At 35.6% G+C, this 125,188-nt stretch overlaps 14 protein-coding genes and 1 non-coding gene across 28 annotated transcripts; 7 read left to right on the top strand and 8 right to left on the bottom strand.

Annotated features, from left to right (window-relative positions):
- Positions 1 to 7,680: 7,680 nt before the first annotated feature.
- On the bottom strand, positions 7,681 to 9,562 carry LOC125589013 (probable pectate lyase 5). The gene is made up of 4 exons (XM_048761107.1): positions 9,359 to 9,562; positions 8,538 to 9,278; positions 8,309 to 8,447; positions 7,681 to 8,210 (listed from the first exon to the last, which is right to left on the bottom strand). Exons 1-4 carry the CDS (start codon positions 9,475 to 9,477, stop codon positions 7,989 to 7,991), a joined length of 1,221 nt encoding a protein of 406 aa, XP_048617064.1. The 5' UTR covers positions 9,478 to 9,562; the 3' UTR covers positions 7,681 to 7,988.
- Positions 9,563 to 23,116: 13,554 nt separating this feature from the next.
- Positions 23,117 to 25,896, bottom strand: LOC106353971 (ultraviolet-B receptor UVR8-like). 8 transcript variants are annotated; one of them, XM_013793807.3, is made up of 7 exons: positions 25,689 to 25,896; positions 25,372 to 25,515; positions 24,968 to 25,255; positions 24,557 to 24,906; positions 24,075 to 24,476; positions 23,643 to 24,006; positions 23,117 to 23,567 (listed from the first exon to the last, which is right to left on the bottom strand). In XM_013793807.3, exons 3-7 carry the CDS (start codon positions 25,211 to 25,213, stop codon positions 23,319 to 23,321), a joined length of 1,611 nt encoding a protein of 536 aa, XP_013649261.2. In that variant the 5' UTR covers positions 25,214 to 25,255; positions 25,372 to 25,515; positions 25,689 to 25,896; the 3' UTR covers positions 23,117 to 23,318. The 8 variants fall into 8 exon arrangements, with proteins under 8 accessions (XP_013649261.2, XP_048617060.1, XP_048617061.1 ...); XM_048761103.1 differs by having other exon boundaries at positions 25,372 to 25,430; positions 25,689 to 25,835; XM_048761104.1 differs by having other exon boundaries at positions 24,968 to 25,219; positions 25,372 to 25,430; positions 25,689 to 25,835.
- A 2,527-nt stretch (positions 25,897 to 28,423) lies between these two features.
- On the top strand, positions 28,424 to 29,283 carry LOC125589011 (photosystem II core complex proteins psbY, chloroplastic-like). Its single transcript, XM_048761102.1, has one exon. The coding sequence runs from the start codon at positions 28,563 to 28,565 to the stop codon at positions 29,148 to 29,150; it is 588 nt and encodes a 195-aa protein (XP_048617059.1). The 5' UTR covers positions 28,424 to 28,562; the 3' UTR covers positions 29,151 to 29,283.
- Positions 29,284 to 38,555: 9,272 nt separating this feature from the next.
- On the bottom strand, positions 38,556 to 40,776 carry LOC106353969 (very-long-chain 3-oxoacyl-CoA reductase 1). Its single transcript, XM_013793803.3, has 3 exons — positions 39,936 to 40,776; positions 39,761 to 39,830; positions 38,556 to 38,962 (listed from the first exon to the last, which is right to left on the bottom strand). Exons 1-3 carry the CDS (start codon positions 40,565 to 40,567, stop codon positions 38,708 to 38,710), a joined length of 957 nt encoding a protein of 318 aa, XP_013649257.2. The 5' UTR covers positions 40,568 to 40,776; the 3' UTR covers positions 38,556 to 38,707.
- A 744-nt stretch (positions 40,777 to 41,520) lies between these two features.
- TRNAG-GCC lies at positions 41,521 to 41,591 on the top strand. Its single transcript has one exon. It is a non-coding gene; the product is annotated as a tRNA-Gly (tRNA).
- A 357-nt stretch (positions 41,592 to 41,948) lies between these two features.
- On the bottom strand, positions 41,949 to 43,879 carry LOC106357140. The gene is made up of 5 exons (XM_048761101.1): positions 43,540 to 43,879; positions 43,359 to 43,477; positions 42,399 to 42,587; positions 42,258 to 42,309; positions 41,949 to 42,175 (listed from the first exon to the last, which is right to left on the bottom strand). The coding sequence occupies exons 1-5, from the start codon at positions 43,819 to 43,821 to the stop codon at positions 42,056 to 42,058; spliced, it is 762 nt and encodes a 253-aa protein (XP_048617058.1). The 5' UTR covers positions 43,822 to 43,879; the 3' UTR covers positions 41,949 to 42,055.
- A 4,731-nt stretch (positions 43,880 to 48,610) lies between these two features.
- On the top strand, positions 48,611 to 53,077 carry LOC125589010 (probable LRR receptor-like serine/threonine-protein kinase At1g67720). The gene is made up of 13 exons (XM_048761100.1): positions 48,611 to 49,000; positions 49,137 to 49,674; positions 49,733 to 50,244; positions 50,337 to 50,469; positions 50,572 to 50,643; positions 50,734 to 50,802; positions 50,879 to 50,950; positions 51,060 to 51,128; positions 51,329 to 51,486; positions 51,584 to 51,964; positions 52,036 to 52,101; positions 52,185 to 52,371; positions 52,440 to 53,077. The coding sequence occupies exons 1-13, from the start codon at positions 48,922 to 48,924 to the stop codon at positions 52,897 to 52,899; spliced, it is 2,796 nt and encodes a 931-aa protein (XP_048617057.1). The 5' UTR covers positions 48,611 to 48,921; the 3' UTR covers positions 52,900 to 53,077.
- Positions 53,078 to 54,798: 1,721 nt separating this feature from the next.
- LOC106353966 (ATP-dependent zinc metalloprotease FTSH 1, chloroplastic) lies at positions 54,799 to 57,426 on the top strand. Its single transcript, XM_013793798.3, has 4 exons — positions 54,799 to 56,503; positions 56,580 to 56,763; positions 56,846 to 57,017; positions 57,105 to 57,426. Exons 1-4 carry the CDS (start codon positions 54,973 to 54,975, stop codon positions 57,324 to 57,326), a joined length of 2,109 nt encoding a protein of 702 aa, XP_013649252.2. The 5' UTR covers positions 54,799 to 54,972; the 3' UTR covers positions 57,327 to 57,426.
- Positions 57,427 to 57,623: 197 nt separating this feature from the next.
- LOC106353967 (serine/threonine-protein kinase BSK11) lies at positions 57,624 to 60,159 on the bottom strand. Of its 2 annotated transcripts, none has more exons than XM_022705139.2 (7): positions 59,625 to 60,159; positions 59,255 to 59,390; positions 59,028 to 59,161; positions 58,853 to 58,958; positions 58,668 to 58,738; positions 58,137 to 58,595; positions 57,624 to 58,063 (listed from the first exon to the last, which is right to left on the bottom strand). In XM_022705139.2, exons 1-7 carry the CDS (start codon positions 59,982 to 59,984, stop codon positions 57,821 to 57,823), a joined length of 1,509 nt encoding a protein of 502 aa, XP_022560860.2. In that variant the 5' UTR covers positions 59,985 to 60,159; the 3' UTR covers positions 57,624 to 57,820. The 2 variants fall into 2 exon arrangements, with proteins under 2 accessions (XP_022560860.2, XP_013649253.2); XM_013793799.3 differs by having other exon boundaries at positions 58,668 to 58,753; positions 59,625 to 60,153.
- Positions 60,160 to 69,115: 8,956 nt separating this feature from the next.
- LOC106357138 (two-component response regulator ARR11) lies at positions 69,116 to 71,218 on the top strand. Its single transcript, XM_013796817.3, has 5 exons — positions 69,116 to 69,342; positions 69,434 to 69,586; positions 69,663 to 70,052; positions 70,140 to 70,216; positions 70,292 to 71,218. The coding sequence occupies exons 1-5, from the start codon at positions 69,237 to 69,239 to the stop codon at positions 71,066 to 71,068; spliced, it is 1,503 nt and encodes a 500-aa protein (XP_013652271.2). The 5' UTR covers positions 69,116 to 69,236; the 3' UTR covers positions 71,069 to 71,218.
- A 503-nt stretch (positions 71,219 to 71,721) lies between these two features.
- LOC106353964 (protein HHL1, chloroplastic) lies at positions 71,722 to 73,386 on the bottom strand. Of its 2 annotated transcripts, none has more exons than XM_013793797.3 (6): positions 72,852 to 73,386; positions 72,627 to 72,764; positions 72,449 to 72,535; positions 72,275 to 72,322; positions 72,026 to 72,189; positions 71,722 to 71,944 (listed from the first exon to the last, which is right to left on the bottom strand). In XM_013793797.3, exons 1-5 carry the CDS (start codon positions 73,305 to 73,307, stop codon positions 72,043 to 72,045), a joined length of 876 nt encoding a protein of 291 aa, XP_013649251.2. In that variant the 5' UTR covers positions 73,308 to 73,386; the 3' UTR covers positions 71,722 to 71,944; positions 72,026 to 72,042. The 2 variants fall into 2 exon arrangements, with proteins under 2 accessions (XP_013649251.2, XP_013649250.2); XM_013793796.3 differs by having other exon boundaries at positions 72,047 to 72,189.
- On the bottom strand, positions 73,367 to 78,845 carry LOC106353963 (probable thimet oligopeptidase). 4 transcript variants are annotated; one of them, XM_013793795.3, is made up of 20 exons: positions 78,012 to 78,337; positions 77,818 to 77,942; positions 77,579 to 77,742; positions 77,407 to 77,497; positions 76,661 to 76,840; positions 76,481 to 76,561; positions 76,214 to 76,294; positions 76,038 to 76,130; positions 75,881 to 75,961; positions 75,642 to 75,804; positions 75,393 to 75,513; positions 75,234 to 75,306; positions 74,987 to 75,091; positions 74,772 to 74,869; positions 74,651 to 74,696; positions 74,420 to 74,516; positions 74,078 to 74,151; positions 73,883 to 73,987; positions 73,727 to 73,807; positions 73,367 to 73,635 (listed from the first exon to the last, which is right to left on the bottom strand). In XM_013793795.3, exons 1-20 carry the CDS (start codon positions 78,157 to 78,159, stop codon positions 73,525 to 73,527), a joined length of 2,118 nt encoding a protein of 705 aa, XP_013649249.1. In that variant the 5' UTR covers positions 78,160 to 78,337; the 3' UTR covers positions 73,367 to 73,524. The 4 variants fall into 4 exon arrangements, 1 of the variants encoding a protein (XP_013649249.1); XR_001271907.3 differs by lacking the exon at positions 73,367 to 73,635 and having other exon boundaries at positions 73,723 to 73,807; positions 74,403 to 74,516; positions 78,012 to 78,845; XR_001271908.3 differs by lacking the exons at positions 73,367 to 73,635; positions 73,727 to 73,807 and having other exon boundaries at positions 73,912 to 73,987; positions 74,403 to 74,516; positions 74,601 to 74,696; positions 78,012 to 78,845.
- Positions 78,846 to 103,184: 24,339 nt separating this feature from the next.
- LOC106353962 lies at positions 103,185 to 107,946 on the top strand. Of its 2 annotated transcripts, XM_013793794.3 has the most exons (6): positions 103,192 to 103,308; positions 103,413 to 103,489; positions 104,030 to 104,139; positions 104,617 to 104,718; positions 104,884 to 105,177; positions 105,307 to 106,091. In XM_013793794.3, the coding sequence occupies exons 4-6, from the start codon at positions 104,707 to 104,709 to the stop codon at positions 105,892 to 105,894; spliced, it is 894 nt and encodes a 297-aa protein (XP_013649248.1). In that variant the 5' UTR covers positions 103,192 to 103,308; positions 103,413 to 103,489; positions 104,030 to 104,139; positions 104,617 to 104,706; the 3' UTR covers positions 105,895 to 106,091. The 2 variants fall into 2 exon arrangements, with proteins under 2 accessions (XP_013649247.1, XP_013649248.1); XM_013793793.3 differs by lacking the exons at positions 104,884 to 105,177; positions 105,307 to 106,091 and adding an exon at positions 106,554 to 107,946 and having other exon boundaries at positions 103,185 to 103,308.
- A 675-nt stretch (positions 107,947 to 108,621) lies between these two features.
- Positions 108,622 to 111,091, bottom strand: LOC106353961. The gene is made up of 2 exons (XM_013793792.3): positions 110,602 to 111,091; positions 108,622 to 110,452 (listed from the first exon to the last, which is right to left on the bottom strand). The coding sequence occupies exon 2, from the start codon at positions 109,298 to 109,300 to the stop codon at positions 108,812 to 108,814; it is 489 nt and encodes a 162-aa protein (XP_013649246.1). The 5' UTR covers positions 109,301 to 110,452; positions 110,602 to 111,091; the 3' UTR covers positions 108,622 to 108,811.
- A 659-nt stretch (positions 111,092 to 111,750) lies between these two features.
- Positions 111,751 to 113,040, top strand: LOC125589009. Its single transcript, XM_048761098.1, has one exon. The coding sequence runs from the start codon at positions 111,751 to 111,753 to the stop codon at positions 113,038 to 113,040; it is 1,290 nt and encodes a 429-aa protein (XP_048617055.1).
- The last annotated feature ends 12,148 nt before the right edge of the window (positions 113,041 to 125,188 follow it).

Genomic DNA, 125,188 nt, shown 5'->3' with positions numbered 1-125,188 from the left:
TAACTTTTATTTAAGGAAAGAAAAGAAAATAGTAATTGTACACTTTAATTAATTTTATGATTATTTTAATGAAAAGTATAATATATGGACCAACTTATTTTCTAAGGATTATGAATTTCATTCTGGTGATGACACGTGGCTACACTTAAATGTTGTAATGTTTCTCAATTAATATATAAGAGATTAAAAGTGCGTAACTAATTTCCCCGCTATCAACCGCAATACACAATTTTTGCGGTTGATAGCGGTTATTGGCGTTTTGCAACAATTGTAAAAAACACTATAAATTGCTTCAAACAATTCTAAACCTTTTAAATTCAAAAGATGATTTTATCTAACGTTTGAATTATGGACGTTTAAAGCAGAGTAATTTTTTTTTTAAACTATATAAATATAAAAATTAAAATTAAAATATTCAATTAAAATATTAAATTGAAATAATAGAAATGCTAAAATATATATTATATTTTAATTTATAAAATAAAACTTTGAAATAAATATATTTTCTATAGTTTTTTAAAAACATAATGGTATAATTTTATAAATATAATTTTATGTTTATCATAATAATATGCTTTTAATATTTTTATAATTATATAAAATGTAAATATTGTTAATTTATTATTTAACCACTATTGCATTTAGTAGTTAATCACGCAGAAGTATCCAACAAATGCAGAAATTTCTAACTGTTGTACCAGTCGTACAAATATCTTAATAACGCTTAAAAAATTGTAACCACCCGCATCCGCAAACGTCCGCAACCGCAACCCTTGATGTTAAACTAATCAAGCCACATATGTAAAAATTAATTATAAAACTGATAGTTTTAAAACCCAATAATAAAATAATAAATAATGAATATAAAAATTATAAGTGTAATATTATAATAAATATAAAAATTATATTTATAAAATCATAGTATTAAAATTTTAAGAATTGGTTTTGGATATATATATATATATAGTAAATATTTTTTAATATATATATATATATATCTAAATAATTATAGTAAATATTTTTTAAAAAATATTTATAATATAAATTGAAATATAATATGTATTAGTATTTATATTATCTCAATTAAAAAAAGTAATTTAAAATTATTTATTTTTTTATTTATATAAAATAAAACAAATTTACCCTTCCGCAACCACCCTCTAACTCTGCTTTTGATTTTGAGAAGTTTGAAGCGGTACATAATGGTTTATAGCTTTATTTTGTGATTGTTGTAAAACGTCAAAAATTCGCTACCAATTGCAAAAACTGCTTTGTGGATGGTGCGGAAAAACCGATCAGACCCTAAATCGGCTGACGTGAAACGTTTTGAACAAATCTAGACGTTCAGATCATTTGTTATTAGTTCGAATTGAGGTTAGATTTTTGGGGATTTTGAATTTAGCCTCCTAAGTGTCATTAAGATTTTATATATGTCTGCTCTGATTTGATTAATAATACTAGACTCATAAAATTTTCTAACTCTTTCTAAATTTTTATCATAATTTTTGGATTTGAACTTATTTCAGGCTTTTTATGTTCAAGAATAACTTATTTCAGGTTTAATTAATAATAATTTTGGTTCGTGTATTTTTTTACCGTTGGATCAAGATATGAAATTGAGTAGTTAGGATATTTATTTAGGTTTTGAATACTCCTTTTAGGCTTAGATACTAATTCACATTTTTAGGTCAAGTTTTTTGGAGGTTTTCAGATGCTTGTTCGAATTCGAGCTGGATTCAAATAATACATGATACTCAAAATGTCATTATACAAATCAGAGCTTATGGTCTGGTGGTGATTAACTCGAGGACAAAACCCAATATGATGAACCTGCAAGGGTTCGAGTTCCGGCCACTGGAGAATTAACATTTCAGCATCGCTAGGATCAAGAGACTGACACATAGACTGAAAACGTAGACTACTAACATATGGTTAGTCTAGATTCACTTCTATGAGGGGGCCAAGATAACCTTGTATAATTCAATTAAAAAAATGTCACTAAACAAAATACATTGGAATATTTTCATGTTTTCCGGTTTGGATCCGGTTCAAATCTAGATTTACAAAATGTCCATAATTAAGAATTTTTGTTTTTTGAATACCAGCTAAATTCTAAAAAATTTATTTGGACATGGCAATCTCTGAATAGATTTGAAGTATTAGAACAATTACAAACCTTCGTGTATAATCTATTATAAAAATCATATATGTAGGTATATCCCCTATATATTAATTGAGGAACATTTGAAAAGATGTAACCTCAATTTTGTATTAATTAAAATAGGCCCCAATGCATAGGTGGCACTCAATTAGGTAGTCAATTACATTCAATTGAAAAATAAGTAGGTCCACATTCAATTTTTATATGTTGTTAGATACATAAGTTGGTCAAACTATATGATATAATGATATGATATGTTATTTTCTTTCCTTAAATCAAACCTACGGAATTACCATAAATGACTAATATATATATGACAATTAATGATTTTAATAATAAAGATTTGATAACAATTTATATCTCCTCCATCATTTTTTGTTTAATTTTATATTATTAAAATAAATTAAACAATCAAATTAGCTATAAAAGTAAAATTTAGATTTTTTCGTATATGTTATATTTTGAATTTTTAAAAACGACAATAAATGACTAAAACTATTAAAATTATTATGTTAAAAATTAATGATCAATGGTTTAACATTTTTATTATAAGAAGATACACATGATTTTAAAACCATATGAGTAAAAAATATCATTTAATAATAAAATAAATATATATATATAGATTAAACACTATATACCATAGGATTACATAAATATTTTAATATTAAAAGTTTCAATGAATTTTCAAGAACATTTATAAATTATAAACTTATTAAAGATTTCAGATTGAAAATTTTGTTATCGATGATTCAAATATTTTGTTATAAAATGATATGAATGATCATAGAACCGTATGATTATAAATTCTTATTTAATAAATAACTATATAAAATATACTATTCTTAGAAAAATAGGTTGGTTAATCTTAACTTATATTACACTTTTTATTAAACTAACTATCGAATTGATAAATAACGTACAAAAAAATGTTTTGCACTTTCCTTAAATAAAAGCTACGAAATTACCTAATATGATTAACATATATGTGAAAATTAATTATTATGAATAATAAATATTTGATAACAATTTTTGTATCTTATTTCTGTTTAAAAATTTTATATTATTAAAAGATATTAAAAATCACATTAAATATATAATAAAAAACATTTATATTTTTTTATATGTTATATTTTGAATTTTTCAAAACGTCTATAAATTATTAGAAATTTGAAGATCACCACTCTTAAAATTTTGTGATCAATAGTTTATTTTTTTTGTCATAATAAGTTACAAATGATCATAAAATTGTATTAATATGAACTTTTATTTAATATTATAAGAAGATACACATGATTTTAAAACCATATGAGTAAAAAATATCATTTAATAATAAAACATATATATATATATATATATAGATTAAACTATATACCATAAGATTACATAAATATTTTAATATTAAAACTTTCAATGAATTTTCAAAAACATTTATAAATTATAAACTTATTAAAGATTTCACATTGAAAATTTTGTTATCGATGATTTAAATATTCAGTTATAAAACGATATGAATGATCATAGAAGTGTATGATTATAAATTTTATTTAATAAATGACTATATAAAATATACTATTCTTAAAAAAATAGGTTGGTCCATCTTAACTTACATTATATTTTTTATTAAACTAACTATCGAATATTCGAATTGATAAATAATCTACCAAATATTGTTTTTGCACTTTCCTTAATTAGAAGCTACGAAATTACCTAATATGATTAACGTATATATGAAAATTAATTATTATGAATAATAAATATTTGATAACAATTTTGGTATCTTAGTTCTTTTTTTAATTTTATATTATTAAAAGATATTAAAAAATCACATTAAATATATAATAAAAACATTTATATTTTTTCTTATATGTTATATTTTGAATTTTTCAAAACGTCTATATATTATTAGAAATTTGAAGATTCTCACTCTGAAAATTTTGTGATCAATAGATTATTTTTTTTTGTTATAATAAGTTACAAATGATCATAAAATATAACGCATATGAATTTTTATTTAATAAATATTCAAACTAAATAATATATATATACTAATGATTTAAAGCAACAAGATTGGCTGATCAATTTAGTTGTCAAGTTGAAATCTTTCAAAAGTATGTGAAAGACTAAAGTCAAAGTAAATATGGATTTAGAATAGTAGTTATATTTTACTAACTAAAATACCGTAAAAAACCGAACCGAATCGAAACCAACCCGATATCTGGATTGAACACCCCTAATCCAAATGAAGCCAAACTATTGTCTCATTCTCCAAAATATAATAAAAATAATAACTTAATTCTGCGCAAGGCGCGGGTCTTATCCTAGTAGTATATTATAACTTAAGTGTTAATTAAAAAATATTTTCCTTTTTCCCATAGAGCTGAGGAATCATTGATTTGTAACGTTTTATTTGTAAATTTTTTTGTGGGTCGTCTCAAAAACTTACTGGCTTGAAAGTCAAATAACATTATGTACCTTCTGTCTTCTGCCGACAATGCTCGTGAATGCTCCTCAAGCTTTCTTTGTTTGTTTGGTTGAAACCAATTTTAATTATTTGGATCTTAGCACTATTGCGGATGAATAAACAAAAAAAAAAATGAAGAAGTTTAATAGCTGAATTAAACTTGTATTGATAGGTATATGCGAAGTGGAACTTGACTCTTGTTTTTTCTTCTTTTGCGTAGGAACAAGCTACTATGAACGTGAAGGTTGTGTCCCATTCCAAATTCCAAAAAGAAAACTATCACATGGTATAGCAATTGGTTTATTTATTCCGAATTAGCTCAAAATCTCAAATTAACAAAAGCAGAAAGAGAGAAATAATCCTCCACCGACAAAGTTTAATTCCATAATGACAACGATATGATTCTCAATCAAATTAATTTTGGAACCCGTGAGGTATGACGTTTTTGAACTTCATTGCTCCAGTGATACATTCGTCACATGATTAATTAGATAAAGGCAACATTTAATGTTTCATCCTAAAGTCACACTGAAAATGATTTCGGCTCCTCCTTAATTTCACCTTGTCTCGGGAACACAAGAGCAAGAAAAATAGCTAGATCTAGTCCAAATAGTGAAGGATTCCGATCTTAGTTTTGTCAGACTCACAAAAAAACACTCTTGACAGTTGCCTCTCTCACTTATCACACAGATCTTGTAGACAAATTAAATGCCATCCCAAAAACATAAGCATATTTTCTCAACCGGGAAACGTTTGTATTCGGGCACAAAATTTATTTTATACACTGCAGAAAATTCTACTTTTTTATTAATAGGAGTTTTAGTTATAATTTTATATGGTTTGAATGAACCAACATTAAATTTAAAACTATTAGGAAATCAGACCTATCCGGTCACATTCGAAATACTATTTTTATTGCTTTTGTCGTTAAATCTCCGATTATATTTTTACTTACTTGGTTACCCGACACCCACGGCGAAACACATTACAGTACATGTATGCTTCTCGCTGGAATCTTATTAAAAATGGGAGCATATGGATTGGTTCGAATCAATATGAAATTATTACCTCCCGCTCATTTGATGTTTTCTCCTTGGTTGATGGTAGTCGGTACAATACAAATAATTTATGCAGCTTCAACATCTCTCGGTCAACGTAATCTAAAAAAGAGAATAGACTATTCTTATGTATCTCATATAAGTTTTATAATTATAGGTATTGGTTCTATAACGGATCTTGGGCTTAATGGAGCTATTTTACAAATAATCTCTCATGGATTTATCAGCGCTACACGGTTTTTCTTGGCAGTAACTAGTTATGATAGAATCCGGCTTGTTTATCTTGATCAAATGGGTGGAAAGGCTATATCCATTCCAAAGATATTTACAATGTTCACCATCTTATCGATGGCTTCCCTTGCATTATCGGGCATGAGTGGTTTTGTTGCAGAATTAATCATTTTTTTGAGAATAATTACCAGCCCAAAATATTTCTTAATTTCAAAAAATTTAATTATTTTTGTAATGACAATTAGAATGATATTAACTCCTATATATTTATTATCTATGTCACGTAAAATGTTCTATCGATACAAGTTAATTAATGCCAAAACTTTTTTTTTTATTCTGGACCACGAGAGTTATTTCTTTCAATCTATATTCTTCTACCCATAATTGGTATCAGGATTTATCCTGATTTTGTGCTCTCATTAGCAAGTGACAAGGTCGAATCCATTTTATCTAATTATTGTTATGGATAGTTTTCAGAAAATAAAAAACATTAAATTGAATTATAATAAGAAGTCTTTGATTTTTGTATTGTGAGAACCTTTTGAATCATTGTACTACTTGATTCAAAAGGTTCTTGATGATTTACTACTAAAACTAAATTAGATTTCTTAACATATGTGAAGTTATAAATATATGCTATTTTTTATTTGGATTCTTTTCTTTTTTTGTTAATGTTTTAGTTAATTCGATGTAAATGAACCATAAGTAACTAGGTCTGGGCAAAATAACCGGAATCGAAGAACCGAACCTGAACCGAACCGAAATACCCGAAACCGGAACCAGACCAATACCCTCAAATACCCGAACAGTTTCTATATTTTTATATCCGAAATAACCGAACCGAACCGAAACCGAACCGAGAACCGAACCGAGAATCAAACGGGTACCCGAATATATAAAAATATTAGTTATATATACATATAACATCACTAAATATATATTTTTAATTTAAAATTCTATTAAAAGTATCTGAAAATAGTTGAGGGTAACAAAATTATTATAAAGTGTTCAAACTACCCGAAACTATCCAGATAGTTTTATTCGAAATATCCAAAGTAATCCGAATTGTCCTATTTTTTTATCTAAATCATCCTAATTATTTGATATTTTACCCTAAATACCCGATATTTTATCCAAATTATCCAAACTACCCGAACTATCCGAATCCGAACCGGATCCAAAAGAGACCAAACTTTTTCCGGATATTTTCCGGTTCTTACATTTACTATCCGAACCGAAACTATCCGAACCGAACCAAACCAAAAATAGATTAAGTACTAAATAATCCTCTAGCCCCTATCCGAACTACCCGAAACCCGAAATACTCGAACCGAACCGAACTGATACCCGAAATGCCCAGACCTAACCATAACTATGTAAATCTATTCCTAAAAGATTGACGCCAAAATAGCATATCCAAATTAAAAGAAAACCTAGCAAAACCACAATTGCAGAATTTATACCTCGAGCATTCCTATTTGTTTTAATATGTAAATAAATTGCGAAGATAGTCCAAGTAATAAATGCCCAGGTTTCTTTCGGATCTCAATTCCAATAAAAACCCCATGTTTCATTAGCCCATACAGCTCATGAAAGAATGCCGATGGTTAAAAAGATAAATCCGAGACTAATAATACGAAAACCTCCAATAATCTAATTGTTCAATCAATTGATACCTATAATAATTTCTAGAAAAACTAGAAATAATGTTTTGTTGTATTAAAATGGAATTTCTCTCACATTTCAACTTCAAATGCAACATCCAGTTGATAATTAAGCTGTTGATTTCATTTATTATAATATAAATATAGAATCAACAATCTTGCAGCACTTGAACACATCCCGCACCACGACATACATATGTCCCTAGCCAAAAAGTTTAAAAGAAACCCATTGGTCCAAAGGGAATCAATACAATACTTTAATACTTTAGTATACACATCAAGTCCAACTTACAGCTTTAACCCTCCCCATAATAAAAAAACTAACGGGCAACAAAATATTGACATAGTAGGACGAGCACATCCTTCTTCAATTTAATTAGCTACATTATAACTTTAGTAGGTGGATCAGATTAACATCGAGATCCTTTCTTACAAGAGAGAGCACCAGCATTGCCCGTGACGGAAGCTACCAACGAGGATGGTCTAGCGGACAGACTAGAAGCTTTTGCATACATTGAAGAAGCTCTTCCACCTGAGGGCGTAAAAAACGCACCGTTTAGGAACAAGTCGCCTTCTGATCTCCAATTCCAATTCTTCCATTTGCTTTGTGGTGCATCTTCGTATTTAGTCACCTTTTTTAGAGCACGTAGTTGTAATTTAGTTTATAATCTCATATATATGGCTACAAATAGAAAATATATGTTTCGTAAAATTATTAGCTCTTAGTTACCTCTTTAAAGACTTTATTATTTGGAGCGAGAAATCTATTGCCTTGACTGTTAATCGTTGGAGCCGCACTCCCACCAATTGCATACATTCCCCAATGCGTATAATCGTTATTTACCACATGAAAATATCCATGCCTACATCTGCCAATTTCCAAAAATGATAGGCTTTTAGTTCAAATAATATCAAACCTGTGTAGAAAAAAACTAAAAAGTTAACTTTATTTTTTTTACCTGGGCATTCTCTGAACAAGCCCTTCACCAAAATGATTAAAAGCAATGGTGACTTGCATGTTCTTGTCTCTCGTGTACGAATCACTGTGTCCCAAAAGCATCACTTTGTCGTGGTGCGTCAAGTAGTTATTAGAGATCGTAATGGCCGTCGACCCATGGATCACGTCGACCAGACCGTCCTCGCAGTTCGACAACGAGCAATGGTCTACCCACACGTGGGATCCACCAAAAATAGAGACGGCGTCACCATCAGATGCAGTCCTCCATCCATAATGCGACGGTGAGTCTCTGACGTAAGCATTGCCTCTCTTCTTGCAGTCGTGGATGCTTATGCCGTGAATGATGATGTTGGTCACGTACTGGACAGTGATGCACGCGCCGCCTGCGATGTGGGCGTTCGCTCCACGTCCATCTATGGTCTTGAACGAGTTCATGATCAGCTCTTCTTTCAGCTTTATGACCATGTCACGTGCGAAGATGATCCATAGCGGTTCTTCCTGGATCACAGCGTGTCTTAGCGTTCCGGGTTTAGGGTTAACCGCGTCTTTGTCGCTCGGGTCGGTCACCACGTATATTTTGCCGTCACGGCCGCCTATTGCGCGTTTGCCAAACCCGATGGCGCAATCAGCTAGTCGTTGTCGGTTGTTCTCCCATTTGGGGTCGCATCTCCAGCAGTCGTCTATTGGATTTCCGGTCCCACATGAGAGGACACCAAGATTCCTCCTAGAAGCATTTATCTGTCTAAAAATATATACACAACAATGTTAAAATGCGGATGATACAAGAAAAATATATTCGAGAAAGATTTAGTTTATACGCACTGGTTAACTTCTTGAACTACGAGTTCAGGGTCGGAGACATGAGAGGAAGCAACGTAAGTCGGAGCTAGGACAAGGAAGAGACATGAGAAGAGGGAGAGAGACAAGTGAAGAAGTGTCATTCTCTTTATTGTCTCTGAAGAGGATGTTATTTAGTATATGAGATTTGAATGTTTTTGTTTGGTGATGAGATAAAATGGTGAGAAAGTGCTCTTTATATAGGAAAATCTCCTCCAATCAATTTATATTTTTAATAAAGAATGGCCCACTCTTTTCTGTTTCTTTTTATATGTACTAAAAGGAGAAATGATTGAAAAAATACATACGTATTGAATATGAATATGAATATGAATATGAATATGAATATGAATATGAATATGAATATGAATATGATAGAGAAAATAATCAAAATTAACTTGGTTCATATTATAACTTCTACGGGAGCTCTTGTGAGTTTCTGGATTGTATAGTTTAATAGTTAATACATAGTTTTCCAAGATCTTTGGGTAAGCACCTGGTTTTTTTCATCGGTGTGCATTATTTCACTTATCTTTCGAATGGTTGCTGATAGACAATGGAGCCGACGCAACCAGCCAAAAAAAGCTAGTATAAAGTACACCATCGGCTTTGATACATTACGTATGTTTCGCTGCGTACGGAAAACCTATGTTAAACTATCAAACAACTAGAAAAGAAATTTGGTTTTTCTAGTTCCAAGTTCTCAATTATTTTGCTCAATTTGACGGATATTCTAAGTGCATATGTACACATGTCAAGTGGATAATATAATATAAATATTTGATGAAAAATGTTTTGACAAACTAAGAGTATCAACGTCAAAGTCCTTAGAGAGTTTTATGACAAAATGTGGACTCCACTAACATATGGGTCCCACAAAAATTTTAAAAATCAATTCCAGAAAACACCAACTAAAGATCGGTAACTGCAGTGTTTTGGCAATGTTTGCGGGCCCTACCAATACGTGGCGACCTGCGATTAGCTTATTTTTAATTTAAAAAAAAAAAAAAACCTAATGATCGCTTATGCGATAACCATGGTCTAAGGTGGTGCAATTTCTTAATATGATTAGACTTCGTAAAAACATATTAGTGCGGAATTTATTGCAAAATTTTGGCTAAAATTAAGGGACGTGATAGGTGACAGATTATTTATTTTGAAAAGAAAAATTGTTGCGTAAACACAAGTTCGTTCGTGTTCGAGTCATTTGTTAAAGAACTTGAAGTCGTGGTCATACATAAACTTAATTTGTTAATTACAATAACTTGTGTAACAGTGTAAGTATAACGTATTAATGTTTAGCTTTCTTTAACTGGTGATTCTTTAATCACCTTTTTAATAAAACAAGACTTTTTATTGGGTTCACTCCCTAAGGTGAACTTTTAGGTTCACCAACCAATAAAAAATTATCATTTTAGATCTAGTATCTTTTAATTAAGGAAACAAAATAACTTGTCAAATTATATTATGCTTTTAAAATAAAAAATAAAAAATTAAATAAATAAAAATAACAATAGTTCTAAAAAAAATTATTTAAAAAAAAATATTTATTTTTAAGATTTAGAGTTTAGTGTTTAAGATTTATAATTTGGAATTTATCCAAATGTTTAGTGTTTTTCCAAGGGTTTAGGGTTTACCTAAGGGTTTAGGGTTTACCCAAGAGTTTAGGGTTTACCCAAGGGTTTAAGGTTTTCCCAAGGGTTTAGAGTTTAGGATTAGAGTTTAGGGTTTAGTGTTTTGTTAACAACATGTTTAGTGTTTTTCCAAGGGTTTAGGGGTTTACCCAAAGATTTAGGGTTTACCCAAGGATTTAGGGTTTACCCAAGGATTTAGGGTTTAGGATTTGAGTTTAGGGTTTAGTATTAGAGTTTAGGGTTTAGTGTTTTGTTGACAACATTTTTTTTTTTTTGAATTCGTTTTTTATATATTATTTTTATTTATTTTTAAATTTTATTTTGAAAAAATAATATAATTTGTCAAGTTATTTGGTTTCTTTAATTAAAAGATACTAGATTTAAAATGACAATTTTCTATTGGTTTGTGAACCTAAAGGTTCACCATAGGGGGTGAACCCAAGAATAACACATAAAACAATACTGTTATTGACCCAGGAAAAAACAATGCTGATAAAAATAAAACCAACTTGTATTGCGCGCCCGGCCAATCTCAACTGAAAAGAATATGTATGTTCTTAGTAATAAAAGTATGATTAACCCGGAGTTCTTAGGATGAACTTATCACTACAAGAAAACAACGGTATTTTGACGGACATTCCGACGGAAAATGAAATCCTTGGAATTTTCCGAGAAATTTCCGAGGAAACCCAAAATTTGGGTTTCCTCGGAATTTCCTCGGAATATACCGACGGAATTCCGAGGAAATATCAATCCGTCAGAATATTCCGAGGAAATTCCGAGGAAAAATGTGTTCCTCGGAAAAAACCGATGAATTCCGAGAAAATATTATAGGGATTTTACAAAATTCCGAGGAAATTCCGACGAACTAGTGATCGATCGATCCGTTTTTGGACATATACTCATCGATCGATCACATTGTTACGCTTTGGTCCATCTTAGTGATCGATCGATGCGTTTTTGGACATAAATCCATCGATCGATCCGTTTATAAAAAAACATTCGAGATTTTGAAACCCCAAACACTAGTTCCTCGGAATTTCCTCGGAATATTCCGAGGAAATTCCGAGGAACACTTGATATCCTCGATCGATCGATTGGATAATCTCATCGATCGATCACATTGTTACGCTTTGGTCCATCTTAGTGATCGATCGATGCGTTTTTGGACATAAATCCATCGATCGATCCGTTTATAAAAAAACATTCGAGATTTTGAAACCCCAAACACTAGTTCCTCGGAATTTCCTCGGAATATTCCGAGGAAATTCCGAGGAACACTTGATATCCTCGATCGATCGATGGGATAATCTCATCGATCGATCACATTGTTACGCTTTGGTCCATCTTAGTGATCGATCCATCTTAGTGATCGATCGATGCGTTTTTGGACATATATCCATCGATCGATCTGTTTAAAAAAAAATTGACGTTTTGAAACCCCAAACACTAGTTCCTCGGAATTTCCTCGGAATATTTCGACGGAATTCCGAGGAAGAAAAGGGTTTCCTCGGAATTCCCTCGGAATATTCCGAGGAAATTCCGAGGAAATAGGGTTTTTAAACCGAAAACAACGTTTTGCGGTTTGAATAACACCTATATAACCCTTATTAAGTGTCTTACGTTCATTATGAAGTCAAAAATTTGTTCCTTATCCTATAATAAACACTTTTCCGATTGTATGAACAAAATCCCCACAACATAAGAGAAACACTTATACACTTTAATGAACGGTAAAGGGAATACTTACAATTCGTTTTGAAATTTGTTATTTCATGGTTTATGCTCATCTATACAAAGAATCTTCAATGGTATGCATTACAATTGTATAAGAAATGAAATACGGCAAAAAAAATTGATGTTTTGAAACCCCAAACACTAGTTCCTCGGTATTTCCTCGGAAATTCCGAGGAACAATATAAATTAATAGAAATACATGCACAGGATATTCTTTTTCCTCGAATTAATGAAAATATTTCGAGGAAATTCCGACGGATATTTAAGTGGCCGTCGGAATTTCCTCGGAATATTTTCATTTAACCGGGCAAACAAGCCGCCAAATATTTCGCGAAAATTGAAATTGAAAATACTGAGGGAATTCCGACGGAAAATATCCGTCGGACCCAAGGTTTTATAAACTCGAAACGCATCTTCTTCCCCATTTCTCTCTTCTTCCTCTCCGGCGATCTCTCTCTCCTTCCGGCGTTCTCCACCTTCTCTCGCGACGATCTCTCCGGCGAATCCTTTCCATTCTCTTACAAATCATGTAAGGACCCTATCCCACTCTCTTAGGTCCTATTTGTTGGGTTTTTATGTAGATTTGATGATTTTAGAAGGTTTTTGATAGATTTTTGTTAGGGTGACTGGGTATGATTGTGATTTGTTGTGTAATAGGTTTAGAATTGTGATTTGGTTGTGTTGAATTGATTTAGAACTTTTTTTATAAATTGTTTATTATTGTTTTATTTACAAAACATTTTTTCTATATAAATTCGATTTTACAAAACGTTTTTTGTATACAAATTCGATTTTTGGATTTATAAAAGATGATTTCATATTTATAAAAATATTTATATTTATTGAAACTAATTTTGTATTTATAAAACATTTTTTTGATTTATAAACACTATTTTTGTATTTTTGTATTTATAAAAACTATTTTTAAATATACAAACCGTTTTTTTGTATATAAATTCGTTTTTTGGATTTATAAAAGATGATTTCATATTTTGAAATTAATTTTGTATTTATAAATTTTTTTTTTGATTTATAAACACTATTTTATTATTTTTTGTATTTATAAAAACTATTTTGTTTTTATAAAAAGATGATTTCATATCTATAAAAATATTTATATTTATAAAACTAATTTTGTATTTATAAAACATTTTTTGATTTATAAACACTATTTTATTATTTTTTGTATTTATAAAAACTATTTTGTATTTATAAAAAGATGATTTCATATTTATTAAAACTAATTTTGTATTTATAAAACATTTTTTTTATTTATAAAAACTATTTTATTATTTTTTGTATTTTAAATATGTTTTCTATTTCAATGTTAATTTTATATTTTCGAATTTCAATTTAAAAAAATAAATTTATAAATTTTTTTTTTAATTTTGGAAATATTCCGAGGAAGTTTATCCCTCGGAATATTCCGACGACATCTTCCTCGGAATATTCCGAGGAATTTCCGACGAACTTGTGGTCCTCGGAAATTCCGAGGAAATAGGGTTTCCTCGGAATTCCGTCGGAAATTTCCGAGGGATTTCCGAGGGATTTCCGAGGAAAGATGAATTTCCGAGGAGTTATTTCCGAGGACTTTTTTCATCGGTATGTCGTCGGAATTGCGTTATTCCGACGACATACCGACGATTTTTTCCCTCAGTATACCGTTGTTTTCTTGTAGTGTATTAGCGGAAGTTAAGAAACTGTTTTTTAACTTTTAACTAAAAAAGTTACGAACCGGTTGTTAAAGTCAGAACCTTAGGTTAATCATGGTCTAAGGATGATAATAATTCATGCATCGTCTTGCAGTTGCATATATTATATGGTTTGTCAATACTACCGTATAAAATATATATATTAATTATAGTGTCATATACGATATGTATTGTACTCTCCAGTGTACTAAGAGCATCTCCAATGGTGATACTCCATTAAAGTCTTTAGAAAAAATGTTTTTTGATTTTTTTAATTATTATTATTTTTTCTTTTTCAGATAAAAAAAGAAATATCAACCAATCGTAAGTTGCTATATGTCGTGGAGACCCACAAATAGTGCAAAGATTCACTAAAAAAAAGTCATTATTTAAGGATTTTAAGAATTGAATCCTTAGCTTTCGGTGAATCCACTAATTATTTAATTATTTTTTCCCTAAAAACTCTCTGTTAAGAATTACTCCTGCAGATGCTCTAATGATCTTGCTTCGCTTGTGCGACTACGAACTTTTTTTTTTTTGTTTTGATGACCGTAGGGTTTCCATGCGGTAAGCCCAGACTAATCCCCACGAGGCCTTCCATCCGGGCACACACGGTTATAGGCGGGAAGGTGGCCAAGACGACTCGAACCCAGGACGGGCACTCCAGCTGGAGTTCCATTACCACTAGACCAAGAGCTCTTGGTTAGACTACGAACTTAAGACAATTTAACTTCGTAATAAGTGCTTTGACAAGCATACAAATATGCAACTACCACTATATGACGAAAATACAACACAGTCACAACAGAGTGATACATGGTTAAAAGTTACATGAAGCATTAATACATGCATACATCTATAGATGTTAACAGTTGAGAGTAACGATACAAACATTTTTCGTTTGGCAACAACTATCAAAACTGCCCACATAAGCGTGTTCGAATAGTACAATAGATTTGAAAAGGTATTAAACTACGGCCCTATAAACTACGCATATTTGAAAATACATCTTATATATTATAACAGAAGTCATAACTTTGATTTATGTGTAATTTTTTTTTAAATGAACCTAATGGACCTATTCCTAGAAAGCCATATTACATTTAATCTCTAATCTTATCATTTAAATTTTGGACCTACCATAAATTTTTATTCGACTATCAATAATTAGATATAAACAATAAATGATCCATTAGATTTATAGATAATATAAATTAAATATATATAATTTAATGTTGTAATACTATACTTCCATATGTTGATTATTTAAATATTTGTCGATGTTAACTTTTAAAATTATAAATATTTTTTTTTAAAATAACAAAAATCATATCATCTAACAATGATTAATCTTTACTACGTTAAACCAATGAAAACAAATTTTAAACTATATAATTTATTTTAAAAATTAAACAAAACTAAATGTTTAATTATTTACTCGATAATATAAATCTATGAATTGAAAAGTTTAATTTTTTAAAAACTTTCTAAATTTGTGAAATATTACAATATTTTTTAATATGACAATAAAACAATATTTTACTAATATATGTATATATATATAGTTATGATTTTAATAATAAAATAATAATCTGAAAATATATATATAGAAGAAGATACAAATACATGTGAAAATTTGAAATAATCTATTCAATGAAAAAATATACTGTATACTTATTATGTTTTAAAAATTGATAGACACATATATATTATAATATATACCAATTTAGAATTGAAAACAAAATGTTAATATAAAAATAAATGAAAACAAAAACCCGTACGGTTACGCGGATCGAGACCCAGTAATATTTTACATAGTTTATCTCCTGAACTCCAAGATTAGTCAGGTGTTCGGACCGGGACGACCCATATTACCCAAAGAAAAAACAATGTATTAAACTATCATCCTTCGTTTATTTTCTTTAGCTAAAATTCTTTTTTTTTTTCTGGATCGAAAACATTATATAGTTCTTTAAGATGTAAGCAAAAAGATTATCTAGCTTTAAAGAAAATCGTAATCACTTACATTTGTCAGTCTATTTAATAATCTCAAATTATGTTTTCTGAAATTTCCATTTCGTAACACATTTTTGAATGATTAGGAGTTAATTAAGACAATGGATTAATGGACCCACCCATTTCCCCTGCCAATTATTGCTGACTCACAAAACTAACGCTATTCATAAACTCGATTAGTTTCTGACAATGAACACATCGAACCGGTTTCTAGATCCATTAATCGGAAACCGACTTTGGTTTTGGATTAGAGACAATGGCTGACGTGGATAACCACTTAAATGTCATGTCCGTCCATGTGAGCCTTGTCTGACCACACCCTACAATCATGGCTTTCATCTTCACCGTTCATTACTAACATGCCCTCCACCGTTAGCCCTCTTATGCCACTGGCCATTCTCACACCACCGGTTTTTGGATAGCCGTGGGTTAATTAGTTATAGCTTCGAGTTTCTTAATTTTGGCTTGAATGGTAACAGCTTATTTTCATAAATACATAATCATAAATATTTCTATTTTGGAATGAAAGTGAAAGAAGCTAGATTTCACATAAATTTTTGGAATGCTGTGATTAACAAACAGATGTAATTTTGTGGAATCATTCGACCTTTTGGGGTTATCTAATCAAATATTTTTGAAAAAGCTCACAACCAGCCCGAATTTAGAAAACCTCTCAACTAGCAAATGGTTCTTAAAAATTATGGTTCGTTCATCTTGCTTTTCCAGTGATCGGCTCGGAGATGGCATGTTGATTTAGAACTTGTTCAATTCTGTTATCTATATGGTTTGTCTTCAAGTTTGTCCTGAGAAAGTTTCATCCAAGTTAATTGGAACCACAGTTTGAAAAAATAATTCATTTGAACCAAAATTGCTATAAAGGTAACCGAAACAAAAAAAAAGAGAATTATTGCCGTGTTATCCAAAAATGTAATAGAAGGCTATTATAGGTACGGAAACATTTTTAATTTTTACTTTAGTTTACAATCTGACAGGTTTGGTAGCATTATATATAATGTCATCAATATTAAGGTGATGATCGCCTTTGGTTTTTGTTTCTGTAAAAAATATTTTTTTTGATCCAATCAAGATTTAGTTTTAATTTTTGCTTTTGTGAAAACCATTGAATTTGTCAATCAAGATTTTTAACAAATAGATTCCCTAAATTAATTTTTTAAAATTTTTATCAATTTATGAAGAAAAATCAAAAATTAATTTTTGTGGACTTTTAAAAAAATGATTTTGTTTTTTATAGAAAGTATAATTAATAATTAATAAATAATATCTTATAAAGAGAAATTTTCCATGCAAGTTTTTTAGATAATATATCATTTAAACACTAATGTAAATAATTTATTTGTGTCTCATATATGTAAATAAATTTTGATATTTATATATAATATTAATTAATTGTAAATACTAGTTATTAATTTCTATAAATAATAATTATGAGACACAGTAAACAATAAATAAAAAAAATAAAACATAAAAAGATTATTAAAACAATATATTATATAAATTTTGAAAAATATCCATTCAAGTGTTAAAAATAAATATATTATATATAAGAAAATTAATAAATATTTAATAATTTGAATTATTTTTAATTTGTATAATTCATAGATTTTTTGTGGTTTATATTTTAGTATGATACTTAAAATTAACTTAATTTTAAAATGTTAATACATGTTTTATTTTTGAAAATTTTTATTGAAAATTACTAAATATTTTATTGCTAGTTGTTTATTATTTAAAAATAATGCATTGATAATTTTTTTAAAAACAAAAAACTACGGTAAAAGCAAAAACTAAAAGCCGAAATTCAAAACTCCACAAAAGAGAAATTTCCTACGATAGTTTTTTTAAAATTTATTTTCACAAAAATAACTTTTGATGAGGAAAATGACCACAATAAATTTTATTAAAAAGTGGTGTTTTAAGGATGAGATTTCAAATTAAAATAAAAAATAAGTATTAAAATTTTCAAAATAAAAAAAATTATTTTGGTCATTTTTTTTGAGGATTATTTTGGTGATAAAATAAAAATAAAAAGTGCTATCTAAGAGAATTGTCCAAACCAAAAACCTAAAAATCAAAATCTTAAAGTCTAGAACCAAAATCTAAAATCTAAAAATTAAAAGCTAAAACCAAAAACTAATTCAAACAATCATCACCTAAGATTCTTTTTGCTTAATTTTCAGTACCAAAGTTTTTCCCTATCTCATATGATCTTTTCAATGAGATAATATGTTTTTTTTTTAAATTGGTTGATTAAAAAATTAAATAAATGTACTAGAAAGTGTAATAAAATTAAAAAGATCAACGACAAAGATATAAGAGATTTGAGATATCACAACTTTAAAGATAAAAGTTGCTTCCCATTATATTAAACGAGAGGACCTAGGATTTTTACAATGATATCTTGATAAAAGTGGGATCAATAGAATCCATATAATGCGATTCGAACATTTTTTTATCTGTATACGATGACTGGTAATGTTCAAAATGATGGAATGATTGTGTTTCATTAACTTTTACTAACCACACTAGTAAAATCACGTCTTTTTATTCACACATTTTGCGATTTCTCGAAATTAATTGAATATATATATATATATATAAACCTGTATAATGCAGATTCTAAACTAAATAAAAATATATTAAATGTGAAATTTTTTCTTTTCAGTTTTTTCATCAGAAATTTTATTATTTTTAAATTGCAATTCTGCTCTTTTTAACTAGTCACGACATTCATTAAGTTTCACATGTTAAATCGTGTAGTTATTATCTAGATTGCTTTATAGCCCTTCTCATTGCCAAAAATCTAAAGTTTTTTTTGCTAACTTCAAAAATCTAAAGCTACATGAAAAGATAAAACATATTAAGATAGATTTTCATGTCGCTAAAGAAACCTGGAGGGCCGTGTTCTGTAACCCAAAACATGTATGCTTCATTATGAAAGGAACCAGGTCCTCTGATGTGGTGGTGATTAAATTGAGGACAAAAGTTCAATACGGTGAATCACCAGAGTTCGAATTCCGGCCACTGGAAAATTAACATTTCGGCATCACCAGAGACATGAGACAGATAAGTAGTAACACGTGAATAGTTTGGACCACTTCTGTAGAGCCAGGATATCCATGTATAAAAATTAATCATTCAGGAAAAGAAAAAAAAGGAACGATAAGAAATGTATTTATTAGTATTAAGAGTTTAAATATAGTTACTTGTTTGTTATACTATGGACCATAGTCTATGGTTAATTCATATTCTCCCTTGTATAAGAACAATTCTGTTAATTTCTACCGAAGTCCAGACATTATTCTGTTTATTTATCGCCAGGATACACGTAGAGTCAAGAGAATACAATTGCCTAAAGTAAAGAACCTAACGACATCTTGATACGATAACTTAATATACGTCTAGGGTCCTTATAAACTATTGCAATAGATTAGCCGTTTAAGGAGTCTAGAATTCGAAATTGATAAACTATTTATTTGATAAATTCTAATTTGGCATAAGTTTAGCTTTATTGTCAACTGCGGACGATTAGTATATTCGTCAACGGTCTACATACATACGCGGAACGCGATGGCTTGGACAAACGGCGGAACGGGTAAAACAAATATTGAAATACAAGAAAATGCATTCTAATCATTGAGAAACACAGATGATTAGACTCAATATTCTTATACCGAATAATATAATGTTAAACATTGCTCATATATCAGTCGTAGTAACTAACTATATATAAAGAGGCAAACAATAAACATATAGTATGGAAATATTCATGAATAGATGAGAGCCCTGAAGAAATGGTGGCACGAAAGAGGGAGTCACATGGCAGCCATGTGCTGATAATGATGATATCTTGTCTCATTTCGCTATTGACATTTCATACCAATAATTTTTATATAATAATGATGAATTCTCTCCGCCCCCCTCCTACTAGATATTGTAACTTTTAGACAAAATATTAGATGTGTTGTCAGAAGATATACTAATAAACTTGTATAAGCATTAATTAATAAAAACATCTATTGTGTTTATGCGAATGTTTAAGGACTTGTTAAGTTGTGGTTGCTTAGTTTGTTCGATTATTAAAAAGTCAAGTATTCAATTTGATGAGTTCTTATCAGTATTTGTTTGTCTACTAGTATTTGATAATAATCATAATTCATAACGGGTGTAATTAAGGTTTCCCGACGACCAATTAAACTATACTAGTAGTAATATACTGCATTTTTTTGGGAATAATTTTCACAATCCTTGCTAATTTTAGTAACCTACACATCTCACGGTATTGGCTAATTAATATGCTACTAGAGCGCGGATTTGAATTTTCGGTTTTTAGTTATTTATTTAACTAAATAATGTATTTGTAATATTTGATGTATTATATTCACCAAGTAAATAATTTTTTTTTTGCATCTTAAACCATCTATTTACGATGAATATTCGATATCATATAAAAAACTGAACAAATAGACGTAATTAGAGAATTGTAAACGATATATAAAAACAATGGTTATTAATGTAAAATATGAAGAAATATTATATTATGACTTAGTATGGCATAAAAGATTATAAATTAGTTATACATGTTTAAAGAAAATAAAATAATTTTTGAACTTCTATGAAAAATTTAACATATAAAAAAGGGCGATGAATTAGTCATCAAATTGTAAATAATTTCATAATTTTATTAATAATAAATTATTTATAGTATTTGTTTTTTGTCAAGATAATTATTAAATATCCATAACATTAATATGTTAAAAGGTCATACTATGAAAGCCCATGTTGTAACCGTTTTTTTCCGGGAAGTGTAACAAAAAAAATACATTTAATTCTTCGTTTTGTTTAAGTTTGTGTCGGTAAAAGATTAAAAAAAATATCTTTATCTTTTTCAATGTTCAATTTGAAGCTTATTATGCAGAAATCATACGCAAATATATGCAATTGGTTGGAATCTCTATATCTTTATGTTCTTATCAATATTAAATTTATTGTTTCCTCTTCTGCAAGCAAATCAATTACCGAAGTAATAGATCAATTGGTTGGAATCAAATATATTCTTATAATTAGTGTAATTATGGTTACAGTTTCTATATTTAATAGGTACATTAAAAATACGACATTAAAGATATTCTGTTTTGATTAATAGAAGATATTGGATTTTGAGTTTGTATTTATTGATTTGTTTTTTATAAAGCTTAGAAAATCAATGGGATGATTGGTTGGTTGATACATCCTATAAAGAAAACGAAAACTATAGGTGGTTTGAATATTACATCGATCGATGCATGATGTAAGTTGACTATATAAAACTTGAACATGATCATTTCAAACTAAAGTATAGATAGGTTATATGCATTTGTTATATTGTAGTTAATATATTTTAAATATTACATAAGTCAAGTGATTCACATTTTCGTAAAAATAATATTCAAGTTCATTATTGGGCCCTATACTTCTATTTTAATAATAGAGATGTTTCAAACTTTCAATCCCTTCGAAAAAAAAAAAACATTGACTTTAATGCATTTACACTATTTTCGCCACATTCCCACATTAATCTAAAAAAAATTACGCTGACTTCTCAAAATTTTGTTTCCTTTTTTTCTCACAACTTAGGACATTGAACTCATCATCTCTCTCCTATCAAAATCCAAGCTTAGTTACTGTTGTTTACGTGAGCTAATCAAATTTTATGCATAACTTCTTTTGGCTGTACAAATCTTTTACATACAAATCTGTTTTTTAAATTAAAACTCTTATTCACAAGAATCCTCTATCAAAATATTTGTTTACACTTTTTATATTTGGGATGATGCCTCCAATTCGTTTAGTAATCTCTCCAACTGCACCAACCCAAAAAATAATAATAAGCTGTTTAAGGTCACGACTGAAAAAAGATATACATACCTATTAATTGTTTGATCCGCATTAAACAGACTTAATGTTTTCTTATTTTATAAATAACGAAATTAATAATCTCATTTCGCGCCTTGCGCAGATCATCACTAGTGAGAGTTTATAGCGGAAATCATAATACCAAAGGCAGAAAGCTGTATATATTATCCATGTTTCAGTATGTTCTTTCAGTTTTAATGCTAGTAAACATTTTTTTTAGTAGTAGTTAAAAAAGAGTTATAGTCAAACCCCCAAATGATCGAATCATGTGTGATTCAGTATGAAATGAATACAAAATTATAGTCATTCACTCTAATGATTAATCTCTGTAACGGTCAATTAAATTATGACATTAAATAGCAATTACCTAGATAATTACGGTGACTATTATCTTAAAACGGGTAACTTTTTTTAACATTAGAACGAGTTGGTATAATTATATACTAGTAAGTATGATGACTATTGCATCTTGAAACCAATCTATATACAATCAGAAACATAAAATAAGAACTATGTTTCTTCTTTTGTATCTGAAAAAAACATTTGAAACATGTCTATATGTTCTGACTATTGGTATATAGATTTCTTGCAGTTAAAACTCACAAATGTTTGTAGATACAAGTATCAAACTCTTGCTCCACCCTCCCCCCTATAGTTTACAGGTCCTTGCTCTTGAGACGTAACTAGTCATCAACGGCAATTTACAAAAGAAAAAAACGAAACACGCCAAAATGTAAAATTGCAACGCAGAATATCTAAAGAAACATTTATTTGTTTCCTTGATTCGTCGGTTAAACTAACAAAAGTAACATAAACCATCTAACAATTCTTACATGTCATCATTACCTTCATGTTACTAAATTACTATGTACAACCACTTCATTAAAACATTAGTAGGAAAGATCAATGGTGATGCAAACCTAAACTAAGAAGATGGGGGTTTCTTTCACATCTTTAAGAAAGATTAATACCGACAACTTTAGCCGGTTCAGCTCTTTCCGTCAAGTTATCACCAAGCTCCACCCCAAGCTGTCCTCTATCCCCTGTCCCAAACGCATAGACCGTCCCAGACTCGGTCATTGCAAACGTATGACCACCCCATGATATTGAGTTTGTCAAACTCACATGAACCACACGCTCTTTTATCTCCTTCAACGACGAAACCAGATTTGGTGTCACTGTGTTGTCATCCTCATCCCCCTGCTGAAAAAGCCCCAAATGAAAATAAAGACACCATTGTCTCAAACACCGAAAACAAGAACACACAGAGAGACTCACCTGACCAAGATTGGCGAACTCTCCACTGCCAAACGAGTAAACCTGACCATCATCAGACACAACAAAGGTTGTGTAATCTCCTGTGGCGACGTGGACTGCTTTAACATCTTTTAGTCCCTCTACCACCTTGGGAACCAACTCTGACTCTCCAGTTCCGTGACCCAAGCAGCCAAACCGTCCCCAACCCCACGTGCAGACTCTCCCATCTCTCCCCACCGCAGCAGCATGCCATGTCCCTGCTGAGATCATAACCGGTTCCATCTTCAAAACACTAAACTCCTCTATCAACCGAGGCTGTTTCTCACTGGTTTGAGTACCATGCCCAAGCTTCCCACCCAAGCCACATCCAACAGAGTACACCGACCTACGCACAAGCAAACAAAAAGTAAGAACACATGCTAACCGGGTTAAGAACATTAGAGTGGGACTCACATGCCAGTAGGTTGACATGCTAGAGCAAGGAGATAGCAAAACCCAGCAGCTATTTGCACGACAGGGATGTTCTCCAATGCGCCCAACAAAGGATGAGGCAACACACAGTTACGGTCACTTCCATGACCAAGTCTCTCATCTTTTCCCCATGATAATGTATAGACTCTCCCTTCTCTAGACAAAACCGCTGTGAAGTGATATCCTATAGCAGCTTGAACAACAAAGATCTCCGTCAAGGACTTGACTCGCTGGGGAGTTGTGATGAGCTTAGTGTCTTGGTCTTCTAATCCAGGCTGGCTAAAACAATCTTTCCCAAAGGCATAAACTTCACCAGCATCGCTTATTAGCATTGTTCTGTCAGCGCCAATAGCTGCCTGAATGATCCGGATCCCGGAGAGTGATCTGCAAACAAACACAATGCACACTTCAACATTAACTAATGCTAAAAAACTGAATAAATCAGAGAAGTGAGTGAGTAAAACCTGATTGGTCTAGGCTGCCAAGTGTCTTCAATGGTTCCTTGTCCGAGTTGTCCCGAAGTGTTAGATCCGAAAGAGTAAACGACTCCTTTTGATGTCACTGCAATGCTGTGACCAGGACCAGCGAGTGCTTGTGATTTCTCACGTCTGCAACCTAATTCACCAGCTAGCAAGAACCTCAGAACCAGCTTCCAGGAGCCTCCGCACTTCCTTTTGATTTCTTGGCGGTCTTCCTCGCCCATGCGTTCGAATACCGACTTCTTTTGGCAAATGTCGAGAGCTGCGACCTCTGAGATGGAGAGTTGAAGGTCCGGAGAGAAGTTTGCTGGCTTCCTAAAGAAGGAACACGTCGCCTGATGAAAGAAACAAAATCAGCACCCATACACAAAGACATGGAAACAAGAAAGAGCTTGCCTCGAGTTTGGCAAGGTCACGAGGACACAAGTCACAAGTTGTGAGGAGGTGAAGGACAATGGAAGGACAAGAAGCCAGGAAGAACTCTCCAGGAGCAGAGCTGTTGCCGAGGCAGTGTCGTTTCAGAGATAGAAAGGAAGGCAATAATGGCAACTCCATAGCCGCGAGGGGATTCTCGGGGATGATGCTACAGAGTTGTAGCGTAGTAGAAGGGCTAACAATACTATTTGATGTTGTAGTATCCATTGGGCACTGCTCTCAACCAAATGATTTATATAATAAAACTCACTGAAAACCAGCAGAAAAACCATATGATTAAACTAAGTGCATTGTTCAGTCCTGTGATCTATATTAGTTAGTTAATTCATTGGTAAAGATAGAATCTTTGGTAAGAAAAAAGCTACCTTTGATTGATGCTACGTAGTGATGAACACCGATCGTGATTAAGTTGGCGGCAGAAAAGCTGTTAATGTTTAAGGCAAATAAGATCACAAAAAAAAGAGAGATGATCAAAGATCGAAACTTTCGGAGATCAATAGAGTCACAAACTGATTAAAACAAAACACAGATCAGAATGGTTAGTGGCATATTTAACCGATCAGTCGAGAAAATAAATAAAAAACATAATCATAAGTTTTTCTCAGTTCCTGGAGATGGTGATCGTCGATCATCATCAGCATCTAAGAAAGGTTAGAGCATAAGAGGGGATCCATAAAATTACCAGACTTTGGGACTCAGAAGAGGGGACTTCAATCTCCGTCAATTTCTATATTACTACAAAGATTGTTCATTTCGTTTTTCAGGAAAGCTTATTACACACAAATCCCCCCCTCTTCTAAACGTTTTTCCACAAACAAAAGCGATTAGGTGTCTGTCAGCCTCCACAGATGACAATATAAAATATTCATAAGTCCACTTGTCTACAAAAGCCCAAGTCCATTGTTCTTTTTTTGCCACATTCTCCTTTGGTGATGAGAGAGCATTTTTTTTTCTTTCTTTCAGTGTGTCATCAAGACGCTAGACGAACCTTTTAACGATCAAGGCGGCTGCATATTATTTACATAAATAATGTTATTACTAGATTTACATAAAAGCGCGGATTATTTTTTCAGTTCATTAAAATATATGATATGAATTAGTAGTATTTTAGTCTGGTTATACATTATTATGTTACAAAATTGAATTATATCAAAAAATAAAAAAAATTATTTATTTAGTTAGTTAATGTAATTATATTTTTAATCGTTTGATTATTTAAAAAAAAAAATTTATCTGGTTTGATCAGTCTACTATTTTAAAATAAATTGTTTTAAATTAGGTGAGAACAATATTTTTATATCAAGTTTGGACCCGAACCGGTAAACACTATGATTTGTACATAAGCTGGTTTAGATTTAATGAAAACTCGTTAATTTAAAGCATGCAAACTTCGAAAAAATTCGCAATCGAGTGTGACCCGACATTTGGTTGACCTGGTAGAAAAAAAATCTTCAATAATATTTTAAGAGATGAATGAAACTTCTAATATATTTTTAAATTTATGATTTTTTATTGACTATTAAAGCGTTTAAAATTTATATTTAATTAGATCTTTTATATGAAATATTTGGTTTGATATAAATGTAGGATATTTTTCATTTCTAGTAAGATTATATATAAATTATATAAAAGTCAGTTAAGATTATATATACATTGTATATACATTATTTAAAGTTCATCATCAATTTTTATTAATAATAATTGGGTTTACATTGATATGAGTTTGTAGCTGGTAAAATAGGTTAGCACTTATCAAAAATGCATTCTTTTAGAATATTACTGAATCTATATGTAAAAAAGAATGACTACATATTCATGTAAGTTTGTATAAAAAGAATATTTCAGATGTTATAAATCGTGCTCAAACACTTGTCTACAAACTTATATAAATATATATATATGTTATGATAAAGGTTGTCTTAGAAACCTATGTTTCATACAACAACATAGAATTCAATAATGACATTTCTATTATTATGTAGTACTATATTAGAATGCAATATTGTTTTGTGAAATTTTCATATTCAAAGAATACGATAAAATTTTTTACGAAAAGTTAATTTGATAAAATAAAAAAGATCCATTACCGAATTCATAAAGTCTATTTTTATATTCATAAATATCATTTTATATTCAGTTTCCTAAACAATGAGAAGTAAGAAATGATTTCATTGAAAATATTGTATAGTTAAACAATGAGAAGGGTACGATCAAAAATAATAAATAGGTAATGAATATCTGCAACAACTTTCTTTAAGTAGATTTTTTCAGAATGATTCTCTTTTAATAGTATAGATATTTGCAGGGTTTTTTAAAAGTTTTTAAAATTATATTGAATAATTTTTTTATTATAGATATTTTTTAGAAAAAATAATTTAACGTAAATATATATAATTTTGTTTTAACAAATAATTTTCTAAAGTGTTTTTTTATCAAATTTGATTTTGTAAATATTTAGAATTATATAATGTTAGATGACATGGTATAATATGTTGTATGATATATGCTTTCATTTTAATAATTGATATATAATATTATATATCCATCTTTGAGCATAATATATGATGTATATAACATTATTGAATAACAACAATAACATTGGATGCTAAGAAGAAAAATTATTAGAGAAGTGTATCATACAAAATGAGAAATAATAATAGGATTTATGTAAAATATTTAAATTATTTATAGTTATTTTAGTTAATGGTAGGATAAAAAAAATAAAGACTTATATATAGATGCAACAACATTTTTTATAATATATTTTTAAAAAGATTTTCTTTTAATAATATAAATTTTCAAAATCGCATCTATAATATATTATCAAAAATATCCTAACAATATAGAATATAGAATATATTGTTAAGCTGTATGCAAAATAACTTCCTTTGAAATCTAGTCAAAATTATTTGAAGTGTTAGTCAAGGAGTGGAAGTAGCACGGCACCATAACAAATCGACTGGAATCAACCCAATATTTTGTCCACACTAAGACTAGCCTCAAATAAACCAAGTAGAACAATTTGCATTTACAGTCAACCAACAAATGAAAAACTAACAAAGATATGTCGACCAAAAAAAGTTAATATACTTTTGCTAGTTTATAAAATTTCACAATTTTGAAAATGTTGAACAGTAATCTACTTATCTTTACAAAAGAACAATACCATTGTTTATAAATCTGTGTTTATTGCAAAACCCAAATATCTGTGAACATTTAACTATTTCACAGTTTTAATTAATTTTTTATCTCTTGAAATAATGACAAAAAAATATGGAGAGTACTAAAAATAAAGAATAAAAGACTTATAATTCATTTAGTTTTGCAACAAAATAGTTAAAATATTAAAATGTGAATTAAAAAAGGAGAGTGGGACATATAAATATGTGGCTCAAATCTCAGCAAAATCTCCAACTCTCTCCTCATTGGTTAAGACAAGTATCCAGAAGCCTTTCATTTCCACTCGTCCTCCTTCCCTCCTTCTCTCCTTCTCATATACACAAAAAAATCATCTCACAGACTCACTCTTCAAGTCTCTCCCTCTCTCCGATCATCAATGGCGGCGACTATGGCGACATCAACCAGATGCATGTCCCTGAACCCATCTCCTCCTAAACCCCTAAACCAAACCAAACCCATCTCCTCCTCAAAACACTTCATCACCCTCCCAACTCCACCAAAACCCACCGTCTCTCTCGCCGTCACAAGCACCGCCCTAGCCGGAGCCGTCTTCTCCGCCCTCAGCTACTCCGAACCCGCTCTCGCCGCTCACCAGATCTCCCAGCTCGCCGCCGCCGCCGTGTCGGAAGGCAGCGACAACCGCGGCCTAGCTCTTCTCCTCCCGATCGTCCCGGCCATCGGGTGGGTCCTCTTCAACATCCTCCAGCCAGCTCTCAACCAGATCAACAAGATGCGCGCAAGCAAAGGAGTCGTCGTGGGTCTCGGCGGCATCGGTGGTGGTCTCGCCGCGTCAGGGCTCTTGACGCCGCCGCCGGAGGCAGTAGCTGCGGCGGAGGCGGCGGAGAGAGCTGGAGATAACAGGGGACAGTTGTTGTTGTTCGTGGTTGCACCGGCGCTGCTTTGGGTTCTTTACAATATATTGCAGCCGGCTTTGAACCAACTCAACAAAATGAGGTCTCAGTGAAAACTCTTTACAATATATAAATATTAATCATCGTTCGTCCTTTGTTTAAGTTTTGGACAATTATCCATTGTTATATATTTCGCTCACTATATACTCAATTTAACCCTTGAAATGGTTTTCGTTGTTTCAAAAATCATCAACATAACCTAACGTAAATAAATCTTTTATATACCTAATCTACATCAAAACATGAAGTTAGTTCTAGTGATTATTGTCTAAACATTTTTGCATGCTTTTTTTTGCTTTACTGTCATTTTCTCTTTGTGCTACATATATAAGATTATAGCAGCATCAAGTTATAAATATTTTCTTGACGAAAGGCTTTTCTAACATTGTCATTTTGTGAGGATAAAATGAATTACTTGCTCTGATTCCACATGAGCAGTATTCCTTTTCCATCGTGCTCTATTCCTAGTCTGGAGTAGAAATGTTGTTTGTTGCTATGGAGAAAGTGATTTTTTTCTTTGCTCACTGTAAAACGAAAAGACCGAAGGTTCTCCTACAAAATTTGTTAAGTTCCATTGGCAAAATTTGTTAAGTTCCATTGGCTGCTCTCTGGTAATTTAGATGGTCTTTCTCCCAAGAGGAAGAACAGTAAGTCTATGTTTCAAATCTAGAATCCAGGGTCGTTTGGAGCCCTCCAGGAAGTTATGGACTTGTTCATATGTGCCTTCCCGGAATTGATCAGAGCTCCATATGCGGGAGTGAAGTGTTGGTGGGGAAATTGAAATTCTCCCACGTGCTGTATGAGTATCTAAACATGGAATTTCCCGTAAAGGCACATATGAATAAGTTCATGAAAGGCACATATATAAGTTCCTAACTTCCTGGAAGAGTCTAGGTGACCCTGCACCTGAATTTCACCTTTTTAGAAATGAAACTCATGATTTTACTATTCTTTCCATTTGGGAGAAATACCATATATCTAAATGGCCGGAGCGGTCCATGGGACATGACCAATTTTATAGGAGTACCTTTAGTCTTTCAGTTAACAATGAGTAGAGAACAAATTCTGTCTTTCTTCATGACTGCAAACAACATTTTCTTCTACTTAAGACAACGGATAGAGCACAACGGAATAGCAATACTACACGTGTGGAATCAGAACAAGTTTGAATACAGATGTTAGTATAACGTAACTTCTCTGGAATTAGTACACAAGAATATGTTGATTCTGCAAATTACAATGCAAGAATGACTGTGTTCGTTCTGCAAGAACTTTTTGCCCACCTGATTTTGAAACTAAATATGAATATACATCGTTCGTTGGGATTCAAATATGATTAAGCCTTTGTTATGGACAATTTTCCTTGTTATAGATCTAGCTTACTATATACTCGATTTAACTCTTCAACTTTTCTATGTCATCAACATAACCTATCGTAAAATACAATATTTACATAACTAATCTTACATCAAAACCTGAAGTTAGTACTAGTGACTATTGTCTAAAGATGAAAAATGCCACATTGTATGGTTCTTTTGCATGTTTTTTCTTTCTAACATTAATGTCATTTGTGAGGATAAAATGAACTATTTGTTCTGATTCCCACATGCAGTATTGCTATTCCATTGTGCTCTATCGGTAGTCTTGAGTAGAAGAAGATGTGAACTTGTTCTATGCTCATTGTTAAATGAAAAACCGAAGGTGCTCTTACCAAATTTGTCATGTGGGCTGCTCCGGTAATTTAAATGGTCTTTCTTCCAAGTTGAAAGAACATGAAAGTTTTGAGGTTCAAAAAAAAAAGTGAACTCCAAGTGTAAGGTTGTCTGGACTCTTCTAGGAAATTAGGAACTTATTTACATGTGCCTTTTTAGAATCAAATTGAAGCTTCATTTTGGAGATTAAAGTATTGGTAGAGAAGATGAAACTTTCCCACAAATAGTCGTTCCATTTCGTGTTCAAATGTTCAAATAACACGAATCAAACGATTTTTTATGAGAGAGTTTCAACTTCCCCATTGATACTTTAATCTCCCAGATGGAGCTTCAATTCGATTCTGGAAACACATATGAATAGGTTCCTAAGAGTCCATACGACCCTGTACTTGGAGTTCACTTTTTTAGATTTGCAACTCACGACTTTGTTGTTTTGTCTACTTGGAAGAAATACCATTTAAATTACCCATGAACAAAACAAATTTTATATAAGCACCGTTGGTTTTTCACTTAACATTGAACAGAGAACAAATCACGTCTTTCTCCATATCTGCAAACGACATCGTCTTCTACTCAAGACTTCGAATATAGCACAAAAGAATATCAATACTGCATGTGTGGAATCAGAGCAGGTTTGAATACAGTATGTTGGTATTAGCCTAACTTCTCTCGAATTAGTACAAGAATGTGTTGATTTTTGCAATTGATGGCAATTCTAGCTTATTTAAATTATTTTGTTAACATGTTAGAGTGTTGTAACTACTAATGGGTTGTCAAGTGTCAACCACTAATCGATTGATGCGTGTTACAAACTTAATTTGTGCAAATACAAAAAGGCAATAGCCACATGTGTTGGTTTCTTTAAACCGGTGTCATCTGTTTACTCATAAATAACCTGTCAACGTGACAATTGTTAGAAATATGAGAGAAGTGTTGTTGTGAAAGTTGTGTCTTTCTCATTAGCTCTCACTATCAATATATAGTGGAGGTTTCAAGGGTTTACAACAAAGGAGAGTATCTACAGTTTTTATTACATATTGACCACAAATATCTAGACTTGGTCAAAGCTCATAAATGCTCCGATTGAATGAGTCTTCATCTTGACTAGTCTTGGACGGATGAGACAAACCGGAGACGGGTGTAGACGGACCGGATAGTCGGGTCAGATGTAAACCTCCCTGATGGTTAATGGCAATCCACATATCCATATCATGGATTTATAACACTCCCCCTTGGATGCCATAACCATATCGGGCTTGTAATGTGCTAACGTTGCCTCATTAAAACCTCTCCCGGAAAACCCAAAACCCAATGTGGTAAAAAGGGAAACCAAGGACAGGAAAAAGAGTACAACACACATTACTCCCCCTGATTTGGACATCACTGAAGGTCCTTGAGTCTTCGCATGCCAATCTGCTGCGTAAGCTTCCTGAATGTGCTGGTGGGAAGTGACTTGGTGAAGAGGTCGGCTGAGTTCTCACTTGACCGGATTTGAGTGACGCTGACCTCCTTGGCTTTCTGCAACTCATGTGTGAAGAAGAACTTGGGTAGTATATGTTTGGTTCGGTCACCTTTGATATACCCATCTTTGAGTTGAGCAATGCAGGCTGCATTATCCTCATATATGATGGTCGGACCATTGTCCTCGACCATTCCACTATCTGATCGGATGTGTTGAGTCATAGACCTCAACCATACACACTCACGACTTGCCTCATGCATGGCTAAGATTTCTGAGTGATTTGATGATGTGGCTGCTATAGTTTGTTTCATGGAACGCCATGATATTGCAGTACCACCATGAGTGAACACATATCCGGTTTGGGACCGAGCATGGTGTGGATCAGATAAGTAGCCTGCATCAGCAAAGCCTACTAAACCATCTTTGGTTTCATTGGTATAAAATAGACCCAAATCCTTAGTTCCTTGAAGGTAACGTAGGATATGTTTAATTCCATTCCAGTGCCTTTGGGTCGGACATGAACTAAAACGGGCTAGGAGACTCACGGCAAAACATATATCTGGTCTAGTGTGGCTAGCCAAATACAGTAACGCTCCTATGGCACTGAGGTAAGGCACTTCTGGACCCAGGACATTCTCATTCTCGTCCTTAGGACGAAATGGGTCAGTGTCCACTCCAAGGGACCTCACGACCATTGGGCTGGTCAATGGGTGAGCCTGGTCCATGTTAAATCTCTTGAGTACCTTTTCCGTATATGCCTTTTGATGCACAAGGATTCCTCCTTTTATGTACTCAAGTTGTAACCCCAAACAGACTTTAGTTTTACCTAGGTCTTTCATTTCAAACTCTTTCTTGAGATATTCAACTGTTTGGGCGATTTCCCCAGGGGTTCCAATGATGTTCAAATCATCAACATACACTGCTATGATAACAAATCCTTTGTTTGCAAACTTCTTTATAAAGATACATGGACTGATAGGGTCGTTCTTATAGCCAACTTTGGCAAGGTATTCGCTTAAGCGATTATACCACATTCGACCACTTTGCTTAAGTCCATATAAGGATTTGTTCAGCCTTATGCAGTGTTCTTCTCGAGAACCTTTATTAGCTTTGAGCTCAACACCCTCTGGTAATCTCATATATATTTCGTTATCCAGTGGACCATAAAGGTATGCGGTTACAACATCCATTAACCGCATATCCAAATTTTCTTTGATGGCCAGACTTATTAAAAATCGAAATGTAGTTGCATCCACCACAGGGGAGTATGTCTCCTCATAATCGATGCCTGGTATTTGTGAGAATCCTTGTGCAACAAGCCGTGCTTTGTATCTTACAATTTCACCATATTCATTTCTCTTCCTCACAAATACCCACTTATATCCCACTGGTTTAACATTATAAGGTGTCCGGATAATCGATCCAAAGACATTCCTTTTCTTAAAAGATTCTAACTCCACGTTTATGGCTTCTTTCCATTTGAGCCAATCTGATCTTTGAGTGCACTCTAGTATAGACGTGGGTTCATGATCCTCATCTAAGTCCATAACATCAAGGGCTACTTGGTATGCAAATATATCATTGATGTCGACATCATTCCGGTTCCATCTTGTCCCAGACATTAAATAATTAATTGAGATCTCATCATTAGCACCTTCAGTACCATGAGGCTCGGCGTCCCGAGTCTCATTGGTTGGTACCTTAGGCATGGCCATTTCGGCCTTGTCTGGACAATCTATGACCTCGGTTTCTTTTGCACCTTTCTTTAGTTTCCGAGGTCTTTTATCTTTGGAACCAATTGGTCTACCACGCTTAAGACGTGCTTTAGACTCTGTAGCCACTTGATTGTGTCCATCTTGGACATCAATACTTATTGGTGCATTACAAGCTGGTATATAGGACTTAGTCACTCTTTTCGGGTCAGCAAAGGAATCAGGCAATTGATTAGCTAGCTTTTGCATATGAATTATTTTCTGGACCTCTAAATCACATGATTGAGTCCGAGGATCTTGCCATGATAAGGATGTTTGATTCCATACAATTTCTTTGCCCAGCTTGTTATTTTCTCCCCCTAATGTTGGGTACTCTGATTCATCAAAATGACAATCAGCATATCTGGCCTTAAATAAATCTCCAGTAGTAGGCTCAAGATATTTAATAATGGTTGGAGAATCAAAACCAACATATATTCCCATCCTCCTTTGAGGTCCCATTTTTGTTCTCTGTGGTGGTGCAATAGGGATGTACACAGAACATCCAAATATTTTGATATGGGATACGTCTGGCTCATGACCCGAGAGTAATTGGGATGGAGAATATTTATGTTCACTGGATGGCCTTATGAGTATTAATTCAGCAGCATGTAATACCGCATGTCCCCAAGCTGATACTGGTAGCTTCGACCTCATGAGTAATGGTCGAGCAATCAACTGGATTCTTTTAATGAAGGATTCGGCCAATCCATTCTGTGTATGTACATGTGCCACGGAGTGTTCCACACTTACCCCCATGGACATACAGTAATCATTAAAAGCTTGGGAACTGAATTCACTTGCATTGTCAAGACGTATAGTCTTTAGTGGAAAATTTGGAAAATGGGCTCGCAGTCTTATGATCTGTGCCAATAGTCTTGCCAATGCTAAGTTTCTAGATGTATTGGTCCACATATATCACCATGTATTCTTTCCAGAAAGTTTAATGTTTCCTTACTCACCTTTCCAGGTGATGGCCTTATTATTAATTTTCCTTGTGAGCATGGAATACATGTAATGCTCATAGGGATAGTTATCCTATCTTTCAAGGAATGGCCAGTTGAGCTCGAGATTATTTTGCGCATCATGGATCTGCCAGGATGGCCAAGCCTTTCATGCCATTGTTTAAAGGCTTCTCTGAACTCATTAGGAATTGAAGTGTTAGCCTCACTCGATTTTATATTGGCACAATAGAGGCCTATTGATATAGCAGGGATAGTCTCTAGGACTTTCTTATGGCCTTGGGCATTTTCATAAATCAAGAGGAATTCTTTCTTTCCCTCGCCCCTAGTTTCAACATGTAGATCATTCATGCGAATGTCTTTGAAACTTAACAGATTTCTCTTTGATTTTGGAGAATATAATGCATTAGAAATTTCTAAATGCGTGCCTTTAGGCATCACTAAGTGAGCCGGGCCATGGCCTTAAGGCTGGCCGTGCCTGCTATAGTATTGCTATAATATGATATCGAAATCTTCATATTCAGCCACTTGTAAGGAGGTCTGAAGTCTCAAAATTCTCATGACCATCTCTGCCATGGGCTTGATCATCCTCATGGTCCAGATCATTCTCATTATCATAATGGACGAAATTTGCCTCAGAGTTCTTGCCCTTTATGCTCTCCTGTTAGAGCTTAACAAGGTGTTGGGGAGTTTTGCATTTATTAGCCCAATGATTGGTCATCCCACAACGATAGCAAGCAGATTTGGTCGAGCTCGAGCCATGGGTTTTGAAGTCGGACTTATACCCACGGTTAGCTTGATGACCTCGGCTGTAGCCTCGGCCTCGGCTGCGACCAAGATGGTCTCGTGGTTGAAATCCACGGCCACGTGGTTGAAATCCACGGTTACGACCTTGCCATCTACCACGGCCTCTCATGCGACCATGGTATGACTCTCTTGGAGTCTCATCCTTTGGCTCTACGGCCGCATGTGCCTCAGGCAATGCTTTAGCACCAGGAGGCCTTAGCTCACTGTTCATCATGAGCAACTCATTGTTTTGCTCAGCTAGCAACAAACAAGAGATTAAGGCAGCATAAGTGGAGAAACCCTTCTCTCGGTACTGTTGCTGAAGCACAACATTGCTGGTGTGGAATGTGGAGAATGTTTTCTCCAACATATCAGCATCAGTAATAGTCTCACCACAAAGTTTCAACTTTGAGACTATTTTGAACAAAGCCGAGTTATATTCTTCCACAGACTTATAGTCTTGGATTCTCAGGTTTCTCCAATCATAAAGGGCTTTTGGCAATATCACAGTTTTCTGATGATTAAATCTGGTTTTCAACTCTGTCCAAAGTTCCAGAGGATTCTCAATTGTGAGATACTGGTCCTTGAGACCTTCAGCAAGGTGATGGCGAATGACAACAAGTGCCTTGTAATTATCCTTGTCTGATGGCTCAGTGCCTTCAGTGATAGTATCACCAAGGTTTCTGGACCTTAAGAGGATTTTGGTATCAAGCTCCCATTGGAGGTAATTATCTCCGGAGAGATTGAGGGAAGCATATTCAAGGTTGTTGATTTTCGACATCTGAATCAAATATCCATAAAGGAGTAAGGATTCATAATATAATTCAGGACTTGAATTTATATGCCAAGGAGATTGATGATTTATTATGCATTTTATTTTCAGAAAATATTTTATATGTATTAAGATAAAAATTTTGTCAATCAATGTGGATGGATTTAAAAAAAATGCATCATGGACAAGACAAATAACTTTTATAATGTTCAAGATATTTGTAAACCAAAGTAGATTTTCAAAATCGGTTAAAACTTGGTTTATAAATTTTGAATAAAGCAAATGTACTAAATTTTAAATGGAAACCGATTTTGTCTAACTATATGCAAACAGTGTGAATCATTTAGATGCAAACAACATGAACCACTTCAGACGCACTAGTATCATCATTGCTAAAGCTATGCGAACATGTATGTTTGGTTTCAATTATGTGATACCTATGTCCAGTTTTAACAATATGATAGTTGGATGCATGCAAAGGTCAGTTCATGGATGATTCAAGTTCGATCTAATGATTTACTAAATGATACTATCAGGCATACAAATGATCAGTTCATAATTTAATCATAGAATCAGGTTCAAGGATGAAACTAGATCAAGTTTTATTTTAACTAGCAAACTTATGTGATCAAAATTCAGTATGATATAAAATCGGTTCATGGTTGGTTTAATTAACAATATGATCAAATGATTTCAACCAGATTTTATTCTACCTTATGACATATCAATTTTAAAACAAGACTATGGCTTATAAAACTTTTTAGAAATAATTTTCAGTCAAAGATATGCACTTAATAAATTCAAACAAGCATTTATAAAATCGATTATGCATTTATAAAATCATAAAAGGTTTTTAAAACTTTGATAGTTACAAAATAAATATTAATAGTCAAGGATATGCAATGAATGATTTTAATTTTGATTTTATTGATGGGTTGACTGATTTTAGGAGTTCTGGCCGAAAATGGCACAACAAGGGATTGATGGAATTTTGTTTTGGCCAGATTATACACTTATGTTTATCACATCTGGTAAAATGGCCAAAAAAAAGGATTGAATCAAAAAGGTTTAAGCTTTCTCTAATAATTTTATGATTCATAAGTTTTTATAAACAAGATTCATGTAGATCTTTAGGTATTTTGATAAGTTTATAAGTTTTTAGAGAAACATAGAACCTTTAGAGAATTTTAAGTTTTATGGATCCAAGATACTTGTAGAATCAAGTTTCATATGGATCATATGGATCATAGAAACAAGATCAATATTTTAAATCCATAGATTGTTTATAAGTTATGGATTCATATAGATCCTAGATTTGTTTCAGACATAATGGTGTTCTATAGATTTCAAGGTTTTGATTTGTTTACCTTTTTCACCACAAGAATCTGAGAGGACCACCGTGAGAGTTGGCCGGAATTTGAGAGAGAGAGGAGTTTTCCGGCGGAGAGAGAGAGGTGGCCTGGTGGAGAGGAGGCTGAGCGCCGGTGGAGCAAAGGCTGAGCACCGGAGGAGCTGGCCGGAAAGAGGATCGCCGGCTGAGAGAGATTTCTCAGGTGGAGAGCACAATCGTGCTGATAACGTGTTAGAAATATGAGAGAAGTGTTGTTGTGAAAGTTGTGTCTTTCTCATTAGCTCTCACTATCAATATATAGTGGAGGTTCCAAGGGTTTACAACAAAGGAGAGTATCTACACATTTATTACATATTGACCACAAATATCTAGACTTGGTCAAAGCTCATAAATGCTCCGGTTGAATGAGTCTTCATCTTGACTAGTCTTGGACGGATGAGACAAACCGGAGACGGGTGTAGACGGACCGGATAGTCGGGTCAGATGTAAACCTCCCTGATGGTTAATGGCAATCCACATATCCATATCATGGATTTATAACAACAATATTTTTTTTTTCTTTTTGGCTTATGAGTGTGTATGATACATCATATCTTAGTTATTTTTTTTTTCCAACGTTCAGTTTTATTTTACATAAATAAAGAGCACAGAGGACATGAATGGATTAGTGGACGTTATGGTTTTTAATTTTCAGAATAAGGAAACAACCTTGGAAACATCGGAAACTAAAGCGTACAAGTCTTGCAAAAGTCTAAACAGAAACTTGCAAGAAACCAAGTGCTGCAGAAGAAAATCATGCACCCTCGAAAAGTTTTCATTCCTTTTTCCTCGAGTCTTTAAGCATACCCTTCTTCCTGATCTGGAGGCACCTCTTAATGTTAAAGGATTCAAAGACGCTCTCGGGCAATGAAGAGATAACATAACCCATGAGGGCGTGAGGCCAGTAAGGTGTGCAGCGTGCTTCATACCCTACAAAACGCAGTGCTGCCTTTGCGTAACCCTCGGGAGATGCCACTAAGAACGATGCTCTTCTTATCGAAGTCATCTTTGTCGCAACATACAAGGGAACCTATGAAAACAACCAACCACCCAGTTTTAGCCATATAGTCAAGAAATAAGAAAAGGTTATAGAGCAGTGTGAGCCATTAAGTTGTTTTGGTACTATTCAACTCCACACTCAGCTACAGAGATGGAAAAGGCCACAAACTATTACAAATTCGTACATAATCTTTGGCATAAGGATTCTACATCCGTAAATGGTTAATCACTTAATGGTCCACGGTTCAGATTTCCTAATTCTCTCTAGCTTTGACATTATGTCACATAAACGGCCTCAGCAAATATACAAGTATTCAGGAGCAAAGAGACATGTGATGCTAATAGTACCAATACCTCATCAGCAAAAAAATCAGATAGCTTCGAACTAAAATAATCTAAAACAGAGGACTCTCCTCTGTTTCATCTCTTCTTCAGTAACAAGTCTTATTTTCTTATTTTTTAAGCTATTCCCAGCATGAACACTAAGGAAACCATGAAAAATAATCATTGAACCAAAAACTTCAACCTTTTAGGTCCACTAAATTAAATAGAAACAGAGTCATAAAACCATGAAAAACAAATATCCCACCTCCTAGTGATTCAAGAAACAACTAGCATGTCTTCTAGGGGGTTCAATAAACATGTTTAAACATTATATTGTCTTGATTGTCAGACAAAACTTATGAGTTATGTCACTACTATTTAGTTATCCGACCTTAACCTATGATCCCACTGAAGGCACCATTGCTTTTCCTTACAAAAATATTAGTTTTTGTTCTCAAAAAGACGCATTGCAAAGCAATACCAGATCACTACACAAAAGGCTCACCTGGCATTGAACATCAATCCCACTCTTCTTGTACTCAACATGTAGACACCTCGTGAACTGATCCACGTACCTGAAACAAACATGCAAACCAAAAAAAAAAACGTGACTAGTTAAAACAAGTCAACCCATCAAGTAACAAACAAACAACACTCTTGATTATTCTAGAACTCCTTACGTTTTAGCACTGGCGTAAACAGAGTAGAAAGGATACGAAGGAATAAGAGCAGCAGCACCAGAACCCATATTAACAATAGCTCCCTTCTTCCTCTCCAACATCCCAGGCAACACAGCCTTCGTCACCTTCGTCGTCCCCTCCACATTAATCTTAATCAAGTTCCCTAGCAGCTCCTCATCCACCTCGTGAAAGTACTTCGCGTAAGGATACGACATCCCCGCGTTATTAATCAACACCCCAACCTCCAACCCCTCGATCGACTCCTTGATCCTTCTCACTCCGTCGTCAATATCACCGGAGAAGTCCATGATCACGGTCTTGATCTCGACGTTGGAGTATTTTGATCTGATGGAGTCCGAGACGTCTTTGAGCTTGTCGGGGTTGCGGGCGACGAGGACGAGGTTGAGCCCCTTGCGGGCGAGCTGAAAGGCGAAGGCTTTGCCGATGCCGTCGGTGGGGCCGGTGATGATGGCCCAGGAGCCGTAGCGGCGGAGGTTCTTGGCGGGGCGGAGGAAGTAGATGTAGAGGGAGTTGAGGAGGGAGAGGGTGAATTTGAGGAGTTGGAGGGAGCCGAGGGCGAGGAGGAGGAGGAGCCATGAGGGCTGGGATTTGAAGTAAGTGCAGATCTCCATGAGTTTCTGGGTTTACGAGATGGAGATGGAGAGAGAGAGATTTAAAGAGGGGAGGGAGAGAATTGAAGAAGAGGAAGGTGGATGGAAGTAGATGAGCAGAAAACCACCAGACTTAACTACTCTCTCTCTCTCTGTTGTTCTGTCTAAAGCTCTTTGTTTGTTTTAGTTTGGTGTCGTCTTCCTTAACATTTTGTCATGTGAATTTATGAAACTTGGCACCTCCGTTGTTGACATAGGTTTCTTATATTTTTGTATTTTTCACAAATGTTTATTATGTTAAGATTACGGTTTGGCAAAATTAGCCGGAAACCAAACTGCAATGATGTTTACAAATATCTGAACGAGCCATGTTTCTTTATACCCAAACTAACCAAACTACAGTTTAAAATATTAGTTGTATTTAGTTTTAAATTAAATTTCTTTAAAATAAATGTTCTAAAAATTAATTACACTAAAAGTCTAATTATTCTACTATTTTTTTATAAAATATTTTAAATAATCTGATTTACTTGATATTTTATTTGAAAATTTGAATCATCAAAGACTTTATCCAGAAAAATCTAAATTATCTAGAATTTTAATTTGAAATACTAAAATTAGCTGGCAAAAACAGAAATCAAATCTAATTTTTTCGGATATTAGTTAACTGATTTCCAAATTTTTTTACTTGAACCGAATTGTAAACCGAGATAATCAAACTGAAACCGAGATAATCAAACATACGTAAATCCTCACTGTACTTTTCACATACATTTTTCTTTTTTCTTTTATGTGAATCTAGATCATCGTTCTAATTAATTCCTTCTTAGTATTGGGTTGTAAAATAAAATTTCCTTTATAATGAATATCAGAAACTTCTTTTTCTTACCAATGACTAGATGATAGTTGAAGTAAAAGAAGTTTCTGATATTGAAGTGTATATTATGTTTTAACACTTGATTTTAAACATCAAAGCACCAGTGGTCTAGTGGTAGAATAGTACCCTGCCACGGTACAGACCCGGGTTCGATTCCCGGCTGGTGCAGATGTGAGCTATGAAGAAAAAGGCTTGGCGTTGGTTGGGTCCTTCGCATATATTCTGACTATCAGATGAAATAGCCACCATCCTGAGCTCTACCTTTCTTTTTGCCTTTCCAATTTTCTCACTTTTCATAATCAGTTCAAAGGTCAACTTGCTATAGTGAATCTACAGTATGAAAGAAATATATAAATTCAGACGACACATATAAAGGTATGGTTCTTTTTGAGCTGGTTTTAAGCTTTAAGTAGGAGCTAATGCATTTGCTGGAGAATGTACTTGATGAGCTTAGGGTGATCATTCTCGTGTGATTTTTGTTTGCATGTTGTTGTATTTTCAGTTCTCTTGTGATTCACATTCAAGTTAAGTGAAATCTAGGATTTAGATTGACCAACGTTTATTTACATACCAAAATGACAAATTCAAGCTGAGATAAGTAGATAACAACTACTCTTCGCTTGAGCTAAATTTCATTTTGTAGTGTCTTCCACATCACTAATAGTCTCCGCAACTGTCTTGAGCCATCTTGCAAGATTGATCAAGAACGGTGTGTAGACAAAATAGCAAGTTGTTGTCCAAGTGATCAATCCCTTCACCATAAAAACAAAAAGAAACATTTTTTTTAATTACTTTTCTTGCTTCGATTAAATGCATGTATAAAAGCTCTTTTACCTGGCCAAAGATCTCTATGTTTGCTTCTGGATAGTACCACAGATGAAAGAATCTGTTATGTCATTATACGTCAAACTTTCTTTTATCTAGAAAACAAAGAGATGGCCTAAAGGACTGAATCGCACGGTTTTATTTACTTACTGCATAATGGGGATTTCAGCTAAGGGACAGGCGATGCCGAGTAGAGAGGCGATGGTGAAGCCAAGCCAAGTTCTATCTAGAGAGAACCATAGAAACTCTGCTAAGGCAAATAGAATGTAAGCTTCTATGTTGTCTGAAACTCCAGCTTTATACATTTCAGCACTTAGCTCCAAGAACAACACCAGTGCTCTGTTGCATTCACCAAACCATACACAAAGTTAGGCATGCGCACGGATAGGATATTCGGGTTTTTGAAGGTATTTGTGATTTGCTTCGTATGTCACGGATATCTAATTTTTCGATTTGCTTTGCTTCGAAAAAATACAGATATTTGGAAAAACGGATATCCGGAAAATAAATAAATATTTGTGGATATTTACGAATACTTACGGATATCTCATATGTTTTGATTAATACAAATAATCTTAAAATTTGATACAAATTTGTTTTGTAAAATAATTTTTGAATGATATATATGATAAAAATTAAAAGAAATAGTGAATCTACATATTTTGAACTTATTTAACAATTATAATAACACAAAACTTAAGAAAAAATTATAATTGTCATAAATGTGTTATCTTCCTTTTATGTAATATTTTTATATAAGTAATAATGTGAATAGACTTTATCAAATCATATGTTAAAATAATAATTTTATAATTGTATACATCAAAAACTTTAAATATAATCAAGATATACATGTATTTATATATTGACGGATCGGATCGGATATCCGCTTTCCAAAATTTTAATATTTGTGATTTGCTTTGATTTTAACGGATAGTGATTTTTAGTATTTGCTTTGCTTCGAAAGTTTACAGATATCCGAAAATTTTGGATCAAATCGAAACGAATAACGAATCGAATCAAATTTAAGAGATAAAATGTCCAGCATTACACAAATAGTCAACTTCTACTGTTCCACATTTGAGTAGTCGTTAAAAACAAAACACTTACAAAAGTGAAATTACGGTTTTGTCCAGGTTACCACCTGGAGGCTTTGTTGAGGTTTTATCATCCAGTAGAAGTTGCAGTAAACCTACTGTGCAGTAAAATAAGCCAAGCAAGAACGGTACCTGAAGAAGAACACATTATAAGTGATTTCAAAGACATGATGGGTTCTTGAGAAACAAGTTACCCAGATGTTAGTGTGGAGTGGACCGATTTGAAGAGCTCCGTTTTTGTAAACCACGAGATCGACACGTGAGTGGAGACCATCGAGAAGAGGACCCAAGACGAAGCCTGAACCAAAGAGCGTGAGACTTGTTGGGAGGATCCATGATTTTCCGGTACCAGTTTTGCTCTGCCTCTGCTGATTCAGGCAGAGGATTTTTCTTACAAGTGACTGGTTTGGCCCATTTGGTTTTGATAGTCTGATGAGAGTGGTTGAAGGAGAAGAAGATATAGCTAAGACAAACATCTTTCAGTTTCGTCCATAAGAAAATAAAATATATTTTTTGATGGATATGTTAGAAGAAAGAGGGTACGAAATGTACTTATTAAAATTTCAAAATAAATAACAACCGAATAAAATCATAATTCAATTATTTTACCAATTTATAAATGACTGGATGAGAGGTGTCTGATGATATTCAATCATATATTATGGATTAACACTAGCTATTGTACATTTATTCTGATTTATCAGATGTAATTGCCACAATCCTGAGCTCATTTTTCTCGCTTTCCGTTTTTCTCACTTTTCATGAAAAAAGTTAGTTTGAATGTCAACTACTATAGTGAATCTACATAAAACAATATGAAAGAAATATATACATGTGAGATGACACACATAGAGGTATGGTTCTTATTGAGCCGGTTTTACAGCATAAGAGGCTTAAGCTTTAAGTAGGATCTAATGCATTTACTGGAGAATCTACTTGATGAACTTAGGTGTGAGCATTCTCGTGTGATCTTCGTTTGCATGTTCTAGTATTTTCAGCTCTCTTGTGATTCACATTCAAATTAAGTGAAATATATGATTTAGATTGAACAATGTTTACTTACATACCAAAAATGACAAATTCAAGCTGAGATAACGACTTGCAAAGTTGCAATACAAACACAAGGATCAAATGGTGAAAACAGCATATGCGGTATGTTCGAGATTGTGCTAGTCAGATAATAAGTGGCAAATGGATGTGTTTGATTTGGTGCCTATTTTGTAAAAAAAAAACATGCTTTGAGTTGTTGAGATAGACGCCCTTCCTTGTAGAGAGCATTTCATATATTTGGTTGAGCACTACAGTTGTGACTGTGGTTCTCGTAGATATTTTATTGTGGCCTCCTCTCCAACATACACGTCGCTGTGGCAGTTTCTTGTTGAATTGAGTTTGTAATAGTGGTTGAATGCTTCACCGACGTGAGTCTGATGAGGCCTTGTTCAGCAAATACATTAAAATTGGTACCTATATAATCATTCCCACCAAAAAGAGTTCAATTAGTGGGTAGTCGACACAATGAACAGTATGAAACCACATACACAAACTTATCAACATGATGGTTACATGATGCGTCCTATGAATTATGTCCCATTATTTATATAATGCAAGTGTTATCCGATAGTTGTATAGTCTAGAAGAATCTGTACAGAAGACTGCACATCCTTCTTTCTTTTAAAAAATTAGATAAACAGTGTACCCTCCAATAACCATCAATGAGACAACCAAAACTCCCACTCAAAATTCCCACAAAGATATTCTGGTTTCTTGTACGTGAAGGAACATGATGGTGTATGTCTCAATCTCCAAGTGGCTTTAAGTCCCTAATCTTAAATTTTGGCACCTTGCAGTTAAGCTGATTCTAGGAAACATCAAGGAGTCTGAGTTCCTTCAACTTAGTTATCTAGAAAAGAATACTACCACCCATATGGTTATAAGATAGGTCAATCAACCAAAGAGAGTTGAGGTCTCCAAACCTTGGTGAGATACTACATATCAGTTTTGTGGATGGCACAGCGAAAGTAATGATTCGACCCTCTTTACATGTTATCCCAAATCAATGCCTACATGGGTTGCTCCCTTTCCAACTCTTTGCAAATTCCAAGGGATAATTAAATCCTCCAGCAACAGAAAGGAGAATATCAACGACGGGATCACATGTAGTACCCGAAGAATCTAAGCAAAAACTGTTTGTCCCTCGACTCATATCAACATGAACCTTAGAGTTAAAATTTTGTGTTGTTCTTTGAAGCCCTGAACAGAGCAACCACACAAGTTAAAATTGAAACAATTTTTTTTTTATTTTCATAAATTTTGTTTTATTTTTGCTCAAAATTTTCTTATGTTTTACTTAGGTATTGTTTATTTTTAATTATTATTTTTTTGTTATAATGGACATACAACCTCTTAAGATTATTAATTTTTACCTTCAGCCATGTAAAATTAAATGAATACATATGGCCGACTACATTTAACCCTTGTTCGGAAACTCGCTAGGCGCAACGCGTGCGGTTGGATAGGGCCTAGCGCCGAATCAATAAATCGGATATTGTACGTGGATTAATCGGCGAGGAGTTTTAGGTTAAATATATACTTTATGTAATGTTTTAGCAGGAATGACCCATAGTCTAGTGGTTACTGGTTTCTTATATTCTTCTCAGCACCCGGGTTCGAATTGCTTAGCAAGCTTTTTTGTCATTTTTTTGGATTTTAGGTTAATTAATAGGAAAATGACAAAAACAACTTTGTCTTCATCGTAATCCTGCATTTTCTCTCCCAAAGTTACAGCCGCCATTATTTTTTTTATTTCGATTCAACTGTTTCTTTCTGCTATTCTTGTAGGTTTTAACTATAATTTAACAAGTATAACAAATACGTATGTGATTTCGAACACAAAACGTTCGAAAACGATGATTTAAAAAAATGTCCGATTAATTGACCGTATTGCACCAAATCGCGACGGTGCTATAGCGCAACGCGAGTTTTCGGCGAGTTTCCGGCCGCGGACACCGTGTTTTCGAACAGGGCATTTAACACAAACTTATAACGCATCCCAAAATTGTAAATACTATAAACAATGTTTATACAATATTTTTAATATTACTTTTAGATTTCTAATTAACTAAAAGTAACAATATACATACATGTATATATAAAACAACTATGAAATAAATGAGTATTATAAATAGATTCCAACTTTTGCAAATAGTATTGGGTAATTAAACCTTTTAGTGATAAAAAAACAGAGCATCAACAATGGAATCACAAAGAGTACCCGAAAAATCTAAGCAGAAATTATTGTTCTTTGAACATATCAAAAACATTAGCATGGTGTTGGTCCCTGAAACAAATTCCTGGACAAAGCAATCTCACACGCAAAGACTACATTTTATAAAGCATGAATGAACAATACCCGCAACTTGATTGTTCATTATCAAAAAATCTTAAAATTATTAAATTCTACAAAATTCTTTAACATTAGAGGTAGACTTCATGATATTCTTATGTTGAAGAACCGAATGATTTTGACCCGACCGTACTCATCACATTCTAATTTTGCGTAGTACAGTAGTCCGAGAACCCAAATTAGTAATGCCTAATAAATTATTATTTTTGCCATTGATACAACACACAAATTAATCGGTTTACTTTGCAGACTTGTTACTTATACTAAAAATCTTTTTATTTGATATTTTAAATTGTTTTTTTTTTTTTTATGTTTTTCTAAACAAAATAATTAGTCCTGATTTCTGATTTTTAAGTGGAAGCAAATGAATATTAATATGGTGACATGTTGCACGTAAAAAATGGAACTCTTGAAAGATTAGTTAAATTTTCTATCAGGCTGGTCTATCAGTTGAGCTGTTGCTACAATCAGGGTTGCAAAGAAACATGAAAAATGCTGTAAGCTTATAGCAGTAAGTCCATTCTGTTAATTTATGTGTTATTTCATGGAAAGCAAAAAGGCGATCCAAGTGCCTTTGTGCATAAAAAAAATCTCTGAATTACTTTAGGAAAACAGCAGAAAATAGGTTGTAAGAAAAGGTCTTTTAAATTTGATCCAATACTAAACCTCAAAGAACCATAACTAAAGTCACTTAGATAAGCTAGCTTCATTCTTTTTCTAGTGTTACAAGAGCATCTATGAAACCAATAAAGAGTTATTACAACTGAATCTTGAGGTATGAATCAACGGATCCATACATTCGGTTTTCAGGTTGTTGTCCCAAGATTTGAAGACTAGCCATAGTTGCTAAACAAATATAAAAGAGTTTTATATTCTCTGTGTATACATTGTAACAAAACCGAACCATCTTTGATTTAGGCAGTGCCGGTCCAACATTTTCAATTTTTTCTTGACGCCCTAAGCATTTAAAACTTTATGCCTTTGTTATATATGTAAAAAAAAATTTATTCCCTATATACAACTAAAATTTTTTATGTCCTAAGCGGTCTCTTCCCTCGCCTATGCTCGAGATGCTCGAGACCGGCCCTGGATTTAGGGACAAATAAAATGTCGAGAACATTAAAATCTATTTTAAAGTCTTTAATATATGTCTTGAGACTAGCCTTAGAACTTAGCAAATAAAAGACTAGCCTTTAGATGCTAGAAACTAGAGTTCTAAAACGTGTTTTACGCAGTCGATTTCAACTCAATATGGTCTGATTTATTGCCTTCTGAAACACTAATTTTCTCAAAATTTTATTGCTGTCAAATTTCTTTGTATTACTTTGGTAAACCATTGAGATTGATGAAGATATCTCATTACCTTCTAGAAATCAAGTATTTTTTTGCCTTTGGCTCTTGTGACGTGTGAATTCCCATCTTGGATCTCATGCGAAATTATGGACTGATGTTTGATCTATGTCGGATTGAATTTACTAATTTATCTATTTAGAGGATGTTAGTCACTAGTTTTTTAGTGATAGCAATAACAAGATATGCAACTTTTTCCACCTTTCACAAATCGAAATTCATTAACCGGATATCGACTGTTGTGGTTGGTTTATCCACTAATCCAAACAACCCAAACCAAACCGGTGAAAATGTAGTTGTGTGATTTAGAAAAGGTATATGCATATAGGCAATTTTCGTTTGCATGTCGCAGAACATAACATGACATACTATATAGCAGAAAACATAATGAAATTGAGTTATATATCCTTTTAGCTAATTTCTCAAATATTCGATGGCCTGAGATGCAATTATTTATAAATATTATCTGATTAATATAAATAGTTGTTTTCAAACTTGAATTAAGTTGTGTGTGACACTCTCTCTCACTTTAACAAAAAGCAAATAGCCAAAGCAGAAAAGGTGAAACTGATGCCTTTAATTTCCGGAATGAAGAAAAAGCAAAAGCTAATCCGAATATATTAAATAAAGAAGACAAATACTCTGTGACCATTGTTACACTAATAAAGCAAAACACAAAGTTGGACTCTTTACTCACTCTATTCTCTTCACACGCTTTCCTCCTCCTTCTCGTGACTCTCAAAAGCACAAAAAAAAAAAGAATTTGTAATTTATATTAGATTCATAGAAAATCTAAAGAGCATCGATGTTCCTGTGATCTTCAATGGGTCTTTGCTCAGCTCAGCTTGCTGTAACATGCTTTTTCATAGTATTAGTACCTCATGCTCTGTCTCAAGTTGCAGGTACACTCTTTGCCCATAATCTGTTCGTTAAAATGCTTCAACGAGTTTTTTTTCTTAATGTTTTTGATGTGTAATCACAAAGCTTTTATCTTTATAACAAGGGTCAACTCAATTATGGAATGACTATGTTTTGCAGAGTTTATAAGTATAGATTGTGGTGGCTCAAGTAACTACACGGACCCCAAAACTGGACTAGGATGGGTTTCAGATTCAGAGATCATCCCACAGGGAAAGCCAGTAACCTTAGCCAACACCAATTCGAGCTCGTTGCAATACACTAGGAGAAGAGATTTTCCAACGGATAACAAGAAGTATTGTTACAGGCTCAGCACCAAAGAGAGGAGGAGGTACATTGTCAGGACAACGTTTCTCTACGGTAGCTTGGGTAGTGAAGAAGCTTACCCAAAGTTTCAACTCTACTTAGATGCAACGAGGTGGGCTACAGTGAGTGTTACTGAGGTCAATAGGGTGTATGTTGAGGAGTTGATTGTGAGGGCAACTTCGAGTTATGTGGATGTGTGTGTGTGCTGTGCTATCACTGGCTCTCCTTTCATGTCTACTCTGGAGCTTCGACCGTTGAATCTCTCCATGTATGCCACTGATTATGAAGATAATTTCTTCTTGAAGGTTGCTGCTAGAGTCAATTTTGGTGCTCCAAGCATGGATGCATTGAGGTAAAACCTTATTACAGCTCTTCTTTGTGTGAAAATGCTGAAAAAGTTTCTCTTTTAGGTACCCAGATGATCCATATGACAGAATCTGGGAGTCAGATGTTAATAGACGGCCAAACTATCTCGTTGGTGTAGCTCCTGGGACGATAAGAATCAACACATCAAAGCCTGTAAACACGTTGACCAGAGAGTATCCTCCTATGAAAGTCATGCAAACAGCAGTAGTTGGCACTCAAGGACTGATCAGCTATAGATTAAACCTGGAGGACTTCCCTGCCAATGCTCGTGCATATGCTTACTTTGCTGAGATTGAAGACCTTGGTGCTAATGAAACCAGGAAATTTCAGTTGGTTCAACCGTATTTCCCTGGCTATAGTAATGCAGTGGTGAATATCGCTGAGAATGCTAATGGTAGCTACACTCTCTATGAACCTAGCTACATGAATGTGACTTTTGATTTTGTTTTGTCGTTCTCGTTCGGGAAGACAAAGGATTCTACACGAGGGCCGCTCCTTAATGCGATTGAAATTAGCAAGTATCTACAGATATCTTTGAAAACTGATAAGAATGATGGTGAGTTACTCGAGGCTGCTGCCTTGAAAATTTTTTCTCTATATTGTTTGCCTATTTATGAAAGAGCTTACCAAAGATTACTATTACTGCAGTGTCTGTTCTTGATGCAATTCGGTCGATGTCTCCTGGTAGCGATTGGGCCAATGAAGGAGGAGACCCTTGTGTCCCAGTTCTTTGGTCGTGGATAAGCTGTAGCTCAACCTCGCCACCTAGAGTCACGAAAATGTAAGACTATAAAACAGAGTTTTACATTAGAAGACAGAGTTTTGTGAGATTTTATTCTTGAGATGATGCATATTTGACCCTATTGTGTGCATTTTACAACAGTGCTCTATCGAGGAAAAATATAAGGGGTGAGTTTCTGCCTGAGATCAATCATATGGAGGCATTGACAGAGTTGTAAGTGGTTTTGATGCTGTATTAAACGATATTGTCTTGGATTAGTCTCTATTTGTCTTTCCGTACTTGAGTAAAATTGTAATTTTATAGGCGGCTTGATGGTAATGGTTTGACTGGTGTCCTTCCGGACTTGAGCAAACTTGTCAACCTGAAAATCATGTAAGCTTGCCAATAAATTCCCTTGTAGAGATACTCGAATACCAGAAAGCTGTACTTTGCTTCGTCTCTTCTACAGGCATCTAGAAAACAACCAACTTAGTGGATCACTCCCAGCATACCTTGGCCATCTACCAAACCTACAAGAATTGTAAGTAATCACAAATTTGGTTGCTCTAGCGGTTGACTTAATACTGATACTCTGGCTACAACTATCCACTCTATACTTGGCAGTTTAAACAAATGTTATTATCTGGCAGGTTCATAGACAATAACTCTTTCAGAGGAACGATTCCTTCAGCATTGCTAAAGGGGAAAGTTTTGTTCAAGTGAGTATGCTTACAAGTTGATTTGTTGAACACAAAAGCTACCCTTTTGTCAACAGATTGATTTCAACACGACTGTTGGAACTTTTTAGTCTATATATGCAGGAAATGAAATAAGCTTACCTAAGCTCAAAGTTCTCCATTTTGTTAATATAGATTCCTCTTCAAGTGGTAACTCTCACCTTTAACATGTTTTTCTCCAGGTATAATAATAATCCAGAGCTTCAGAACGAGGGAAAGCAAAAGCACTATTGGCTGATACTAGGGATATCAATAGCAGCTGTTGCAATTCTATTGCTGCTAGCTGGAGGAGGTCTTGTTTTACTCTATGTTCTCAGGAAGAAGAAAAGTGCTGACAAAGGTATATATATATATATATATATATATATATATGTAGGTCTTGATTTGTTATCAGGTTTCCTCGAAGTGGAGGGTTGTCTTACTCATGTTTCTTTCAGGTAACTCCACGGGGACTAAGAAAAAAGGTTTGGCAGCTTATTCAGCTGTGAGGGGCGGACACTTGTTAGATGAAGGTGTAGCATATTTCATATCCCTTCCTATCCTTGAAGAGGCCACTGATAATTTCTCCAAGAGAGTTGGAAAAGGAAGTTTTGGGTCTGTCTACTATGGCAGGATGAAAGATGGGAAAGAAGTTGCGGTCAAGATAACTGCAGATCCTTCTAGCCACTTGAACAGACAATTTGTCACTGAGGTTGCTCTGTTATCAAGAATCCACCACAGGAACTTGGTGCCTTTGATTGGATACTGTGAAGAAGCAGATAGGCGTCTATTGGTTTACGAATATATGCACAATGGAACCTTGGGAGATCACTTACACGGTAATATTTCTTCCTCCTAAATTTGTTTTTTTTTCATTCTGTTGACGACTCATGAACTCAATCCCTGACAGGTACAAGCGACTACAAGCCATTAGACTGGCCAACTCGGCTACAAATTGCACAAGATGCTGCCAAAGGTTTGAAATAACATTTCAAGAATATCGTTTTGTGTGGCTATGTTATGAATCCATTGGACAGACAAAACTTCAGATTCTTACAGGTCTTGAATACTTGCATACTGGCTGCAATCCTAGCATCATTCATAGGGATGTGAAGTCAAGCAATATACTCCTGGACATCAACATGAGAGCCAAAGTATCTGACTTTGGACTCTCGAGGCAGACGGAGGAAGACGTGACTCATGTGTCCAGTGTCGCAAAAGGAACCGTTGGTTACCTTGATCCAGAGTAAAGCCACCAACAGAACCTCACTATTTGTTTTCTGAACTTTGACTGATACTGCATTGTTGTGACAGGTACTATGCTAGCCAGCAGCTGACAGAGAAGAGCGATGTCTACAGTTTCGGAGTTGTTCTCTTTGAGTTACTCTCTGGAAAGAAACCAGTCTCAGCTGAAGATTTTGGTCCTGAACTTAATATAGTTCACTGGGCAAGATCACTGATCCGTAAAGGAGACGTGTACGGGATCATAGATCCATGTATAGTAGGCAACGTGAAGATCGAGTCAATCTGGAGAGTGGCAGAGGTGGCAAACCAATGCGTTGAGCAGCGTGGGCATAACAGGCCAAGGATGCAGGAAGTGATTGTGGCCATACAAGAGGCGGTCAGGATCGAGAGAGGAAACGAGAACGGGCTAAAGTCATCGAGTTCGAGCAGCTCAAAGGCGCAGACATCTCGTAAGACGTTGCTCACTAGCTTCCTCGAGATGGAGAGTCCTGACATCTCAAGAAACAGCTTAGCTCCAGCAGCTAGGTGACGAGTCCTTCTCCTCTTGAAGGCTCAAGCTCTCATATTTTTGTACACTTTGTGGGAGTTACTATCTTCATATATATGATGAATGTGTGTGTTGTATGTAATGCAGTATGTGTATTTTTAATGTATCGACACACTTTCTTACATTAACTCTATAGATAATGAAAACTAGAACCACCAAACATCACTCTAGCCGTGCGCCAACATCAGATGATTCTGAATTTTATTATAACACTCAGACAGGGGAAGGACGCACATACATATATGCTTAAAATACTCGAAAAACTAAGCGTTTCTTCTACAGTATTGAGACATAATATAGATAGAGAGACTGAGTTCGGCAAGATTACCTTAAAGTCTTATACTTTATGCTGAAGATTTTAGAGGAGAGCGAGATAGACAGTATTTATTTTACTTTGTTGTGGGATGATTGTGTTACATGCATCAAGTGGTGGCAACATATATATTTACGGGGGTTGTGTACTTGTGTTACACGTAGAGAGCTGTTCGTCACCACTATTATCTATATGAGATTGGCATCAAAGATTTAGTGATCGACTTGTTATTGTATAACATTTTCAAATAGTATAGTTTTCTTCTTTTTCTGATGAACTAACATAGGCTTTTTTGGTTATATATAGGCTAAAGCCCGATATAAGTAATAGTGCGACACATAGAATTAGTGACTAAGCTATTTTCAAATGATATAGTTTTTTCCATGAATTGACATAGACTTTTTTAGTTATATATATAGGATAAAGCCGGATATAACTTATAGTGTGACACATAGGATTAATGACTAAACTATTTTCAAATGGTATAGTTTTTTTCGATGAACTGACATAGGTTTTTTGGTTATATATATATAAGCTAAAACCGGATATAACTTATAGTGCGACATATAGGATTAGTGACTAAGCTATTTTGACGAATTTTTATCTTTAAAAATAGAGTTAATTTCGTGTGATCCGCTAGACTACATATCATATATTCCTTCTTTACTTTGATTTATTCCAAAACTGAAATATGTTTTAGTTCACTGGGTAAACACCTCTACATTCTATAGATTTGACCTTTCACAAGCGAGATCTCTGATCCGTAAAGGAGACGTGTACGGGATCATAGATCCATGTATAGTAGGCAACGTGAAGATCGAGTCAACCTGGAGAGTAGCAGAGTTAGCAAACCAATGCGTTGAGCAGCGTGGGCATAACAGGCCAAGGATGCAGGAAGTGATAGTGGCGATACAAGAGGCGGTCAGGATCGAGAGAGGAAACGAGAACGGGCTTAAAGTCATCGAGTTCGAGCAGCTCAAAGGCGCAATCATCTCGTAAGACGTTGCTCGCTAGCTTCCTTGAGATAGAGAGTCCTGACATCTCAAGAAACAGCTTGGCATCAAAGATTTAGTGATCGACTTGTTATTGTATAACATTTTCCGATGAACTGACATAGGTTTTTTTGGTTATATATATAGGCTAAAATCAGATATAAGTAATAAGTAATAGTGCGACACATATGATTAAGATTAGTGACTAAGTTATTTTCAAATGGTATAGTTTTTTTCGATAAACTAACATGTGTTTTTTGGTTATATATACAAGCTAAATCCGGATATAATTTATAATGTGGCACATAGGATTAGGATTAGTGACACATAAGATCGGCTAGACCACATATCATATATTCTTTTTTTACTTTAATTAGTTCCAAAAACGAGATATGTTTTAGTTTGCTAACGTCTCACGTGAAGATTAGTTCATCGAAGTAATTTAGATATTTAAATTTATGAATTTTCTATAAAAAAAGTTAAAAAGATTTCGGTTTGGGTCGGGTTAAAGAGTTTGGGCCTGAACGACAAATGGCAAGACTTACTTTTTTTTTTCGGCGTCTTGTAATCCACTAAACATGTGGATATGAATCGCAAACGTAGACGAAGCAGAAACACTTGAGGATATGGTTGCTGTTTCAATCTCTTCCTCCAGAATTTTGAGAAAGTAAAGATCCTTTCTCCTTCCTCGTTTCTCATTTATATCCCCTCAAAGACGAAGAAGAAGAAGTAGAGTTAGTCCCCCATACAATGGCTTCAACCTCGTCACGCTCCTCACTCTTCTTCGGATCCAACGTCATAATCTCATCCCCCACTCCCAAAACCACAAAACCCTCCTTCCACATCACTCGATCGTCTCTCGATGACAAACCCATAAAGTCCCTTCCTTCACGAGCAGCGTTAGCAGCTATCCTCTTCTCATCATCAATCTCCTCCCAATCCCCAAAGGCCCTAGCTTTAGACGAACCCCTTACCCCAACCCAACCCATCGTCATCGAAGCTCAATCACTCTCCCCCTCTCCCTCCTCTCTCTCCCCCTTTGCTCAAAACCAAGTGATTACAGCCCCTAACCCGAAAGCCCAATCATCCTCAGATCTCCCCGATGGATCTCAGTGGCGGTACAGCGAGTTCCTCAACGCGGTCAAAAAGGGCAAAGTCGAGAGAGTTAGATTCAGCAAAGACGGCTCCGTTCTCCAGCTCACCGCCGTCGATAACCGCCGCGCCTCCGTCGTGGTCCCCAACGACCCCGATCTCATCGATATCCTCGCCATGAACGGAGTCGACATCTCCGTCTCCGAGGGAGAGTCCGGTAACGATCTCTTCACCATCATCGGGAACTTGATTTTCCCGATCTTGGCGTTCGGTGGGCTTTTCTTGCTCTTCAGGAGAGCTGGAGGTGGGCCTGGTGGGCCTGGAGGGTTAGGTGGTCCGATGGATTTCGGACGGTCCAAATCCAAGTTTCAGGAAGTCCCCGAGACAGGCGTTTCATTTGCTGACGTGGCTGGAGCAGACCAGGCTAAGCTTGAGTTGCAAGAAGTCGTCGACTTTTTGAAGAATCCGGATAAGTACACTGCCTTGGGCGCCAAGATTCCCAAAGGGTGTCTCCTCGTGGGTCCCCCCGGGACTGGGAAGACTCTTTTAGCTAGAGCTGTGGCTGGAGAAGCCGGAGTGCCGTTCTTCTCCTGCGCGGCGTCTGAGTTTGTTGAGCTTTTCGTTGGTGTGGGTGCCTCTAGGGTTAGGGATTTGTTCGAGAAGGCCAAGGCCAAGGCGCCTTGTATTGTTTTCATTGACGAGATTGATGCTGTGGGGAGGCAGAGAGGAGCTGGGATGGGAGGAGGGAATGATGAGAGAGAGCAGACGATTAATCAGTTGCTTACTGAGATGGATGGGTTCTCTGGTAACTCTGGTGTGATTGTTTTGGCTGCTACGAATAGGCCTGATGTTTTGGACTCTGCGTTGCTGAGGCCTGGGAGGTTTGATAGGCAGGTGACGGTTGATAGGCCTGATGTTGCTGGGAGAGTCAAGATTCTTCAGGTTCATTCTAGAGGGAAGGCGATTGGTAAAGATGTGGACTTTGATAAGGTTGCGAGGAGGACTCCTGGTTTCACTGGTGCTGATTTGCAGAATCTGATGAATGAAGCGGCGATTCTTGCGGCAAGGCGGGAGCTTAAGGAGATAAGCAAGGATGAGATCTCTGATGCGCTTGAGAGGATCATTGCTGGACCGGAGAAGAAGAATGCTGTTGTCTCTGATGAGAAGAAGAGGCTTGTTGCTTACCATGGTTAGGCATTGTTTTTTTTAATAACTATATGTTGTTGTTTGAGAACAGCTTCTGAGTGAGTTCTTGAATTTTGCAGAGGCTGGTCATGCTCTAGTGGGTGCTCTTATGCCAGAGTATGATCCCGTTGCTAAGATCTCCATCATTCCTCGTGGCCAAGCTGGTGGGCTTACCTTTTTTGCTCCGAGTGAAGAGAGACTCGAGTCTGGTTTGTACAGTAGAAGCTACCTCGAGAATCAAATGGCTGTTGCACTTGGTGGAAGGTTAGTTAGTAATGTCCTTGACACAGAACACTTACAAAGGGTTTGATTGTGTTAAAAACCATCTCTCTGTCTCTTATCTCAGGGTTGCAGAGGAGGTGATCTTTGGGGATGACAATGTGACGACTGGAGCATCAAATGATTTCATGCAGGTGTCTCGTGTGGCACGTCAGATGATAGAGAGGTTCGGGTTCAGCAAAAAGATTGGACAAGTTGCCGTTGGTGGCCCTGGTGGAAATCCCTTCATGGGTCAACAAGTATGTTTTACTAAACGAACTTGGTTTCTCTGTTTCATCATTACCATTTGTTGTTACTTACCTCCATGTCTTTTTGTTTGTTTGCAGATGTCTTCACAGAAAGACTACTCAATGGCAACTGCTGATATAGTAGATGCTGAGGTGAGAGAGCTGGTGGAGAAGGCGTACAAGAGAGCCACGGACATCATCACAACTCACATTGATATCCTACACAAGCTTGCGCAGCTCTTGATCGAGAAAGAAACTGTTGATGGAGAAGAGTTCATGAGTCTCTTTATTGACGGCCAAGCTGAGTTGTATGTTTCTTAATTTCATCAAATATTCCAAAGTTGACATTTGCTTTTAAATGCCATTAGCTGTTAATGTATACTAGACCATTACTCCTGCGTATATATTTTCTTTTGTAAAATACTCTGTTTCTACATGGACGTCATCCATATGAACCATCATACTTGGTAAAAGCTTAGAAACTTATTATGTTTTGTTAGCAGTATCAACTTCATATAGTTGCACCTATATCCATCTTCTTTGGATAGTTTGGATATAAAATACAAATTAAATTAAGTGGTTTGGTTACTTTGGTTAAGAATATTTGAACCAACATAGTATACAATGGATAAAAATATTTGAACCTACATAGTATACAATGGTAGAGAATACTGTGAAGCAATATCTTAACACCTTACAAACTGTTATACAGATGATTTGTGTTCATATAAGTCTTCCAGCTACTCTTCAGCATACACATAAATATCTTGTTCTATTTTTCAACACAAATACTTTGAAGTATAATGCAATGTGTTTCAGTTTATGAGCCTCTTGTCTTCCAAGATCTTGGCTTCTTTTAACATGGTACCTGAGTCTTCAAGCATATTCAGCTTTGCAAGTGCCACAGCCTGAAGATAGAGCGCAGTGGGCCAGTTCGGATAAACGCACTGTGCTTGCATCGCATCTCTGAGTGCTGCATCTGCCTGGTCACAGAAGAGATGACAAATACTTCTTCTTGCATAAACAGTGGGAGAGATCATGATCCCTGTTTCTATGAACTGCAAAAATTCAGGACCTTAATTAGAATTCAGGTTGAATGTTTCTGTTTTGTTTCTTATTTTTTTGCCATGCCTGAGTATATTTTTCAATAGAAGATTGAAAATCTTTGTTCCGAAAAGCCGAATCGCCTTGTTGTCTAGTGTTCCACACATCTTTTATCTGTTGAGACCATTGCTGAAAAGAGAGCTCACAAGTAACGTCGTCATTGTAATCTGCTAACTCAAGAATCTGATGGAGAGCTGTGAGGTCCATACGGTGAGAAGCATCGTAAAGTTGAGAACTCTCTGGTTCTTTTTCAGGGTTTTCGAGTTTCGAAATCCCAAGCATTTCATAGGAGGGAATATTTACTTTGTGTTGAAGTGTAGCAAGAACTGAGATGATATCTTTAATCTCCGGCCTGTCCTTTGGGTTATTCTCTAGGCATTTTGAAGCTAATTCAAACACAGTGGCTGCTTCTTCGTCTGGATAGTTTCCTTCCAAGTGTGAATCTATGAAGACAGGTAAGTTTTGCTTTTGAATTGTGTCAACCGCCTGAAATAAACATGTCAATGTTACAAACATATACAACCAAAACCAAATTTGCTAGAGAAGTAGGTAACTCACATGACTTGGAGGGACATGTTTACCACTAACAAGATCCAAAAGAAACGTCCCAAAGCTGAAGACAACACTCTCTGGAATTAACGTACCTAACGTGTATTATATATACATCATTTGCCACAAAGAAGGTATACAAAACAGATAATGTTTTAAAGAACTAATACTTAGTGTAAGACATAAAACGTTACCATCTCTGAGATATTCAGGCGGTGTATAAGCGAGATTCGTGCTGAAGTTTTTGCCATCTTTGCTATCTTTCATCCACCCAAAACATGAAAGCCGAGGATTCCCATTCTGACTGACGAAAAATTCTTAGCAGCTTTTCTCACAAACCCATTTTAAGTAATGTGCAAATGATGTTACCTCATCAAAGAGAACCCGGTAAGCATTGAGATCATGGTACAATGTGCGTCCACTCTGCCTACAGTATTCCAAAGCTTCAGCTACATAAAGTGCAACTCTCAACCGCATAGCCCACTCCATGGTTTGTTTCTCCCCTGTAACTCGAAAAAACTCGAGTACTTATCAACCAAGTAAAGATACATCAAAACACTAACCGTGAATGAAGATATGTTTTGGGATATTCGTACAATGAAACAGATGCTTGGTAAGGGTATCATTAGGCATGTACTCTGAAACGAGCAGCCTTTCATCTCCATCACAACAATAACCTATCAAATTCACCAGTCTCGTATGCCTCATTTTCCCGATATCCCTAGCTTCTGCCTGCATAACCGAACAGTTGGTACGTATAATCATATTAAACATTTTTGTCCGAACTCAAAAACCATGCCAACATTGGTCCTGAATTATAATCCTATCAAAAACTATGTTTATTATAGCTTGGCCATGCCAACATAGGACCATGTTACTAAGACCTTATTACAAAACCTAGACGTAACTATTGGATTAGTTAGACCTCGATATAAAATATATAAGGACATATTTCAAAAAACGTACGGCGAATTGTTTGGGGTCGGGCCATGTTGATTTGGAGAATTTTTTAACGGCGATTTGACGCATGTCGTCTTTAAGACAGCCTTGGTAAACAACATTGGGTGTTTGGTCGGAACAAACCGAAACGACAGCGTTTACGCTGAAATTGTTCGTGGCTTCACGAAGGTCCGCTGCTGAGAACTCGGAGAAGTCCGGAACGGTAGAGAAATGCCATCCCCTGCCGTTACCCACGCCTTCATTACTGACGCGGTGACGGTTGTTCCTATTACTGCGTTTGCCGCCACGACGGGCGGAAACATCCCCTGAGGTTTTCTTGTCACGCAATGACAACGGTTTGAGGAAAGACGATTGGCAGCATCCCATGACCCGAGGCGAGGCGAGTCGACTCGTTAAAAACTCGTTCCTCAGACCATTAAAGGTTCCCTTACGTATAGTTGTGTTTCTTTTTCTCCGGTTGCTTTGGCATCTATTTTCCTTGGCTTCTCTGCAACTTCCAGAATTGTCGATATCTTGCAGAGAATCGTTGGTTTCAAACAATAAAAGGGTCGTTTCGTCTTTTCTCTTCTAACTGAACAGATTAATTTCCTGTTTTCTCGCGCATGTTTTAGGTTTTAATTTGTTTTTAAAAGCAGAAATTATTTTGTTTAGATGATTATCCCACGTTTTTCCTGCCAGACAAGAAAACAGTTAATCACCATTGTTCGAAGCCCATTAAATGATTTTTTTTTTAAACGATATTTGCTTTGCCAGCTTATAAAATATGAAAAAAATTGCTAAAAATATCCATCAAATTTTAGAAAAAGATCTAAATTCACCAACGAGATCATCTCTCTTAACAACAGTCTCTTCTTCACATGAACATGTCTAATGTATCTAAGCTCACAAACTACCTAATATGCATATTACAAGTCCATGCTTTGTTAGATGGCTATGGTCTTGCAAACCACCTCGATGCCGCCCCGGAGATTCCACCGGGAACACTTACCACTGGTGATGCTATCACTAAAAATCCAGAGTATGTCCACTAGACAAGACAAGACAGGTTGAACGCTCTTCTTGGTGCTACATCAGTCTCGCTTCAACATATGGTCTCTCGCACAACTATTGTGTTTCAGATCTACGAAAAAATTGGCGGCTACATATGCCAAAAACCAAGTTATTGTCATATCAAACAACTCAAGAATCAACTAAAAAAACACCAAAGGTAACAAATCCATGATGACTACCTTCAAGATGAAGCTTAACCAAATTGGAATCCTTGGAAAACCATATGATCATGAGGATCAAGTAGAGATTGCCTATAGACCAATACAAGACAATTGTAGAATAGATAGAAAGTAAAGATATTCCACTCAGTATCACTATAGTTCACGAGAGGTTACTCAACCATGAGGCCAAATTACTTGCCGCCAGAGATGTCCCCTCCATGGTGATACCGGCTTCTGCCAATCATATGCAACATCTTCAACAAAACAACTACAACATTTTCTGCATCAACAAGTACAACAACAACAAGAGGTAACAACATATCTTACAATAATGAATGCAGCTACCAGTTCACACATGCTTCAAACACACATCCTTTCAAACCACACCCCTTCAAACCTTACTTTGGCAAATATTAACTCTGCCATGTTCAAGCCCACAACGACAAACGATCTTCACAGTTTCAAAATCTCCAGTAACAATCGGTGAGTGATGCCAATGTAAGTTCTTTTCGGCCATAGCAACCTCGCGCAAATATTGTTATAAATTCTCCTTACAGGGCTGCAAATTGGCGACTGAACTCAGGAGCTACGCACCACATCATCTCTGACCTCAACAACTTGTCCTTACACCAGCCTTATTATGGAGGTTATGATGTCCTACAGTTGACGGTTCAAGCTTACCAGTCTCACACACAGGTTTATCCACTCTCTCAACCCCAACTCATAACCTAGTGTTACATAACATGTGTGTAACAAATATTGATAAGAATCTTATTTCGATATATCGACTATGTTATACTAATGGAGTTTTGGCTGAATTCTTTCAAGCATATTTTCAAGTGAAAGATATCATCAAGGAAAAACTAGTAATAGACTATATGAATGTCATGTCTCACCTTGTCAAGCAACAATCATGCATGGTTACCTCATCAAACCCATAAACATCTCTTTTTTTTTTTGTGGCATTCTCGGTTGGGCCATCCATCATTATCTATTTTAAACATTATTGTTTCTCAGTTTTCTCTTCCTACTTCTTATACTTCTCAAAAATTGTCTTTGTTAGGAATGCATGATTAATAACAGCCACAAATTATCATTTACAAACTCCTTTGTTATCTCTTGTAGTTCACTTGAATACATGTTCACGGATGTTTTGGTCCTCACCTATTATTTTGAAAATCCTAATCATTTATTGTGATAACATGGTTTATTTAAAATAAAACAAATAAATTAAAAAAAAACTACAGCCATAATAAAACAGAATAGCTTTAAGTAACTAATTTTAGATAAAATCAGAATATCTAATAAGTAAATAAAAACTATTTAGATATAATGATAAAATATAATTAATTGTTAATATAAATAAACTATATATAATAAAAAATATATTAAAAATCAAATTCCAAAGTAATTAATAGCATTTATTTTTAAAATATTAATTATTTATTCGGATAACATAGTTAAAAATAAATAAAACAAACAAAAAAATTGATATGGAGGGAACATCTATTTAGAACAAAATATGTTTTTAGGAAAAAAATATGTTTCCCCTCCCTCAAGTCATAAATGAAATCAATTCATTAAATGATACTTTTTTTTTCAAAAAAAAAAAGAAGAGTCATTTATAGATAAGGTTAAAACAGAAAATTCGAACTAAATTATAATGTATCATGTATATTATATACTACGTACATAGGTATTTCAAATATCTCATAAAATTTAAATAATTTTTATTTGACCTAAAACCAGCATATAATACTCCCTCCATTAACTATTAAAAACTGCACAGTTGCAAAAGTCAGCATCTTCTTTTAAGTTAAGTAGTTAACAAAAAGCGTAATGTGTATTAAAATAAAGAACGTAATGTGAAGATTTAATTCAGATATGAATATTGTTGTTAAATGAAAAGCTGCAAAAAAGGTAAAGATCAAATGAAGTTTATGTGTGAAATAAAAAAAAAAACTTCTCTCTCTAAAAAAAAAAAGAAAACCCTAGTTGCAGATCTTGTTGGGGGGTCGGCGGCCTCCTCGGCTCCGGTCCGCCCCCTCCCGTCGCTGCTCACTTCTTTCTCGCCTCTCATCTCCCTCCCTCTTCTTGCTTCCTTTCTCGGTGTTCTGGGGGCTTGCACCACCGCGGTTCCAGATCTGGTGATGTCTCTCTCGGAACTCCGAAGAAGCGTGGAGGAAGAGTGGATGTGAGGTTCCTTCAGTCGGGTGTGGTCGTGGAAGTCTCGATCTGGCGTCAGATCTAGATTCCAGAAGTAGATCCATCTCCTTCCTCTGCTTCCTCTACCTTCCGTTCTCGGCGTGGGTGAGAAGGCTCGCTTGGTTGAAGGCGCTTCTCGGTTTCTCCAGGCGGTGGCGTTGCGGTGTTTCTCTGCGTGTCTTGGTGTTCTCCGCAGGTGTTCCTTGTTAGACCGGTCATTCTATCTCGCGGGGGCTTCAAGGGGTTGATTTCGGTTCGAAATCGTGAAGATCTGTTACGGGTTCTCCGTCGCGGTGCATGTGCGAGGTGGAGAGTCATCGGTCTTGTCAACCACGGCTTATTCCTTTGGTGGCGGCACGTTAAGAGCCTGCTTGTTTCAGGGGCATGGTCTAGGGCTGCCTCCTGTCCACTTTGACTCAAGGTTGTGCTTGCTCGTTCTGTTTTCTTGATGTAGGTCCGGTAATATGTGACGGCTCTTGGTGGTTTCTTCTCCAAATAAAGCTCGATTTGGTGTGAGCGGGTGCACTCGGTTGCGAAGGATGCTGTTTGTTCGTGGAGGCTGCGGATTAGGCGGGCTGCACGAGCTGTTCTTGACGACGTGGATCTTTAAGGACTGATCATCGGGATCGCTATACTCTATCGGGTTCAGACCTCGTTATAATTGCAGCTTTGATTTTGCAGCAAGCGTAGGTTCCAATTCTAGTGCATGTTTGTTAATTAGCTGTTTTTCTTGTAGTCGGTTCATTCTATTGTCCAAGTCTGAGTTTGTGTTTAGTTTTATTTCTGTTAATCTGTTTTTGGTGTCTATGTTGTTCCGTAAAAAACTTAAAACTTGGTAATGAATCTTAACACTTTTACCAAAAAAAAGGAAGTTTATGTGTGAATTAAATATATTTTAGTCTGATCACTATATTATGCGAACAACTCTTATTCTATATTATTAAGATGTTGTCAAATGTATATCTAAAGTATCACAAAAATATTTTTTAGATAAACCACGATTTAAAATGAAAAAAAAACTTAGCTAACTCTCTATTAAAGCTTCGTAAAAGTACAGCTCAATTTTTTTATTGAAGTACTAAAATCATTTAGTAATCATTTTATTTTAAGATTTGGAAAAACATAAGAAAATCTATGTTTGGAAATATTTATTATACAAAAATTTGCAGGAAAATAAAATATCATAAGATATATCTTTATTTTTGTTTCCTTAAATTCGATTATGTATTTTTATGTGTGCATAACTCAACAAAAATTGTAAAAAGTTTATTGAAAGTATGGACATAACAACACCAATGTAGATTTTCTACCCACTTTGTTTTATGGTCTTAAATATTTTTTTCTTTAAAAAGAAAACCTTTTCATAATTTTTACCCAAAGCTTTTTAGATAATTTTTCTACTATTAAATAGTAAAGTGAGTTATACATCATAATCAGGTATCTGTACCAATCTATTATAAAGAATGAGGAAAGTTGATGAAAGAATAAACTAGTGAAAATAAATAACCTCAAGTAGGGAATATTTTATACACACATTTATTTTCTTATAATTAAAATGTTTGTAGAAACCAAATATTTTAAGAAAATAATACCATTAGAATAAATATAAGGAGAGTGTCCGCCAGAAAGATAAAAAGGGCTAAAATCATCTTAATCCTTCCAATTTGTTGGCCACCAATCATACACATACACCTTTATCTTTTTGGATATATTTGTCAATTTCTTTTGTTCAGTAACATACTTTGTTAGTGGGAATTTTCCATTTAGTTACTTTTTAGAATACTAATAATAATATAAATTTAGAATCATTTTGAAAACTAATATGTTTTGTTTATATAGTACTTCATCTCTCCCCAACCCCTCATAAATTTCACTTTTAATCACTCTATTTTTTAAGCTGAAAATGACTTCAGAATTTATATTATCTTCTTAATTATATATGAGTTGATCGCAAAATTTGGATATATATGTTTTGTAGTTAGTATATTTAAGTTTCTATAGTTATAGTGAATTGTTATTTTAAATGACTCGTACTTGGAAAATTATTATAATATCTTATCTTTTAAAATCTATTTTGAATAAAAAATTTGAGTTAAATTATTTCCAATAATTTAGATACAAAATACAAAGTTTATATAGAATACAAAGTTTATATCTCAAAGGTATCATATGCAGCCGCATGTTTTTCTTTTGGCTACATGGAGTTGCAATAAAATGATTATGGAGACTTCTACAGGCAAAAGAATTACAATGTGATTATTACTGGCTCCAGGAAAGTCGTTCCATAAATGAACAGTCCTCGTTCCCGAATAGGAATGTTTAACTATTTTGATATTCTGAGTAAATCAATAGGGCTAATAGTTCAGTGAAGCATAGGAATGTTTAACTATTGAAGTAAAAAAGTTAGTGGTTGTTAAACAAAATTCTTGCCAACTTTTATTGGGTAATTAATTTGAAACATATAGCTTGGATTCCAATGTGCTTTAATTGGTGCTTTTGTAGCTAAGTAAGTCTCATATGTTCTTTTTATTTTGCTCTAATTTTTTTTATATTTACTCTGTGTTTGTAACAATATTCTTCTGTTTTTTTCCTTTGTATTAATTAATGTTTCATTTAATTACCTTGAAGTGTAATTTATTGGGAAAATAAAATTAAACTGAAATTCTTATTGAAAATTTGGCAAAGTTTGAGTTTACATATTTCGAAATTTTACACAAATCAAGCATAAATTTTTTTTTTTTTTTAGTTTATACAAACTTTTTAGTGTTATGTGTAATTAGACAGAACATTTTTAGTATTATTTGTTTAGTTTGGTCTAATAGATTAGCTCTATCTAGTATTTGGATTTGAGATACAATGATGTAGGCCATGTTCGTTTACGTGTCGCGCAACCTGCGACCTGCGACTAAGATTACGTTCGTTTACGTGTCGCGCGACCTACGACTTGCGACCTGCGACATGCGACTAAAACTATGTTCGTTTACGTGTCGCGCGACCTGCGATCTGCGACCTGCGACCAGCGACCAGTCGCGCAATCAAAATTTTCTTAATTAATTTTTAGTCGTTGTTTTTTCGGAGTACACGTAAACGAATGCAGCACATGCATCTCCATTATCAAGACTCGAGTTAGGTTATCTCAGTCACTTGCCAAAATACATATAATGCTTTCACGTTTTGAACAAATTTTCATTTATTGAGATTGAGATTTGTGTGACCAATTGTATTTACCCTCTCATAATTGATTGTTTACTATTAATTTATATATTTTAAAAAAATTCTTAATTTTATGTGTTTTAGATAAACTATCATATAATTTTAAATAGAACATATATTATTATGCATATACATAAATAAGTTTTCTTAATTACTAACGGGTAATCAAATGCCTTTAACTCTTAAAAATATCGAAGATAAATTTTGTAAACGGTATGATTGAATGGTATTTGAGATGAAACAATAATACATGCATTGATCCAAAATCTGTGGAATTATATGGAATATAGCTCATATTTTTTAGTGTGCATAGAAGTGATCATGTCCTGTTCAATATGATTCACTAACACCCTCATTGGTTTCTAGTTATTTATGTCCCAGTCTATTAGGATGCGCTAACACACTCATTGGTTTCCAGTTATTATACTCTCCATAATTAGATAATAATAAAATGTTCTTTTAATTAACTACCATTATCAAACCATTTATAATGGTGAATAACGTACTGAGAAACTTCAATTAAAGGAACGATTAATGTTCATTGGTAGTGGTCTGATACTTATACCGCCCAATAATTAGAGGGCTAAAGCATTAAGAATTTGATTTACATGCACATAATTGATGATTAGTGTTGCAAAGCAGCGCGTAGATGACACGAGTCAGCATGATGGAGACATTAGGCAAATTAAGGGTTTAAAATTTGACCACAAAGTGTAAAATGTCGGCAGGTGATTGGAGAAATGACACTACCAGGCATGTGTGTGGGTCTAATCCAACCTTAGTGCATCTTTTGTGGTGCATTATTATAACCCATATAACTATTCTATATGTTTATATTCAATTAATTAATTGCGACGAATATATCCACAAACACCACCTCATGTTATGTCTATCTTAAGTAGATGTGCCAACAAAAATACGTACCAAAAACGTACGTACGTCTTCTACGTTTTACGAAATCCATATAGTTCGTTAATCGTTATAGGCCCACTGCATCATCGCAGTGACTGTTTTCCCTGGGATTAGAGAATCGTGAAAATTAGTGTACAAATAATTAAAAATTAAATAATACTATGTCAAACTGTTTAACCCACTAAAATAATGTTAATTGGGTCTAGTGGCGTCAACAGAGTCTTTCCTCAGGAGAGAAATCATGTATCTTTGGGTGTAATGCCGCTTGGGAAGAGAACTTAATTACATTTACTGAATTACATTGTGCTGCCCATGATCCATGAAGACCTATGGTCTAGATTCTATGATGTACAGAAAAACATACAATATTCTTTGTAAGTTGATGATGTAAAAACATGTAAGCATTTTATAAGAAAGCTAAATTTAATAGGTCTAGAGACTTTTAAATATAATATATTTGGTCATGAGCAAGTGAGACTTGTCCCATCTCTACTCTAGGTCTGTCCGGCGTACCGTTAGGCAGCCGCCTAAACCATCATGTTTTAGTGCGAGACGCGATGTTGTTCCTTTCAAATGCGGGTCACGTGGATACCTCGTTTCTATCCCATAGCCAGTGTACTTGTACATTTCCACAAATGATAACACTGATTAATTTATAATGCGTTTTCTTTTTCTTATTGGCAGAAAGCTTATGCAAATAGTTAGCTGTCTTATATCTAATTATAAGAAATGAAAAATAATGAATGATAAAGTTCAAGTCTCCACAGGCCACGTCCTCATCCATAAAATAAAAATCTTTGTGCATGACAAGCTGTGTACCATTTTCCTTTTTTTTTTATTCTTCTTTTGTCGTTCTACTAATTTTCTCCAATAAAATATAAAGGTCAAACCTTTAAAGTCTTAAAAGAGTCAAAGATCAAAACAAATGAAGTCTTGACTGAAGGTTAACCGGCATGATATAGTTATTTAGGAACAAAACTGCTTGCTTGGACCACCTGAACTCCGGTACAAATGCTCAATCTATGGTGGTTAATTTATGAAGAGTTTCTGTATAAGAGTCTTCTCAACTTAACCCAGAGAGTAGTTGCCGCTGGCCCGCTGGTACCTAGCTTGGTTCTGAAAAGTCAATGACCGGATACTGTATGCTCATCTAAGAAAGAAAAAAAATCTAATTATAGATGAATACTCTTGTTGCAAAAAGGGTTTTATAATTTGAAATAATCAGATCCGTCCGTTGTAATTTTTTTTTTTGATATTTACGAGGAGTTTCATGGTCCCACTTATGTGATCCAGACTAGCCACGAGATAGGTTTAGAGTCTTCGGTGAGGAGTTACATCAGACCACGTGTTGTTCTCCTAGGACCGAAGAACCCTTGTAAAAGTCTCAGTGACCAGTGCGAGTCGAAACCGGGGCCGTACTTGCAGCTTCTAGACGTTCACCACCAGACTAACGCGTCCTGGTTAAATTGCTGGGCCGTACTTGCAGTTGTAAATTGTTGTTACATGATTATGCGCTCCAAATACGGCTACAATTTTAAAAATATTTATATAATTAGAATATAAAAGTACAATTATAAAGAGAAAATTCCATATTTGTGTTTATAATACCAAAAGAAAGGTATAAAGATAATTAAATATCAAAAAAAAATAAGAAGTGATATAATCCATAATATTATCATAGCAATATTTTAATAACAATTTGAGGAATATTGAGCAGTGAAAGACATCAACTTAGAAATCTAGAGCAAGAGAGAACAAAATAGAAATTCTAACAACTTTCTTTCTGTGTCTCCAGTGAACTTAGACCGAACAATATTCTTCTTACACAAAATTAATTAAAACTATAATTAAAACACACAAATAATTTGGTAACACAGAGAAAATGAGAGAGGCAAAGGGCTAACGTGCGCCACCAGTGACTGACAGTTTAACTAAACGGCGCCAAATATTCCGAGTGTTGTCTTGTCTTTTCACAATAAAACGCAAACAAAAACCCACTCCCACTTCCTTCTTTCTAAAAAAGAACACACACACAAACCACTTTCTCTCTTCTGTCTCTTTCTTTTGCCAGGCGAACATGGATAAAGGCTTCTCTCCCGTCGGTCTAAGAGTTCTTGTGGTTGACGACGACCCAACATGGCTCAAGATTCTTGAGAAGATGCTCAAGAAGTGCTCTTACGAAGGTCTCTATCTAATGTTTTAGACTCATTCAGAATCAACCTGACATGTCTGTCTCCTTAACTTACTCTGCTTTTTGAATTTACTCTGTTGCAGTCACTACATGTGGGTTAGCTAGAGAAGCTCTGAGGCTGCTCCGGGAGCGTAAGGACGGATATGATATCGTGATCAGCGACGTGAACATGCCTGACATGGACGGCTTCAAGCTCCTTGAGCACGTTGGACTCGAACTGGACCTCCCTGTCATAAGTCAGACTTCCCCACAAGCACAAATCAAGATCTTGTCTGATAAATGATTACTAACTTTGTTGTTTTTTTGTTACAGTGATGTCAGTGGACGGTGAGACGAAAAGAGTGATGAAAGGCGTTCAGCACGGAGCGTGTGATTACCTGTTGAAGCCTATAAGGATGAAGGAGCTGAAGATCATATGGCAGCACGTTCTGAGAAAGAAGCTTCAAGAAGTGAGAGACATCGAAGGCTGCTACGAAGGAGGAGCTGATTGGTTCACCAGAAACGATGAGACGCATTATCTTGGAGGAGGTGAAGATGTTTCTTTTGGGAGAAAGAGGAAAGAGTTTGACTTTGAGAAGAAGCTTCTTCTTCAGGATGAGAGTGACCCATCATCATCTACCGCCAAGAAAGCAAGAGTGGTTTGGTCTTTTGAGCTTCATCAGAAGTTTGTCAACGCTGTTAACCAGATCGGTTGCGATCACAGTAAGTACGTTGGGACACTTCAGTTCCTTTCAATATCCCTCCCTTTATCATGTCTTCTTCATAGAGTTGGTGTTTTGTATTTGGCAGAAGCTGGTCCCAAGAAGATATTGGATCTCATGAATGTTCCATGGCTCACTAGGGAAAACGTTGCGAGCCACCTCCAGGTAAAACTTTTACCTTCTCGTTAAATCAAAGAGGGAAGTGAAGTGTAGATTAAGCTTTTTGTTTACTTTTTGTAGAAGTACAGGCTTTACCTGAGCAGGTTGGAGAAAGGGAAGGAGCTGAAGTGTTATTCTGGTGGAGTAAAGAATATGGATTCACCTCCAAAAGATGCTGAATTTAGTTCTCTGATCCATAAAGGAGAGACTGATCCAAAGCAACTTGCTTCATCTTCAGTGTCTGACCCCAGCAGTGATGTTCATATGCCTCCAAAAGCGAAAAAGACGCGTGTAGAATTTGATCCTCCCATTTCCTCCAGTGCATTTGACTCTCTTATTCCCTGGGATGATGTTATTGAACCGAAGCCCACGATTCTGTACGAGAGCAGCTTTCTTCAGCAACAACCATTACCAAGTCAAAGTCCCTATGTTGCAAACTCTGCACCAACTCTCATGGAAGACGAAATGAAGCCTTCTTATGAGACTTGTGTGAATGCAGATGAGTTTCTCATGCCACAAGACAAGAACTCTACTGTGATCCTCCAAGATCTGGTGGACTTGTCTGCTCCCTCTGTCATCTCCTCAAATGTAACGAACGATACAGAGACGATGCTGAGAAGCTTGAACTGGGAGCTTCCAGAATCACATCATTCTGGTTTTATAGACACTGACTTAGACTTCAGTTGGATTCAAAACGAGCATTTTCTTGCAAACACCTCCGGGAACTTCCAAAACTTCCAGTTTCAAGATTACAGTTGTAGCCCATCTCTCCTATCCGAGCTCCCACCTCACCCTTGGTTTGGAAATGAACCTGAGGAGTATACCCTCATGATAGACAATGGTTTATTCATATCTTGAACTTGCTCCATTAACCGTATATTGGTCGGTGTTATGCATAAAGATTTTGTGGGTATACCTGAAAATAATCTCTTCATGATCGAATGCATGTACAATAATCCATGAGTGTCATAGGCTAATTAAACCACAATGATAAGACCATTTGTTTCATACTGTCGCTTAAGATCTTCACACTGTCACATTGCTTTCCTTTTAGACCTATCATATCCTGAGAACCAAGATCTCTACACATTGTATCTATTTGCAAACTTAGTATAACTCCTCGTTCCACGCTTCACATTCTTTTTGGACATGACGCACGACATATCTAACAGATGCCACCAAATCCAAAATGGGAAACTAAACAGAGTTATGAACTATCTAAAATATCCCACAAAGTGAATCACATGCATGCAGGCAATCGATTGTTTATCTGATTGAGATCTAGTTCATTCATAACAAACAAATATGTACCTACAACACATTGCAGTGTTCACAAAATCGGAAGAGATTTTACCTACTGGAGCGATCAGGGAGGTCCTAATTTATCACTGCAGATGGTCTCTGTTCTCCCTCATTGTTGCCTACACGAATTTCTTGGATACAGGGAGAAAAGATTTCCAATTTTCAAGTACAATTATTTGACAATGACTAAGAAGCATTGAACTCGAAAATTTGTAACCAAACAGCTCTTTCTTTCAACAAATCTACAGACACAATAAGTTATATGTTACAAGAGATTTAGGAGAAACTGTTTCTCTCAGAGAGGTGTATAAAGAAAAATGTGCACAAAGTAGCGGGCATCTCGCCCTATCCAGTGAGCTTCTGCATCCCATATCAAGACGGTTGAGACATTAGGAATCAGCCCATCGTGTGTCAATCGTTCAGCCTTGGACCCTGGAAAATAATAGCATACATCAATTTGGAGAAAAGACACCAACAATTCTACTGAAAACTGAGCAAAGAAACATCTGGTACCTGTTTATAATGCATACTTACTTGGCTTTCTCATCAGGGCTTCCTTCGGTTTCTTCATCTGTCCCAGGATTCAGTGATGAAATCTTTCCGAATGACTCTTTTGCATCCCCGAAAAAGTCCTTCACTTTGTCGAATACTGTTTTAAGCTGGTCCTGGGTTGGGAGCTGTGTTCACAATAAGTTCAAACATATATGACAGCAACCTTTTTTATCACACACTATATGGAGTTTTAGTGGCTGTATAGCTCACCTCGATAACATCTGAGGTACTCAGTGCAGCTCTCATATTTCCATTTTCCTGAATGTATAATTCAGACATAATAAGTGGAAAGAAAAAGAAAAAGAAGCAACCTTTTCTATGGTCTCACAGAATCAGTCGAACAGAGCTACCAGTAACAGAATACAAGAGTTTTCAGAGCATTACAACAAGTTTGTAGCCATATCGAAACTCAGTGGCAGTCCGCAAGACACGATGCTGCTTAATTGCTGTCTTTTGTATCTCCTTCTCATCCTGTTGAAGATGAAAACAATCAGAAAGAGACACATATTACAAAGCAGAATCAGACCAAACAGCTAGACAGTAAGCAGCTTGTCTTACTTACTCTGTAAATAACAGCAGCAATGTTTCTAGCAATGGTGTCTTTGTAAATATACTTCCCCAAGAGGTTATCTTTCGCAGCAACCATGATCTTAGCAGTTGTACCACCTGCTATTATACTAAGAGGATACCAAAGGTACACCTGTTTCATGTTCCAAGAAACGCTTATTACACAACAAGACTTCGAGTAAGTAACCAAAGAGATGATGATAGAGAGGAAGAGACGAACATTGGCCATACGAATGAAGATAACGAATCTAGGGTTTCCGTCATCTTCAATCTTAGGCATAGGAGGAGGCGTACGTTGATACTGACGCGCCGCCATACCTTTCTTCCCCTTCGCCTCCACCACTAAAACCTTCCTCCTCCGCTGCGCCGTCTCTAGGCATGACGTTCTCGAGGTGAACAGTGAATGTCTAGCTAAACCGAACTCTTCGAGTCTTCCCGTGTTCTTCAGTGGAAGCCGAGTTAACGCGTTGAGAGACATACTTACCTCCATTTGAGCACTTAGATTCACCAACGGGGGCTTTTTGGGATGATGATGATGATTTCGTGGATCGTACCTTATCCACTGTGACGTGCCACGTCTCCTACTCGGTTGAACCGAACCGGGATTGTAAACCGGATTTGTGTTTAGCCACTCAATCAACTCTTTTATTCTATGTACCAGCTTGAACCACCTCATGTCAGCGTTGGCCACTCAACTAAACCCAATCCTCTCAAATTCAATTTCGGATTCATTAGTTTCAGGAAAAATAAATTGAAAATTAATCATCAACATTCAGTCCTCTCAACTCATTACCAAACATCAATACATGATGTTTCCGACAGCATTACAAAAATGTTAAGCTTCGCTAATGGATTCACTAAGGGATCCTCTAAAGGTGCGCACTGCGCAGATATCACAAACTATACTTTGACCGGCTCTCAATGTAAGCTTCTGTTGATGGTTCCCTTCCAAGAAAACTTGTAAGAAGTTCCATGGCCTCTTTGCCTCCTCCCGGGGCCAACACCTAAGAAGAAAGCTGTTGTGTTACACTCACAGTCACAGATTACAAAAAGAAGTAAAGAATAAACAAGTACGCTTCTCGTTATCTTTTTTACTTTGTCTCTGAACTGCAAGCCATTATACAAATTCGGATGCCCATCTCCAAATTGTGAAGCAAATATATCAGCAGCATAAACCTGTGAACCGGATTCTCATTATTAAAGAAAAAACCATGGCAAAGAGCAATCAGCGCAGTGCAAATCAATTAATACCTCACTCCATAAACGGCTGTAACATGTTGCTTCAGAGCCGATTACAGCACGTGTGAAACATGAAGCAGGGTTTGTTCCTTCCACCACTGGTAGCCCTAACATTACCTATAGACAGAGACACACCGCTACGTACGTATTAAGAGAACTTAAGCGCCGTAAATGAAACATACTGCTTTGAGAGTTTCTGCTTTTTACCTTTGGATGAAGACTCCTGATTAGTTGGTGAAAGTCCACATCATCATCCGAATATATTTTCTGATCGAATAGACCTGAGATTATCAATGGTTCAAGTATCGTTAGTCAATCCCAATATTTGCCTTAATCATGAAATGCCTATTACTGAAGTTATAATAAGAACCACTCTCTACTGATCATACTAACAAACCATTAGTCCTAACAGTGGTGAGAAAATTAAAATGAAGTGGATACACTAAGATGAATCAAACTGAAGAGGTATATAATCATAAAGACATGTTTTGACAGTAGCCTATTAAAAGTCACTTTATTCAGATAAGATCACCGAAAGAGATGCCCCACAGTATAGTATCTCTTGAAGCGACTTGAGTGCAGAGAAGGAATATCGCCAACGTTTGAGTGTTTTGCAGACTTCATCCACAAGTGGCTTGGTGATATCCTGCATGTCCAGCGAGTTAAATAAAGCAGTCACAGTCTAAAGGGCATCAGGAATAAATCTCAAGTTGAGCCAAATTATTATTACTAGTCGACCAAAGAAGAATTGTCAACCATTCTGTCATGCAAAGCCCTCACCTGACGATAACCTGATATTAACTTCAAGGTGAAACTCTCGTAACACCTAGAAATACAAGAATCATATTCCATCTGTAAGGCACTGTGTTAATACAGAAAATAAAAATTACAGTTAACTTGCCAGTTTTCCAGTAGTTGAGAAGGGATCTCTCGAAAGTCAGGGTCAACACGTAGGCCTGAGAATCTAGCAAATGAAGCACGATTGCAGATATGTTGGACCTATATTCCAGTGGTTAACAAGTAACATTAGTTCAAAACATCCTTCAACATATACAAAAAACAATGTACAGCATCATCTATTCATTTTTTTCCAAGTAACCAATCTTATTCACGTACCACATGGCCAAACTCATGAAAAAGATTAACCACCTCAGAGAACCCCAAAGGCACAGCTTCACCACCATCCTTTGCTAATTGTGCAATAAGCAATGCCACAGGAATCTAGAGACAGAAACAGAACAAAATAAATGCCAGAATAAGAACACGTTCAATTTCATTGGCACAAGATTTCCAATATCATAATTATCTTCGAACTGCATGACATTTGTGCACAAAGGTATGACATGGATGTAGGATTTGTCACCTGACATGCACCATTGGAGAACAGTGCATTGTTCTGAAGAGCAACCACACAGCTCTGACTAAATTTCCCTTCCCTGTTAAACAATATAATGCTCACAACTTAAAATAAAGTGGAGGAAATGAAAGTGAAAAGGGGATTAAGCTAAGGTTACTTATGGACCTTGAAAACATGTCAAGATAGAAATATCCCAAAAGCTTTCCAGATCCGGAGTCAAAGACGGCAAATGCTCGAACATCATAATACCAGACATCAATTTCTGTAACCTCTTCAATCTTTATTCCTGCATAGAGAAATTGGTCAGCAAGCTATGACGACGATGGAATAAATAAATAGTAAATATCCTCGAGCCAATTAGCAAAAAAAAATTATTAAGAGCCAAAAGATTAAGAGTTCAGACTTTAGACTCACCAAAAAGGTCCTGACATATTTTAAAGATCCCGGGAAGGACCAAACTGATAGGAAAATATTGTCGGATATCTCCAAAATCAAGATCAAACTGCAACTCCTCTACCCTCTTTATATAAAATAAAAGATCTTCTACACCAAACGGAAGCTCCCCTTCTTCTTTCCTCTGATATTAGAACCCAACAAGTTGAGTGTTGTGAAAGGCATCACAATTTTATGAAATAGACAGCATTACATTTTACCTTCAAGTCTTTCAAAAAGGACAACTCTCTACTAGCCAAATCAGTTAAATTGGAAGAAATGTCCTCCAGGAACCTGATCACCTGGACACAAGGGGCGTCAGTTTAAACGACATGATGAATAATGATAAACTAATAACTTGAAGGATCTTTCACAAACCCTTGTTGATGTCTTTGACATCCTATGATCGAGAGCATAATCTGCAAAGTGTGCATAACCAAGTAAGCGAGCTAATCTATGGCGCGACTGAACCTACAGAGACGAGTATAGTGAGATGTCAGCTGATTGAAGTCTGCTGCAGGCTTCTGTCAATTCCAGAGTAGACATGCAAGTACCAATTTTTGTAAAACCGGAATATTGGCATCTCCACATCTCTTTCCATATGCCATAGCCACTGTCTTCCTTGTCTTGGCTATCTGCAAAGTTTAAAAGAATAGCCAAAATATGTTCAACGATAAATTCAAATGTAATGGCGTCAACACATAGAGGGATGATGAAACTGTACCCAGTTATAAAAAGCCAGTATCAAGAACAGGTAAGTTATTGTATCTTCAATGTTTTATGTGGCATGGCAATTAAAAAAGGTACATGAGAATTGTTACCTTGCACAACTCTAGGATAGCTGCCACGTGATTACTTTCCAAGGTGAGCTTGAATTCTTTATTTTGAGTTTTATCCAAACTCTGAAGGAGGAAGTGTAGAAATGGAATTTAGTTATGGAAAAGTCAAGCTCACAAATTTGCATGTGACATAGCAAGCTAAATAACATTTCGGTTAAACACCTGAAGGAATTCCAGAGGCAGACCAGCAAGCTCAGCCTCGGTAAAAAAGAGACAAGAACTATCTTCATTTAAGTTCTGAACGTAACGCATGCTTAGCTCATCAATTTCATTTCTCAGTCTATCCACTTCCTCTCTTTTTGTTGCAGTAAGGTTCAGACCATTGTGCTCGAAGTCTCTAACCTGTCACTGATAAAACAGAAATCAATACACTTGTTCAACTCACACATCTAAGTAAAGAAAAAAGAAGCGTGCAAGCAACTCTTGCAAATGTGCTACGAATTAAAGCTCATTACTGCAACCACTTTCTTCTAGAGAAACGGAAGGAAGATCATAAATTTAAAACCTCTAGTTAACCCTAAAGAATGTTTTAATCCATGAGGATAAGAAAATCTCAAGACTTTGTGTTACACAGGTAGGAAAAAAAAAACAAAGTGTTGGTTCTTATCCACAAGTAGTCGACATGTTTTGCACAATTCAGGGCTGGTCAATCCACTTACTACCAGCACAAGTAAAGTATACTAAGGAAACGTCAAAAGTACAAACATGACTAACAAACTCTAGAATTGTGAAGGAGACATTAGAGCTAATAACAACAACGCTAAAGAGGACAGATATACGAAACTATTGTATCTCAATGAGTAAGTTGTTTTTTTTTCTAGTGTAGGCACTACACTGCCATAACGTTACACATTTGGAAGAGGTTTAGCTCCATGATCATGTGATGTCTGAGATTCAGGTTTCCTTACCAGACACTGTAGGTAGCGTTTAGCTTCCGGAGAAATTGATTCTCCCTTTGCAGCATAAACTTTGATAACGCGGTAAACATCTTCACGTTTTCTGATACGCTTGCACAAAGATATAATCATCAGTTTCATACGAACATCAATAAAAAAAAGGAATCCACAAAAAAAAAAAAACCTGCAGGAGAGAAGATGATCGTCTATCTTCAGCTCAGCTTCAGCACTAGCTTTACGAACGTTATCGTGAGGAGATAACATCTTAGGTATCACACAGGATTGTATAAGAGGAAGCTGTCTCGCTTCAAGCTCCGCCGGTGGCAACACAACATTCTCATAAGAGAGCTAACAAGAATCAAACAATCAAGTCAGAAACGTTCTCCATATCCATCTCTTTTTCCAGTAATTTCAGAAAATAACCTTGTTTAGAGGAACCAAGGCGACATCATCATGAACTCTCGTGGAATTGGAGATGATCTCGTCGGCTAATTCGAGAATCTCCTTCGCAGATAGGTTAACACAAACAGAATCACATCCAGGAAGACCTAAATCGAGACGTCAGCAATTGTGAGATACGAATTCAAACAAGCGGGAGGGAGAGAAAGAGAGAGTACCTTTCTTCTTGTATTTGTCCTTGTGAGACTTGAAAGCGAAGATGGCGAAGCTGACGGCGAGTCCGAGCAGCCCGGCCGCTCCGGTGAAGGTTACAAGTTTGAGCTTCATGGGATTGAATCGTAGCGTTTTCTTGTCGTTTTCTGTCATTTTCCTCTCTGCTATTTTTGCTCCCTCGGGAAAAGCTTTTAGTGGGGTAGTAGTGAGTGACGACCCTCACTCACTCACTCACTCATGTTTAAAGGCAGCCCTTAACCACGTCCCTTAACATAATTAATCAAAAAAAAAAATGGAAAACACGAAATAAAGCAAAGGGGCGTCCCCTAATTAAGTGCTTGAAGGCACGGTTCTTTGGGCGACGTGTCACTCTGGTATTGGTTCTCCGAACGGTGAAGTCGTTCTTGTTTCTTTCTCTCTTTCCTTTCTCTTCTCGGTTGCTCCGCAAGAGCGACGAAAACGGCGATTATCTCGACCTCTCCGTGGATCTCGTCGACGTCTCTACGGGTTTCTCACGTCGACGATGGACAACGGCGAGCTCTCTCTTTGTCGGTGCTCTCCTCGACGAAACGGCGATTTTTCTCTCTCTCTCTCTCTCTGTGCTCTCCTCGACGAAACGGCGATTCCTCTCCCACTCGGTGGCTCTCGTCGGGGAAGGAAGACGGTGAACTCTCAATCGGTGGTTATCTCTCTCTCGTGGTGGCTCTCTGAAACGCGATTGTTTTTTCAAGGGAATCGAAAGGTAAAGCGTATCTTTGATTCTTTCAACCATGCATGTTTTTGATTCAGAGAGTTTTCTAATTTGTCTTAATTTGTTTTCTGTGTTTGTGTCAGTACATTGATTGGATCAAGAGGCATGATCCAGGACTGAGGAAGAGGCGTGAAGTGGGCACAAGACCTGTCTCTTTGGCAGACAAAACCACCACGATTGTTCGCAAAGGTACTTTATCTTTTATCTTTCTAGATGTATAAAGTTTAAAATGTTGATTGTGATCTATGTTGCGAATGTTTGAAATGTTGATTGCGAATGTGAATGTGATTTTAGTTAAAGTTTGAAATGTGATTGTGATCTATGTTGCGAATGTTGATGATTTTAATTCTTGGTTGAAATGAATTTTGAACTAGATAAAACCTATGACTTTGGTCTGTTCAATTGGATGAAGCATTGTTTAATTGGGAATTGTTTGTGATATATGTTGTGATTGGTTGAAGCATTGTACACGAGTTTGCTCTTGTAGTTAGCGAGTTTACTCTTCTTTGAAACGAACTGTATTGTAGTTTTGTGTTAGGTTATATAATAAATAGAGTGGTTAGTGTAAACTAATAAATAGTACTAGTTATTGTTAGATTATAGTTGTGGTAGGCAATAAATACCTTTGGTTATGGGTAGATAGAAAACAATGGTGTGTTGATTATGTTTAAAATGTTAAGTTTAACTTTGTTTTGTTTAATAAATAAATTTAATCTTTGTTTCAAATTTAATGTTTATAAAAAAAAATAATTTTTTTTATTGGTAAGAACCGTAATTAAGATACCACCAATAAACCACTATAATTAACTGTCTCTTAGCAAAATCCCTTATCTTATTTTTAATAATTAAAAAATCATTACAACCCATTTAAGAAACACTAATGAGTCTCACTAATAAACATGCTCTCACTCGCTGATGGCCCAAGGCTGTACATGAGACGGACGGGACAATCTTTTCTTGTGGACGCGTTAAACATTTTTGATAGTTTTTCTTTTTTTTTTTTTAATTAATACATGTTATGAAAATAATAAAGCAAGGGAGAGAGAGCTTGATGTTGACGTGAGTGGAGGAGAGAGGATGATGGTGAGATGGTGACGAGAGAGAGATATATATAATAGTATTTCTTTCTTCTCTTTTGTTTGAATGAGAAAGTTACGAAAGAGAAAAGAGTCAAGATTATATTCATTCTAGATATCCACTTTATTACTTGTACAATCATATTTATAGGAAAGAAAATAACAGACACGTATACTTATGGTTATGAATACAAGACATGTGTACTGCTGACCATGACATTATTTTTGTATCGCTTGACAAGTGTTGCATACGTGTAGTTGGATGGATAATCAATATCCTTTAACACTCCCCTTTATTATTCATCTTGTATTACGTAGTGCCTCGTTAAAAATCTAGTCATGGAAAAATCCATTGGGACAAAAACCATGACAAGAGAAAAAGAGTACACTGCTGTAATCTCCCCCTGAAAATAATGGACGCAACTTTTTCTTCACAGGTCACGCAAATGCCGCATTCCGATACCGTTGACGTGTTTTCGGAATGTTGTAGTCGGAAGAGCTTTGGTGAAAAAGTCAGCTGGATTTTCGCATGACTGTACATACTCAATGTCCACTTCTTTATTTTTCTCAAGTTCCCGTATGTATGAAAAAAATCTTGGGGAGATGTGCTTTGTTCTATCACTCTTAATGTAGCTTTCCTTGAGTTGAGCAACACAAACCGAATTATCTTCAAATATTTTCGTCGGTTCTTTCTCGTTGACCATTCCGCTTGATTCTTGTATGTGGTGACTCATTGACCGAAGCCACACACATTCTCGACAAGCTTCGTGAAGCGCAATAGTTTCTGCATAATTTGAAGATGTCGCAACCAGAGTTTGTTTCTGGGACCGCCAAAAAATCGCGGTTCCATCAATTGTAAAAACATAACCGGTTTGCGATCGAGCCTTATGAGGATCTGATAGGTATCCTGCATCTACAAAACCAACCATACCAAACTCGAGTTTTCTAAAATACATTAACCCCAAATCAACTGTACCTTGGAGATAACGAAATACATGCTTTATTCCGTCCCAGTGCCTGCGAGTAGGAGCAGAACTATATCTTGCTAGGAGGTTAGTAGCAAAGGCAATATCTGGCCTAATACAGTTTGCAAGATATAACAGCCCACCGATAGCACTCATATAAGGTACTTCTGGACCTAATATCTTCTCGCTATCTTCGCAGGGCCCAAAAAGATCACTCTCAATATTGAGAGATCTACCAATCATTGGAGTACTCAAAGGAGTCGCTTTGTCCATACAAAAGCGTTTCAATAACCTTTTCGTATAGTTTGATTTATGCACAAATATTCCTTCTCGGAGATGCTCTATCTGGAGCCCAAGACAAAACTTTGTCTTGCCGAGATCTTTCATTTCGAACTCCTCTTTCATATGAGTTCGAGCATCATCAACCTCCTTTTGAGTTCCAATTATGTTCAGGTCATCTACATATACATCAATGATCACAAAGTCAGATGACGATTTCTTTATAAAAACGCATGGACATATCGCATTATTCACATATCCTTTACTCAAAATATATTCACTTAAGCGATTGTACCACATGCGTCCGGATTGCTTTAATCCGTAAAGTGATCGCTGTAACTTGACTGAACAAATCTCCCTGGATTTTTCTTTTAATGCCCCTGGCATTTTCAATCCCTCAGGGAGTTTCATATATATATCGTTATCCAACGATCCATACAAATACGCAGTCACAACGTCCATAAGATGCATTTCAAGATTTTTAGATGCCGTTAGGCTCATCAAAAATCTAAACGTAATTGCATCCATTACCGGGGAATACGTTTCCTCAAAATCAATTTCCGGTCTCTGAGAAAAACCTTGGGCAACTAATCAGGCTTTATATCGTGTTACTTCATTTTTTCTCATTTACTTTTCTCACGAATACCCACTTATACCCAACAGGATTTACGTTCTCAGGCGTTATGACTATAGGTCCAAAGACATTTTTTTTATTTAGGGAGAGTAATTCAATTTGAATGGCCTTCTTCCACTCCTCCCAATCATGTCTTTTCTGACATTCCAAAATGGACCTTGGATCGGGATCATCATTTTCATGATTGATCTCTTTGGACACAGAAAAGGAGAACATTCCATCAATATCTTTTATCTTATTCCTGATCCATATCTTTTCATCTTGGGCGTAGTTGATGGAAATCTCATACTTTTCTGTTCCCTTCTCGTTATCTGGATCATCTTTATCTATGCCTTATTTCAGATATTTTTCAGTATCAGGTTCTTCTGGAACCGTTCCATATATGTCTTCTTTCAGACATCTTTCAATATCAGGTTCTTCTAGAACCTTACTTTGTTCATCCAATTTCTTTTTCTTTCGGGGATTTTTATCTTTAGAACCCGCTGGCCTCCCCCTCTTTAACTGAACCCTAGGTTCATTCATTTTATTTCCATCAGTTTGTTCTTTAGGAACATCGACTCTTGATGGAACATTTTCAGCGGGTATACATGACTTCGTCACCCTTTTCGTATCTGTGAACGCATCTGGTAACTGGTTTGCCAAATTATGCAAATGCACAATTTTCTGAACTTCCAGCTCTCTTTGATTCGTAGGGGGATCAAGGTGTAACAACGACGGTGTACACCATATAATCTCTTTAGAAATTCTATTAATTCTTCCCCCTAACGCTGGAAATTCATCTTCATTAAAATGGCAATCGGCAAACCTTACCGTAAACATATCACCAGTTACTGGTTCCAGATATCTTATTATACTTGGTGACGTATAACCCACATATATTCTCAATCTCCTTTGTGGGCCCATTTTTGTTCGTTGTGGCGGAGCTATCGGAATATAGACCGTACACCCAAAGACACGGAGATGGGATACATCTGGCTCTTGCCCAAATGCCAATTGTAATGGGGAGTACTTATGATATGCACTCGGTCTTAGCCGAATCAGTGCAGCCGCATGCAATATAGCATGACCCCATATAGAAATTGGGAGCTTTGTTCTCAAGACTAACGGTCTTGCAATCAACTGCAACCATTTTATCAATGACTCGGCCATGCCATTTTGTGTATGCATATGGGGAACTGGATGCTCCACATCAATCCCCATTGACATACAATAATCATCAAAGGCTTGCGATGTAAATTCACCAGCATTATCAAGCCTTACTTTCTTAATGGCATACTCTGAGAACTGCGTTCTCAGCTTTATTATCTGGGCAATGAACTTTGCGAAAGCCGTATTTCGTGTCGTCAAAAGAGACACACTTGACCATCTACTAGATGCGTCAATCAATACCATGAAATACTTAAACGGCCCGCACGGTGGGTGGATCGGCCCACATATATCACCATGTATCCTTTCTAAAAACATTGGTGATTCATTGCCTACTTTTGCTGGTGATGGCCGAGTTATAAGTTTCCCTTGAGAACATGCATTGCATGTAAATTCGCCCGTTTGCAAAATTTTTCCGTTTTTCAACGGATGACCATTCGAATTTTGCACTATCTTTCTCATCATGACTGAACCAGGATGTCCTAGCCTCTCATGCCAAATTTTAAATGTATCAGTAAACTTCATGTTTACCACGGCATAGGACTCAGTCATCGTAATTTTCGTACAATATAGTCCAGAGGATAACATTCTTAACTCTTCCAATATATGTTTCCTCTCGGACTTAATGCAAAGAAATTCAATGCCATCTTTACTCATAGTCTCAATATGATATCCATTTCTTCGGATATCCTTAAAACTTAATACGTTTTTATGAGACTCGGGAGAATACAATGCATCACTTATTTCAAATATTGTTCCCCCTGGCATTGAAAATTTCGCTCTTCCAGAGCCCATAATAATCTTTGCATTACCAGATATTGTACTTACGCTTCCGGCGTATTCTTTTATTTTGAGACTGGAAAAATATTTCTTATCTTTAATTATCGTGTGCGTTGACGCACTATCTGCCAAACACAAATCTCCATCCATAGTCTCAAAGTTTGGCATTTTTTGAATATAAAACATATATTGTTAAACATTAAACATGAGACATAACATATATCTTACAACAAAAGATATAGATATTATAATACAGTCTACTTATATCACATCGATTTATATCACTCATCGATACTCTCTGGCTCAACCAGAAAATCTGATACGTCGAGATGAGTATTATCATTTAACCCATGAAAGGATGGCCCAGGTTCATCAGAGATGAAATATGTTTCACCTCTTCCTTTCTCTTTTCCCTTTTGGGATTCTCTATACAAATCGGCTAAATGTTTTGGCGTACGACAGTTACGTACCCAATGACCTTTCATGCTGCATCTGTAGCAAACCTTTCCCGTTTGCCTTTTATCATCCTGGCCCTTTTCATTCCTTTCATTTTCGTGGAAGTCTTTATTATTTCTTTCATCATAGGGACTGAATCTTCTTCCTCCTCCCCTTCCACGACCATGATAACGGTTTCCACCACGACCTCGTCCTCTTCTATTATCATAACTGGATGATGCAACATTCGCTTCAAGGAATGGAGCAGATCCAGTGGGACGAACTTGATGGTTTAAAGTCACGAGTTAATTTTGTGGGTCGTTGTGAAATTTTGGTCTTTGATCGAAATCTGTAGGTGTCATTGGTGTTTTGTGGTTTCTTTTTTTATAAAAAATTATTTTATTGTTAGTGTTTTATGTTTGTATGTTTATGCTATGTGATTACCTAGCTAAGCAAATTTTGTTAAAACTTTTAAAAGGCATTCATGTATGTGGAGGGAAGAGGTTTGCTTCATACCTTTCTGCTTTGTCATACAGTAAGTGTATATATCTGCTGGGATATGGTGGTTTTGAACTTGTCTGATAGCCATGGTGGTTATGGTGTCTTAGTGTTTGTAACTATGTATGTGGTAAAGGAGCCAACTTAATTAAAAGTAACGGTCAACGTTTAAATTTCGTTTTGGGGAAGGGTCCGGGAAATCTGTACCATCCACTACGTACATAGCATGCCTTGGGCCATTATTCAACAATAGTCTTTCGGCCTGCATTTTGATGACATTTTAGTTTTTATAGATAACCGGTGTTATTGTGAGCTGAATGCATTGACAGTGAAACATGGGTCAAGTTGTATCCTCTCCCGGAAATCTTAACCAGTTTGCTAACTCACACTTTCTTTTTTTTTTGGTAAAATACTCACTCACACTTTTTTCTTGGAGTATTTTCTCTCATTTTAATGATCTCAAAATTCTCTGTAATTCTCGAGCTTCCTGCCAGGCCGTTTCTGTGTAGGAGAAAACTACAAACAAACTATTGTAGTTCTGTTATATGCTGTCTTTGAAAGGTTCATGAGGTTTAGTTGATTCCATGATTGCATAAGAGATTCCATTGTAATAGCATTATGTAAGAATATATAAGTTGAATTGATATTCTTAAAGAAAAAACTATACGTAGTTGTTCAAGAGTTTGATGTTAGCTTTTTTTTATGTTTGCTTATATTTCTGACGTGTAAATTTTGGATATTTTTCTTTTTATATATTTATACACATGTTTTCGACAGGTGTAACGTACACGACACCCCGGACATTAAACGCGTTTTCCTCTTTTCTGAGAGGATCCGCTTTCTAAGCATAACACTGCACCATAAACGAAAGCACGAGTCTTAACGGTGACTACGACATCTGATCTAAGAATAGAGTTTCCCATCGAACGCATGGAGAGACTAAAAAGAGCGGACGTTGTTGCCGCAGGTGCCTTCAATGGTGATGAAATAGTCGATATAGAAGAAGAGAATGATGATTTCTTCTATGATTCTAAAAGTGACCAACTCCATTTTGTAATAATGAAAAATTGTTTACTTATAATTAAAATTTCGACACTATTTCTATATCCTATAAGAATCTCCTTTATGAGTTTCAGTGACTTTGGAGACTCATCTGTTTGTAAGACCATCTCAAGTGTTTTTTTTTTCTATTTTTTCTTCTAGAAGAGAATATTCTAAAAAAAATATTTTTCTTATTTTACAATTAATACCTTTAACTTATAAATGTTGGAAAGTAGCCTACTTATTATAACTTTCGATTTTTAATAAAATTGCAATATTATTTAAATTAAATATTTTATAATTTACATTAGACAAAGTAATAAAACAAAATAGACATTATCTAAATATCACTATTACTATTACTATACTTTTCCCACAAATAATCAATTAATGCATTCCAAAGTGAGAAATGAACAAAATCAACAAGTTGTTCTTCCATCCACTTTGTTTGGACAATATTTTAACAATTTTTGTGAATCCTAAAGAAATTTACAAGAGTATTAAGTTATTTCAATATGTTGTATTAATTAATATTTAAGTTCAATTTAATATGTTAGCAATATGTAAAACCCGTTAAAACATAAAACCGAATTCGAGAACATGTGAAAAACATTATCAAATTTGAAAGGCACATATAGAAGTCGAGCAACAAATTTAGATTCAAAGCAAACTATACCTGCAATACAAGAATATTGAACATTAACAAAAAAACTTTTAGTCAAAAATAAAAACGTACGTCAACAGAAAACAAACGTAGAAACCTTTTCTATGATTCGAGGAGACAATAAAAATATAGTTAAAATAAAATAAAACAAACGTAGAAAACCTTTTCTATGCTTAGATCAAGGAAATACAAGAAACTAGAAAATCATGGAAATTGATAAGCCTTTTTGTCATTAACTTGTTGTCTAAGTTTTTCATCAAGAACAGAGTGACGAAGATATCATGTCACAGATATAGAATTATTCAGAAACAATGATTACCAAACAAACTTGAATATTACTTGGCAAATTACAGGAGTAAAAGACCAACAATAACATGTTTCATGTTACCCTAACAACACTGAATTCCGTGGGACTCATGCTACCAGTAAAAAATAAATGACTAAATTCGTTGTTATTATTTGAGCACCAGGTATAAACGCATGGTCTTCGTATACCTTTTCTAATTTCTGGATAAAGTTCAAAACATTACTTTAACTTCTTCCCAATTACGAGTCCAGTTTTAATTTGAAGCTCTGAATTAAACGTTAATAGTCGTAAATGTGGGAAATTCTAAAATACAACACAACCTTACTACTTTTAAAAAAAAGTGTTCATAGGCACACAAAATCCATCCCACAACTTAAACAAATAAAAAAATAGAACTCCACATAACCATAATACAAACCTGAACATAAACAAATAAACTATATAACAACTATGTAAAAGACTCAAAAACCAAAACAACCACATGATCGTCGGCGCTAGGGTTTTGGCGACTCTAGGGCGATTCTTAGATCTGGCAAGCTCCTCCTCATAGACGACGGTTTAAGGCTCTCCTTGCCGGGGAAGAAGGAGAAAGGAGGTCTCGACGATCCATACAGAAGTTCTGTTTGTCTCTGCAGTGACTGCCTTTCGTTCAAACACTTTCAACCCTAGATCTTTTGGCGTGAGGAACAAGACACATCAAGAAAAGGAGTACGAAGATGCGTCGTTCGTATGGAAACCGGGAGAGAGGAGAAAGTCCGAGACCAGTGAGAAGACGTGTGGAAAAGGTTAAGGAGGATGAGATCATTCCGATCCCAGAATTTGATTTCTCGGATCTCATTGAGAAGTATAAGCTGACGCTGGTGGGAAGGATGTTCCATGTTGATGGAAGGAGTGTTGATGCTTTGATTAAACATATGCCAAAGCGACATATCTGGGATGTAGAAGGTAAGGTCAGAGGAACCAACTTGGGGAACAATAAGTTTCAGTTTGACTTTGACTCTGAACAAGACCTTCAAAAAGTCCTACAAAGGAGACCTTGTCATTTTAACAAATGGAGTTTTTCCTTGGAAAAATGGATACCAACGATTCAAGAAGATTTTCCAAATTCTATGCTGTTCTGGGTGGTTATCTCTGGTGTTCCTAATCACTATAAAAAAGACGAAACGTTCCGTAATATTGGGAAGGCTCTAGGCCTAGTGGACACTGTGGATGTGGACGGAGGACGTGTCAGAGTTTTTGTCAATGCAGACGAACCTTTACAATTTGAGCGTCGAGCGGGGTTTGCAAATGGTGACGTTATTAAAGTGACCCTTAAATATGAAGACCTTCACAGACACTGCTTCACCTGTAAGCGCATCTCACACGAAGAAGGTACATGCCCGGAGCTCACAGAGATGAAGCGAGAGAAAAACAGAGTGGCAAGGATTGAACAAAAAGAACTGGAGGAAATAGCAACGAGAGAAGCCTTCTCTATTCCGTCTAGATACGAGACTAGTCGAGTACCTGAATCTGATCGATACTCTTTAGAGGATGGAAGATATGGAAGGGGGCAAAACAGAGACTTTAGGCCTCCTATTATGACCGGTAGAGACAGGATAAGCCATGATCTCAGAGAGAGAATCACAGTGCAACGGGAGTCTCTCAGTAAGAATGTATGGAAAAGACTTGAGAAACCTGATACGACACATTATCCCCGAGATCGGGAGAGACATCATCCTTACCAAAAACCAAAGAGCTATGATTCCAGGACCAGAGATGGAGACAAATCGAGATATGAAACTTACTCGAGGCAGTCAACTTGGTATTCCAATGACCGAAGAAACCAGAACGGTCTTAACCACGACTCACAAAGTGTGAGCAGATCAAGCCCTATTCGAAGAGCTTCCCCGGACTCCCAACGTACAATCTCTGCAGCTTATGTGACAAACCGGTTCGGATATGGAAGCCGCGGCCAAAGCCATCGATCACCTCAAAAGCTGGCTCAAGAATGGAGACCGGTAAGACAGAGCATAAATGAAGGAAAAAAGAACGACGAGAACCAAACGGTGCTTGGTGAAACGGAAGAGGACAGGAGAAAAAGATTAAAAGGGAAGATGATAGCTCAGGACCCTCCAGCCGCCCCACCAAGACCTATCCCTGATAGAGGAACGCTTACAATAAGAGAACCATCATCTAACATGCAGCAACAGATGCAAGGAGGGTGTGAGAAGGAGAAGCAGACGCCCACAAAAAATCGTGAGGAGGAAAATAAACAGAGCAGCGAGAGGTTGGGAAGTGCAAATACCCCGACCAATATTGAGGGAGGTCTGGATGATCCTGACTCACTTGATAACGTTCCAGAGGATGATGGAGTTCTGGATGATGAGACTTTTGAAAAGATGATGGAACTGTATACGGAGCCTGAGGCTTTCGTTGACGACGAAGAAATGCAAAACGTTGATGAAGTAGATGACCTCATGGAGGAGGAACAGGAGATGGAGAGAGCACGAGTGGAAAAGGAGAAGAGGGCAGAGACGGAGAAGGGAAAAAGCAAGGGTCTCATGGTTAAAAAGATAAAAGATTTTGGGATGGCAGGTATTAGTCATCAAAAAAACGACCCAGCTGCGGTAAGAAACAAGTTAGACGGAGAAGGGAAGAAGATAGGTGTAGAGGTTGATCAGAATGAGAATGGGAAGAAGAAGAAGGTCCCTAGAAGCCCAGAAATAAAAGGTACTGCAGCCTCTAAGAAGCTTGCCACCCGTGGAAGGTCTTCCCCAAGGAGTAAAGCCACGAGACAGAGTCGACTTAAAGTCTCTCGAGTATCGTCGAAAGTCCTTCGTACTGAGGTGTATCCTTCTGCTTTAAAAGGCAGGAATCCCAGTGTATCCGGTTCGGTGGTGTCCCAGAAACCACCAGTACTCGTATATGAATGCAATTGCATGGAATTGTCAAGGGGCCGGAGCCTACTTGACCAAGCAACACTTAAAAGTGTTGTTTCGCTGCTTCAATCCTAGTTTTCTTTTTCTTTCAGAAACAAAAAATAATTTTTCTTTTATGCAAGACTTTCAGTTTAATTTTGGTTATGATAAGTTATTTACCGTTGAACCTTTGGGTACAAGCGGTGGTTTGGCTTTGTTTTATATGAATGACTCTGCGGTGAAGATTGTTTATTCCAATGATCGTATGATCGATGTAGAAGCGCAGATTGAAGGCCATAAAGTATATATTACTTTCGTGTATGGCGATCCGGTGGTGACATACCGAGAAAACGTGTGGGAAAGGCTTACAAGAATGAGTATTGCAAGATCAGGAGCTTGGATGATGATACGGGACTTCAATGAAATAACAAGCAATTCCGAAAAGAAAGGTGGAAGAAAAAGACCAGAGACGTCTTTCATCCCTTTCAAGACTATGCTGGCAAATTGTGGCATGATTGACTTCCCTTTCAAAGGGAATGCAATGTCATGGGCGGGGAGGAGAAAAAATGGACGAGTTCAGTGCCGGCTGGATAGGGCTGTAGGAAATGAAGACTGGCACAATTTGTTTTCCCACACTGATGTGGAGTATTTACTGAGATGGGGCTCTGATCAGCCGGTTTTGGCTAGAATAAAAACCCAGGCGAGTAGACCGCGACACAATTTTAGATTTGACAAAAGGTGGTTCGGGAAAGAGGAGTTCTCGACGGCTGTTAAGAATAGATGGGGGCGTAGTGACCAACATCATCCAGGAAATTTAGTGGAAAGGCTATACAGGTGTAGAAAGGCAATATCAGTATGGAAGAGGAGCAACCTGTCTAACAACGAGAAACTGATAGAACTGCTGAAGGAGAAGATCGATAAAGCACAATGTGATGATAATATGACAGCAGAAGAAGAACTTGAACTCAAATGGCAGCTGTGTACAGCATACAGGGAAGAAGAGATCTATTGGAGACAAAAGAGCCGAGCTATATGGCTTCGAGAAGGTGATCGGAATACGAAATATTTTCACGCCAAGACTAAGCAACGCCGTGCCCGAAACCGTATCACAAGGATTAAGAATTCAATGGGTGCATGGGTGGAGACAGAGGACGGTATTGAACAAGTGGCAGTGCAATACTTTGGAAATCTCTTTGAAACGTCGAGCCCTGTAGACATTGGGGAAAGTATCCGGTATATTACCGAGACAGTAACGGAGGAGATGAACGAGGCCCTAACAGCGCCTGTGACTGATACTGAAATCAGAGATGCCATCTTTGCGATCAACCCCGATAAGGCCCCTGGACCGGACGGGATGACAAGTCTGTTTTATCAAAGGTTCTGGAGCATAATCGGTAAGGATGTTATCATCATGGTGCGAGAATTTTTCGAAACCGGAGAGCTAGATGAGAGAATTAACCAGACGAACATCTGTTTGATCCCAAAAACTGCGAGACCGGTGTCTATGACAGAGTTTCGTCCTATCAGTCTGTGCAACGTTAGCTATAAAATTATCTCAAAGGTTCTTTCCAACAGACTAAAGAGGATTTTGCCAAGTCTCATCTCAGAGACACAATCAGCCTTTGTGGCTCGACGTTTGATTACCGATAATATCCTTGTAGCTCAGGAAATGTTTCATGCTCTTAGAACTAACCAAAGCTGCCAATCCAAGTACATGGCCATCAAGACAGACATGAGCAAAGCATATGATCGGCTGGAGTGGGGCTTCCTTGAAGCATCGATGGAAAAAATGGGATTCGATCAGAAGTGGATTCACTTGATCATGAGCTGTGTTTCCTCAGTCTCATATCGAGTTTTGATTAATGGAGATGCAAAAGGTAGTATCACTCCTTCCCGGGGACTCCGGCAGGGCGATCCTCTATCGCCATTTTTATTTATACTCTGCAATGAAGTATTAATATCTCAGATTCAAGAAGCAGAACGCACGGAAAGGATCACAGGTCTAAGGATCGCTCGAGCAAGCCCGGCGGTCTCTCATTTACTCTTCGCTGACGACAACCTCTTCTTTTGTAAAGCAGAGGAAAGTCAGTGCCAAGAGCTAATGAGAATAATTGACGTTTATGGTTACGCCTCAGGACAACAACTGAATAAACAAAAATCTTCAGTTCTGTTCGGTTCTAAGGTCATAACGTCCACGAAACAAAACCTGAAAGGGTTAACTGGTATTAACAAAGAAGGAGGAATGGGAATGTATCTAGGGCTGCCGGAGAACATCTGTGGTTCCAAAAAGAAAGTCTTTGCTTATGTACAAGATCGGCTAAACTCAAGAGTCAATACATGGGAAGCAAAGCACTTATCTAAAGGTGGAAAGGAGGTTCAAATAAAATCTGTAGCACAAGCTGTGCCTACCTTTACGATGTCATGCTATCTCCTACCGCAGGAGATCCACAAAAAATTGACGGGAGCTGTGTCTAGATTCTGGTGGAGTGCCAAAGCTAATAATCGAGGATTACATTGGGTGGCATGGGATAAAATCTGCGAGCCACAGGAGAAAGGTGGGCTGGGATTTAGAGATTCACATGACTTTAATCTGGCATTGCTTGCCAAGCAGGTGTGGAGACTTCTGATATATCCAGACTCGCTTCTAGCTCGAGTTCTGAAGGGTCGGTACTATAGAAACTCAAACCCGCTACGGGTGGGAAAAGCGAACAACCCTTCCTACGGGTGGCGAAGCATCTGGACAGCTCGATCAGTCTTGAGTGAGAGCTTGCTTCGATCTATTGGAACAGGAGCTGATACGAACGTGTGGGAAGACGGCTGGATACCTGATGGAGTAGCAAGACCAGCATTGCCGAAGGGACCAGTGATCGATCATGACCTAAGAGTCCACCATTTGCTGGATCATGAGACTAAAGACTGGAATGAACCCCTTATTAGAGAACTGGTGGCGGAGGAAGACGTTAATAAAATCCTCTCTATTAAACCAAGTCGTCTAGGAAGGAAAGATGGATATATTTGGAAACATACGAAATCAGGCTCGTATACTGTTCGTACAGGGTATGAAGTGATCAATGAAAAGAGGAAAGCATCGATAGAGCGGGAGGTAGCAGAACCAAGCGTAACAACGCTTAAGAAGGAGGTCTGGAAGTTAAAAACATCACGTAAGATTAAACACTTTCTATGGCAAGCTATCTCGGGATTTGTCAACGCGGCAAGTCGTCTCTGTGATCGACATTGTGCGAATGACAGGAGCTGTCTACGGTGTGGAGATGCAGAGGAGACGATTAATCATATCCTCTTTGAATGTCCTCCTGCATTACAATGCTGGGCTTTATCTGATATTCCAACACATCCGGGCTTATTCCCGTGTAATGCCCTGTTTACAAACTTTGACCATCTGCTGTGGAGGGCTGAGAATCTAGGAGTCAGTAAGGAAACACTCAACGTCTTTCCATGGCTACTGTGGTACATATGGAAGGGAAGAAATGAGAAACTCTTCAATGGCGTAGAAACTTCGCCCCTAGACACTCTTCAACTGGCACTATCAGAGGCAAAATCCTGGCAAGTAGCTCAGATTATCCCCTCTGTAGGAGAAGAAGCCGTTCCAGAGGCACAAGAATGCACAGGGAGTGCAGAACCTTCGCAGATACGAACTGGAATCAGGTGTCAAGTCGATGCGTCGTGGGTCCATGAATATTCACGATCGGGAGTGGGGTTTGCACTGTGGGAGGGAGCTAACCGAAACTTTATAGGTCTAAAAAACTGCAGGCAAAGCGCTTCTCCCCTGCATGCCGAGGCTGATGGACTCATCTGGGCAATGAAGACGCTGTGGGACCAAGGCTACCGTGCAATGCACTTTGAAACTGATTGTGCTCAACTCTTAAAGATGATACAAAACGTGGAGGAATGGCCATCAATGGTACATGAGATGGAAGATATCAGAATATATTCTAGGAAGTTTGATCAGTTTACTATCTCTTATATACCCCGTGGTATGAACTCTCGTGCCGACTGTCTTGCAAAGGCAGCTCGTGTACGTTTAGATTTCTTTGAATTTGTTGGTGTTGAGACTCCTGTTTGGCTTGCTCATGTAGCTAGCCTCTTGGAGTGATTTTAATAATAAAACCTTGTCGGCAAAAAAAAAAAAAAAAAAAAAACCAAAACAACCACATGCATTTACGTGTTTCATTTTGGAACATCGATTTTACTATATTTTCTAAGTTCAACTGTACTTATTTTGGTGCAACTATTAGCTATTTACTCTATTTTATTGTATTAATCTATGAAAACCACGTATGTTATTCCTCTTTGACCTAAACAACTTCAAAACAAAATAATAGATTACTGTCTCTTACCAATGTCAAATGGATCAAAAACAATTTTAAACTCAGTAGAAAATAAAACAAACGAACGCGCCGGAATACCACTAGTTATTAATACATAATCAGATTATTATGTGCATAAAGATTTATGTAATTACAACAGTATTATATATTTCTTTCTTTGTATCTTACTCTCGAATTCATTTTGTCTTTTTCTCTCTTTCTATTTCATTTTAACTGTGTTGATGAAAAATTAAAATGATTACAAATCTTAAACAAACAAATAACTGAGCAATCACATCATATTTGGAATCCAGCAAAAAAAGATAAATATTAAGATTTCAACCTAATTTTATTTTAAACTTATTCAAATAAATCATAAACCCAAAATACAAATTAGAGAGCATCTAGATTTTTACAAAGGCCTTATACACCCATGCCTCTGAACATAAAAGTCACTGTTGAGCAGAGATTGTCTAAACTCGTCAACCTCCACAAGATCCGGTTTGAACCTGAAGTCAGATAATCCACCCTCAGTCTCAATCCATAAACCATCATCAAAATAATATGTACAAGTGAGTTTAGGAAACATTATTCTCAACTTACACATTTAAAACAAAGACATAAAGTAATATACTTACTTGTATAAGCTTCAAAATTCTCCACATCTTCAGGACCACGATCACCTCTCCACTAACCATCCTATTTTCAAACCCATCTCGGAAGATCCAAGCATGATCTCTAGTTACCACACATTTTATCTGACTCTCACTATTATCAATTAAACAATATGTGTCAATTACACAAATTCAAATATTTTGATGTGATCATATATCCGATTGTACTTACATGTACACTTTTTATCTGGATCTCATTACTATCAATTAAACAATGTGTGTCAATTAGAATAATGTAAACATATTGTTGTGATCATATTTTACTTTGTCCCTGATCAAAAAAACCTTTAGCTTTGCAGGATCATTGAAATGGAATTTAGCATTGAAGACCCCTCTCACTGTATCTACGAGATTAGTGATATCGATTCCATAAATTAAATCTAGGCAATCTGAAATATATTTTAGTAGTTAGATTTTGTACCTATGGGATAGTCTCTTGGTATGATATGAGAGATTTGATGGATGCACTTGAACTCCATGTAATGACGATTGGTAAGAAGATCGATGATGCAGACTCCAGTAGAAGGTGTATCAGTTAATGTGAATGAAGAGTTTCTTGCCTGAAAACATTTTTTAATCATCATTTTTGAAATGTCATGGTCGACAAAAAAGGTGTATAGTTTTTAAATGTAAAATTATTACAAACGAAAAATTAAACTTCAAACACTGGACAAAAAACAAATTATCTGTTTAATGATAATCCGTATATCATATTATATAAATTTTAGTCTTAAAAGTTATTAATTTACACAATTTTCACACAACGGCAATTATATATTTAAAATTTTGACTTGTGTTCATAATAAAAAAAAATATATATACTAAAATAGTAACAAAAACAATTTTTAAAATAAAAGTAATTATAAATATTATTTAATAGTAATGCTCTTTTTTAAAAATAACTAGATATTGACCCGTACAACTGTGCGGGTGATAATTTTCATTTTTATACATATATATTTATGATTTACATGATTAGTGGTATATAATCTTAAAATTAATGATATCAATAATAGTTTAATATAATATTTTCAAACACAATAATTTTATAGTTTACATGTAGTAATATGATTTATTGTTTCAAATTATTAGTTATATCTATCTTATTGAAACGTGAACATTAACTAAAACCTTACATTATATGATATTTATGACAAATTCTATTCTATTTTATATTAACTCAGATATTAATATTCTTACGATTATACTTGTATATTAGGTTTAGGTCATAACCGGTAATTTATAAAAAGTATGTTCCAATTAAATTATTAAACCGGAAATTTTAATGCATTGTGTTTGTTTTGTCTTTCTAAACCTGAATTTTCATTTTATTATCTATATTTCAAGGTTTTTTATGTTGTCTATTAATTAAATATTTAAAAGATTTGGTTAAATGAAAAGCAAAATATTCATTTATATTATAAATAACAAATAATTAATTTAATATGTTAAGTTGTTTGCTTTAACGAAAAATATAATGTATATTTATGTTGTAATAAAAAGATATGAAAAGATTTTATTCAAATTTAATTCAGAGAAATTATAGGGATATCTATTTGATTTTTTTTCTTAGAATAGTTCAAATAATTCAAATATGTATACAAAATTTCATTTAAATAAATTTTTAAGAGATGGTCCAACTTAAAAACACACACATAAAATGAAGTTGTGATTTATGTTGTAATATATTAAATTAAATGTCATACAATGACAATTATATATTTAAAATTTGACTTGTGTTCATAATCAAAACATATATATATACTAATATAATAGCAAAAACGATTAAAAAATAAATAAAAGTAATTATAAATATTATTTAATAGTAATTCTCCTTTAAAAAAAGTAACTAGATCTTGATCCGCAAAACCGTGCGGATAATAATTTTTATTTTATACATATATATATTTTGATTTACATGATTAGAGGTATACAATTTTAACATTTATTATATCAATAATAGTTTAATATAATATTTTTAAACACAATATAATTTTATAGTTTACATGTAGTAATATGATTTATTGTCTCAAATTATTAGTGACTAGATATGAGCCCGTTGCGTTGCAACGAGTTTTATTTGAAAAAAAACCATCTTATTTTTTAATTAAAAACTTATTTTTACACATAAATTTTAGGTATATTTGTATTTTATAGTTATGGTGTATATGTGAATTGTTATCAACTTTGTACTTAGAGACAGAGAATACACTCACATTTATAAATTTACACCGAATATAACCCAAAGTAAGAATAATAGCGAAAAAAATTAAAAGTTAAATAAGACTAATCGAGTCAATGACAACACTATAAATTCTTTTATGTACTAATTTAATATTTTATTAAACTTATCCAATGTTTAATAATTTTCTGAATTCATTATTTTTCAATAATATATTTTTATAATAACATTTTAATTTAAAATTATCTTTTGTCATGATTTAAAGAAAATCTTATTTGGTTAAGATTATAAAAATTATCTTACAAATATCTTTTATTTTGGTTCTTAGGAAAAAGAAGTTATTTTAAAATAATGACATATTTTATTGAATATTAACAATCTATTTTTTTTGTTGGCACATATCAAAATCATATCGGTGAAACATTTAAAGTTATTTTGTTATTTATAATTTTTTGAACACAAAATTATCTATTAAAAGAAAAGTTAGTTATTTATAGGAAAATATTATTATTTTTACAAATTTATTTTATTTATAATTAAAAAAAGGAAAGTTACTTATTTTATAATTTTCTTTACTATTTTGATTAAACAATTTCATTTGTTTAAGATTTTCATACAATTAATTTATTTTTGATAAAAAATTTTTTTTAATTGATTATATATTTTGTCTTATATGTTCAAACACATAGTCATTATATTCATCATATTTCCAAATATTCATATACGACACCAACATTATAGTTGAAAAAATTATGTTAGCATCATATGATATAATAAGGATAATAAAAAACTGAGTTGTATCAAAAAATTAAAAAATATATTTAGATAATATTATATCATGTGATATAATAAAGATAATAAAAATTGAATGTATCAAGAAATTAAAAGAAAATACTTAGATAATATTTTGCTTGTAAATACTATTATATTTTGTGAAAATAATATAAGGAAGCTTAAACCCAATAATTTTTTGTATTTGTAGGATTTATAATTTGATTTTGTTTTAATTTGTTTTTAAAGATAACATTTTTCTTTTATAATTTTATTTCTATAGTATCTTTAAAAACCAAAAATTAGTTTTTTTCTTAAAAAGGAAAAAATACATTCAGATAACTTACAATATTTTTTTGTTTAGGATTTTAAAACTACTATTCAATAATTTAACAATATATAAATGTTAAAGTCTAGCACGTAGTGCAAGAAGGCAACCCTCGTTTGTAGTCCATATGGATGTAGATCTACCAGTTTGGTTTACAGAGTCTATATGAGTCTCGTTTGTTGCTGACAAAAAAAAATAAAAAAAATAAATAAATGTTAAAGACTATGTACATTAATTTTCCTTTTCTAAAATCTTTAAAAAAACTAAAAAGAAATTTTCTTAATAATAATTTTTCCTTTTCTAAATTTATTTTAAATCTTTAAAAAATTGTATTATATTTTGACACATGTCACAATCTTATAAAAATTATTGACACATGTAACGATCATGTTAATTAGTAACTTTGAAGAACCAAACTTTATATAATAATATATTTATCTTATTAAAACATGAACATTAAGTAAAACTTTACATTATATGATTTTTGTAAAAAATTCTATTCTATTTTTTTTGTCATCAACAAAACAAATTTATATTGACTCTGCAAACCAAACGGGTAGCTCTGAATCCATGTGAACCACGTAAGACGGCTGAGACATTGCACTACGTGCTAGTTTATCCGCTTTTGTATTCTGCGTTTTTGATACATGAATAATCTATGAACTGAGGAAGCTTCCTTTTCAGCGCTTTAATGTCTTCTAAATAGGTAGCAAACGCCAGCTATTCTTTTGATTCTGAAACCATCTTCACCAATTGAGAACAATTCGTTGCAAATGTAACCTGATATTGACGTAGATTCATCATACATTTCATTGCCCAAATTAACGCTTCAATTTCCGTATGGAGGGGGGAAAGACTTGCCCTAGTATTTTTGCTCCCATCAAACTATCAAAACCTGGCAAAGTACTATGCCAATCTTGTCCAGAAAATTATCCTTATCCTTCCAAGAACCATCTGTAAAGCACCAACGTCCAGGGATCGACAGGATGTAAGTGGTATCTTCTTGATGTGCTGGTCTCTGTACCTTTGGAACATGTGCCTCAGCCCAAAGTTTAGATTCTTTGTCCGCTAGTTTATGTGGGTTCAATATCCAAATTACTAAACACTTTATTATTCCTTCCTTTCCAGATGTACCAAAGTATCCAAGCAAACTGATTATCATCCATCTTTGGAAGCACTCTCCAAAATAAATGATCAATATTTGTAAATAAGGAACTTGTCGGAAAATAACCAGGATTTGATGGGTACTTAGAGAGAGCCCAGGCCTGTACTGCAGGGGGACATTCGAAAAAACGTGGTTGATGGATTCCTCCAATGCTCCACATCTTTCACAAACTTTATCACCTTGTATGCCTCTTACCTGCAGATTTTCCCTAACTAGTATGCATCCTGATATCAACTGCCATAAAAAGTGCTTTATTTTTGGTGGACATCGTACTTTCCAGCAAAAATCCTTCAAAATATCTACTGAAGGTCCAAATAGTAATGGTTGCCTATATCGATCTGGGTATACTCTCTCCACATGATATCCTGACTTAACGTATATTTCCCATTTTTCGTGAAATGCCATCCATTCCTATCTTCTATCTGAGTTTTGCTTAGTGGAATGCTTTCAATAATTTTCACATCCTGAGGATCACCAAAGCATGAATTACCTGTGAATTCCACATCCGTGTTGTCTGATCTATAAGCGAGTCAATTGTAAGATTTGGGTATAAGTGCACTTGATTTTATTTGCTGGTCTCGGACGAGTGGTTGGGTATAAGTGCACCCGTTTAATTAGTCCTTTACTAACCAGAGATCTAGCCGAAACAATAATCTGCCAGCCATATGACGGCGAATATGATTTAATCGGTTCTACGAGTGAGGCGTTTTTGTAGTACCGACCTTTGAAACTCTTGAAAATAGAGTGTTTGATTTTTCTATAAGCCTCCATAATTGTTTACCAAGCATGGCCGTGTTGAAATCCATAATATCCTTAAATCCCAGTCCACCTTCATCCTTATTTATACATACCTTATCCCATGATTTCCAATGTAAACCTCTAGTACTTTTCCCTGGGCTCCACCAAAACTGAGCTACTATAATCGTGAGTTTCTTTGCAATTGCCTTTGGAAGCCGATAGCAGGACATCACATGATTTGGTAATGCAGTAACTACTGATTTAATAATTACCTCATTCCCTCCTTTAGTAAAAAACCAAAAAATCCAACCATTGATTCTATTAGTTAACTGGTCATGCATAAAACTGAAAACTTCAATCTTATGCCCAAATTGAATTGAAGTTTTTTGAAAATTTATTAAATGACCTGAAACCGCTTCATATTCCTTTAAAATCTTGAGAATGGTTTGACATTCTTTCTTCTGTGTTTTGCAAAAGAAAAGACTATCATCCGCAAATAATAAATGAGATATCGCTGGACACGCTCGTGCTACCTTCATCCCCATTAATTATTTTTCCCGTTCTGCCTTTATTATATTTGCGATTAACGCCTCCGCACATAAAATGAATAGGTAGGGAGATAAGGGGTCTCCTTGACGTAAACCTCTTTGTGGGATTATAAGTCCTCTTGGTTAACTATTCAATAGTACTGATGATATACATTCCATCATCAACTTAATCCAATGGGGAGCAAATCCAATTTTATGAAGTAGAGCTTTAATAAAATCTCATTCCACCATATCATATGCTTTGCTCATATCTGTTTTGATTGCCATAAACTTCCCTTGAAATGCTTTATTAGTTCTTAATCCATAAAACATTTTCTGAGCTATAAGGATATTATCCGAAATTAACCGTCTCACCACAAATGTAGATTGAGTTTCGGATATAAGGGAAGGAAGATATATCTTCAACCTCTGACATAAGACCTTCGAGATGATCTTATACCCCACATCACATAGACTGATGGGCCTTAGTTCCGTCATCCTTGTTGGTCGTTCCGTCTTAGGAATCATGCAAATATTGGTGATATTTAACCTTGGATCCAGCTCTCCTGTAGTAAGGAAATTATTCACCATCTCTACCAGATCCATCTTGATAATATGCCAGGAATGCTGAAAAATTGGGCAGTCATTCCATCCGGTCCATGAGATTTTTCGGGATGCATCATAAACAGAGTTTGCCATACCTCCTCTTCCGTTTCTGGTCTCAATAACCGCTGATTCATCTGGGTAGTGATAGACGACATTACCTCATCGAAAAAACTATCAAATTCAGAAGGTGATGAAGTACGAAACAAAGTCTCAAAATACTCCATTGCAACCCTTTCAATTCCTTCATCCTTCGTAATCCAACTTCCAGCAGCATCATGTAATCCCACAATCCTGTTTCTGATTCGCCATTGTCTTGTGAGGGCATGATAAAATTGTGTATTAAGATCACCAGACGAGTACCACATGTTCTGACTCTTCTGGTGCCAATACTCCTCTTCATCTTTATAGGGTAATTTTCTAGACACCTCTAGAATATCCTCTAGTGATCGATTATTATCTGTCTGCACCTCTTCTAGAGCCTTTTGAAGCTCATTTATCTTTTCATTCCCATATGGTGGATTATTGTTCCGCCATTGAACAATTTCGTGACGACAATTACTGATCTTATTGACTATATCCGCTGTACACCCTTCATTATATTCCCTCCATCCTGAGGTTATTGAATCCATAAGTCCTTCCTGGCCAATCTATCTTTTATCAAACCGAAATTGACCTTTCCGTTTGATCACTTTATCTTCCACATACGCCACTACCGGACGGTGATCCGAGGAAACCATCCCCAAATATTCTGTATAAGAGCAAGAAAATAATGTATGCCATTCTTCGTTAGCTAGAGCACGATCAAGTTGGCATCGAACCGTCACAGCTCCTTTCCCTTTTCCCCTCCTTCCTTGCCATGAAATTTTGTTCCCTCGAGCCGGGAATTCAAGTAGTCCACTATTTCTTATCATATTATTAAAAGGATGGAAGGATTATGCACTCCTCAGTGCTCCTCCATCCTTTTCATGATTTTCTGTAATTTCATTTGTCACCAATAATGAACCACGGTTCCGATCGCGCAAGCCCATATCTCGTTAATCTTTCCCAAACTTGTTCACTTAGTTTCAGTACTGGATCTCCTTACACAAAAGTGAAAAATTGTTTTACCATGTGTCACTGCTTCCACGTCAATCATTCGGTTACTAGTATATAGAACCTTAACCTGATACTCATTATCATAAAAGAGAGCTAATCCACCACTCCTTCTTATCGGGTCCACAGTTACCAAATTATCAAATCCAAAATGTGGTTGAAAATATTGAATGAAATCCGGGTCTTGATTCGTCTCGGATAAAAATAAAAAATTCTGGTTTATACTTATACCAAATCTCACATAGATAACTTGGTCCACTTACTTCCTGCTCTTCTACAATTCCAATTTAAAACTCTCATTTAATCAAGATTGTGAATGCTCCGTAAAGCTAATATATTCGGGTATAAGGACACCCTGCTCTCCCCATTACCAGGACGCCTAAGGGCCTCCCGTTCCCCTGTCTCCCTATATGGTACCGATAATAATAAAATGACATTTGTCACTAAAACTAATGGTATACTTCGTAGCATCACTTTGCTCATATGTTTAATATCACAATCCAAGTCCCATTCACCAACCGGATCAATGTAAAGGTTTTCATCTCCATAGCAAAACTAGTGAACAGTATCTCCAATATGTACTTAAGTATAATGTGAATATTTATACACCAATCATGAAGTACTCCCGTGTGCCAAAGAACCAATATTAGTGCTGGTCGTTTCATCGACGCAGGTCCGGCGTCTGCGTCTGCGGCTTTGTTTTTCATTAAAGTTTGTTTGTTTCATCGACGCGGGTACCTGCGTCTGCGTCTGCGTCCGAACGCAGCGTCCAGCGTCAGCCGCCAAAAAAACCAGCGATCGCGACTTAAATTCCGCGTCTACTTAATCTAATTTCCGTTTTGCCCTTAACCTAATTCACTAATTACAAAAAATACCTAACCTAATAGACGCAGACGCATCCTTTCTCCGTTAGACGCATCTCTTCTCCAGCTCTCTCTCTCTCGGATCTTGATCTCCAACCCAGCTATCTCTCTCTCATCTCTCGATCTCGAACCCAGCTCTCTCTCTCTCTCTCTCTATCTCGAACCCGGCTCTCTCTCTCCATCTCTCCATCTCGAACCCAACTCATCTCATCTCGAAGCTCTCTTCTCCATGGCATCTCATCTCAAAGCTCTCTCTTCTCCATATCATCTCGAATCTTGATCTCCAACCCAGCTATCTCTCTCATCTCTCGATCTCAAACCCAGCTCTCTCTCTCTCTCTCTCTCTCTCTCTCTCTCTCTCTCTCTCTCTCTCTCTCTCTCTCTCTCTCTCTCTCTCTCTCTCTCTCTCTCTCTCTCTCTCTCTCTCTCTCTCTCGATCTCGAACCCGACTCTCTCTCTCCATCTCTCCATCTCGAACCCAGCTCATCTCATCTCGAAGCTCTCTTCTCCATGGCATCTCATCTCAAAGCTCTCTCTTCTCCATAGCTTCTCGTTCAGGTAATTGTCTCTGTTCTAAAAAAAAAAAAAAAAAAATTCTCTGTTCTAAAGCATTTTGGTTTCAAGCATCGATTATAAGTGTGTTGTGTTGTGTTTTTTTTCAGCATTTGCGGCAAATAAGTGTGTTCTGTGTTCAGCCTCTTGTCTCAAGCTTCTCTCAAGCTCTCCGAAGCTTCTTAAGGTTCGTCACTGTAGCTATCATCCTCGTATAGAATCTGAAGTTGTGTGTTTGCTTTATATATGGCTTTCTACTTCTCTTGTCTTCTTGTGTTTCTGCCTATTATTTATGACTCGGACAGGCAAAGTTGCCTCAGAGTTAAACAAACTGAAAAGCTTACGTCCTGAGCTATGTCCGTTTGTGTTGAGAAAAATATTGTTTTGTGTGTTGACTGTGTTCGCATCTGAATTTAGAAGCTATCAGATCAGATAATTTATGAAAAGCAATGAATCATATGTTGTTTCGTTGGCTCTTGTTGCTTTGATGATTAGAGAAGTTTACGTCTTCATGTATTGGCTCTTGATTTAAGTATCTCTGAGATTTAGATTGTGCTTCTTTCCCTCAAATGCGTGGTAGAGTAGTTGTGTGGGTAAAATGATCTCTCTGCACTAGCGTAGCTTGGCTTCTTTTTAGGTTTGATGAGAATGTGCCAAGGTGAAGTTCTATTCGTGATTGTAGAATGTAGAGCTCACCAACTTATTTCTCTGTGATTTAATTTTGCAGAGATCTTAGAAACGAGGCTAAGGAGCTCAATTGTAACTCTGAGGAGCCTTTTCAGTTATATGACCAAGTTCTACGATGCAATCCTGGAGCATTTGAGTATGCTATCCCTGGTAAATGAAATCTTCTCATTTTTTCCCTTTTTTTGTCTGAATTGTAGGGTGTTACAGATTTTGAGAAAAAATATTGAGAAACATTTGGGAAAGAAACCTTTTAAGTTTTAGAATTTTCAGTCCGCACTTAAGATACCTTTAATGCTTGATGCTAGCAGTATCTTCCTTCCTTTCTCACCCCATTCAGCTGGTAGTGAACCTCTATGCTATGCTTAACTTGTACTGAGCTTTAATAGTTGTTTGGTTGCTCTGGGAAAACTTGTTATTGCGCCAGTGTTTGATAGAATTAATTTGTTTTTTTGTTTATTATAATAATACTGTGGCTACTGATTAGTTGAGAAAAATATAAACAAGTGTTGGTATTGATGCTTAGAGTTGGTCTGTATTAAGTTTGAACTGTTTTAAAATGATTTCTTGTGTCTTTTGATGAAACTGTGTAGAGGTTGATGAATGTGTTGTGTGTTTGCTTTGTCTCAGGCTTCTCCATAGCATCTCAGGCTGTGTCTGTGTGTCTCAAGCTCACACTCTCAAGCTCACTCTCTACCACTGTTCCTCTCACTTTTTAAGATGGCAAAAGATGTAAGGCTCTCTCACACTACTCTTGCTTGTTATATGTATGGAATGGTCGTATTATGTCTTTAGGTTTTATGCTTTAGGTCGTACGGAATCTTTAGGTCGTATGCTTTAGGGTCTGTGTCTTGCTTTGTTTTTTTATGCTTTATTCTTAATTTTTGTGTGTTTTAGAATTGGCCTCCTGAGGAAACCCGGTTTTTTTTCCAACTTTACGCTGAAGAGAGAAAAAAGGGAAATAGAACGAGTACATCTATGAATAAAATAGGGAAACAGAACATCATAGAGGCTTTTGAAGCGAAGTTTAAGAAAGGATATGACACTTGGCCGCCTTTCAAGAACAAATACGACACCAGTAGGAAGAGATACACTAAGTTTAAGAAGTTGCTTCAGAATAGGACAGGGCCTGGGTTTGATGACATGGGAAGGATTGATATGTCAGATGATTGGTGGAATGAACGTGAAAAGGTCAGTTTCGCTTATATCTCTTCTGTGTATTTTTTAGACATGATTTATTCAAGTTTCCATGTTTATATCTGCTACTGATCTGATCTACTACTTCTTCTACTGACTTCTGTTTCTTTTTATGTTATATAGGAGTGTCCTGGGATTAGAAAATCCATATGCAAAGAGATTGCTAATATGGATTTGTTTGAAGAAGAATTTCGTGGTGTAGTTGTAACTGGAGCTGAAGGATGGAGCGCTCAACATGGAGAAGCAAGTTTGAATTCTAGAGTGGGTGGAGATGATGGTGATGAAGCTGATTCTCAGCCAGGAGAAGAGACTCAAGCATTTGGGACAGAAACTCAGCCACAAGCTCAGACAGAAACACAACGCCAAACTCAGCCAGCGGCTCAGACTCATTCCGGAAGTTCAAGAGCCAAAAGAAAGCGTAAAGAGAAAGATCTGGTTGTAGAAGCTTGTGACAAACGGACTGCAGCTCTGGAGGTGAAGAATAGGATAGCGGAACGGATGTTGGAGCGTCAAGAAGCCTCTAGTGTTGAGAATGTGTTAGAGATACTGTACGCATTGCCTGGAGTGAGAGAGTGGTCTCCATTATATGAAGCAGCAATGGAACATCTTATAGATAATGAAGGGAGTCGAAGGGCCTTTATAACAATGAAGACGGATGAAGCGAAGATTAAGTTTCTAGAGCTTAGGACTAAGATCAAACGTGATGATTGACTAGTATGGAGCTTAGGATTATTTTGTGATCTTGCTGGAACTAGTATGGAGCTTAGGATTATTTTGTGATCTTGTTGGAACTAGTATGGAGTTTAGGATTATTTTGTGATCTTGCTGGAACTAGTATTTTGTGATCTGATCTTTGTATGAAACTCTGCCTTTTGTGGCCTTTATATATATATATGGAACTTGATTTACGTTTTATATATACAAATCAGTTATGATCATGTCTTTGTTTATATGTTTGGGAACAGATGACTTAGCTGAGAAAATACTTCACTTCTTACTCTTCTTGTGTCTTGATTTTGGTTCAGCACTTTGAGAATGAATTTTTGGTTTAACTTATATAAACATGTGATTGGTCTGTGTGATTGGTCTGTTCCTTGAACTCATGTCGCCTGTGTTAAATATATATACATGTCGTGTGTGTTAAATATATATACATGTCGTGTGTGTAGTTTTAAAGGTCTGTTTTGTGGTCTTGAACTTGATATCTATGTTTGTGGTCTTGCAAACGATCAGATTGCAAACGACCAGATTGGAAACGACCAGATTGGTCATTTATATGTCTCAGATATGTCTTTACGAATATGCATTATGTCTCAGTTCAGATCACGTGTATTATACTACTTATGGTTTTATTTAAAATGGTTTTGTAGATGCTTGAAAGATGGATGTTGGAAGATGAGGATGGTGATTATGATGATGAACTTGGTTTGCTTGATGTGCCTATTACTGAGAGATTGAGTCATAGAACAGATCGAGGAGCAGGATGGCGACATGTTCAACAACTTATGTATGAATCTGATCAGCAATGTTATGACATTCTTCGAATGAACCAAAAGAATTTTGAAGCTTTGTGCAAGATGCTAGCTGAGCGATATGGATTGAAAGAGACTCACCATGTCTACCTTGAGGAATCTGTGGCGATGTTTCTCGAGACTGTTGGTCAAGATAAGACGAAGCGGGATATTGCTGCAAGGTATCAAAGATCATTGGATACGGTCCAACGGAAGCTTGATGATGTTTTGAGTGCTATTCTGAAGTTTGCGGAGGATACATTAAGACCACAAGAAGGCGAGTTTGGAAGAGTGAGTCCGGTTTTGAGGAATGATGATCGGTATTGGCCTCATTTCAGAGATTGTGTTGGAGCACTCGATGGAACTCATGTGCCGGTTCGCCCTCCAAGTCACAATGCAGAAGCATATAAAGGTAGAAAGCAAGATCCTACAATGAATGTTCTTTCTATATGTAACTTCGACATGAAGTTCATATACGCATATCTCGGTGTACCTGGTAGAGCACATGATACAAAGGTTTTGACTCATTGTGCGAGGAATGAGGCTTCTTTTCCACATCCTCCTCCTGGAAAGTATTATCTAGTTGACTCGGGATATCCGACCAGGACGGGGTATCTTGGTCCGCATCGTAGTATGCGATATCATCTTGGTCAGTTTGCTAGAGGAGGACCACCTGTTAGTGCACGAGAGTTGTTCAACCGAAAGCATTCAGGATTGCAATCGGTGATTGAGAGGACATTTGGAGTACGGAAAGCAAAATGGAGGATTTTGGATCATAAGCATCCAAAGTATTGTCTGGTCAAGTGGATTAAGCTCGTGACAGCGACGATGGCGCTACACAACTTCATACGTGATTCGCATCGGGAAGATCATGATTTTGTACAATGGCAAAGTGATGATGATGGAGAAGCAGAAGGAGAAGAAGCTGATAGTGACAGTGATGAAGAAGAAGATGATGATGATGGTGGTGGTGGTGGACATACTGTATATGAGCCGACTGGTGATAGAGCGATGGAAGCTTTGCGTAAGAACATCACAGATGAATATGGTAGAGGTCGTTTACCGTATTAAATGTTTAAGTTAGTGACTTGGTTTTTCTTTGCTTATAACTTTGATTATCATTTCTATGTGATATTGAAATATTTGTTTTATTTATTTAAGACTATGTATTATTTAGCTTTGTTTTGTGATAAATATTTTGATATATTATTTTTTCTTTAATTTATGATAAAAATGTTGTTAAATTTGTATAGTTGACTAAAAATTTATTATCAATTAAATATAATATTTTGATGCATGTAAATATATGTAAACTACATTTCTTTATTTAAAATATAATTTTACAAATTCAAACTACATTTTATTTATTTAAAATACAATTTTCCAAATTTATAAAATTAAAATATAAACAAAATCAAATAGTCGCAGCGTCTGCCAAACGAACAGCAATAAATCAATTTCTTGCGTCTGCGTCCAGCGTCTGCGTCAATGTTCTGCGTCTTCGAAACGAACAACAAGCTGCGTCTGAGTCTGAAAAACGAACAACACCAAAACGAACAGACGCAGACTCAAAAAGCTGCGGCAACCAAACGAACACCACTATTATAATAAAAAGGGTTATTCCCCATATAGTAAAGATTCCGTATATGTCTAATCGCATATGCTCTGGGCCATATCGTCTTCTACGTCTTCACGGTTGTCTGCAAGTCTAACTCCATGCATAAAGCTGTTTCGTAACTGGTTTGAGGAGACCAGCCAGAACAATTGAACTTGTGCAATAGAGCCTCGCTGTCCAATACCAATAGACCAAAACCATTCTAATTCCTTATCATACCTTCTGAAAACTATGCGCGTGAAGCAGTCTATTTCCCGAACAAAAGAACTAGTACTGCAATCATATCCAGTTGCACATTTGATCCAATACCAATAACCAAAGCAACCATTTTTATTCCATAACCTTAAGAAAACAAACAGACCAGACCAAATTGAGAACCCTCCCAAAATCAAAGTATTCCAAAAAGAAAAGATACTCGTAGAGCTTATTTTAGTAATACCATAAATAAAAAACCTCCCGCAATCCCATTATAAATCTAATAGACAACTCTTATCCATAAAGCTTAAGGTTTAGGAAGTTGTTTAGGGTTTAAGGGACCCTTGTCTTCCATCTTCTTAGCACCTCCGCCTCCTCCTCCCTTCCGGCCAGTCTGCTTGGGAGCTACACATTTACGCGGCGACATTAGGACTTGAGTAAACTTCTTTGTATGGACACCAACATTCCCTGAAAATAGTGGTTTACGGGGAGCAACTTTCTTCTCCATTGCAGGTGCCTCTGTGTCGGCTGTATCTCTGACAAGCGCATTTTCTTCAGTCGCTTCCGTAGCTCCCTCCTGAGTCATTATCTTATCCTCACCATCCGTAAGATCCTGAAATTCATCCTCAAATTCCAATATCTCATCAGACTCTTTCCAATTATGATCATCCTCACCTAATTCCATTCCATCCTCATTTTGAGACCATTCCACCCCTACATTTGTTCCTCCATATTGTTCTAGAGTTGTGGTTACATCACCTAAAGATTCACTAGCCAGTATCAAACCATTCCCCATATCTCCTAAAGTCGTAGTTACCTTAGTAGAGTCACGTTGGTCGCCTAACAGTGGAGTAACTCCCTTCGTAAGACTTGCATTGCTGTTTGATCCTAAGTTTTTTTCCTCTTCCTGATGCACAGTAATCTTGTCCTCTCCATCTATCCGTATTTCTCCTTCTTCACGTGTGTCTTCTCTTACCTTCCATAACAGACTTCTTTCCCCTCTTAATGGACTTTTTCCCCTCGTGAAGGTCGGGCGTATCGAATTCTTTCCTCTTCAGATGGCCTTCTTGATTGTTCCCAGCGAGAACTCCGGCATCTGCAACTCCCTTCCTCACTTTTGTTGTGAGACCGGTTTGAATATGGTCTTTTGTTTCCACGATCAGTCACCCTCTCCCATTTCGTGTCTTGCTCCTCATACATCTTTCCTTTACCCTTTCCTTGATACTTTTGACATCCTTCTCACCTTCTTGATTGCTTCCTCCCTCATTGATCACCACTCCCTTGTAACTTCTTGCTCGATCCTCGGTTCGATTCGCTACTCCATCTCTAATCTCCTTCCTCTTAAGCAAACTCTTCGGATTCAAGGGGCAATACTCCAAAGCATGGCAAAGACTAGAACAGAGCGAGCAATATCCAAACAGTTTATCATACTTGAGAGTTGCAAGTACCTCAACCGTTGTATCAAAACACAATTCCTTGCGCCCATCAACAAGTACCCGCATTTTACCATCATAAAGATCCACATCTGTGGTTTCACCAATCGCATCACCAATGCTATGAAAAGTAGAGGTTGACCAGAATTATGTGGGGACGTCTACGATCTTGATCCAAAATGGGATCACCGAAGGAAAATCTCTCGCCATCCTTAGTTACCATCGGTCCAAGGCTATCATCCAAAAGTCGAAATGATATGGTTGTCGAAGTGGAATTGAAACTTTCCCAATCCCAAATCTGTGCCTGCTACCCTCTCCTCCACTTTCCATATCTTTGGTAGCATCACCAGCAAGGACGAGATATCTTGCTTCCTTGGATTCATACTCCTTCCGATCAAGGTTTTGGAATAACTCTTAATGAGGTCAGAGTTATCGAAATGTGGAACAGAAATCTTCAGCCTCTTTCGGTTGCCTCCACCAATTTTCCCATCACCATTCGCTCCAACCAGTTGACCCTGAGACATGATCACCGGCACCAGAAACAGAGAAGTAAGAGTGTTTAGTTTCTGTGTTACAAAACTGAAAGTTGTGTCTGTAAACGAAGAAGCCTTGCTCCTTTTATAGTTACTAAGAACGCTTTAAGAAAATCCTAGCACATTAATACCAGATCCTTCCAACATGTTTCGCACAATCGCACAACATGTATCCATACAATCCCGTGAACCATCTATAGAAACCGTATCCAGAGACCAAGCCATAATATTGCATAATATTGACTTTTCCCCAAGCCATTATCAGAGATTTCGTTTTAAAGAGTGTAGATCTCGTAATTGATCTTCAGGAATCCTCTTCCGATCTGCAGGTCTTGTCCACGATGCCTCTATGTTAACTTCATCCCGATCTCCAATCGAAAACCCCGTCTTCAAAATCTCGTTAGATCTCAAATTGATATTTTGAACATATCAATCTCCATCAAATCCCTCATACTTTTCAATTCGACTGAATCTCGTACGATTCACGCGAAACTCCCGAGCCCCCGGTTCCCATTCATGGCTGGCCATCGATACCCTTGGCCTTGAATGCTATCGCCATCGCCAATCGCCAGAGGATTTTTTTTTTTTTTACATTCTATTCTATTCTTTTCTTTATTAACTCAGATATTAATATTCTTACGATTATACTCATATATATATATTAGGTTTAGGTCATAACCGGTAATTTATAAAGCGTATGCTTCAATTAAATTATTAAACCGAAAATTTTAATGCATTATGTTTGTTTTGTCTTTCTAAACCTGAATTTTCATTTTATTATCTATGTTTTTGAAGGTTTCTTATGTTGTCTATTAATTAAATATTTAAAAGATTTTGTTAAATGAAAAACAAAATATTCATTTATACTATAAATAAAAAATAATTAATTTAATTTATTAAATGTTTGCTTTAATGAAAAATATAATATATATTTATGCTGTAATAAAAAAATATGAAAATATTTTATTCAAATTTCATTCAAAGAAAATATAGGAATATTTATTTCATTTTTTTCTTAGAATAGTTCAAATAATTCAAATATGTATACAAAATTTCATTTAAATAATTTTCTAAGAGATGGTCCAACTTAAAAAAAAAAATCACTTATGAAATGAAGTTGTGACTTCTATTTTAATATATTAGATTATAAATATTATTAAAAGAAAATTTACTAACAAATTATACTTTGTAATTATATTTTGTTTTGATTTTTGGCGAAACTAAAGGCGATCGGGGTTACGGCGGATCTCAATGGCTCCGGAGCAGGATCTAGATCTCCGATGGGGGATCGAGGTCATCTACTGCCTCCGGCGATGGGGATTCAAGGTTCGGAGGTTGTGATTACGAAAGAGGGTGACCAAGGTTCGGTGATTAGAAACTCGGTGACGGTGGGAAAAGGAGAATCTTTGGGATCGGAGATGAAGAAACAAAATCTATCAGCGCCTTCGACAGAAACGTTGGAAGGTAGTCAGTCTATTCCGATTAACTCGGATCTGAAAACGGGGGAGTGGATTAACGCGGTTAAAGGGAAGAATATTTTGAAGAAATATGAGATGAAAATTCAAATGGAAGATGGTGTGGGATCTGTGAGTGTGCCGGATGAAGTTTTCAAGGATGCTGCTCCTTTGTGGGAAGATTTTCTAATTGGAAGATTTTTGGATAAAGCTCCGCATATAGGCAAGGTTCATGCGATTGTCAATAAGATTTGGGCGCAAAGTGACAAGTCGCAGATGATTGATGTTTACGTGATTAACTCCACAACAATGAAGTTCAAAGTGAGTAATCCAGTCACGAGGAACATGATTGTACGAAGAGCAATGTGGAACATTGCTGAAGTTCCAGTTATCATGGCGAAATGGTCTCCATTAATAGAAGATATTGAGCAGGAAACACATTCAATACCTCTCTGGGTCCACTTGAAGAATGTACCAATGGATATGTTCTCCTGGAAGGGCTTAAGTTTTGTGACAAGTCCGGTTGGTATACCTGCGAGATTACATCCGGAAACTGAGCAATGCATATATCTGAAGATTGCTAAGGTGTTTGTCAAAGCTGATTTGTCGAAAGAGTTACCAAAATCAATGAACTTCACATTTCAGGGGAATAAAACTCGGGTGGAATATACTTATCTGTGGCTCCCATCAAAATGTACTCATTGTGGCAAATGGAGACATCTTATGCGAGCTTGTAGAAGGAGGAAGGAAGAGAGTGAAGTTGAAATGGAGATTAAGGTTCAGGAGGTTGGTAATGTGAAGGAGAAATGTGCAGAGGTGGTGGAATCGAAAGAAGTTGAAGCTGCTGGGTCGGAAACTATTCTTGATGCTGATGCAGAGGATAAGATGGACATGACAACTAGCAAAAATGGGAATATTATGGAGGTTCTAGAGAAGACGATAGTAGAAAGTAATAAGGGAAGTGAAGGAGAAAAAATTTGGATGGATGTATCGCCGGGGAAAGCTAGTCGTACCCCTGCAGTAACAAATAAACTAAAGTTTTGTCAGGTATCAATCCTTTCTAAATCAAGATTTTCAGTACTGAGTTTGGATGAAGAAGAGGGAGAAATAACATAGAATAATGAAGTAGAGGAGGTTAACAAGGAGGTTTTGGAGGAAGTTAATGCGGAGGAGCGAAGCGAGGAGCAAAGTGATAAGGAGCATTTGGAAAAGGAGTCAATGAGAGAAGATGAAGTGGTTAGGAGACAGTTCTTGCCAAGAGGATACAAGGCTAAACATAAATTCCTTTCAGATGTGTCTGTTCAGAGAGTGCGGGATGATGGCCCGTGCGATCCAAATAAGAAGAAGAAACCCCGCGACGCAAGATGACTGGGTTCTTCTGGAACATGCGCAGCTTTAATAAACCATCAAAACATGAAGTAGTCCGCGAATGGGTCAGGAATCAGTCTTTACAGTTTGGAAGCTTGATAGAAACTAGAGTGAAGGAAAGGAAGGCATGAAATATTATGAATTCAGTTTTTCAGAATTGGTCTCACATGAATTGGTCTCACATGGCTAACTATGAGCATCATCATCTTGGGCGTATATGGGTTGTTTGGGGGCCATCAGTAAGGATGACACCAGTGTTTAAAAGTAGTCAGTTAATTACTTGTTCAGTTCTGTTAGAAGGGATGGAGGAGGAGATGTTTTGTTCTTCTGTGTACGCTTTGAGCACAATGGAAGAAAGGAAGGTTTTGTGGGAGGACTTGCGAAATCATAAAGATTCACCAATGTTTAAGAGGAAGTAGTGGCTAATTTTTGGAGACTTCAATGAGATTTTGGCTGGCGAAGAGCATTCAAGTTATGAAAATAGCCCTAATGTTACTACAGGGATGAGAGATTTTCAGGAGCTTACTCGATATTGTGCTTTAACAGATATGGGATCTCATGGGCCTATGTTTACATGGTGTAACAAGAGGGAGGGAGATTTAATTTGTAAGAAGCTGGATTGGGTTCTAATCAATGATGTTGCTCTTCATGGTCTGGGGAGGGCATATAGTGTTTTTGAACCGGGTGGATGTTCTGATCACCTCAGGTGCAGGATACATTTTGATATTGAGAACAAGCAGAAGAAAAGGAAACCGTTTAAATTTACAAATGTGATAGCAATGGATGAATTTTTGCCGACAGTTGAAGAGTATTGGAGAGAAACTGATCAACTTTTTCATTCAACCTCAGCCTTATACAGACTTGGGAAGAAACTTAAAGGTCTTAAGCCGGCGTTGAGGTCTCTTAGTAAAGATAAACTGGGGCAGCTTCATAAGCAGACGAAGGAGGCGCTATTACTTCTTTGTGATAGGCATGGAGAAACCTTAATGAATCCGAGTTCAGAAGCTATGAGGAGAGAGTGTGAAGCATTGGAGAAATGGCAGAAACTTGCAGATATAGAAGAGGAGGTCTTTAAGCAGAAGTCAAAAATGCACTGGTTGGAGGCTGGTGACAGGAATAATAAGTTTTTTCACAATGCAGCAAAAATTAGAGAGGTGATGAATGCCATCAGAGAAGTAGTTTGTCCTGATGGTAGTATAGTTACAACGGAGGAAGACATTAAAAAAGAAGCTGAGAGGTTCTTCGCAGAAATGCTCACTCATAGGCCGCTTGATTATGAAATGCCTAATGTGGAGAGCCTACAAGATCTCCTTCAGTTTCGTTGCAGTGAAGAGGATTGTGAAAATTTAATCAGAGACGTTTCAGCTGAGGAAGTGAAGGAGGTGATATTCAAAATGCCATCAAATAAATCGCCGGGACCGGATGGTTACACAGTTGAATTCTTCAAAGCAGCTTGGCCAATAATTGGGAATGATGTGGTTGTAGCAGTTCAATCATTCTTCATCAAAGGCTTTCTTCCCAAAGGTATCAATTCTACTATCCTGGCTCTGATACCTAAGAAAGATATAGCTAGGGAAATGAAGGATTATCGGCCAATATCTTGCTGTAATGTGTTATATAAGGTGATATCTAAGCTCCTAGCCAACCGTCTCAAAGATATAATGCCTACTTTCATCTCATCTAATCAGTCAGCATTTGTTAAGGACCGGTTGTTGATGGAGACCCTATTATTAGCTACTGAATTAGTAAAAGATTATCACAAGAGTGAGATCTCTCCAAGGTGCGCTATGAAGATCGATATATATAAGGCTTTCGATTTGGTGCAGTGGCATTTTCTCTTAGCAACACTCAAAGCTTTGGGTTTTCCAGCTAAATACATTCACTGGATCAATCTCTGTGTTTCGACTGCTTCATTCTCTGTTCATGTTAACGGAGAACTTGCTGGTTATTTCAACAGCGCCAGAGGCTTGCGACAGGGTTGTGCTCTATCTCCATCGCTATTTGTTATCTGCATGAATGTTCTCTCTAAGTTGTTAGATAAAGCGGCTGCTGACAGACTAGTGGGATATCACTCGAGATGTAAAAATGCTCTTCTGACTCATTTATGCTTCGCAGATGATATAATGGTTTTCACGGATGGGCAGAAGAGATCGGTTGAAGGGATTCTCAAGGTGTTTGAGAAGTTTGAGAAGCTCTCTGGATTAAAAATCAGCTTGGAAAAATCGACATTATATATGGCTGGGATTTCCGCAAATAATCAGAATGCTATACTTGAGAACTTTCCATTTGAAGCGGGTCAGCTTCCAGTTCGTTACCTTGGTTTACCTTTGCTCACCAAGAAAATGACAGTAGCAGATTACCTGTCGTTGATGGAGAAGGTTAGGACAAGAATGTGCGATTGGAATGGGAGGTTTTTATCGTATGTGGGGAGGCTGCAGTTAATAAAATCTGTCATCATGAGTTTGACAAACTTCTCGCTCTCAGCGTTTAGGCTTCCTCGACAATGTCTAAGTGGGATAGAGAAACTTTGTGCTGGGTTCTTGTGGTCGGGGCCTGGGTTAAATATGAAGAAATCAAAAGTGGGATGGGCAGAAGTTTGTAAAAAGAAAGAAGAAGGCGGGCTGGGGCTGAAAATCTTAACATAGGTGAATGAGGTTTCTTGTCTCAAACTAGTTTGGAGAATTCTTTCTGGTCAGAATTCATTATGGGTGAAATGGGTTCAGCAGTATCTGATCCGGAAAGGATCCTTTTGGTCTATTAAGGAAACCACCACAGTTGGCTCTTGGATGTGGAAGAAAATCCTTAAGACTAGAGACTCTGCCAGAAGGTTTCATCGAATGGAAGTAAAAAATGGCGAGACTACTTCTTTTTGGTATGATCATTGGTGCAATATGGGGCGTCTGAGAGATTTGTTGGGAGCAAGAGGGTTTATGGATTTGGGCATTCCTGGAAATTCAACAGTTGCTGAAGCTATACAAAAACACAGAAGAAGAAGACATCGTGTAGTGATTCTGAATAGAGTTGAGGAGGAGATTGAAAAGATAAAATCTGCAAATAATGGTGCATAGGACTTGCAGTTTGGAGAAACAAAGCAGAGATTTATAAAGCTATGTTCTCCTCCAAAAATACTTGGCTGTTGATCCGCAAAGAATACATTTTGCAAAGATGGAGTAAATATATATGGTTCAAACATGCCACGCCGAAATATTCGTTTCATATGTGGATTGCGACGTTGCACAGATTGTCGACATGTGACAGGATGTTGAGATGGAATCCTGCTATAGATCCAACTTGTGTATTGTGTAAACAGGAAGTGGAGACAAGAAATCATCTGTTCTTTTCTTGTGCTTACTCGAGCCAAATATGGGGAACGCTCATGAGGGGTTTGCTTTGTTCGGGATATACCGAGAGATGGGATGATATTGTTGAGCTTATGCTTGCACAAGGTCAGGATCGGGTCAGGCTCTTCTTGATAAGATATACATTTCAAGCAGCAGCTCACTCGATATGGAGAGAGAGGAACTACAGACGGCATGGAGGGAAGCAGCTTCCTCATGTTCTGCTGGCTAAAATCATTGATAAAAATGTGAGGAACAAACTGTCCACAATTCGGGGCCAAGGAGATCAAAAGATGGAGAAAGGGATGAGAATGTGGTTTGGTACAAGATAGCAAAATTTAAGCAGTAGTTGTGGTTATTTGTCTTTCAGCCTTTTGATGCATTTCATGTAAAAACGTTTTTTGGATGAATACAATTTAACATTTATTCAAAAAAAAAAAAATTTATATTTTGTTTATATATTACTATTGAATAAAATTTATAATTACTTGAAAATATCATTTATAAAATATAGAATGTAGTATCAAACATCTTCTTATTTCTTTCTTTCCAGTTTCTCTATCGACACAAATCCATAAACTATATTTATTTACGTTGAATAATATCAACAAATATATCATCACACAATAGCTTACAACAACATATCATCATACCATCATCCCGAGTGGCATGATCTCTTTATTTTGAAAGAAAATTTTGAGAATCACATTTATAGTGAGGAATCACGAAAATATATTTTCATCCAAATATTTTTGGATCCATGTGTTTTATCCTTCTGGAAATCTTCAATGACGTGGAGGGGGTGGAGGTGTACGACGTCGAGGAGGAATTCATTTCACTCATATATATTATTGATAAATTATTAAATTTCAATTTCAATATCTTAGATTTTTAATTGACTAATGAATAACCCAAGTTAATTTTCTTGATTGTTCACCTACGAATAGCAAGCCCGGTGGTGGTCCGAGGAGACTTAGTTTGCCATTTTTGACCTTTATTTTATTTTTTTTATTCATGGAGGCATTTTTTTTATTCACGTGTTTCTCTGATCGTGAAGGCATAGCCTACCATAACGATCAGTCGCGGAAGGCGTCGCCTATCATTCCGAAAATAAACGGAGAAGGCCTAGCCTTTCACTCCGGAACAATAATAAAATTTAAAAAAATTAAGTATATTGAAACACATAAATTTAAACATTACCTCGACTGGTTTAAGAATTTTCGGATTGATAAACTCAATTGGTCAGAGCATCGTGCTGATAACGTGTTGTATAATAAGGATCAGATGTTGTTTATTTTCTTTATATATAAATATATGTTGATCGATGGAGAGAGAGGGATATGAGATATTGACTTGTCTAAGAAATATATGTATTACAAAAGAGAGTCAAAAGACTTGTTTTTCATCATTTCATTCATCACGTACAAGTTCTTTATATAGGAGATATAAGTCGGTGTGATTAGACCGACTTAGACAAGAAGACAAAACATAATACGATAAGCATTATCTCTTTCTGAACTTATCACTTTCCTAATAGATAATTAATATTTAACAACCAGATCTTTATGAATGTCTTAAATAGTACAAAATATTGTATATCATTCACCAGTAATACATTTCAAAAATAGTAATTGTTATTGTGGCAAATGCCAATTTTTTCTTACAAGCAACTGATAAGAAAGTTTGCTGGGTATCAAACTCTAGAAATCCCAAATGGTGGTTGACGAAGACAAATACAAAGAAATGCAAATGGTGTATTGTAAGGACATTGCATCTGTCAACTATCTAATAATAAATTGGGAAACGAATATTGCTGACAAGATACATGTTAAGGGAAATTATCAAGATTAAAGAAAACAAAACTACTAGTGATAATTGTGCACCCTATAGTTTTTATATTCTAATTGCAATTATTTTAATCGATAGAAAAACGTTTTAAATGTTACAAATTGACTTCTGGGTTCGAGGTTTCCAATGGAATTAAATATTTTTTTAAAAAATTTACATGCATTGAAATTTGAAAATAAAAAATCTAACCAGTATTTGATTTTTAATTGCCTGTATGATGAAGATTTTCCAGGCATTATATGGAAGTTGTTTGAATTCGGAACAAATAGTTCAGCCATGCGATTTTTAAGGGCTCGCTTCGTTGATTGAATTCGGAACAAATCGTTCAGCCATGCGATTAACAAATGAAGCCTGAGAGGTTGAAGATAATCTGATTGAATATTTGCCACCAGGTATACACCACGAAACCGAAAAGCTGATACACAAACTTCGGCACTGAATCGAAGATCACAGACCGGGGAATCCCACCCTATTAAAGGGAAAACACACACGCCAAATACGACGAGGAATAACGCCAATAACCGAATAAAGGATCGAGCAAGATCTATCACTAATGGAGATAGTGACAGCCCTCGATTTTCATCAGAAAACGGAAGATGAAGATGATGAAAACTCCAGTTCACCCAACATATCCCTCTGTTTCATATTAAGTGTCTTTTTGGGTCTGTGCACACGGACTAAGGAAACAATTAATTTTGTACATTTCCTATATAAAAACATAATTACCGATACACCTAACCATATTTCAACCAATAGAAAAATAGATTACTGAATAAAACTAATAAATTTTGCATTGAGAATCGAAAACAACACTTATTTTGTAGCGAAAAAAATTCTCTACAACGACACTTTTTCAGAAACGGAGGGAGTAATGAAGAAGACATCATATACTAGCCAAATTGAAAGTAGAAAGTAAAATAAGCAGGAAAATAGTGAAATCCGGCGGCCTACGCCGCAGGGAACGGTGAAAAAAATTTAGATAACCGTCAATATAAAGAGTCGCCTTTATTGTCGCTCGGAGAGAAAAAATATTTTAAGTGACTTGAAAATATCATTTATATAATATAGAATGTCGTATCAAACATCTTCTCATTTCTTTCTTTAAATTTTTTCTTTTTTGCCACTTTCTCTATCGACACAATATCAACAAATATATCATCATACAATAGCTTAAAACTTACAACAACATATCATCATACCATCATCCCGAGTGGCATGATCTCTTTATTTTGAAAGAAAATTTCAGAATTACATTTATAGTGAGGAATTACGAAAATATATTTTCATCCAAATGTTTTGGGATCCATGTGTTTTTGCCTTTTGGAAACCTTCAATGCCGTGGAGGGGGTGGAGGTGTACGACGTCGGGGAGGAATTCTTATCGGACGAGGCTTACATAAGGACGGTGGGCATGGAGGGATGCGAAAGAGAAGGCTCCTTCCAACCGTCATCAGTTGATCGGGATGCTCTGTGCGTTCTACACCAAAACCACTTAACGAATTAATTACTACAACGCCAAGTTTTGTTAAAGTGGACATTTGTCTATCAATTCGCATAATCCCAACTTAAATAGATATATACTAGGTGATGACCTGGGCGCAGGGCGAATAAATTAAAATAATTATAAATTTTAAGATATAAATTGAAAAGGTAAAAGTAATAGTGACATGTATATATAGATTAAAAGAAGTAACGTTTGATGTACAGATTAATGGAAATAAAATGATCCAATTTGGGATAACGATAAGCTTATTATGGTCGATAAACAATAGTTGTTTTATTATTTATAAGTTATATCATCATATTTTATTATAATTATACTGGTTCTAGAGTACATAAAAGTTATAGAATAATAAAAGTAAACTGAAGTAAATAATATGAAAATGAAAAAAAAGAACAAAAGAAGTAAATAATAAGAATTTTCTATCCAGTGGATTGATTAGAACTCAAAATTGTAAAAGAAGTCTATTATTGAACCTTAATATCCATTATCAGTCAAAATACATATGAGTCTCTTTTTATTTATCTTTTGTTTCAAAAAGTTTGTTTTTATTAAAAAGTTTCGAGAAGACACAAGATAAAGGGCTACGGTCCGTTAGTTGGATTCAATATCTCTACTAATCACCTGAGATATCTAGATTTGGTTAACTAAGCTCAATTCCAATATCTAAGAAGGTTAGAAGCTGAATCGAGTGACCCAAGTCTGAGGGAATTCAACTGATGAATTGTAAATAGACAAATGAGCTATCAACAGATCTCAATATTTAAAGAATTCCATATTAAAAATGATATTTGACTTCAAACTTAACCCGAAAAAATTATATGAATTTCCAAATTTAATGTCTATCACCATTTATGTTAATTTCATAATACAAAAATCTTGTTGCAAAAAATAAGGAATTGAAAAAAAAATTAATATGTCATTCCATTTTGAATGTATTTAACAATCACTCAAGATTGCATTTAACTTTTTGTATACTTTTGATATACGGCATTTTTATTTTACAATATAGTCGAGTTTATATTGTCCATACACAATCATAAATGTCACATATCCCATAAAATATAAAAAAATATTAATCAAAATTAATATCATGTACCAAAGTTTTATAGAAGAACATAATTATGAATCATTTATATTTTCCAGACTCTAAAAGTGTCATGTATCATTTATGAATTGTAAAGAACATGATATTTAACTTTAAACTTAACCAGAAAGTATTATATAAATTTCAAAATTTAATGTCTGTCAGCATTTATGTTAATTTCGTAATCAAATAGTCTTGTTGCAAAAGTTAAGGGATTGGAAAAAAATTATTATGGAATTCATTTTGAATGTATTTTACAATCACTCAAGAACATGATTATTAGCAATGTATTATCATTTAACATGATAATTAATTTCATATAACATTAATAAAATATGGATTTTTGTCTTATATATTGTCTTAGCCCTCAAATAATAAAAAGGAAATTCCATGGCACACAACTTTCTTTTTTGGTAAACCTAATTATGTAGTACAAAAGTTTTTAAAATAATTACATTTACTATACTTTTTTATATATGCATATCGTTTGAATATTATAAAACATGCTATATGATGAATACTTGTAAAAACCAATACAATATTTTTGTCTCATCTATTTAACTATAATAATATCTCGACTATGACTTGGTCAAAGTTTTCATAAATTGGATTCTGTAAAAAAAGACTCACAAAAGATAATAAATACGAAAATATATCACGGATCAATAGTTTTGATGAATATAGGAAACTAATAATGATTACGCATTAACTTATTTGCTTAATTTGTGCAATCATAGGACTACACATTAAATCTTCACATGATTTTTTCTTTTGTTAGTCAATAATGAAAAAGCTTATAATATATTATGTCAAGTTACAATCAAATGATTAATGTCAATTTTTGTAATTAGTCTAATAAACAAAGGTTTTTTGAATATATGGTGTGAGAGAGCTTGTGGTTATGTCACGTAGGAAATGACAATTTTGATAATAACACATGAACTCAAGGTTAGTTTTTTATAATGCTCCTCAAATAATAAGAAAGAGATTGTTTTATTCTGTCATCTATCACAATAAACTTCGGTCTGAACGAAACAAGACAGGAAACAAAACTACAATAGTTTATCTTCTGTTTATAAAAATTAATGTGATATAGTTAGTTGTGAACTAAAACCAAGCTAAATTAAAGAGAAAAAAAGTTCAAAACATTTCTAAATAGATCAAAATAATAGAGAAAATAGCTATGACTTTATTTAAAGACAAAAAGACTAACTAAGGTTGTGAAGCTGTCTTTTTCACCAAGGACTTTATCCATATGGGGAAACACAAGAACGAGAAGGAGGAAGAGAAGCATGTAAGACACTTTAGAAGATGTCATCTTAGTATTGTCTCTTAATTTACTGATGAGTGATGATCAATATGACCCATTGGTATGCATTTATATAAAATGAAGAGGTGAAAACTATTTATGGTTTGTGTGGTTTGTGCTAGAGTTGAAGCCATCGATGACTCAGATTTCACTTATGGGTCTTAGAAGTTTTGGTAGTTTTAGGCAAATTTTATTCTATTATATTAGCATGACTCATTTTCCAGGACGGCAGGATATTGGGTCTGATTGGTAAGGGCCGTAGTTTTAAAATTTTTGCTGTAAAAAAAAATCTGTAGACTTTTTGATGTGGCTGTAGAATTTATTGCTGTAGAATTTTATGGAAAGCACTAAAAAATTGCTTTGGATATTTGGCTCTGCAGAGCACTTGTACAGCTGTAGGTTATTTCAAGAGCTGTGGTTTCAAAAAAAAATTTAAAGCTTGATTGCTCTGAATTTGGTGCTTTGGAAATAAATAGAACTGTGGACAGCACCTACAACAACTACCAATCACCCCATTATCATTTCATTTTAGTGGAGCAGATATTATAGATAAATTATAGATATTATTCCAGGATTTATCTTATTTCATTTCACTCATATATATTATAGATAAATTATTAAATTCCAATTTCAATATCTTATATTTTTAATTGACTAATGAATAACCCAAATTAATTTGCTTGACTATATAATACTACTGAATTTGTAAACTTAGATGTTAAAGATTAACACTCTTTCTTTGGTAATAATAGGGGGCAAGTGGTTTTCAAAAATAGTAATTGTTATTGTGGCAAATGCCAATTTTTTCTTACAAGCAACTGATAAGAAAGTTTGCTGGGTATCAAACTCTAGAAATCCCAAATGGTGGTTGACGAAGACAAATACAAAGAAATGCAAATGGTGTATTGTAAGGACATTGCATCTGTCAACTATCTAATAATAAATTGGGAAACGAATATTGCTGACAAGATACATGTTAAGGGAAATTATCAAGATTAAAGAAAACAAAACTACTAGTGATAATTGTGCACCCTATAGTTTTTATATTCTAATTGCAATTATTTTAATCGATAGAAAAACGTTTTAAATGTTACAAATTGACTTCTGGGTTCGAGGTTTCCAATGGAATTAAATATTTTTTAAAAAAATTTACATGCATTGAAATTTGAAAATAAAAAATCTAACCAGTATTTGATTTTTAATTGCCTGTATGATGAAGATTTTCCAGGCATTATATGGAAGTTGTTTGAATTCGGAACAAATCGTTCAGCCATGCGATTTTTAAGGGCTCGCTTCGTTGATTGAATTCGGAACAAATCGTTCAGCCATGCGATTAACAAATGAAGCCTGAGAGGTTGAAGATAATCTGATTGAATATTTGCCACCAGGAATACACCACGAAACCCAAAAGCTGATACACAAACTTCGGCACTGAATCGAAGATCACAGACCGGGGAATCCCACCCTATTAAAGGGAAAACACACACGCCAAATACGACGAGGAATAACGCCAATAACCGAATAAAGGATCGAGCAAGATCTATCACTAATGGAGATAGTGACAGCCCTCGATTTTCATCAGAAAACGGAAGATGAAGATGATGAAAACTCATATCCTCTGTGTCATATTAAGTGTCTTTTTGGGTCTGTGCACACGGACTAAGGAAACAATTAATTTTGTACATTTCCTATATAAAAACATAATTACCGATACACCTAACCATATTTCAACCAATAGAAAAATAGATTACTGAATAAAACTAATAAATTTTGCATTGAAAATCGAAAACGACACTTATTTTGTAGCGAAAAAAATTCTCTACAACGACACTTATTCAGAAACGGAGGGAGTAATGAAGAAGACATCATATACTAGCCAAATTGAAAGTAGAAAGTAAAATAAGCAGGAAAATAGTGAAATCCGGCGGCCTACGCCGCCGGGAACGGTGAAAAAAATTTAGATAACCGTCAATATAAAGAGTCGCCTTTATTGTCGCTCGGAGAGAAAAAATATTTTAAGTGACTTGAAAATATCATTTATATAATATAGAATGTCGTATCAAACATCTTCTCATTTCTTTCTTTAAAATTTTTCTTTTTTGCCACTTTCTCTATCGACACAATATCAACAAATATATCATCATACAATAGCTTAAAACTTACAACAACATATCATCATACCATCATCCCGAGTGGCATGATCTCTTTATTTTGAAAGAAAATTTCAGAATTACATTTATAGTGAGGAATTACGAAAATATATTTTCATCCAAATATTTTGGGATCCATGTGTTTTTGCCTTTTGGAAACCTTCAATGCCGTGGAGGGGGTGGAGGTGTACGAAGTCGGGGAGGAATTCTTATCGGACGAGGCTTACATAAGGACGGTGGGCATGGAGGGATGCGAAAGAGAAGGCTCCTTCCAACCGTCATCAGTTGATCGGGATGCTCTGTGCCTTCTACACCAAAACCACTTAACGAATTAATTACTACAACGCCAAGTTTTGGTAAAGTGGACATTTGTCTATCAATTCGCATAATCCCAACTTAAATAGATATATATTGTTTTATTTCGTCATCTATCACAATAAACTTCGGTCTGAACGAAACAAGACAGGAAACAAAACTACAATGGTTTATCTTCTGTTTATAAAAATTAATGTGATATAGTTAGTTGTGAACTAAAACCAAGCTAAATTAAAGAGAAAAAAAGTTCAAAACATTTCTAAATAGATCAAAATAATAGAGTAAATAGCTATGACTTTATATATTTAAAGACAAAAAGACTAACTAAGTTCGTGGAGCTGTCTTTCTA

This window comes from Brassica napus, chromosome C6 (assembly GCF_020379485.1).
Source record: "Brassica napus cultivar Da-Ae chromosome C6, Da-Ae, whole genome shotgun sequence".
Classification (NCBI taxonomy): Eukaryota; Viridiplantae; Streptophyta; class Magnoliopsida; order Brassicales; family Brassicaceae; genus Brassica; species Brassica napus.
The sequence above is the reverse complement of the archived record's forward strand: the minus strand, read 5'-3'. Positions and strand labels throughout refer to the sequence as shown.

Coding starts and splice junctions, on each gene's coding strand:
- LOC125589011 (XM_048761102.1), top strand. CDS start 28,563: ATGGCGGCGACTATGGCGACATCAACCAGATGCATGTCCCTGAACCCA.
- LOC125589009 (XM_048761098.1), top strand. CDS start 111,751: ATGGGGGATCGAGGTCATCTACTGCCTCCGGCGATGGGGATTCAAGGT.
- LOC106353961 (XM_013793792.3), bottom strand. CDS start 109,300: ATGGGGAATGGTTTGATACTGGCTAGTGAATCTTTAGGTGATGTAACC.
- LOC106357138 (XM_013796817.3), top strand. CDS start 69,237: ATGGATAAAGGCTTCTCTCCCGTCGGTCTAAGAGTTCTTGTGGTTGAC. Junction 69,587..69,662: donor ACTGGACCTCCCTGTCATAA/GTCAGACTTCCC, acceptor TTTTTGTTACAG/TGATGTCAGTGGACGGTGAG. Junction 70,053..70,139: donor CCAGATCGGTTGCGATCACA/GTAAGTACGTTG, acceptor TGTATTTGGCAG/AAGCTGGTCCCAAGAAGATA.
- LOC106353967 (XM_013793799.3), bottom strand. CDS start 59,984: ATGGGATGCTGCCAATCGTCTTTCCTCAAACCGTTGTCATTGCGTGAC. Junction 58,754..58,852: donor GCCTGAATATCTCAGAGATG/GTAACGTTTTAT, acceptor AATACACGTTAG/GTACGTTAATTCCAGAGAGT. Junction 58,596..58,667: donor AACATGTCCCTCCAAGTCAT/GTGAGTTACCTA, acceptor TGTTTATTTCAG/GCGGTTGACACAATTCAAAA.
- LOC106357140 (XM_048761101.1), bottom strand. CDS start 43,821: ATGTTTGTCTTAGCTATATCTTCTTCTCCTTCAACCACTCTCATCAGA. Junction 43,478..43,539: donor CACTCCACACTAACATCTGG/GTAACTTGTTTC, acceptor GTTCTTCTTCAG/GTACCGTTCTTGCTTGGCTT. Junction 42,176..42,257: donor ACATAGAGATCTTTGGCCAG/GTAAAAGAGCTT, acceptor TTTATGGTGAAG/GGATTGATCACTTGGACAAC.
- LOC106353964 (XM_013793796.3), bottom strand. CDS start 73,307: ATGAGGTGGTTCAAGCTGGTACATAGAATAAAAGAGTTGATTGAGTGG. Junction 72,536..72,626: donor TTGCTGCTGTTATTTACAGA/GTAAGTAAGACA, acceptor CATCTTCAACAG/GATGAGAAGGAGATACAAAA. Junction 72,190..72,274: donor GTACCTCAGATGTTATCGAG/GTGAGCTATACA, acceptor TTGTGAACACAG/CTCCCAACCCAGGACCAGCT.
- LOC125589010 (XM_048761100.1), top strand. CDS start 48,922: ATGGGTCTTTGCTCAGCTCAGCTTGCTGTAACATGCTTTTTCATAGTA. Junction 49,001..49,136: donor TGCTCTGTCTCAAGTTGCAG/GTACACTCTTTG, acceptor TATGTTTTGCAG/AGTTTATAAGTATAGATTGT. Junction 50,470..50,571: donor CCACCTAGAGTCACGAAAAT/GTAAGACTATAA, acceptor ATTTTACAACAG/TGCTCTATCGAGGAAAAATA.
- LOC106353966 (XM_013793798.3), top strand. CDS start 54,973: ATGGCTTCAACCTCGTCACGCTCCTCACTCTTCTTCGGATCCAACGTC. Junction 56,504..56,579: donor GAGGCTTGTTGCTTACCATG/GTTAGGCATTGT, acceptor TGAATTTTGCAG/AGGCTGGTCATGCTCTAGTG. Junction 57,018..57,104: donor ATCCCTTCATGGGTCAACAA/GTATGTTTTACT, acceptor GTTTGTTTGCAG/ATGTCTTCACAGAAAGACTA.
- LOC106353963 (XM_013793795.3), bottom strand. CDS start 78,159: ATGACAGAAAACGACAAGAAAACGCTACGATTCAATCCCATGAAGCTC. Junction 76,295..76,480: donor CTATCCTAGAGTTGTGCAAG/GTAACAATTCTC, acceptor TAAACTTTGCAG/ATAGCCAAGACAAGGAAGAC. Junction 73,636..73,726: donor GCTTGCAGTTCAGAGACAAA/GTAAAAAAGATA, acceptor CTTTCTTCTTAG/GTGTTGGCCCCGGGAGGAGG.
- LOC106353969 (XM_013793803.3), bottom strand. CDS start 40,567: ATGGAGATCTGCACTTACTTCAAATCCCAGCCCTCATGGCTCCTCCTC. Junction 39,831..39,935: donor GTTTACGCCAGTGCTAAAAC/GTAAGGAGTTCT, acceptor TGTTTGTTTCAG/GTACGTGGATCAGTTCACGA. Junction 38,963..39,760: donor GGATTGATGTTCAATGCCAG/GTGAGCCTTTTG, acceptor TTGTTTTCATAG/GTTCCCTTGTATGTTGCGAC.
- LOC106353971 (XM_013793807.3), bottom strand. CDS start 25,213: ATGGATACTACAACATCAAATAGTATTGTTAGCCCTTCTACTACGCTA. Junction 24,907..24,967: donor GTGACCTTGCCAAACTCGAG/GCAAGCTCTTTC, acceptor TTCTTTCATCAG/GCGACGTGTTCCTTCTTTAG. Junction 24,007..24,074: donor GCATGTCAACCTACTGGCAT/GTGAGTCCCACT, acceptor GCTTGTGCGTAG/GTCGGTGTACTCTGTTGGAT.
- LOC125589013 (XM_048761107.1), bottom strand. CDS start 9,477: ATGACACTTCTTCACTTGTCTCTCTCCCTCTTCTCATGTCTCTTCCTT. Junction 8,448..8,537: donor CTTGTTCAGAGAATGCCCAG/GTAAAAAAAATA, acceptor GGAAATTGGCAG/ATGTAGGCATGGATATTTTC. Junction 8,211..8,308: donor ATAATAAAGTCTTTAAAGAG/GTAACTAAGAGC, acceptor GCTCTAAAAAAG/GTGACTAAATACGAAGATGC.